General features: G+C 35.0%; 7 protein-coding genes and 1 non-coding gene across 10 annotated transcripts in view; 4 read left to right on the top strand and 4 right to left on the bottom strand.

Moving 5' to 3' along the window:
• Nucleotides 1-8,189, top strand: part of LOC142336900 (EF-hand domain-containing protein D1-like) — a 20,277-nt gene extending 12,088 nt beyond the window's left edge. The window contains exons 2-3 of the mRNA XM_075385874.1: nt 7,466-7,641; nt 7,898-8,189. Coding sequence (XP_075241989.1) covers nt 7,466-7,641; nt 7,898-8,080 — 359 coding nt within the window. The 3' untranslated portion in view covers nt 8,081-8,189. The remainder of the gene's footprint in view (nt 1-7,465; nt 7,642-7,897) is intronic.
• A 4,364-nt stretch (nt 8,190-12,553) lies between these two features.
• Nucleotides 12,554-14,121, bottom strand: LOC142336899 (vesicle transport protein USE1-like). The gene is made up of 2 exons (XM_075385873.1): nt 13,816-14,121; nt 12,554-13,342 (listed from the first exon to the last, which is right to left on the bottom strand). Exons 1-2 carry the CDS (start codon nt 14,030-14,032, stop codon nt 12,591-12,593), a joined length of 969 nt encoding a protein of 322 aa, XP_075241988.1. The 5' UTR covers nt 14,033-14,121; the 3' UTR covers nt 12,554-12,590.
• A 17,198-nt stretch (nt 14,122-31,319) lies between these two features.
• Nucleotides 31,320-35,652, bottom strand: LOC142335999 (3-oxoacyl-[acyl-carrier-protein] reductase FabG-like). The gene is made up of 2 exons (XM_075384439.1): nt 35,432-35,652; nt 31,320-32,063 (listed from the first exon to the last, which is right to left on the bottom strand). The coding sequence occupies exons 1-2, from the start codon at nt 35,637-35,639 to the stop codon at nt 31,477-31,479; spliced, it is 795 nt and encodes a 264-aa protein (XP_075240554.1). The 5' UTR covers nt 35,640-35,652; the 3' UTR covers nt 31,320-31,476.
• Nucleotides 35,653-38,548: 2,896 nt separating this feature from the next.
• On the bottom strand, nt 38,549-80,012 carry LOC142336000 (ribose-5-phosphate isomerase-like). Its single transcript, XM_075384440.1, has 4 exons — nt 79,714-80,012; nt 73,554-73,711; nt 50,571-50,698; nt 38,549-39,105 (listed from the first exon to the last, which is right to left on the bottom strand). The coding sequence occupies exons 1-4, from the start codon at nt 79,909-79,911 to the stop codon at nt 38,717-38,719; spliced, it is 873 nt and encodes a 290-aa protein (XP_075240555.1). The 5' UTR covers nt 79,912-80,012; the 3' UTR covers nt 38,549-38,716.
• Nucleotides 51,172-51,243, top strand: Trnad-guc (transfer RNA aspartic acid (anticodon GUC)). The gene has a single exon. It is a non-coding gene; the product is annotated as a tRNA-Asp (tRNA).
• Nucleotides 80,013-86,040: 6,028 nt separating the features above from the next.
• LOC142335998 (uncharacterized) lies at nt 86,041-114,641 on the bottom strand. Its single transcript, XM_075384438.1, has 5 exons — nt 113,463-114,641; nt 100,679-102,256; nt 99,865-100,137; nt 99,400-99,622; nt 86,041-87,484 (listed from the first exon to the last, which is right to left on the bottom strand). The coding sequence occupies exons 1-5, from the start codon at nt 113,706-113,708 to the stop codon at nt 86,907-86,909; spliced, it is 2,898 nt and encodes a 965-aa protein (XP_075240553.1). The 5' UTR covers nt 113,709-114,641; the 3' UTR covers nt 86,041-86,906.
• A 5,132-nt stretch (nt 114,642-119,773) lies between these two features.
• LOC142336898 (uncharacterized) lies at nt 119,774-123,613 on the top strand. Of its 3 annotated transcripts, none has more exons than XM_075385871.1 (4): nt 119,774-120,088; nt 120,452-120,672; nt 122,447-122,681; nt 123,116-123,613. In XM_075385871.1, exons 2-4 carry the CDS (start codon nt 120,479-120,481, stop codon nt 123,467-123,469), a joined length of 783 nt encoding a protein of 260 aa, XP_075241986.1. In that variant the 5' UTR covers nt 119,774-120,088; nt 120,452-120,478; the 3' UTR covers nt 123,470-123,613. The 3 variants fall into 3 exon arrangements, with proteins under 3 accessions (XP_075241986.1, XP_075241987.1, XP_075241985.1); XM_075385872.1 differs by having other exon boundaries at nt 119,774-120,096; nt 120,459-120,672; XM_075385870.1 differs by having other exon boundaries at nt 119,775-120,096.
• A 5,740-nt stretch (nt 123,614-129,353) lies between these two features.
• LOC142336551 (uncharacterized) lies at nt 129,354-131,741 on the top strand. The gene has a single exon (XM_075385459.1). It carries the CDS (start codon nt 129,354-129,356, stop codon nt 131,739-131,741), a length of 2,388 nt encoding a protein of 795 aa, XP_075241574.1.
• The last annotated feature ends 12,438 nt before the right edge of the window (nt 131,742-144,179 follow it).

Raw genomic sequence — 144,179 nt, 5'->3', positions numbered from 1 at the left:
CTTATTAATTACAACATACTACAAGTTCTGTATACTATGTAAAAGATACTAATTACTTCTTTCTAAATAATACTCAATTTGTACTACTTACTACTAAAAATATACTACTTAATACATACTAAATAATACTTACTGCATACCACTGATTACTTACTAATTACTTGTTTCTAACTACTACTAAGTACAAACTGCTCCCTAAGTATTTCTTTCTTCATGGTACTTACTACTTACCATATACTACTTACTACATAACACACACTACTTACCACACAAAGATTACTAGTTACTACTACCTACTAGTCGCTACTTACTACAAAAACTTGTGTTTTACGTGGTATGTAGAACATAATTAGTATGTTATGACTAGTATGTATTAAGTAGTAGAGAGTAGGCAGTATTTAGTAGATATTCTGTTTTAAATAGTAAGTAATTTGTAGTAGGTAATAACTAGGAGGTGGTAAACAGTTTTGTGGTAAGTAGTGTGTAGTATGTAGAAAGCAGTCTGTATTATGTAGAAAGAAGTACGTAGTAAGTATTATGTGTTCAGTAGTAAGTATTATGTAGTAACTTGTATTTGGTAGGAAATAGTTAGTAAGTTGTAGGTATCATGACGTAAGTAGTAAGTAGTTTTAATAAATAGTTTTTATTAAGTTTTATGCAGTAAGTAGTGTGTTATAATTAGTAAACAGTAAGTAGTTAAGTAGTAGGTAGTTTGAAGTTAATTAGAAATTACTAGGCGTTAAGTAGGATGTAAGGAAAATTGAGTAGTAAGTAGTAGATAGAATGTAGTATGTAATAGTTAGTAAAAGTAAGTAAAATGTAGTAAGTAGCATGTATTATGTAGTAATTAGTAATAATATGTAGTAAGTAGTATGTAGTAAGTAGTAACCAGTAAGCAGTTGGGGCAAGTAGCTTGTAGAAAGTAGTTTGTAGCCAGTAGTTTTTAGTGAGTAGTATGTAGTATTTAGTATCTATTAAGTAGAATGTATTAAGTAGCATGCAGTAAGTTGTATGTAGTAACATATTCCTTTTATCCCATGCCATACTGTAGCATACTAATCCCTTTCAAATTTCAACCCTATTACTGGCATGCAAAAAATCAATTTTATACACTAGTATCCCTATTGCAAAAAAAACGAATCATCCAGACGCTGAAATTGATTTTTATTTCCAATTGACAAACTGTAGCTTTTAGCGGTGTACATGTAGCCGCTACTATCTAATATCCTCGTGCGAAATCTTTACCTTATTATTATCAAGAGATTTGTACTCTATTTTCCCCATTCATAAATGTCCAAACCCTTACTCGATTGCAGAATTTAAAATCTCTACCCTATTATCCCAATGACAAAACATAAAGTTGTTTATTTCCATGCGTTACTAAACCCCACTATCTTGATTCAAATCTTCACCCTATTAACCGTTTGCAGATACTCAAATCTACACCCTAGTATCTCTATAGCAAAACTATAACCAACTACTTTCATGCGAATTTTCACTCTATTACACCCAAGCAATTCTATCCCTACCATCTTGATTCAAAGCATCACCCTATTAACCGTTTGCAGAATTTCAAATCTACATCCTCATATCTCTACGGCAAAACTATATCCTATTAAAACCATGAGAATCTACGATCTACTCCACCCAAGCAATTCTGTATCCTACTAACCTGATTCAAAGTTTCACGCTACTACGCGATTGCAGATACTCAATCTATATCCTATTATCCCCACGGCAAGAACATAGCAAAATTTCCCATGAAATACAATGCCAAACTAATTTAATTCAATTTCTGATATCTTTACCCGCATGCAGACATTGTATTGTATACCCTTTTATCCCCATACATTACTATACACTACTATCTCCATGGCAAAACTATACCCTATTACCCCCAAGCAAAACTATATCCTATTTTCCCGATTCAAATTTCCACACTATTACCGCATTGAGATATTCAAACTCTCGACCTATTAAACTCATGGCAAAACTTTACCATATGATTCCCATGCAATCGTTCTGTTTCCAATCTTCACCCTAATACCCACTTGCAGATTTTGATATCTATACCCTGTTATCTCCATGCAACGCAATACCCTACTATACTGATTCAAATCTTCACTCTGTAATCCGTTTGCTGATATTCAATTTTATAGCCTATTATCCCCAAGGCAAAATTATACCCTCTTATCCCAAGCAAAACTTTAACCTACTATCCTGATTCAAATTTCACCACAATACCAGCTTGCATACTTTGAAATCTATACACTACCATATCCATATCAAAACTATACCGAATTATTCCCATGCATTATTAGACCCTACTATCACCTTTCAATTTTTCACCCTTTTAACAGGTAAAATTCTCAGCCTTTTAACAGGTTAATTCTATAACCTGTTATCCCAATGGAAAAACTAAACCCTATTATCCCATGCATTAAGCGTTTTGTAACTCCAGTGGCCAGGCTGTAGCAAGTAGCGGATGTACATGTAATGGTTTCGCCCAATTATCCCATGTATTAAGAAAGAATAAAATCGGAAAAAAACCCAGTGAAATGTTTTACATGTATCACCGCTAATGATAACCCACTCCCTATTATCCCATGTATTATATCGAAGGATAACCCACTCCCTATTATCCCATGTATTATATCGAAGGATAACCCACTCCCTAATATCCCATGTATTATATCAAAGGATAACCCACTCCCTATTATCCCATGTATTATATCGAATGATATACCACTCCCTATTATACCATGTATTATATTGCATGATAACCCCCTATTATCCTAGTGCGCTATATGAATGCTACTGACAACATTCCTAAGGTAGCCCACAAGTTGTTAATTAGACTTCTATCATGAAACAAATTGCTACAAATTTGTTTGACCACAACTATAGCTAATTTTTTTTGACTGGATAGCTAATTGTTTGGTTTCTGCCATAATTTCATGTCCTCTCTATCCATTTTTCTTCAATTTTCGGTTAGCCAACTGTAAATTTATTGTTAATTAGTTCTCAAATTTCTGTAGAAAAATGAGACACGTTTTTACAAAAATGGGAGATAAAAATAAAAGTTTGCCAATTTTCTATACGTGACACTAGGTCGAGTCCCAAGTGACGTCTGATTAACTTGAACCATCACTTCAGTATACAAATTATTTATTTTGTGAATTCAAGAAAGTTGTGGTCAAGTTGAATAGATTTAACGTGCTACTCAAGTTGTTACTACCTAATGAAAATTGGCAACTTTTACGCCCTTTTTATTTTTTAATTTTGTTGTCTTATCCCCTAGTATCCTCAATGACTGTATCCTAGTATCCTCAAACCAAATTAGAGAGGTGATTTTAATCACATTGCTGTACCAAAGGAAGCGAAAAAGAGCAGGTTTGAAGCGTAATTTTTCCAAGCAGCTCGAAAGTGGAGTAAGAAGTTGGTATTTGAACACGTTTTAGGTTTTTAAAGCGTTTTTTTTTTCAAGTGTGGCATTTTGACTGCTGTTTTTAATGTTTTTGTCTTAAGTGCTTTTAATTTCATTCATATATGTTATACTGGCGCCTATAGAGAATTGATTGAACTCATCGACGGGCAGTTTGTGCTTTTTTTAAACTTTGACAATATTTGTTGTCTCAAAAATTTATTGAAAGTTTGCCTTTTTCAGCCCCTTTTTTCATTTTGATGTCTTATTCCCTAGTATCCTCAATTACAGTATCAAGAGGCATAAATCAATCTAATTAATTGTTTGAAATTATCGTTGTTCTCAAATTATTTCGTTTAAATTTTTTAGTTTTATTGGTATTTGTTGTACATATCACCTAATCTCATTAAGGGAAGATTTCATTGTTTGCCAATAAAAAATAGGCGACTCTTTATAGTCGTTTGAGTTCATAGCAACCTTTTTGAAGATTTCGAGACCTGTATTTCGAAAAATGTTTTTTTTTGTGTTACGTGTTTTTTTCCTGTGGTCATACTACTTAGTCTCAGAAAAACAATCAATTCTTGTTGGTCTGCCATTGTAGCGTAACTGTAGCCAATTTTTTTGCTACAACTATTAGCTAACGTTTCCATTCACTGAGATACTATTTTTAATAGCCGCTGCCAGCCTCTCAAACGGCTATTATTTAGGCGCTCTTTTTTTAAAATTCAAATAATTTGAATTGTATTGGGGCGCTCTCCTTCTTTTAAGATCTGTTCACATATTTTCACGATTTTTGAAGTCAAATTGGAGTAGTGATTTTCGTCACGCCGAAACAGGAAAGGGAGCGAAAAAGCGAGTGGTTTTGCGACGTGAAACGTTTTCGCTCTAATTTCAAAGTAGAGTGAGATAACGGAGTTTGATCAAAAATTCGCTTCTCGCTTGTGGTTTTTTGTTCACATGCGGCAATTGCACTTTGATTTTTTACTGTTTTTCCGATTTTTTGTATCGGATTTTGTTCTAAGTGGCTTTCGCAATCCATTCATAGTTCCCTTTAGGTCTATATTTTGTTTAGTCAATAAAAATTTTTTGAATTGTACTTCAGGACTTGTCCTGCTATGTTATTTAAAATCACTTTACCTTTTGATCACGTTTTTTGTTTTTCATAAGCCACAATTTTTACGTTTGACTTCTGACTTACTTCACTCTGTTTCAATTGAATGGATTTTAAATTCTTTTACGCATTGAATTATGCAATATAGTGAATACAGTCAAGGTCAAAAGAGCAAAATCAAAGTACACGGGATAGAACGATAAAGCCCGATTGTTAAGTCATAGTGCATTAGGTTATCAAATTTCATTAACGCGATTGCTAGCTGATATTAGTATTAATCTTAATACCGTTCAGTTTAGAAGCTGAAGTAATCATAGGTTTAGTATCTAACTGATACTGCACACTGAAATAGAACAATTCTTGAAACTTAGGAAAAACTTTCTTTTGTCAATTTAATCTTTTTTTATTTTTCTCTCTCAATCCCGATGTGCGTATAGCGCGCCAGCAACAATCTACCGGCTATGTTTTGTTTTTGAAATTCTTAAGTTAATTGTGAATCTTGCCTTAATTTGTAGTTCGGGTGTCCCTTCTTCAGCAATTAAAACTCTAGAAAATGTATAGTTTTTAGGTATCTGATATGCTTTGCTTAATGGTTTGTGTTTTTTGTCACGAGTTTTTAGTTTGGCGTCATTGGTTTTCAAAGTTTCGATTTTTAACAATTTTCTGTTTTTCCTCTCTTTTGCTCTGTCTGTTATTAATTCTCACACTTGTATTTTTTAAAGACACAATGGACGCATATAAATATGTTCAAAAATGGCTACTTTTTAGGTATTCTTAGAACACAACCTTGAAAAAAAATCAAGAGTATTTCAGATCGTTCTTTTTTGCATGTGGGGTCCGGGGCTTTACTGAGTGTCTCAGTTTGATAATAATAAAAAAACAATAATTGTCGGGTCAATAACTTATTGTTCTTTGGATCATATTTCAGGACTTGGCTGGCTGTTTTCTTTTGTAAAAATTTATGTATTTTTGTTCACACCATAGGACATCACGATATCTTCCAATCTGCTTTTGATGCAATTTCAACTGATTTGCGTTTATGACAACATTATTCACTTATAGAGGAGCGAGGCTTATTCCATTCACGTGATTAAACTTTTGGTTAGACGTGACTTACCTCACTCTCAAAAATGGCCTCCTCACTCTGAAATGGACTTATTTTAATTTCAGAGAGATAAGGTCAAGTGAGCGCGTGTCAACCTATTGAATGTTATTGCGGAGCAGCTAATACATGCAGCAAAAAGTTAATCCGGAGCTTAATCAAAATATAACATCTCAGCATTTAATAAAAAGAAGGTTCTTTTTGGTCTGTTTATTTTACTTATTTTTTCATAAGTGCTGATATATTAGGCTATTGCGGCTATTTGCTGGCAATCTGCAAGCTGTTTTAAAACATCTCATCAAACTTGTTTATTCAGTTAATTTCTCCAGAAACAGCTCAACCTAATTTGTCAATTGATCAATATAACTTTTTTCTACTGAGTTTCTCACAAATTTTATTGTTCAACGAAAATTATCGAATTCTCTTCGTGTTATTTCAAATTTTAACCGTGACAAAAAATAATCAGCCTGTGGGAGAAAGCATCTGTTAATTTCGAGGCAAAACCAATAAAATAATAAAAAATTGAATAGAAAATTATTTGCGCTCCATTTCTGCCCTTCATCGTGGTTACCGATAATTTTGATCATCAATTGCTTAAGGATATTGGGGGATTATAAGTTTTGTTTTGTTCTGCGCTTGAGATTTTATTATGGCATTTTTCTTTGCGTTACTTTATTCTCAAATGTCTCTTGCCATAAATTAATCGATATTTGAGAGTTGACAAAGTAATATTCTGGATAACTGTTCAAAACTATTTCACCCATTAAAAAACTAGAGCTTTGATTGTACTATTTTTCCGTTGCAGCTGTTTTCTAAAACCTTTGCGCAATATTTCAGCATTAAAAGAGCAACTTGTAAGCCCATAAGCTGTTAATTAACTTTATCTTGCCTTGAATTACTAAATTTGTTTGCCCACGACTATAACTAGTTGTTTGACCGGATAGCTAATTGTTTGGTTTGCGTTGATTTTTTTTCTTTTAAAAATATGCTGGTTGATAGAGAAAGGTTGCTGACGAAAAACCACGTCTACGTCAAAAATGTGTTGAAAATTCAGAGTTAAATTCTTAGCACTACCCTAGCACTGGCCAATTTTTTTGTTTTTTAGTATTCTTGCAGATAGAGCAGATCTATCCACGGTTAATGCTTAGGTCCCACTTTGATGCTCGGCATCACGTGGACGAGCCCATGCATTTTAAGCATCCACGTATTACACATATGATACCAGATGACCGGAGCCCGAAACTTCACGATCTGTTTCTCGCAAATTTTTTTCGAGAAATATTTGCATTTCCAAGAATACAGCATGCGTTACAGACTTTCATCATCATGCTTGCAGTTCCCCAAACCTGTGACCGCGTAGCCATTAACAAGCTGATTTCCAATAATTCAAACAATTACAAAACATGCATGTTTGCTCACGCAAATAAAGAAAAGCAAAAAATTTTTTACGGTGAGGGGAATGTACATATTAAATAATTGTGATGTCTGTGTGATCGCAGAACAGCATCCCACAGCGGCCTGTTCTCAGCTGCTCTTGCTTTTTTATTTCCCGCATTTCAAACTATTCTTTGCATCAGCACTGCTTTTTTGATAGCTATGGCCACTTTTTTTGCAATCTGAAACTTCTACGCGTGTACCATCTTTGCAGACAAGATTGGTCAGGCTATAGTCAACCTGGAGGTATGGTCAAATGAGTGCTCATATTCACACAGACAGCTTCACGGAGGCCAGGGGTTGAACTCTCATGGCGTGTGGGTGTTATACCTTAGCTCTCGGCTATCACGCCATAAAATTTAAATTAAATCGAATTTTTAAATCTTTTTTCAAGCTCCCCAGACGCGCGCAGCGATCAACGAGATGGTTGCAAAGGTTGACAAGGACAAGGATGGAGCTGTGAATCTGGAGGAGTTCATCCAACTGTTCAGAGAGGCCGCCTCTGATCAGTTCGATGAAGACTCCATCTTCAAACAACTCGCATCTCTCTCGGAAGTCGATGTCTCCGCGGTAAGTGTTAGTAGTTTGAGAGGACAACAAAAAATAGCGCTTATCAACGCCAAGAAGCAATTTGATGAATATCAATACTGTTCACCTTTGCAGACCTATATAGAACAGCTGATGAAGGGCATAATGATGAAGTCAACGATTACTTATTTGCATGTCTCCATCACGAAGTATGCTGAGCTTAATAATACTCATATTGTCAACATCTACTATTTCGCGTTGATGAAGTTAATTTGAGCAAAAGTTGAACTTTATTTAGGTAGGGGTGAAGGGGGCTAGGGACTTCTTCGCAGCCAAGAGCAAGAATGCACAGGATAGTGGACTAGCTGCCCAGATTGAAAGGGAGAAGGAAGAGGCGAAACAGAAGGAAAAGGAGAAACAAGAGAGGAGGGAAAAGATGAATCAGTTGAGGGAGAGATTTGATTCCAAGGGAGAGATATGATTAGTAATTTACATGCAAAACCCTCTTCACAAAAATGCCAGTATATCATTTCCATACAATCAGTTGCCAGCCAAATATTCAATTTCATCAATTGAAATATTTTCTAAGACGGCTTCCTTGCAATGATCTTATTTTTGCACGCCTAAAATATTCCGAAGGTACGATGCAATTAAACAACGCAAAAATGGCTCGATCAACATTGAAAACGGCTCTTGAAGTCATGTCAGTCCAGCTAGCTAACATCACAAAATTGAAGGCTTAAACTTGCACACTCTGTGGGTCCAAAAACTTAAGTATACGCCATAGCGATTGTTGAAATCGGTAACTGAAAACAAACAGAACCAAAGACCAGAAATATTGGGTGCTTCTATCTCCAATTCAAAATCACAATTCACAGAAATATCTCCCCAGCTATAAAGCCGTAGAAAACGTGAAGCGGCGGAGACTTTTAACTAGAGCGAACGTCCTCAAACATAGCCTGCAAATTGCCAGAAAACAGTAGTCGTTGACCCGCTAGATGCACATCAGTGGTGCAGCAGAAAGCGAAAAAAGAATACAGAAATTGACAGGATTTGTTTATAAGCGTCAAAATTTTTCTAATTTGGTGTGCACTTACAGTTAGATTCCAAAATTATACTTATTTCAGCTTCTAAACTGAAGGCTGTAAAACTATTACCAGTTATCAATCGCTCTAATGAACTTCCAGAACTTATGGCACTGACTTGATGACCGGGCTTTATTGGTTTATCCCGAATCTTTTTATTTTGCTCTTTTGACCTTGACCGTATTCGCTACATTGCGCAAGTCAATGAGTGAAAAAAATCCATTCAGTTGAAACAGTGAGGGATGTTTGTACGTCAGGAGTCGATCGTGAAAGTCGTGACCTATTTAAAACGAAAAACGTGATCGAAAGGGAAAGCCAATTAAGAAAAACATAGCCGGAGGACTCTGGGACCGACTCGAAGTTGATATCCACTTACGTTCAAGCCAACTAACAAAAATAATTAACCTCCGACTTAATAACGTTATTCTTTTTGAAACGAAGTGGAGCAACAATAACATGAGAAAAATTTTAAGTGTGATAACAGAAACTGGTAAAATATCTAAAAAACTTTCTTCACAAGTTTGAGACTCCGAAATAACTCTTTGTAAAAGCACGTGCAATACAAATAGTTTCATTCAATAATTGACTACCAACTGATAGAAAAACAGAACACAGAAAACCTCATAATGAAACAAATAGAGAAAAGGAAAAACAAAAATTCCTACAAATTGCTACGCGGTATTTTCCAATTATCAAATTGAAAAACGTTATGGCATAGAAAATTCAAAAAGATTACAAATGTGCTAAAAGAACTTCGAACAGGGCAAAATATAGCAAAACAGATCCAACATAACCCATCCCATAATACAACCCATATTCTAATATTGGCTTCGAAAAACTGCACGTTATAAAAAACATTGTTCGCTTGGGACAAAATTTTTCAGGCCCATGTTCTTGATATCTCTTTTAACGATGAATGAACAAAACCCACTATAAATTCTCTGCTTTTGACTTCTGGTCAACAGATTGACCTAAACAGTTGTTTTCACACCGGCATTTCACTTCACCGAAAACTGAAAATAGAAGCAACAAATTTAAAAATAGTGCCATTACTCCTCTTTGAGTCGTACATGATAGCCGCTGAGAAGATGGTTATTAATTAACTTCTATAATACTCATTAACAAAAGTAAACGTTCAAAACTACATAGTAAACCATCTGTTTTTGTAGAGCAATTTCAGTAAATTCAGCACTAAGTAAATTCAGCACTACTTTTTTGTAGAGCAATTTCAGTAATTCAGTTTATGCACCTAGATCATAGATCTCTTGAACTAACAACGCAAATTCTCGCTTAAAATGATCAAGTTGAATATATATTTCAAGTGAAACTCAAACTGCTGCGTACGGAAAACTGACAAAGTTTTATCTGGATTTTTTTCCTCAACTAAGGAATTGAATTATCGATATTCATCCGATTCATAAACATAGCCGGCAGATTACCGGAAAAAAAGCCGCGATAGACGCTTGTGGCTTTCCATGCATTGAAACACAAAGAAATAACAGACAGATCGACCACCAGTTCTTCAACAGACCACAAGACTTTTTGGGTTAGATTCGGATTGTCAATTTTATGACACATACAGCCAAAGAAAAAGCCCTGAAAGAGCTTTGTCAAAATTGATATTCGCTATCAAAAACTCAAAACTAATACTAAGGAATTAGGGTATATAAGTTTGGCACTACTTAGATGCACACTATTGATCTTCAACTAGTAAATATTCATAAAATTTAAAGTTCCATAAGTGAGTTCAGAAGTTATTGTTTTGAGTGAGGTAAGTCGCGCGATTGACCTAAAAACAGAAACGACGTCACGCACATAAATTTTAACTGCAAAGCAGTAGAAGTCACTGAAGTCATTCAAAAAGTCGAAAAGAATCCTCGATGAAGACGACGCATAAAAACATAGCAGGGCAAGTCCTGAAATACAATTCAAGAATTGTATTATATTATGACCTGAGAATCATTAACTCTGCTTTAAAAGGTAAATGAGAGCTGTTAGTAATGAGACTAAGCAAAAAACTATTCAGAACAATGAAAACAAGCAAGACTAGAAATTCATCTTTTATTTTTTAAAAGATAGGATCAACTTAAAAAAACTGCTATGAACTCAACCTGCCAAATATATTCCTCTATTTCTCATTATTAACCAGTCATTAAATGTCGCTGAGTCTTCTCACGAATAATATTAAATAATAAGACAAAAATAACCAAAAATCTCAATAAAACCGCTGAAACTTTTGGAAAAGACTTTGTATAAAAGTCACAGATTGCAACAGCTACTGAATAATACAATTACATCATCTATTTCAGTCCTCATTAACCACCATTGAGACCTGTCATCAAGGAGATTAGGCGATAAGTCAGGAATAAGTACAACAAATACCAGCAAAATTTAAAAAAAAATAACTAAGATTATTTTTAAAAAACGAAAAAGCGTAAACGTCACACAAAACAAAAGCTACAAACTAAATGACTTGCTTTAATTCAAGCCTTTTTAGCAAGCAATGAGATCTGTCGATAATGAGACTAAGTTAAGACGACGAAGTTGAAAAACAAAAACTCGCTAAACTCAAAAAAATTCGATAATTTACTGAAAACAATTAGTGTCAAAGTCATAGAAAGCATTGGCTTTGAACAAAAACGATTAAATTGATGAACTTAATCGCTATTAGCAGCATCAGAGACCTGTCCCAATGAGATTAAACGATTAGACATCAAAAAGTACAATAAATACTTGCAGAACTGAAAAATACAATCAAAATCTGAAAAAATTAGCGTCAAAGTCATAAAAACCCATAGCTTATAACTCGAGCCATTAATTAGGTTATTTTATGCCTCATTAGCAACCAATCGGACCTGTCATTGATGGTTCTAAGTGATAAGACAACAGATAATTTTAAGCATCTTTTCAAGCAAAGTCATCAATTCAAGCAAAGGCAGATAAGCACAATTAGAACACATATAAACCGTCTTAAAAGCACTGAAGGAGAGGAAACTCTGAAAACAGAAGTCAAATTGACGCACTTGAGAAACCGCCATCTCAAAAACCGCCAAATTGTTTAAACAAAAATGTCTCAATCCACTTTAAAGGTATTTTGAAAAAAGTCACGCCTAAAACCTACTCGATTTTTCGCTCCCCTTTACAATTTCAGTGTGACCAAAATCACCACTCTAATTTGACGTCTCACTGACGTGAAAAAGCTCCAAAATGCGTATACAGATCTTTAAAAAAGACAGCGCACCAATACAATTCAAGTTCTTTGAATTGTGAAAAACACCATGTCCCCAATAATAGCTGCTATCGCTTCGCGGCTACTAATAACTTCAAAGAAAACGGAACTCTGAATGTTCTTGAAAAATGCTTCTCAAAATAGGCAGTTTACTTTAATTTAGCCATCTTAACGAACACTTATTTTTAGTAATGAGCTTAAAGTACTGCAATTGTCATTCTTTGTTTGAATTCGAGTTGTTAAAAAACACAATGCGATCAATGGTAGTCTTTATTTTGGGGGAAGAGGCCGTGTGAGGGTGGAGTCGAGGGGGTTGGGGGTTTTTGCCCTTTAAATCATAATTTAAGTCTCCTTGGCGGTTTCGGTGAACCGCATACAGAGAGACTAGTAAGGCTCTTAGAGAACTGCAGATCAAATCAATACCCTCGCACTTTCCCAGTTTATCCCGTTTCTCAAGACAAAAGTTGGAGAAATTCGCAAAAGAGCAGAAAAAAACTGTCAGGCGAACCATTGGTAGAAAGAAAAATAGCGTTAAAAGGACAAAAAAAAACAAAATAATTGCTACAAACGTCGTTTAAGAAGGACGCACGTTACTTAAAGACATCGATCACCATATACTAATTTATATCTAATTGTAAAGTACCAATTAAACATATTACAATTATAATACAGATAAATTAAGTTATTTTGATAAGGAATACTACCCATATAAATACAAGACATACAATGCCCAAAAGCACAAACAACCACCACTGACACCCTAATGGTTTAGTGTTGGACACTCTTACAGTTTCAGTTTGCAGTTTGTCATAATTTTTAGCTGCAATTTCATTGGCTCTGCTCAGATTATCCTGATCACGTTTTATCAACTCGTTTGCAGTCAGGCTTGTCTGTTTCAAACTGCGTGCCAATTTTAACATATCATCAGCTATTTTTTCTTGTGCTGCATTATGACGCGATAAAATTGCTTCAACGGAGTCGTTAGTTACCGCATCTTCATCTTCATTGGTCGGCTTGGACTTTTTGTTACGCAATCTGGTAGCAGAATTATCGAACAGTTCATTTCGCATGTCTTTCAGGGGTTGCGCCGACGTTTTAGCGAGCAATTCTACGTGTCCGCTGGTAGAGGAACCCTTTTCTGATTTAGTAACTGATTTTGTACTATTTAAAAATTGAGCATTATTTTCTACTTTTTTGCTTTCGTTTTGGTTGATATGTTTCGGCTCTTCACTCAACACCTTGGGAGACTTTTGGAATGTGTTGTCGAATGTACTGTCCAAAACGTTATTCTCTGATATAGCTGCAGCAGAATGGGGTGCAGCTTCATTATTCAAGGACTGCTTCATAGTTTCTAAGTTGGTTTCCAATAGGCTGATTCTCCGTTTGTATTCGGTCAGATCTTCAACGCTGGGTTTGTCCACTGGGTTAGCTAAAGCCAACAAAACTATGAATAATCTTAGAATGAACTTTTTGTCTGTAAATCATTAATTATTTCCCCTTTTTTGTTAAGTCAATTCTTTTGTTCACTAGTTAACACGAGGGATATTTACTACTAATATACTTACTATAGGAACGTGACCTGGTCTCGTGATCAACCTGGAAACCCTTTTCAAGAGAACATTCGTTGAAAATATATGGCGCGCAACTTTTAATGAAGCCACTACCCTAGTCAATCGAAACTTGATATGGAACATACCAAAACATGATAAATCGTGCCAAGATCTTGACATGACACTTGCTATGAAGACATCAAGATATGTAGGAACTTTCGAGATCTTTGAATTGATATCGAGACACAAGATTTAGTGAAAATAACGCACACGAAATTAAGATGATCTCTGATACATTGATGTACAAAAATATGATATATTGATATCCTTCAAAGCTTCTCAAAAACGATACCTTGAAGCTTTTTGAGGAAATCTCTGAGACATGCAATGTACGTGTGTTGTCTCCAATCAGTGGCCACTTCTGCTGACCCATCCAGGGCTCTTTGTTCACATTTGTGCATCAGTCTGATTAGATTGATCTCCAGGGGCGACTTCAGGTGACGTACATCTGCAACTGTTGCAGTGTCTCCTTTCTGTCCGCCAGAGTGCTGGGATTTAGTCACAGCCATTTTTTGACTTGTTGTAGCTAGAGGAGTCAACTTCAACTTAGAAACAGTCTTTTCGAGGCATTTGTAAGCATCTGAAAGTAACAAAATCCTGCTCATAAAAACTACTGAATGAAAATTGGAAACCCTTGCTGCACGTCATTGTATTTAGAACAACTTGGTAATCAATCTTTCTGATCCCTATTTGAACTACGACTCCTCTTTGCGTTATGTCTCATATCTACCACCTTTCTCTACATAACAATGTATACCACAACACTCCCGCTAAAAATATCAGTGTGCATAGCAGCAATAAAAACAGTTACTTACGAAACCTAATCTCTAGGAAATATCAGGAAATATCAAGAACATTTCATGAAATATCAAGAACATTTCATTTGATGGCTAAGCTGAGAGCCATTGTCCATTAACTGAGCACGTACACCGCCAAAAACAATGAACAAATAAAATTGAAAACAAATTCGAGTTTTTCCCTGGTACTTGAAAAAATTCCACATCCGAAAAAATAGATAAAATTGTGAGTAAAATTGTAATCGAATCTCGTTGCGATAACCATATTCGCATAACTTGTCGACATAACTAGTTGGTGCCCAATTAATAATACAAAAAAAAAAATCAAACATACAGACGAAATCAGCTACACAGTGGCGTAAGTTATGCAACTGCCGTGATCGCAACGAGCTGATTAAAAAAGGTGATTACACCATTGCCTGTCAAATTTATTCCACAACTTCTCTTTGACCAGGAGTTTGATGAATTCTCGATGGCAATAACGAACGGTGAACACAAAGTAAACAGAAGTAAAAGTAAGCGGACATAAAAACAAGCCGAAAGTTACGTAATAGTTGTGTAATCTATCAGAAATAATACATTGTTAACCGTTACAACCAAAACTGCGCATAATATTATAGTGCATAATGTATTCCAATGCACCAAATAAACATAAATACTTGGCCATGACTCTCATCCGCAGTGGGATGTAATCCGGAAATCGCAAGCCGGTAATCGCGGCAAAGCCACGACGCGCGCGAAGCCGCGACACGCGCCCACCAGAGGCAAGATTCCGCTTGCTTTACCGCCACCATAACGACCATGTTATATGAAAAATCGCAATTAGCCTAATTGTTTTCCATGATGACTGAAACGCTATTAATGTCACTTTCGGATCAGTACCTCAAAGTGTGATAAGAAAGCCCCAAGCAAGTACACCGTTTTGTGTAGGAACATCCTTTGGGAGTGAGTCTTCTCTAAAAGTAGATTTTTCAATAAAAGTTGCTTGAGTTTTCGAATCCTGATTTTTCAATTATCTTTTTCTTATCTTACTCTTCAAAAGTTCTTTTCAATCTCCTTCTTTCTTAGCTTTAGCTCTTTTAAGTAGCGCTTTTCTTAAGTAGCTCTTTTAAGTTGCTCTCTCCTTTAATTCAGAGCCTCATTGAGGCTGATTCTCAACATGATCATGTTTCATTTGATCCAAGACCATCACAAATTCAGTTTGCAAGAGCAATCAGGTCAAATTTTCCAGCCGTCAAGATAAAGCAAATAAGAGAATGGAAAAACAATACCGATTTTTTTACTCAACCAGAGGACCTCACTTCAAGAGAATGCTTGATGATGTCATTAAACCTAAATCAGGCCTTTCCAAATGCAAAAGTGAATGCCAGGAATACACTTCCAGTTTATCGAGGCTGTCCAGCATATGAGCACAAGTTAGCAGAGGCCTCAAAAAAGATAAATAAGAATAAATTCTCAGCCTTAGCTAATAAATTCAAACCTCAAGCAATCACTGAGCTAACGCCATCAACTGAAAAAATTGCTGTTCTAGAAGCTGATGTTTTGAACAAAAACAAACAGTTCTTAACAATATGTCCTACAGTGACATAATAAATTTTGTCTCTAACAGCACCTAGCGTACCTTCAATGAAAAAATTGATGGCCAGAGAAAACATGCAAGCATTAAAAGCGCAAAAACAGCTGTTATTTCAATACAGACAAACAATTTACCAAACAGCCAAAACTTTTCGCAAAATGGATAAGCTCAAAATTTTGCAAATGTCGCGGACTAAACAACAAAAAATACCATCTGATTTTGTTTTCAGCAGAAGACATAGATGTAATTTGTTTGAGTGAAATTAAGAACTGGGTCCTTAACATCCCCTCTCAACTGGGTCCATTATTATCCCCTCTCAACAACTACATCGTTGCAACGCAAACCTGCAACAACGGTCATCATGGCCCTGCTATCTTAGTGAAGAACATCATTTTTGTCAAGCGAACAGAACAAGTAGAAAAAGAAACCAAAAAGCAATGAACGAACACTAGAAACATTAAAAATTTGCCACAAGTTGCCCTTTTTCGATGATTTTTGTATAATAACTGCTTACAATTCCCCTGGAAAGCCGCTGTCGACGGATAAAATATTTTCAGGTAAGTTGAAAAAGTTGAAAAGCTAAATATTATTGACGAGGGCACTTTTAAACTGCTGAACAACGGTTATCACACCTATCAGTCATTTGATGGAAAATGCAAAAATATGTTAGATCTGCAATTTTGCGATAATTCACTTTTTGCGCAATTTAACGATTTTTAGGTATCAGAAGATTTAGGCAGCAATCACAAAATTACAACTACGACAATTAACCCAGGAAAAGGTAAAACTTTTAAAATAAAATCAAAAATCAACTACAGAGTTTACAGAACATGCATGAAACTTCACAGATCATCAAATCTATGGCCTGCGGAGTATCCAAAAAATGAATTAAATCTGTTCAGCAGCAGTTTAATTGAATTATTACACAAATCTTTGGAAGACTCCTGCATCAACAAGAAAGAGTTCCCCTACAGTGTTGAGACACAAAAACTGATAAAACTCAGGAGAAAAAGGCGAAGAGAGCTCAAAACTGCAGCTGGCGATCACTATACCTCTTTAAGAACGGAGATAAACTACCTACAGAAAGAAACATAAACGGTCAGTGAGGCAATCAGAAGACAGAAAAACAGCAAAGGTCTTGGAAAGTGTAAGTGATAAGTGTAGCAAAGGTTTCTGGGAAGCAATAAAAAAACTAACTAATAAACACGAGCCCAAACAAAAAACAGCAAAATACCCAAAACTATTCTACAAAGCGGTCACAGAAGAGGAGAAAAGTGAAATATTCAAACACCTGCTAAAAGACACAATGAGAAATCACGAAGCAGAATCATCAATAATTTCTGAACCATGCGACAATATTGAAAATGAAACCAAAGCAAAAATAAATAGAAAATGAACATACTGAACAGCTTGGCATTGTGGTTACAACAAAGGAAGTTGATGAAATCTTGAAAGAGACGAGACAAAAATGCCCTAGGCCGGGAAAAAATTGCTACAAACTCTTTGAGGAATTTCCTAAGAATTGTAAAGCCCTTGCCTGTCTCCACATATCTAGCTCCATAAACAACTCGTATGCTCCAGTTAACTGGAAAAAATCCCAGATAAAAATGGTAACAAGACCAAGACCGATCGAAGGCTGAAAACTACCGACCCATTAGTCTTCCAAATTGCTTAGTCTTACAAAAATATGTGAAACTGTTGTGATAAACATCGTTATGGCACCTTGTGAAAGCCAAAATATATTCGGCGAGACTCAAAGTGATTACAGGTAACACAGCAAACGTCATTAAACTCACTCAGCACGTCAGTGAAGCATTTCATTGGTCCGAAATGGGTGTTTCGTATGCTTGGATGTCGAAAAAGCGTTAGATGCTGAATGGCGCTTAGGACTCGTGCACAAATTAAATTCGATTGGGCTAAATATTTCAGTCATAAGGTGGCTAAATTCATTTTTATCGCTAAGGAACCTGTTTGTGAAGACAAACTCCACTGTCAGTGATAGTTTCAGCCCAACAGCTGGAGTACCTCAAGGGAGCGTCATTGCTCCCATTTCTCTTTCTATTTTACGTCAGTCGTGTGCCTCAAATAAAAGCCCAGATCTCACAGTTAGCTGACAAATTTGCCCTCCACCATAGGTCACAATCCCCCAAATTAATCCAAAAACTCTCCAATCATCACTGAACAATCTAATTGATTTGTGCGACTTACTCAAAATCAAAATTAACCCAAATAAAACTCATTAACTGATCTTTAAAAACCCCTCAGAGAAAGAATCTTCTTTAGAACTCAACATAAAAAGAGTACTCATTCAGAAGACAAAATCGATAAAATTTGTAGGTATCATTCTCACTCCACGCCTCAATTGGAATGAACACTGCAAAAATTTAATAAGAAGAACGAACAGCAGGCTATTTCAACTCTGGAAGCTTAGTAACCTAAAGTTTAAAGAAGTCTAATTTTGGTTGACAAATCTTGATCAGACCACTAATTCTACTCAAATACTTGCTGGCTGGATCATTCACATGCCCTTATCAATAAATTACAAAACGTTCAAAACAGCCCTACGAATTTGCCTTCAAAAACCAAGATGGTACCAAATTCAAAAACTCCACGGAGAGGCAAACATGAAGTCAGTCAGGGAAATGCAGATTAAACTGGCCAACGGGTAAATTCAAAGGGCAATCAAACAGGAACTACTGTCTGTATCAGAGCTGATATTAAAGAAACGACCGCTCAAATCTTGCCAAAGCACTCTTGACCATCTCCATTACTAAATCTTCTAGCCGCATACACAATAGACTAGTTGCTAAGATGACTGCTTAGAATAGTGATCCACTAAACAAAAGGAGGATCAATCCCAGTTTAACCCTGGAATTTCAATATCAAAGACCAAAGTCTTTCAAACATCAGAAATGTGCTCAACAACAGAGGAAAAGCAAGAACAGAGCACAAAAAGGAAAACTAAGAAAACAGGCAAAAAACCAAGTACAACAACAAACTGAAGAACAGAGAGACAGATAGTTCAAATGAAACATTGGCAGTCGGATAACCAATAGTTGTCGAATGGCAGAGTTGCGAAGAGCGCAAAAATCGTTTAATAAAGTACACACAACTACGGTTCGACTCCAACTCCAGCAACTTTATTTATTTATTTATTTTCTTGAGGCGTTTCTTCCATCCAATAAACTGATCCAATATACTGCAACAAATATCTAACGTCTTGAAGAGCAGGAAAGTGGCGCAGTGATCAACAAAGCGCGAAAGAATTAACGAAAGAACGGAAATTTCTTTTCTCGGACTACGGTTCGAGCCCAGCTCCGTTGCCTCCAACTTTACTTATTATTTTTCTTCTGCTATATTAAAAAATGAAAAGCATCAGAACAATCATACGTTTTTAGAGTATTCGGCCAGCCGCTCGCCTAGTCTATTCGGGGCCAAAGACAAATTAGTCTTTGTCATTCTCTGTCCATCTCATTCAATTGTTCTCATCTGTTCGGCCAGCCACTCGCATAGTCAGTTCGGGGCTGAACAGAACACAGCTGTCATCAATATCTCTAATTATAATTATTGACCAACAGATGCGCCTTCTTTCAAAGCCTTTCATTTCTACTTTATTCATGATTATTTTACTATTTTCCTCAACACTCCACTGATTTAAAAAAAAACGTCTGTCAGATTAAAAACAAAAAACATTCTTCATTGTTCTGCGCGTGGTTTGGTTTCAGTGGTTTTATGGTTTAGGTTAGCGTAGCACTTTTATTTATCAATTTCTCAATTCTGTCACATTTATTTAAATGCTTTTTCAAGTCAGAAACAACATTTTCTTTATTATTATTCTCCCTCTCTTTATTAATCCTAACCATTTCTTTTTTGTCAATATTTTTTCAACATCGAGGCAGGACAATCTGAAAACAGGGCCACCGATCTAAGCCCTGGCTATATTTGAATCAAGCGGACATCTAATATATTTGAATGAAAGCTGAATTTTCGTAGCATCGTACATGACACATAGCGCGGCCCGCTAAAAAAACATCAGAACTGGCAGCTTCGGTTCGAAAACGTTCAAGTCAGTTTGTCGACCTCCTTTTTAATTTTGGGACGATTTACACATTGAAATAACGAAGCTTTAAAACGACAAACCAGTCAACTTATTGCAGTGAACTATCGCCTAGAAGAAACAGAACATCAACACCGGTGGTTTCGAGTCCCACCCACTCGCATCGATTTTCAAGTTTTCCTATTCGATTTCATTTTTGTTTTTATTTTTGTTTATAATACTACCTGAAGAAATTGTCACACACAGTTCACACAATTTCCACGAGGCTAGCCAAAAAAATCCACTAACGTTTGTATACGTCAAGTTCAGCCAGCAGAAGTCCTCCATGGTACTTGAAATGATTGAGTGCATCGAGGCAGAGGAAGTCTTTCACTACCGTTAGATAGAACAGTCAGTTTTTAACAAGAACTTCTCAAACTCCATTTTATAAACTCAAACTCTTCTTACTGTGTATATAACTTCTTACAGCTCTGGTTGTACATAAATTGTATTGTATATATGGTCATATGATAAATCGCAATCGCCCCGCTATCCAAAATAAGCCATTTAATTTTGCGAGGTTGTATACAAAAAAAACTGAAAAAGAAGTCAAAATAGCCGGCAGATTGTCGGAAAAGAGACGCTTGTGGCCTTCCATGGAATTGAAACAACTAAAAAAATGATAGACAGATTGACCACCAGTCCTTTAATACACAACTAGACTGTTTGGGTTAGATTCGGACTGTCATTTTTATGAGACACATACGTTCTATAAGGATAAGTCCAAAGAGAGCTTTTTCAAATTTAAAATTCTAAAAACTCAAGACTCTATAATCAAGAACTAGGGCATTCACGTTTGGCACTGCTTGGATGCACACTATTGATCTTTAACTAGTAAATGTTAACAAATTTCAAAGTTCATTGAGTGATTTCAGAAGTCTTTTTTTGAGTGAGGTAAATCACGCAATTGACCTAAAAGCAAAACAAATGACGTCACGTACACAAATTTCAACAGCGAAGCAGTAGAAGTCAGTAAAAGTCAATTCCCAGAAGTCAGGTCGTAGGAATCATCGATGGAGACGACGAAATGAAAAGAAAAACACGATGTCCCCAATAATAGCCGCTATCGCTTTGCGGCTATTAATAAAATGTTGAGCATTATGGGGGAAGTTGCGCAGAAAATTATTGCCTGCAGAAAAGAACAATTGAAAAGAACAAAAATAATTGCCGGACACTTGAAACTGAGCGTTATTTCAATCTAATTTACTTTTTCAGCCTTGCCTACTATTGTTACAGATTTTGATTGAAAACTGCTCTTTAACTGCCAATTGATGCGAAGGACAGAGGAATGAAACTAGCGTAGAGAAGTGGAAAACACTTCAGGCAAAATTTTTAAAGAAAAAATGAAAAGTTGGCGACACGAAGCATATTAAAGGCCGAAGTAATACGAAATAGGAGAGCCATAATAGCCAGCTGAGTAAATGGCTCGGCTAATGAAAAGTTTCGACAGTGAAAAATAATTTTTGACGCTATCACTACAAAGCTATTAAAAACTGAAAAGCTATTTTAAATAGCCGGTAGATTGCCGACGACAAATAGCAGCGATTGACCACAAATATGATTGAAAAAAATCATATATTTAAGATTAATAAATTGATGAGTTTTATCTAAGAATTCTAATGCTTAGATTCGGAGTGTAATTGTTATGGCACATTAAGGAAAAAACTCTTAAAAATTAGATGATGGCGATGAAAAATTTAAATCTATTCATCAAGAATTATAACTGGTGGCACTGTTTAGATGCGCTCTGTCGATCTTTAAGTAGTAAATGTTTGTAAAATTTAATCATCCTTAAGTGAATAAGTCAAAAAATGGTCACAAAATTTATCCAAGTTGACGCAAAAACAACAACGAATGACATCACATACACACAAATTCAACTTCGCACACAGCAGTAGAAGTCATTGAAAAAGAAGAAGTCAAATGGTCGCAAGTATCATCGAAGAATTAAAAAAGTACGAAGAATTACGAAAGTACGAAGCAACATAGCCGGCAGATTGCCGGAATAGCTGCGAAAGAATAGACCTGCGTGCCATATAATAGACATAGAAACAGATACAGATCTAAATTGAAAAATCGACGCCGCTCAAAAAACTAGGTAAAAAACATTCAGCGATAAATTAATAAAGCTTGCTAAAATTCATTCCGCAGACGCCTCTTATTAGGGAACTTTACTGCACAAATGAGTTCCTTTGACCTTAAACAAATGCAAACTAAATTTAAGTTTTAAAGTGCAAAAGTCATTTTATTGAGTGAGGTAAGTCACTTATGATCAAAATCTAATCACGCAAATAACCTAAAAACTTTTGCTAAAGCGAGTGAGAAATGACGTCACGCGCGCAAATGCCGTTAGTGAGAGGAAGAAGTCATTCAAGAAAATTTGACTTTTTCAGCTTTGCTGTGTTAACAAATGTAAAACGAAAAAAGAGCGTCAGACGACGAAACAAAAAACATAGCAGGACAAGTCCTGACGTACAATTCAAAGAATTTTCATTGACTAAACAGAAAACTAGACCTAGAACGGACTATGAAATGATTGGAAAAACCATTTAGAAAAAAAATCCGATCCAAAAAATTGAAAAAACAGTAAAAATCAAAGTGATATTGCCGCATGTGAACAAAAAACCACTACCGATAAAGCGAATTTTTGTTCAAACACCGTATTCTCACTCTACTTTAAAATTAGAGCGAAAAAATTTCACGCCGCAAAACCACTCGCTTTTTCGCTCCACTTCCTGTTTCGGCGTGACCAAAACCACTACTCCAATTTGACTTCAAAATCATGAAAATGTGTGAACAGATCTTAAAAAACACAGCGCCCCAATACAATTCAAATTCTTTGAATTGTAAAATTAGAAGCGCAATAATAGCCGCTAATCAGATGCATCACCAGCATATTATCAATCGACAGACAGTGTAACCATTTCACAAAGAAATACTGGAGAACTGGAAACTTGACAAAGGACCAAATCAAAAAATAATATTCTCTAAAAATCCAAACAAAATTCTCTACAAAAAGACAACAAGCAGCTTCCCATCCATAACTCATGGAAATCAATTAGTTATATATTTGTCTAGATCAATCGCCCCCCTAGTACTTGCAGAGAAACGTTAAACAACAAACTAAAAAAAAGACTAAGAAAAACACTTTAACTAATTAGAGATTTGTATAATTTGTTTAAATGAAAACTGCCCTGCTAAGCCTTCAAGTGCAAATTCATAGTATCGACACCTACAAAATTGCTCCTTATTGAGAAAAGGTTACCAACAAAAAACATTAAATTGGAAGAAATAGGCAATAAACTTAGAAAAAAGACAAAAATGTGACCAAAATTTGCTCTGATTTACTCGATTTTCTTTAACAAAAACAGCTCGAAACTAATATCAATCAAAATGAGAGACATCCAAAAGAGATTCAACAACTGACTTCCACTAGCAAACTTCCCAAATGCTATCGAAGGTTGAGGAAGAATAGAAACGAGACTTAAAACCAAATTGAACAGATAAAAAACGAGAAGTAAGGTGTTTTTTAAATTTTACAAGAAAAAATACAGCCAAATAAAGTTACTTTGAGCAAATAGAGCAATGAAATGCTCGCGAAAAAATGGGCAAGTTATAACAAGCTAAAGAAGTTGTCTACCATTGAAAAACTAAAAATCCAAAAATTTAAAAAAGTGGTTAAAAAATTCCTAATTTTTCTGTCATTTTTCATCAGAAAAAATGTTTTATTACAACAAAATTGTAATCAGTTTGTATCCCTGATAATCCTTGAGTAACGAGCTTCTATGCAAATTGCACTTAAAGCAGTAAAACAAAACAAAAGGCCAAAATACATTAAATTTCGTCGAAAAATCAGCAAAACTGATCAAAAACCTCCAAATTTGCATAAAACTCAAATTAACTACTTGAAACCTTCAATTCCTCTCAGAACGAGCCCAAATCCAATACCATATCATAATCAAACCTCATAAACAAGAAAAATTGCAAAAAAACTGCTTTTAAAAGCCGCACGTGAACAAAAAAAATTCGCTCGCTAAGAGAAAAATTTTTCACAAATCAATTTCTCGCTCTCTCAAAAACAGCGGTATGAACAAAAAACCACTCTCTTTTCGCTCCGCTCTTCACTTTTGTTCAACAACCAAATCACTCCAAGTTTTTTCACGCGTTTCATTTCCCGCTTCAAAAATCACTCCAATAAATTTGATTAAAAAAAAGGACTTCTCCAATACTCCTCTTCGAGTCGTAAAAAAGACAGCGCCCCAATACAATTCAAATTCTTTGAATTGTAAAAAACCAAGAGCACCGCAATATAGCTTCGCTCAGCTTACAGCTTCGCAGCTATAATAAAAAAGTACGAAGAATTAATAAAGTACAATACCATCAATAATAGCCTCGCTACCGCTTCTCGTCTATTAAAACAGGATATAATTAAATAGCAACTTTTCTGCTCAAAAATAAATGACGATAAAAATAAATGTCAAGTTTTAACATAAGCTAACAAAACACTTAAAGGCTCCGCTGTTATTTCTTACTTCTGAAATTTTTAGTCTATGGGCAGGTTTTTGACACCGCATTCTATGTTTGCAAACAAAAGGTCTTGTGTGAATAAAACGCGGTTGATTTCCTTTTGTTGTTCTGTCGAAACTGTTACTTCTGCCTCAGAACATGGTCTTAGTTGGTCACTTGTACAATAGCATGGTGTCTAATGGTATTGCCGAAGACCAAGCATCAACATAACGGCCACGAAGCTGCTTAAGATAGCTGTATAGCCATACACCAGACAACCACCATAGTAACTGTTCATTTCATCTCACTTCTTTCGGGGCCAGACATCCAATGGCAGCAGTGAGCTCTTTTGTGAACATGGACACATAACTGCGCATCATCTGTTTGGCTACAGGATCTGTCTCATCTAGCTGTTTGTGAAAAGTACTCCTGCATTACAGAATACTGCGTGCACCATTTTTTTCATGACAATTAAAATCAAACACGAAAACTTCAACATAAACACTGGTAACACAATGTATATGAAAAATCGGTCATCACCAAATTTTCTTCACGCCAATTTTTTTCGCTTTCCCTCAAACCATTTATCCCCCACAAAACGTCTCTTGATTCTATCGGAGCAATTTTCTCGATATGAAATCAACTAATCAACAACAGCGAAAAAGTGTTCCATTAAATTTTTCGCTGTTGTCTACTTCCACAGATTTTTTTAAAGTTGATAGCAATTAGAGGTTTAGACTAAATGTAAAGGTTTCAGCAAGCACGCTCGCCCGAGGCTGTGCGTGGCACAAAATGTTCCAACATGTGTCTCAAACTTGCCAAAAAATTATCTTCGTTAGGAAAGAACAACTTAATTTCATCTGAGCAGTTTTCATAACGATTTTCTTTACTTCAGTAAACTCAGCTGAAAAAATCGGCATAATAAATTTGATACACTTAACCAAATATAAAATCATAACGGTTTCTTTACAATGCATACCAATTTTTCAGTAAACACAAAGTTATCTATCGACAAACGCTAAATTGCCCAGACAAAGATTACTTCAAGAAGATCGCCAATATAAAAAAACTAAGAATTCCATTTATTTTGAGCAAAATTACCTTATTTCAAGAATGCGATACACACAACTTCGCTATTCAATCCGAACCAAATTTATTATCATCTGGAAAACCTGATTTTGAAATCATCTGAAAAATCAGACCGTACACAATCAGAGGACTCAATATCAGAAACTCAAAAAAAAACAAAATTAAATAAAAGCTTTTGAAATGATTTTAATTTTAAGCGATATATAAATTGGCGCTTCTTGTATCGTTTTTAGAAAAAATTCGAGAAAAACTGAAAGTGAAGACTTTTTTCGATTGTAACTCGCGTATATACTAGCGTATATTTTACTTGTTGTTTTAAGTTTTGCAAATCAAATATCTCGTGCTGGTCTATTTTCTTCTTGTTTTTTATTATATATGGAAGTATACTGATCACTCCTGTGCAATTACGGATAACTCAAACTGCTAATCAACTAGAGGTATTTCATATTTTCTGGGTAATCATAACTTTTGCAGTCTTATTTTTAATCACGATTCTTGCAAATCTGTCAGATTTTGAATTTTCTTTACTATTCAAAAAATGTTTTTTGTTGTTACTCTCATTTTATGTTTTTCTTGTTCGTTCGGTAAACTGCAGTGCTTCCATGAATTCAACAAAAAGAAATAAACTAGAACGTCTGCGTAGAGGAAAAGGCTTAAGTAAGAATCAGTATCTGGCATATTGCCAGAAAAATAGCATTGCCAGAAGATAACTTCGTAGTCCCAAAACGACGATGAAAAAAACAAAGAAGAGAAATTTTAGTTAAGTATTTGCTCATCATATTTTGATTAGCTGAAATATTTTCTTAATCCTAATTTGATTTTTTAAAAATTTACACAAATTGTGTTGTTTCTATTGCCTGCCCTGGAATATATAATACGCTCTCATTCCTTCGGGGCGCTGGGACATTGCTCCAAAAAATCGGAGATCAAAAGCGAAAAAAAATTGGCATAGTAAAACCTCATAAACATCTTATTCATTAAAAACGTCTAAATCGGGAGTATCTTTGTAACGAGGCTAATGTGGGGTCGCAAAAAATGTTCCAGTCTCGCACATTCTTGGGTTGAGTATCTACCAAATTAAGCAAAGATAGGAAAAAGTCCAGAATTATAAAGGATATATCACGCTTTGTAATTATAAAGAGGATGTTTTCTCTAATTAGGACAGGCATTGATATCAGTGTGGTTAATACCAGCCTGTTATTTTTGTCTGTCTGTAAAACGATCAAAAATGAGCTAAGCAATACATTTCACAGTTAGTTAAAAAAATCAACATCAATACAATTTATCGAGCAGAAAAAATAACGATTTGGGCAAGTCAACAGCTAATTTTCTCAAAAAAACTTCTGATTTCAATTTCTATCCAATTTTTAATCCAAACTTCAAAAACCAAGGTCCTTCAAGAAACAGAGCTTTAAGATTATAGACTTAAACCCCTATTTAATCAATTAAATTTTGCATTCTCAAATAACATTCATTAAGCGCGCTCACAAATTTTATGAAAGATCGGCCAAAAACCCTTACAGCTTATGGCAACAAAAAAGAATAAAAAATATAAGACCTGTTATTATTTAGAATAAGCGACAAGACATACAGGTCAAAATAATTGAGAAAATGAAAATATCAAACATAGCTGGCAGATTGCCAGAAAATAGCCGCAACAAGTTCGTAGATCTGAAGTGTCAAAAAATAGTATAAGAAACAGACCAATCTTTAAGTGGTAAGACAGTATAGTATAAGAAATAGTATAAGAAACAGACAAATCTTTAAGTGATAAGACAGTATGCATTGATTAAGAATCTGTTTAATTTATTGCCGCTTCTGTTATCTGCTCTGAAATAACTTTCATTTAGAGTGACACACATTCACCTGACCTTATCTCCTTGAATTAAAGTTGAAAAAGTCCAATTTAAAGTGAGGAAGTCATTTTTGTGACCAAAAACTTTATCACGCGAATGAACAAAAAACTCACTCCACTAAGCGCAACAAATGACGTCACGCACACATTTCAGTTGAAATGCATGAAGGAATGAACAAAAAGCAGATTGTGACGTTATATGGTCGTAAAAAAAATCTTGATGACGAAACAAAAAAACATAGCAGGACAAGTCCTGACGTACAATTCAAAGAATTTTCATTGACTAAAAAAACTAGACCTAAAACGGACTATGAATGGATTGGAAAAACCATTTAGAAACATAACTGGCAGATTGCCAGAAAATAGCCGCAATAGATTCGTAGATCGGCAGTCTAAAAAACAGTAAAAAAGACAGACCAAAAAAATTCGTCTTTTCATTGAAGGCTGATCTGTTATATTTTGTTTAAAAATCTGTATAAGTTATTGCTGCCTCTATTAGCTGATCTCAAATAACCTTCATTTAGAGTGATACACACCCATTTGACCTTATCGCTTTGAATTAAAGTAAATAAAAGTCAATTTCAAAGTGAGGAAGTCATTTTTGAGAGTGAGGTAAGTCAAGTGTGACCAAAAATTTAATCACGCGCATGAACAAAAAAACTCGCTCCACTAAGAGCGAAAAATGACGTCACACATGCAATTCAGTTGAAATTGCATGAACGAATGAACAAAAAATTGCTGTGACGTCATATGGTCGTAACAAAAATCATGACGACGAAATAAAAAAAAACCAAGAGAAGGCCAATAATAGCCTCAGCTATCGCTGTGCGGCTATTAAAAAAAATCTGATCCAAAAAATCGAAAAAGAGTAAAAATCAAAGTGAAATTGCCGCATGTGAACAAAAAACCACTAGCGAGAAAGCGAATTTTTGTTCAAACACCATTTTCTCACTCTAATTTAAATTTAGAGCGAAACAATTTCACGCCTTAAAACCACTCGCTTTTTCGCTCCATTTCCTGTTTCGGCGTGACCAAAATCACCACTCCAATTTGACTTCAAAAATCATGAAAATGTGTGAACAGATCTTAAAAAAAGACAGCGCCCCAATACAATTCAAATTCTTTGAATTGTAAAAAACATAGCAGGACAAGTCCTGACGTACAATTCAAAGAATTTTCATTGACTAGACAAAAAACTGGACCTAGAATGGACTATAAGTGAATTAGGAAAACCATTTTAAAAAAACCAAATTCAATATTCACGCCGCAAAACCACTCGCTCTTTCGCTCCACTTCCTGTTTCGGCGTGACCAAAATCACTACTCCAATTTGACTTCAAAAATCATGAAAAAGTGTGAACAGATCTTGAAAAAAAGACAGCGCCCCAATAGAATTCAACTTCTTTGAATTGCAAAAAAACCAAGAGAAGGCCAAGAATAGCCCCAGCTATCGCTGTGCAGCTATTAAAAACCATAAACTATTGACTTCAAACAAAGTAACTTTTTGGTATTTTAACTAGTCCTCATAAATGGATTTTAGAGAAGCCCAGTAGTACTTTAATTATTGAGATTTATTTATTATAGGAGAAAAAGAACAAAAACAGGCAATTCCAGAAATAGATTCAGGCACAACGAAAACAGAGGGTGTCGAAGCCACTGAAACGTTAAGTTATTGACTGAAAACAAAATAGGAATTCAATTTTGCCTGATTACAAAGCCCGATTCTTCCTGTCATTGAGGAAATTCAATGAAGAAAAAAGTTAACAAATAATAGTAAAACAAAACTTCACTTAAAGCCACTAATTCACCAAAAATCAACAAAAACACTCAACTGCTCATAAAAATGTTAATAAATGTTCCTTTATGCTTCCCTAGAGAGCTCAGTTGTCATGTTAAAAAACAAATTTAGGGATCACACCTCAAAAAGTACGAAAAAACTAAGAACTCAAAAATACACCAAGACTTTATAAGATCCTGACGTCAAAACCAAAAAAGACATATAAGCTGTTGAAAGAAAACATATGGTTTTTTCAAACTGTCAAGTTCATACTTTCAACTTTTTTCAACAAAATAAGCGATAACACAACAAAACACGCAAAAAAATTACGAGTAAAATTTTCAAAAATCTCAATTATTTTATGAAAAGAGGAAACTTTATGAAAAACTATTTGCTATCAATTGATCAATTCAAGCCTTAGAATATATGAACAATTAGAACAAACTTCAGCTTAAAAAACATTTGCACAAAATAAAGAAAGAAACAGCGAAAATTGGCGCACGTAAAAAATTCAAAATCCGACATCTCAATATTTATTCAAAAAACAATCTCCGCTTCAAAAGCACCTTGTTTGATTCGTTTACTATTCTAACATTAACAAAATCACTACTTCAATTTGATTTCTTTGACGTTAAAAAAAGACGTTCTTTGACCCCATTATAATCAACAATCTTTCGGTTGTTAGAACATTTAGATTACAATCCAAAATCTTCGCCATTGGGTGGCATGGTTATTAACAACACTGTTATTATCAACATGATTGTGCAAAAATGTATAATTGATCAAAAGCTACGCTTTAAGAGAACAAAATTACGGTTAAATGCCTAATGTTCACAAAATTTTAAACCGGGAAAATTCCTAAAAAACTAAATCAGAAAAAGTGTTTTAAATTTAAACTCAGCGCTCGATGGTATTTCATGGTATCACTCATGTCCGTCTACGTAAATTATATCGATTGGTCAAAATTCACTGAACAAAAACGAACCCCGCACCCACTAAGTGGGGTTGGAAGAATTACACCTACCTGACCCATTCTATCATGTATTTCCTGTCAGATTCATCGTCTATTTTGATCACCAATCGGAAACAGTCTCTATAGGCACTCAAAATGTGTCTCCTGTGCACAAAGTCACGCAACGTCCTGTTGTCTTTCGAAACTCTTCTCAAAAATCTCATTCTTCTGAAATACAGAAAGGCTTGAAGAGAAATCTTCGGTTTTCAACCAGAAGAAATCTTTGGTATCGTCGTTTTGTTCTAGCTACAAACGCCAAAAGTTCCTACGATTTTTTAGTCCGCATCATTGTTTTGCTCGGCATTTAACGTAAAATTCGGCATCGGCAACGTAAGAGAGATTCGGTATCATCATTTTATAAACGAGATTCAGTATTGTTGAGAAAAATACCATGAACTTTTATCTCCTGGGTTTTAACCGCAGACTAGTCCGGCAGACCAGACAAAAAACTGTCAGCATGTTCGGTTTCAAACGTAACCAACAGAGAAAAACTTTGCTTGTAAACTACAAGAATGTATGTCAAAATATAGTGAATGTGAATTAATCAACAGAATTTTCTTCAATGTTCGAGTATGTTATATTTTTCAATTCAAAAATAACCAAGAAATTTATATTCCTTCAATGAATATTGAGAACGAGGTAAAGAAGAATTTTATCGTCAACATTATTTTTGTTTTTCAAATTTTTTGTATGAAGTGTAGATTCTACAATTTTTGTCTTTATACGAATCAGTTTAATTTTTTTAAAAAAAATTCTACAGAAAGCTGAGTATTAATGGCAATGAGCATTAAGAACTTTTGAATGCCAACAGCACTGAATATGTTTTCAAAGTTTCTATCTACTGTCATGGCATCGCATTCTCAGCGAACCGCTTAAACTATATCGGAGAAATCAAAACGAAACGACATGCAATTTTGCGACAGAACAAGAGAAAGAAAATAGCACACTGAGTAAGAGGCAAAGGAGGACAACAAGAACAATTGTTGCACAAACGAATGAACTTTTGCGATAAACAACCAGTAGAAGGCAATTTTCAGAACACATCAAAAATGTCAACAGGACCCAAATAATTGACATCAACCTGATCGCTCAAGAAAAAATTGATATCTTGAGTTCTACGTCGATCTGAAATTAATCTATTTGATTTTGTCTAATTATAGCTGTTTTTTGATGATGCACTTTTCGGTAAAGATAGTATATGATTACAGATGATATAGTGCAAAATTTTAAAATTGAATGAAGTTATTTATCGTGGGCATATTAAATTTCGTCCGCCATCAACTAGCATCAAATTTCCGGTCATAAAACTGGATTGATCACTTGCCAAAAACGCAATGGCGTTTGCAGCTTCTTCAACAACGCCAACTCTTCCCAAAGGATGTATGTTCTTTGACCGCTCCATGAAAGCAGCATACTGCTCATCGTTCATTCCGTCACGTTTATGAATGTTGGTAATTATGAAACCCGGGTTAACAGCGTTTACTCGTACACCATCTGGAGCTAGTTCCAGAGCCAAGCATTTAGTATACATGTCAACGGCAGCCTTAGTCATGCAGTAGTATCCGACGTTGGGAAAAGATCTAATTCCATTCACAGAGGACACATTAATGACCCTCCCTTTAGTTTTCTTCAGATGAGGAATGCATAATTGGGTCAATAGGACAACTGATCTCACATTGACATTCATTAAATCATCGTAATTACATATAGATGACGATTCGAAAAGTCCCGTTTTGATAATTCCGGCATTATTGATCAAAATGTCAATTTGACCAAAAGAATCCAATGTTTTATCGACCACAGACTTGCAGACCACTTCATCCGTAATGTCACCTTAAATTTTCCATTAAAACAACATCTTTAAAGAGAACCAACTTACGTCGGACGAATTTCTCTCGAAAGATTGACAAGGGCGATTATATTGTAGCCTTCGTCATCCGGTGGAGGGGGTAGTACCGGGGCAATGAGTTTACTAAGGGGCTTCAAATATAAGCGATGCATTAAGAGCTTCTATAGCCAACTAATAAGACACAGAACGAAAAAATGAGTTTTAGTAAAGTCACCACTTGAGCACAGCTGCTCAAAAATTTTAAATGAGAGAGCAATTCAACTCACGCAAAACTCAAGAAGTCGAGCGTGATAAAAAACGACTGTTTAAGAGCAAGAAGTCTGATTGACGCTAAAATCGAGTACTTAAAGTTTTTATCTCGGAATCTGTCAGAATAAATCTATTCTATGATTTACAGCAATATAAAATATTAATTCTCGTGTTTTTCTGGTACAATGTTACTAAATATTCAGGGCCAAGGTTGGTCGAACTGCTCTCAAACGACTAGCAGGGGAACAATTGTTCGTTACAGTAGACGAGTAGTCATTAAGCCGCTGAAAATAGTGGTATTGGCGCTAATTAAAGACCACTACTAAAAAGCGCTAGCCAAATGAGCAGATCACTTATGTCACTCACATTCACAAGTTGATCGTGAAAAGGTTTTGAGGAAAAAAAATCACCTTATTTGGTAGAGTTCATTATCACGCAGTGCAAGTCAATTCCTTAACTTGGCGTCAACTGTCTGATTATCCCTTTTCAAATATCTTGAGCACGGTTGGCAAGAGTACGGTTGGAACTTGCTACGCGAATAGTAGATACGCGAACGAGCTTCCTAATGTAGCAGCTATACATATCTGCTATTCACTAATAATGTCTGCGGGACTTTGACTCTCATTTGCCATTTTTGAATGGTCAACAATCTAACAACTTGATTGTAGTTAGTAGAAGGATAATTAATAGTAGTGTGACTGTCCTTTCACAAATTGCACACGAACTGCCTTTCTATAGCCCTGAAGTCTGATTCCTTACCTTAAATTACAGTTGACTTCAAACATTTTGTTTTGTTTGCAGTTAAAACTTCTGAGAAAGACATCACACATGGAGCAAGAAAACAATTTACAAAAAACGGCGGGAAATTGCGGGAAAATAGCCGCCGTTGACCAGCACATTGGTATTGAAGCAAAAAATATAGATAGAAATTGTGTCAAGTCTTCTTGTTTGGTGTGTAAATTCTGCATATTCGGTTCGATTCCAAAATTACACTTAATTCAGCTTCTAAATTGAAGACTATTAAGCATAATACTAACGCTACCTAGCGATCGCTTTAATGAACTATGATAACCTAATGCACTTATGACTTAAAGACCGGGCTTTATCGGTTTATCCTTTTTTTTGAATTTGCACTTTTGACATTGCCCGTATTCACAACATTACGTAAATCAATACGTGAAAGAATTTAAAATTCATTCAGCTTAAACCGTGAGTGAAATAAGTCAGAAGTCGAGCGTGAAAATCGTGACCGTTGTAAATAATATCCGTTGAGAGGCTGACGGCGGCTAATAATAAATTCAGCAAAGTAACTTACTAGAAACATAGCTGAATGAAAGCACAAAGGATTTCAATGGTATATAGATAAGAAAAAATGATTACTATGATTCTCTACCCAATAATTACAATGACATGACTACCAAAAATTTTCTGGCACTCGAATTGTTCAAACTTAGAAAGAAATTTGATGAACCAATAAAAACGCAATTGTGTCGCCAATAAGAGCTTTGCTGTTGTTGTTGTTGTAGCGGTCGCGCAGATCTGGGGTGAGAAAACTAATGAGAAAACGCTTGGGGTGAGAAAACGCTTGGGGTCAGAAAACTAAAAACAAATATAAAACTTGACACAAATTTCAAAAGAAATTCTTTCTTTTTTATCCCGGAAAAAGTTGCTGGTGTCTGAAGACAAGTTCAGAAAATGTTTTTAATAAATCTTTGATGGTATCATTGTTCAAAATTTGATTTTACTGTTTCCGAGGACAAAAAAGTGAAAACTTCTTTTTTGAAACTTTATAATTCCTTTTTGTATTTCTAATGAGTTTTCCCACCCCAAATATTAATCATGTTTTAATCTACGTACCTATAGAAACCTGTATTGCTTCCTCCATTCAGTTATGTTTCTAGTATTTAGTAACTTAAAGTCTAAGATCTAAACTTTGTCTGTTCTCTACCCAACAATACAATGACATGATTACACAAAATTTTCTGGCTCTCGAATTGTTCAAATTTGATGAACCAATAAAAACGAAATCGTATCGCCAATAAGAGCTTTGCTGCTGATGTTGTAGTAGCGGTCGCGCAGAGCTGCAATTCCCGGGTAATTTGGCGGGATATGTAAACCAATTTGCCGTTTTTAACTGGTTCCTTGGTTGTATTTGTATAATGATACAAATAGATATATTAGCAGTGTGACAGCCTATCCACAACTGGCTTGTGGTGCGGTTACCTTTCTGCATCTACGCCATGGTGGGTGACATGCGGTCCCCGAGTTAGGCCTTTGCGCCTTCGTTTCGCCACCCTGACAAAAACAAATCACACGGTACCATCACCGATGTGCAGTAGTTAGTTTGTTGTGCACCCTGAATACCGTCAATGAGTGTGGTATGTTAACATAAAAATAGTTGTCATAGCTAACATAGTTGCCTCTCCAGAACTATTTAAGAGGTTCCTCTAGTTTTTTTTTCTCAGAGATATAACGATTGCAAAAATTTGAAAATAACAAGCAACCTGAAGGGCGTGGAGAAATTAAAAAAAAAAAAGGAAAAAGCATTTGATCATCAAACAACTTCAAGATGTTCATGAAAAGTATTGCACTGAACTTCAACTTAAAAAATCAGCAAAGCAATATATATATATATATATATATATATATATATATATATATTATATATATATATATATATCGCATGTATTTTGTCTAGCATTGAGCAGTTCATTAACAGCCAAGTGCACATTTACTTGTGGTGGTTTTCACTTTAGGGGCATTTTGCTTTGGGCTTTTCCCTGTTTTGAATTGGGAGGGTGTTTTTTTCAAAATTGCAGTTCAACATTCTCTCTAACAACTTAGCGCACGCTCATAAGTTAATCGAAAAGCTGCACCCTTGAGGAGAAAAGAAAACAGATATCTCCCACAAAGTCGTGAAGAAATGCTCGAGAACCAATGTTTTCCCCTTTGGTTCGTAAAAGACGAGGAGATTGATAAAAGCAGCTACGCTACCGCTTCGCTGCCATCAACACCATTGCCCAAAGAACAAACAAGATCCGATCACATAGTGTGGATTTACCTCAAGAATACAACGTAGCAGTAAGGTGGAATATTGTTGTACCTGTGACAATAATAACATCTGGTTCCTTCATACCCCATTTCGACTTCGCCAAACACGCCTTTTGCGTTTCTTTCAAGGCGGCCAAGCTTCTTCCAGTCAGACACAATTTGGCCACGCCCAACTCTACCAATTTTTCAGCAGTTCCAGCACCGATACCTGAACTGGCTCCAGTAATAATCGCTACCTCATTGTTGGAAAATGTCGCCATGCATTTAGCTCTCAAAAAACAATATTACATAATACCGCATATCTTAGATCTTAGCCGGCTTACCCTAAGAGGTAGATGACGATAAACGCGGGAGGGGCAGTCTAAGATCGCCCTGTAACCCATGAAAATCTGCCTCCTCAAGTATTCTTCAGGAGCTTCGCTGAACGCACACTTAGAGCTTATTGAAGCTCTAAGAGAGCTGCTGGGCGAATTAACGACAAAGGGATATACCCGCTTATCCGGTTTCAACCTAAGATGGAAAGTCAACCTAAATCACTCAAACGATCGAAAGAATGTCTGAAAAATGTTCTGGCTAAAAGTCAATACGATACGGCTGATTAGGGGGACTGACGGGTTTGGGGATGAATTGAACTGCCCAGCGACGTAATGCCCTCCGGAGTTTAACTGTTCACCCCATTCTTGAGGACGAAAAGTCAAAGGGCCACACAAAGAGATCTATCAGACAAAAAGTCGGTAGTACAAAAAATCCCATTAACGACCAACGGGACTAACAAAAATTGCTGTAAACTTCAATTGAACCCAATTAAAAATTTGTTGTTTAATATAACAATAGAATTTTTTTTGAAAACTAAGAACAATTTCATTGAAGTAATGAGAATTTAGTTACCAATGGACGCAGGGAAAACAAATGTTTCCAATTTTTCAATAACACTGAGAAATATCTTTTCAACACATGCGGACTATTTATTTTGAAATCCGACGAATCTATACAATACATCTTTAGATAAAATCAATTCAGTTGATCAAACCAATCAGGAAAATTTGACCCAGTAATTTACAGAGGGTTTGCTTTTTTGCAATTATAAAATATTTTTTCACATACTTTTGGCCTGTTTCTTTTTTAATTAAGCTAACATAATGCTTATGACACACATCCCCATAAAATCAAACAAACTGACTAACGTTGACAAATTGCTCTCGAACAACAGGCGGGGCAAATTAATTAAGAGGTGTAGCCTATAATATTTTTATGGGTACAAAATTTCCGAAAAGGGAAACGTTCGAAACAGCGCTCTGTTGTATGCAAGATTGAAGCACTAACCGCTCGGCTATCAGTAACCTGTACTGTGCAACCTTACAATCCTCAAAATCCCAAAAAATGCTTAACTTTGTTCGAGAGCAATATTAAAAAATTGCGGTGACAATTTCCCGGTTAACCGTTTATGGAAATCCTGAGTCAATTTTTCTGTACATAAACTCTGTCAGTTCCTATCCATGATTACAGTCAGAAAAAATAATTATAAATTTCAAAAAAAATTATAAAAAAAACTAAAAAATTATAAGTTTCTAAAAAGGATCTTCCAACATTTTCGGGGAAAACAATTTTCTTCTATGCCAAAAGTCAAAAATTATTAACTAAACGCTAACATTGGGACAATTCCGATTTACTTCAATGCATAGCGGCGCTTTCTGGATCCCCCAAGCTGTATATTTTTTAATTTTTTAGATTTGAATTTTCTTTTGATGCAAATTATTTTTAATGGAAATTTTATATCGTCCAACTTAACAAAGAAGAATGTCGCAACGTTCTGTCTCCCGTTATAGTTGCACTTTATATTGCTCTGAATCCTATTCAGTTCACTACAAAAGTCAGCATAACCAACGACAGTAAATAAAACATAAACCGACTAATGTTGGACGAATTGCTCTCGAACAACAGGCGGGTGGCAAAATAGTTGACCTGGCCGGGATTCGAAACGTGGAACTCCCGATCTCTCGCCAGAAGCACCGCCCACAAGGCTATAGGTCCCTGTTTGTTGCTATGCTACAATCGTTTTTATTTTAGCAACAAGCTAAACTTCAGAGTGAAAACAATGAGATCACTCAAAAACGAAGAGCGAAAGCGTGAAAAAGTCGTTTGAGAAGTCAAAGCAAGTCCTATAAGAAAAGCGCAAAAACGGTCAGGCAAAAATTTGAACAAAATTTCAACACGCTTACAATAATTGCTATGAACTCGGTGGTAGCGGGATTTTTGGCTGCACGTGGCCCTTAAGGCCTGAATGATGTGCAGGGGTGGGGATTGGAAGGGGGATGAAGTGAGAAGGGGCTGATGTGTGTATGTGTGTGTGTGGGGGGGGGGGGGGTGGGGGAGGGGGTGAGTGCCAACCTCTAAGAACCGCCCTTCACGCAATCAGTAGAAGTTTCCAAAGCAGTTTCTGTGAATCGCATACTTGGAGACTAGAGCTGAAAGGCTCTAAGAGCACTTAATGCCCGCTGGAGGCTACCTGTTTATCCCGTTTTTGAGGACGAAAAGTCAAATGGGTCAGACGCAAAATCGGTCAAGCCAAAAATTGCATAAAAAAGACCGGCACTAAGTTTGTAGCAATATAATAAATTTGAGAGCAATTAAAAACACGAGCAACCTCTGAGACCATAATCACGAAAAATTATTAACATATAAAAACTACAACTCACTAATTAAAATATAGCTAGCTAATCATCAAGTCAAACTTCCTTTTTATTCACTCGGAAATCTGACAATGCTTTATTCCTTATTTAAAAAATATCTAGCTTCAAAAGGAGAAAGAAAACGAAAATCTACTTTTGGTTCAAAAAGTAACAATATGTAAATCAAACAATTTTCATCAGTACAAATACACAATTCAAAATTTAATATCGTGAACAAGTGAGCGAGGTTATTCTAGTTTCAGTCAATGTCCAAATACAACAATGATTAAAATTTTTGGACTCAGTAGATCCATTAAATGCCATATTATTTTCCAAGATTTCTTCCGTTTCCCTAAACTCACCGCACCCCACCGACCACCAAATCAACTAAGCATCCCCCTCCCCCGTACTGTGGTTGCTTTTAGAGCTCAATAAGTGTTGGGAGCATTCAATAAAACTTTGTATACCATTATAACTATTTGAAAATACAGCTGCTTTTCAGCTCCCATACTATTGTCCGAGAAAATGCTGCTTAAATCTGATTTCGTAGTTACAGCAGTTGTAGAGTATGAAACTTTATAAAATTGGCTTATAAATTGGCTTATTTATCAGAGGTCAGTAGGATCTAATCAAGTCAAGCAATAAAGATAGAGTTGTCTGACTTTTCTTCAGGCGTGAATAACTTCACAACTACCGTCGTCGTCTGCGCTGACAACAGCAGAGGCCATATTGACAAACAGACCAGTTTCAATTAAACCTGGAATCGAGTGCAGGAATGTGTCAATATCCTTCCAGTCACCACATGACCTCTCGCTAAATTCTGTCGATCCGGTCCTTCCGTTTGTTAAATCTGATGACGCATTGCTATTGCTCTTACATAATAGCGGAAATTTCCAATCAAGGATGAAGTTTCCGTTGTCTGTGACGATAGGTCCCATTTTAGCACTTGCCATTCGCAGCACACATTCGCCCCCTAATGATGACGTAATTTTCCTAGATACTAAGGAATGCGCCATTGGAAGCACTTCTAAAGGCACTCCTTTGTTCCAAGTTTCACCTAAAAAAATGAAATTTGTACAAGACATAATATTCATAAACTTATTTAAAATTTCGGTCTCTAAATATACGAAAAAGATCCTAAATTTCTTTCACTAAAAAGACAAGCTTTGAAATTAAATTAAGACACGATTCCGCACACTAACAAAACATACCCGGCAGATTGCCGGAAAAAAGCCGCCGTTGATTCCAATAAGCATCATTGGGATTGAAAGAATAGAAGATATTGAAAAAAAAAGATGTTTGTACAAAAACATTTTTAAGTCCGATTTATTTTGATGGCATTTCGTAGTTGAACATACTTCTGTTTCTTAGAGAGAGGCTACTATCAATACCAATAAGCATTAGAGATGGTAACTAAGATTTATAGGAACGACGTTCAAATAGCGGGCATCTTAATTTGGGCTTTATGGGTTCATCCCGTTTCTATTTCTGACTTGATTTTTTAATACTGACTCTCTTCATTTTGAATTGCTTTGCTGAGCAGCTGCTCTTTAAAAGGACTTTGAGCAGAATGACAGAAGAGTGAAACTAGCCTAGAGAAGTCAAAAAGATTTCACGCAAAATGTCGCTAAACAGACAATTAGACCTAAAACGGACTATGAATGGATTGGGAAAATTATTTAGAAAAAAATCCGATCCTAAAAATCGAAAAAACAGTAAACATCAAAGTGAAATTGCCGCATGTGAACAAAAAGCCACTAGCGAGAAAGCGAATTTTTGTTCAAACAGCGTTTTCTCACTACTTTAAATTTAGAGCGAAAAAAATTCACGCCGCAAAACCACTCGCTTTTTCGCTCCACTTCCTGTTTCGGCGTGACCAAAATCACTACTCCAATTTGACATCAAAAATCATGAAAATGTGTGAGCAGATCTTTAAAAAAAGACAGCGCCCCAATACAATTCAAATTCTTTGAATTGTAAAAAAAATAGGAGCGCTATAATAGCCGGCTGAGAAGATGAGGGCGGCTATTAAACAATTAATTGCAGTTCGAAACAATTCACTTGAACTTCTACCCCAATGACCTCCTGAACCTACACGCTCCTGTTCCAAATTCCTCTCTATATTTATTTGCAAATCTACACTTATTGAACATACTGAAAACTGTAAAGCTCAGAAAATTACTTAACGGCTCAGTTCGGTTAGAGATATGTATTTTGTCCAATCTCTTATTTTTCATCACAATTTGTGTTGAGCTAATTTTTGTTCAGTCAATTCAGGCTGATCAATATATTTACCATTTGAAAAAAGAAGTGGTCAAAAGTGTCATTAGAAATCATTAACAGCGTGTCAAACGCACAATTTTTTTCGAACATTGGTCTTATTGCCGCTCTTTCAGAACACTGAGATATTTTAAATCATTTTTATCTATTTTGCTAGTTTAAGTAGAGAGGAGAGAGAGAGAGAGAGAGAGAGCAGACAGAGAGAGAACACTTATTATGGCATTATTGATAATTGTTAAAGAAATCTAAAGGTTGGTTGATAAATAGCTTGAAACGATTCTATTAAAAAAATATTAGCCAGTATTTCCTTAATTGTTTTTAGCATAAAAATGGATCATGCAAATAGCATTTTGAGCTAAATATGTGTCGTGTTCAAGATAAGCGAGGGGTCTTTTAGCTTCTAGTAATACATATTTCAGAAAATTTTTAGGATAAGACGCCATCTCTATCGATTTTTGCAAATTTACTGAGTCACTTTTCTTGTCGAAAAATGAAACTTATTTGCGCTACCTTCTTTTTTAAAGTAATTCCTTTTCCGAAAAATTCCTGATTGCAAGATCAGTTATGTCTAAAAAATGCCTCGTCGATTCTCTGAATTTTTGAAAACGGTATACTTTTTTCTACTTCTATACATTTTTGAAATTCATTTGCTGCGCCAAAGGTCGCAACAAATAATTTACCTTCATCCAGAGGAAATATTGCAACTTGACTAAAATGCTCTTTGGCCAAAACCAAAAATCACCAAGATTTTGCGCACTTAAATATGGTTTGAAGATATTAGCATTGAAACTGTAACTACTACTATTTTCCTAAACAGAATTCAATAGCAGTATACTTTTTTTATCGATCCCTGGAAAAAAATTATATTTGGTAATTAATCACTGTCATTTACAATGCTCTTATTAATTTGCTCTTGTTCTTAACTCTCATTTCAGAGAGGACAAGCTGAAAAAATTAATAAAACAAACTTATGAGGCAGGTTGATCTTAAATAAATATATTTCCGCAATCAAGTCACGTGTCTTCCAACTGTGATGCATGAGAAGTAGATAAACATTATTAAAAAATATAGACGGCAGATTGCCGGAATAGCTGCGAAATAATAGACTTGCGTGCTGTATAATAGAGATAGAAACAGATACAGATATAAGTTGAAAAAGTTATCGTTGAAAAAGTTATTTTATTTTATTCAAATAAAAGTTAAGTTTTAAAGTGCAAAAGTCATTTCATTGAGTGAGGTAAGTCACGTATGATCAAGATCTAATCACGCAAATGAGCTAAAAACGTTGATTAAAGAGAGTGAGAATTGATGTCACGCGCGCAAATGCCGTTAGTGAGAGGAAGAAGTCATTCAGGAAAATTGACTTTTTCAGCTTTGCTGTGTGAACAAATGTAAAACAACGAAGAGCGTCAGACAACGACATAAAAAAACATAGCATGACATTTCCTTTGAAATAAAATCTAAAGAATTGAAAGAAAAACTGCATATTGAAGAAGTACTGCATCTGACCAGCGAATCAATTAACGCTGGCAGCCAAAAAGACAAACAGTCCCAAAATTGGAGATACTAAAACAACCAAACAACTAAACAAAAATATAATCAATGCTATAACTCTTGAAGCTTTTACCTTGAACGTCAAATTTCATCTACAATAAATGCCTATTAATCCACGCAAAGCCTTAAAAGGGGTTAATTGGCCACTAAATACAGAAAAAATATGTTGGAAACACATAAATGTTAAAAAACAAAATTGCAAAATATTTTCAAAGGTTCTTAATTTTGTAAAATTAATACGTTCGAAACCATTTTTGTCGTTTGCTTCTCGAATCTGTCAAGTAGCCCATCCGAAAAATTTTTAAAAAATTAATTGGCCATTGAAGATCAATAAACTCAAAAAATGACAAAAATTTGAAAAATTCACGAATTTTACGAAAGTATTGCTAAAATTCGTAATAATTATATCTTCAGAACCTTTCAGTGTCTTTAGAAAAAATCCAGTAAACCAAGTTCAAGGGAAGGAAAAGTTTTATTGGCCCATAGAGATTGATAAAGTCAGAATATGTCAAAAAGTTTGCATTGCAAGAAAATGAGTGAAAAACTGTCAAAAAAGTTTTAAAAAAATGATAAAAATTAGTATAAAATTGCGTGTTTATGATTGTATTACCAAAACATAGAGTTTGAAAAATGGCCATTTGAAAAATTATGTCTTGCAAAAGACCTTTATCCGCTTTATATAAACCTCAATTTCAGAATGGTCCGAAAAGAACCTCGAAAAATGACAAAAAACGCGAAAAAAATTCAAAATTTTGGACTAAAAATGACCTTTTAACGTTGAACTACGGCCTTATCATAAATTTACCACTCTAAGCACTCGAAGGACCACTAAACGTGGCAACGGGCCTCTAATGAAACTTGATGCCCGCTGAGCTTTACCTGTTTATCTGGTTTTAAAAGCAATGCATGGAAATAAGTGTGAAAACATCTTACAAAAAAAACAGAGCACCAATACAATTCAACTCTTCGATTGTAAATAAAGAGCACCGCAATATAGCTCCACTCAGCTTACCGCTTCGCAGCTATATAAAAAGATCGAAAAATATATTTAGGACTCGAAAAATAGCAAAGAGAACAGATGCATTTTATCTGTTCAAACAATTCCTGTATCAAACATTTATGTATCCAGAGTTAGTCCTGCTAAATCTAACATTAGGGTGTAATGAAGAAGAAGCGAGAGTGGTGTGTGAAGCGAGCTCAGCAACTTGTTGCCAAAATTGACAACTAAAAAAAGTTGCAACTTGGTCCATTTTTATTAGATTCGATTTATATGTTGAATTGAGCCTCTACAATGGAGGACAAAAATACTAATGCCAGTTAGAAGTAAATTTGTTCAGTAAACTCTAAATTCCATTGAGTTGAACACCGAGTGATGTACGTAGCAGAAAACAAAAAAGAAAATGGTAGCATGTAAAGAGAAAAAAGCAGGACAAGACTGGAAATACACTCGAAAGAATTTGATGGAAAACCTGAAAATAAGGGACTTGACCATCAGACTCACTGACAATTCACAGCCAAATAGCCAAAAAATATTTACAAATTTAGTGTAAAAAAATTGGTAATTAAATTGTTGATAATTTTGGTCTTGATGTATTGAAACCCAATCCTCCTAATCAAAACCGGTAACAATCATAAATGAAGTCGGATCGCTTGACTCATGTCTTCAAAAGCAATATTAGGTTGCCAAAATGCACCAAAGAGATGCCAAATCAATACATCCTTGCCACTAGAGCACAATAAACACAAAAGTGATGAAAAAAGTTCCAAAAAGATTTGCACAAATCTGCAAAATTCACTAAAAAGTAATTTTCAGCTTACTACAGTATGTCATTTTCTTCAAGCGATTATTGGCAAAATGATGGACAAATTACTAAAAATTATTAATACAAGATTGCCGCCGAGGAATAAAGGAAAAGGGAAAAAACGACAAAAATCCAAATTCCGGGACTTACTCTCTTGAATCAAATCTCAAGGTGCAAGACGCTTCAACAATTGTTTACCAAAACCCCTTAAGAACTGTTTCTGCAAATTCCGTGATCCCACACAGCTTACGGCACAAAAGAACAGCAACAACAGAGGGCAAAATGAACAAAATTGTTTCAGAGAAACAAGAAAAACATAACCGACTAACGTCGGGCGAATTGCTCTCAAACGACCGGCGAGTGGTTGGCTTTGTCAGTAGCAAGCCACGGTTTAGTGAGGCTAGCTTCAGATTTCTTGAAGGGGCGTGAGGTGAGGGCAATAGATGGTGACATCACGCCACATAACAGCAGCTGCAATGCGACATCAACAAAAGAGAGAGAGAGAGAGAGAGAGAGAGAGAGAGAGAGAGAGAGAAGAAAAAGAGAGATATAGTGTGCAAGAGACAAAACGTGATGGAGAAAGAGAAGGAAAGGAACCCCAATCAACAGAGAGAGAGAGAGAGAGAGAGAGAGCTGAGAATATTTTCCATGGTGAGATTCGACTCTGCAACTTCTAGTTTTCTAGCCTTGTTAGTAATTAAATCATATAAAAAACTGAAACTGCAAAATTCAAAATAGAAGTCTTCACATTTCGCAGTGAGAAAAACGTTCAAAACCATTTTTTGTCTCAGGGTTCTGTCATCTAACCCGTCTGAAAGCCCTTAAAAAAATTCGTAAAATTTCACTAAATCTTGCTAAAATTCGTGATATTAATATCTTCAAAACCATTTCGTTGTCTCAATAGACTATCCAGTTTCCCTACTCCACGCCTTAAATAATTGCACTGGCACAAAGATCCATAAACTTGGAACATAATAAATTTTAAAATGTGCATAAAATTTAAATTTTATCAAAAAATTGTAAAAACTTGAGTCATTTAAATACTGACAACCACTCCATTAACTCTAGAAACTATGCGGCAGCCTATTGTCAAACCTCTGAGTAGGTCCTCTGAGTGGAAATATTCGAAAAAAAATTGCCAATATTTTTTTAAAAATGTTAAATTCGTAATATTAAAATCTTGAGAACCATTCCATTGCATCTAAAAACTTTTATGCGAGAACTTATTAACAAAATCTAGAGGAGGTTGCTTGGCTCTTGAGGCTGGAGAAACCTAAAAATGACAAACAATTTCAAAAAAACTTGGAATTGCAAATATCTTTTTAAAAAAATGCTCCAATTCGTGATATTAAAAACCTGAAAAAGATTTCATTACATCTAGAACTACGCAGTAACCTATTATCTAATTCTAGAGGAGGTATGTTGGCTCTTGAGGCCGGAGAAATCTTAAAATTGCAAGTTTTATCAAAAAAATTGCTAAAATTTGTTATATTAAAAAGTTGAATATTAAACCCAAAATTCCCAATATTAAACCTTAGAGGAGGTTCCTTGACACCTCGGATTGAAAAATACAAAAAACAAAAAATTTTAAAAACTAGAAAAAATTTAAAAATTAGTATAAATTTGCGTTTTTAATCAAATTTCCATAATACATACCTCTCAAAATGGTCAATAAGAGTACTTATTCTTGCAAAAGACCTTGATTAACTTTAATTTTGGACTGGTTCAACGAAACATTCAAAAAATGACGAAAAAAACACGAAAAATTGCAACACTTTGGGCTCGCAAACTCCGAAAGACCACCTTTTAACCATAAACTACGACCTTCCCGCTAGCTTCATCACAATAAGCTTTTGAAGAGCTACTATAAGCGTCTAAGGGCCTCTGATCAAACTTAAGGCCCGCTGGGCGCTACCTGTTGATCCCAAGGACGAAAAGTCAAATGGGTCAGACGCAAAATTGGTCAAGCGAAAAATCGCATTAAAAAACCAACAGGACTAAAAAAAACTGCTATAAACATTGTTTGAGAGCAATTAAAAACTATTCATTTAATTATTTAGGGACCAATCAAGCCACCCATTTTCTCCCCGTATCATTACGCATAGATAATTACAATATAAGTCATTAAATAAACAAACCAACTAACATCGCAAACATAACCGACTAAAATCGGGCGAATTGCTCAAACGACCGGCAGGCGGATACCTTCGGCAGTAGCTAGCCATGTGGGTGTGGGATGGGGTCAACCTCTAAGAACCGCCTTTTACACAATAAGTATAAGTCTCAAAAACAGTTTCTGAGAATCGCTTACTTGGACACTAGTGGGCTCAAAGGCTCTAAGAGCACTTAATGCCCGCTACCTGTTTATATTGTTTTTGAGGACGAAAGGTCAAATGGGTCAGACAAAAAACCGGTTAAGCGGAAAAATTGCAATAAAAAAGACTAATATAACTGCTACAAACTTCGTTTGAGAGCAATTAAAAATTGCTCTCGAATGACAGGCGATGCAATATATAATTCAGGCGCTGTATCCTTGATTAATTTTTATTATGGGTGCAAAAACATCAAACGACGGTAGGATTCCATACCCGACCTCATGAGTCCCATTTCATCACCTCGACGGAGGTATTAACCACTAGGCCATCATATCCTTGTCTCTAACAATTGGTTTTGTTTGAACAACAAACTTTATTTCGGAGTGAGAGCAATTGGAATCACTTAAAAATGAAGAAAGGCGTGAAAAATTACATGAGAAGTCAAATAGTTTTCTAGAAAAAGCGAAAACGGTCAGGCAAAAAAATTGCATAACACCATAGCCGGTAAAATAACGGAAACGACTCGAAGCGTCGTGAATTGAAATCTTTAGCGTAACTTTACCAAAATTAAGATACCAAAAAAAGGAGACAAAAATCGTTAGTCTAAAAATGTAAAGTGTTGCGAAAAAAGCAGACATTTTTTTACTTCAATAAGGGGTATTGGAGTGAGGGTTAGGTGGGGGGGGGGGGTGTGGGAGTTGCAAGGTGGGAGAGGAGGGAGTGCGTGCAAGAGAAAACAGGAGTCAACAATCAAAAACGGAGGTGAAAGCTCCAATAGAAAGAGTCAGAATTCAAATAATGAGCTATAAAAACGTAACCGGAAACGACTCAAAGAGTCGTGCAATAATAACCCAACCTCAGAAATATGAAAAGAAATGAAAAACATAGCCGGTAGATTGCCGGAAAATAGCCACCGTTGACGCGCTCGATTCACAACGGGATTGAAACAGAAAAAGAACGAGACAAATTGACTGAATTTTTTTCTTTTTTTTTCAAAGTCAAAAGTGTTCAAATTTGGCGTGCAGTTTTAGTTAGACTCTAAAACTATACTTAATTCATCTTCTAAACTGAAAGCTAATAAGCTTAATACCGATATCAGCTAGCAAACACTTTAATGAACTTTGATAACCAAATTCTCAAGGACTTAAGGACCGGAGTTTATCGGTTTATCCCGTCTCTTTTGATTTTGCTCTATTGACTTTGACAGTAATCATTATATTGCCTAATTCATGGTATGAAAGACTTAATAATTCATTCAGTTGAAACAGTGAGTGAAGTAGGTCAGAAGTCAAACGTGAAAATCGTGACTTACGTAAAACGTGATCAAAAGGTAAAGCGAATTAAAAAAACATAGCGGGACAAGTCCTGAGATACAATCGAAAAAATTGAAAGAAAAACATAAAAGTCCTCTATCAGAACAGCAGATCTATTGAACAATGCCAGCCAAAACACAAACAAAATCATCTCAAATAGTTGAGAAACTTAAAACAATCAAACAAATTAAACAAAAATATACTCATTGAACTCTTGATGCTTTTAACCCGAAGGCAAAATTTGAACCATGTAAAAAAACTAATTCAAAAATATGTTCGAAACCAAATTTTGTCTCTGAAATCGAGCCAGGATTATACCTGCAACACATGAAATAAATTCATTGGCCCTTGAAGATCGATTAACTCAGAAATGAAAGAACTATAAAAAATGAAATCAATTGCAAATTCTAATGAAATGATGCTGAAAATCGTGATATTAATATCCTCAGAATCAATTCTCTGTCTCTAGAGGCTATCTAGCAACCATATTTCAAGCCTTAAAGAAATCATTGGCTCAAAGATCGATAGGCGAAAATTTTCAGATATTTCAAATTTGAAAAAATAGAAATTCGTTCTACTAAAATAATGAAAACCAATCCATTGACCCTAGCAACTATGTAAAAACACAATATCAAACCATGGAGGAAGTTACCTGGCTATTGAGGCAAGAAATGAATAAAAGACAAATGTTTTCAAAAAAATTTGCGAATTTAAAAATTTTAATAAACAATTTCTAAAATCGGAAATGTTAAATTGTCGAAAACAATTCTACTGACACTAGCAATTAAGCAGTGACTTTTAATCTGACCGTGGAATAAGTTTTCTTGCCCTTGAAGCTGGACAAATATCAAAAACTGACAAAAATTTTGGAAAAACAAAAAAAAATTGCAGATTTTATCGGAAAAATGTTAAAATTTGTGACGTTATAAAGTTGAAAACCATTCCATTTTTAAAAGAAACTATGCAGTGACCTATTATTAATCCCTAGAGGAGGTTACTTGACACCTAGGGATCAAAAAAATTCAATAAGTGAAAAAATTGCAATAACTAGATCATTTTGCGTGTTTGTTTGTAGATCATGTTTGTAGATCATGTTTGTAGATCATGTTTGTAGATCATGTTTGCGTGTTTGTAGCCAAAACATATAGCTAATAAAATGGTCATAACAACTAAATTTATGTCGATAAGCAGAGTTGAACAATGATCTGAACAATAATCAAAAGCAGGTAGATTCGTTTATTCTAGCTTAGATCTAGCTTATTTGTAATGAAAACAAACAAAATGACATTTTAGACAAAAGCTGAAAACTTAGTATTACGCTTCTCACAACGCAAAAAATAATGAATGTAAAATTATTTCAATCTCAAAAATGACTTGAGACTAATATGTTCTCATAGACGCCAAGCGATCTCTGATACTCACTGGAGGGAATTTTTTGATATTTCGTCTCAAAAAAACACAACCGACTAAACGTCGGAAGAATTGCTCTCGAACGACTAGCGGGAGCTCTAATGAATTGCAGCCTATTTCACTTAAAATGGGCTCATCTTAAAAACACACAGAGCGCCCCAATACAATTTGAATTCTTTGAATAGTAAAAAAGGAGAGCGCCTAAAAAATAGCCGTTTGAGAGGCTGACGGCGGCTATTAAACAGAATACACAGTGCAAAATATCAATTTTTGGTGAGAAACGTGGGTAGGTAGGTTGTGTGTTTGTGGGGTGGGGGGCTAGTTGGGGGAGGGTTAAGTTAGGTAGGTTGGAGGGACATGGGATCAAGAATTCTCGAAATGACCATTTCACCTTGAAACATACCCGGCATATTGACGGAAAACAGCCGCCGTTGGTTCACATAAACAGTATTTGGATTGAAAGAAGAGAAAAAACTTTAAAATGATTTTTTTTACCAACAATTTTAAAGTGAAAACGATTTTAGAATTGGGAAAACGATTTCTAAAAAAAATCATCAAAAACAATTTTAAAAAAATCGATTTCAAAATGCCACATGTGAACAAAAAACCACTGGCGAGAAATGGAAATTCGGTTCAAACAAAAAACCAGGCCCAGAATGAACTCTGAATGGATTGGAATAACCATTTAGAAAAAAAATCCGATCCAAAAAAATCGAAAAAACAGTAAACATCAAAGTGAAATTGCCACATAAAAACAAAAAACCACTAGCGAGAAAGTTAAGTTTTTTTCAAATACCGTTTTCTCACTACTTTAAAATTAAAGCAAAAAATTTCACACCGCAAAACCACTCGCTTTTTCGCTCTACTTCCTGTTTCGGCGTGACAAAAATCACTACTCCAATTTGACTTCAAAAATCATGAAAATGTGTGACCAGATCTTAAAAACAAAAAGACAGCGCCCCAAAACAATTCAAATTCTTTGAATTGCAAAAAATTAGGAGCACTATAATAACCGGCTGAGAAGCTGAGGCGGCTATTAATAATACCATCTCTTATTAATAACTATAAATTACAAAACTAAGCTACTTTTAGAAAATCAAAAAATAAGACAAAATTATTCAAGAAATTGCTCAAAATGGCATCAACATTTCTAATATATCTTCAAAATGATCGAAATCACTTTGAGATGTACGCTACTTGTTAATATCAGTGCTTACACCCATTTGGATTGTTAAAATTAAAGTAAACACTAAAAAAACTACATTGAAAATGCCGGACGTGGAATATAAAATCTACTTGCTTGAGAAAAAAAATTGTTTCACGCCCATTCTCTCTCACAAAAATGCATCAACCAAAGAAAACTTACTCTCATCGGATCTTTTCAACAATTGCCCCCCAAATATGCAAAAGGGGTGGCTATTATTGAAAAGAATTTAAGCGAGCCATTTATTAACCAATCAGAGACGACTAATAACTTTCCACGCATGCACATACTATGTTAAATTGAATAAAATAAAATACGTCATGGTATGTCAACTAGCCGAACCGGAATACAAAGCGAAAAGAATTTCCGACTGGCGGGTCGGTGGGAAGGGGAGGCGATTCTCTACTAGGTACCAAAGGGGGGGGGGGGCAGTTGTTGAAAAGATCCCTCTCATCTTCTCTAATCTTTTGACTTCAATTTAACAGATCAACCAAAACACTAGCTATCACGTCCTCACAGAGTTACTACTCATTTTAATTTTACATTCCAATAGCCTAACTATTTTGTGTCCAATAATCAAAATCTAATACAAATTTGATTTTGGACTTCCGAGACTTTATGAGCTTTTCCGAAAGATTACTAACCGAGATAAGATGCAACTTTGTCAGATCTGATGACGAGAATCAATTTTTCGGCCGCAGCAGCTATAATTTTTTCCTGTAACATACAGCCACCTCCTCCCTTGATTGCGACAAAACCACCGTTAGCACACCTGCAATATGACAGAACACGTAAAAGAACCTTCTAAAATGTAACTTTCTAAAATAAACGGCTAACAACATACAGACTGCTCTCAAACGGCAGACGGGGGGCGGCTCAATTATCTCCTGCATCAGCCGGGGGATCTTTTCCGTTTGTGCCCCCCCCAGCTTAGTGGGTGCATATTATTTGCAACCCCCAGACGCACGTGCAATATTTTTACATAATGATTTACTATGTAATTGCACGTGCTCTGTAACTGGGGGGAGCATAACGTACTGGGGGGGGGTACAAACGGAAAAGATCCCAGCCGGGATGGGTGGCTTTAACTTCACTAAAATAAGGTTGGTTCTTCCATAGTTGATATGATTAAATTCTTGTCTTCCAGTGCTACAATACTAGCCTATGCAACAATGCTAGCGTACTGCACTTGGTGCTCAATTTATAACAGCATTTATGTAACACTCTACCACAAGGTATAACATGTCTCTGTTAGTATAGTGGTGAGTATCCCAGACTGTCACTCTGGAGACCGGGGTTCGATTCCCCGACAGAGAGTCTTTTTTGTAACTTGATCAGTTAGTAAAGTTAAACGATCAGAGGCTGGGAAACGCCAATATTTTCACACTTTGCCAAACAAGCCTAACGATGTTTCAGATAGACACGTCAGCATAAAATAATTCGAACATTGTGCTCACCAATAGTCTTCCTTCACTTACAGCTGCGCTCTATTAGGGTCATGAAATCATGTCCGTCCTCCATTTAAAGTAAGCACAGGTCTTTTAAAATTGAAGCAAGTGATTAGCAGCCAAATTACTACAACGATAGAAAAAAATCTGGTTCTTCCCCATCATAGCTGCAGCTGGATACAGTTGGATCACACATTTCAAAACACTTTGATGTAGATGGGAGTTCTCAAAAACTGACATGATAGTACTGAAAATACCATGGATAAAACCAAGGTATTGAAACAGGTTCGATATAGACTATTCGGCTCTTTTCTGTTATTGCCCCCCCACGTCCGTTTGCACCCCCCACCTATACATGTTATAGCATATTGGTTTCATTTCATACACTAACATATACAATTTTATACAAACGGCATTTTCAATTCAATTGTGCAGCCAAGTTTTGAAATTAAGACGTATACGGTAATCAAATTTTGCTTATAATGTAAGCAGACAAAGAATAATCGTGTTTTTAATTTTTTTTCGCCTTTCTTTTGCAGGAATAGCTCTATGGTACTAATTTTTTTGACAACCGGAAACAAAAATTCATCCATTCGTCTACCGGTACCGGCAATTTATTATGAATAAAATAAAGGATCTCTAAGGACCAAAAAGAACATATTTGGGGGGTGCAAATAGACTGGCTATATAAGGCTGGGGGGGCAATAACAGAAAAGAGCAGACTATTCAAAAGCTGAATCCATTCAGCAGACTATCGATTTAATGACTTGGAAAAGAATCAAAAACCAACATGGCGGGTTCAACCCCATCACATGGATCGGCTAGAAAAAATTCAAGCAACTTTTTGTAAATTTCACATCGGAGACAGTGATAAGCAAAGCTGAACAATGATTTGAACAATAATCAAAGGTAGGTTGAATTTGATATTTCGTCTCAAAAAGTAAAACAGTACCCCAACAAAGACAAAAAAACCTAATAATTTTTCAACTCGAAAGAGTGATAACGAATTTTCGTACAGCATGATAAATTTGGAAGATACGAAAACAGGATAAGTAGAATGGGTACAACTTGCTCTCAGCAAAACAAATGAAAAGAACAACAATTCTTGATGCAAACGACAGAAAATGTAAGTTTTTCTCACTTTTTTCATGGCAGAAACAACAAAACAATTTGTGAACAGTGAGCACATTCAATATTAAAATTACGTAGACGGTGCCCGAAAAACTCTCAAAAGTACTTTGTGAAAATAATTTTATAGATATTTTTAGAGTGGCAAAACCCGAAAATTTCTTTAAAGATTGAAATTAAATTGGTAAGCCACGACAGTCTTGATCAGTGTGATATTCAGGATAAAATTAAAAAAAATGGGGGACGAATTTCCAACAAATTTGATATTTTTGACTATAAATTTTATACCAATATGATGACCCTCATTTTTGTTTTGCTATACGAGTGTATATAAAACATTTTTCAGGAAAAAAAAATTGGTCGCCCGATCATTTTTTTAAAAACATTAGTCGAAAACCCACTTGTCCGAGATTTGGCGGGAAATTGGCAAAAGCGTGGGAAGTTGCAATTTATATTTTTTAAACAAATCCTCGGTTCGATTCCCCGACAGAGAGCCTTTTTTGTAACTTGATCAGTTAGTAAAGTTAAACGATCAGAGGCTGGGAAACGCCAATATTTTCACACTTTGCAAAACAAGCCTAACGATGTTTCAGATAGACACGTCAGCATAAAATAATTCGAACAATGTGCTTACCAATAGTCTGCCTTCACTTACAGCTGCGCTCTATTAGGGTCATGAAATCATGTCCGTCCTCCATTTAAAGTAAGCACTGGTCTTTTAAAATTGAAGCAAGTGATTAGCAGCCAAATTACTACAACGATAGAAAAAAAATCTGGTTCTTCCCCATCATAGCTGCAGCTGGATACAGTTGGATCACACATTTCAAAACACTTTGATGTAGATGGGAGTTCTCAAAAACTGACATGATAGTACTGAAAATACCATGGATAAAACCCCAAGGTATTGAAACAGGTTCGATATAGACTATTCGGCTCTTTTCTGTTATTGCCCCCCCACGTCCGTTTGCACCCCCCACTTATACATGTTATAGCATATTGGTTTCATTTCATACACTAACATATAAAATTATATACAAACGGCATTTTCAATTCAATTGTGCAGCCAAGTTTTGAAATTAAGACGTATACGGTAATCAAATTTTGCTTATAATGTAAGCAGACAAAGAATAATCGTGTTTTAATATTTTTTCGCCTTTCTTTTGCAGGAATAGCTCCATGGTACTAATTTTTTTGACAACCGGAAACAAACATTCATCCATTCGTCTACCGGTACCGGCAATTTATTATGAATAAAATAAAGGATCTCTAAGGACCAAAAAGAACATATTTGGGGGGTGCAAATAGACTGGCTATATAAGGCTGGGGGGGCAATAACAGAAAAGAGCCGACTATTCAAAAGCTGAATCCATTCAGCAGACTATCGATTTAATGACTTGGAAAAGAATCAAAAACCAACATGGCGGGTTCAACCCCCTCACATGGATCGGCTAGAAAAAATTCAAGCAACTTTTTGTAAATTTCACATCGGAGACGGTGATAAGCAAAGTTGAAAAATGATTTGAACAATAATCAAAGGTAGGTTGAATTTGATATTTCGTCTCAAAAAGTAAAACAGTACCCCAACAAAGACAAAAAACCTAATAATTTTTCAACTCGAAAGAGTGATAACGATTTTTCGTACAGCATGATAAATTTGGAAGATACGAAAACAGGATAAGTAGAATGGGTACAACTTGCTCTCAGCAAAACAAATGAAAAGAACAACAATTCTTGATGCAAACGACAGAAAATGTAAGTTTTTCTCACTTTTTTCATGGCAGAAACAACAAAACAATTTGTGAACAGTGAGCACATTCAATATTAAAATTACGTAGACGGTGCCCGAAAAACTCTCAAAAGTACTTTGTGAAAATAATTTTATAGATATTTTTAGAGTGGCAAAACCCGAAAATTTCTTTAAAGATTGAAATTAAATTGGTAAGCCACGACAGTCTTGATCAGTGTGATATTCAGGATAAAATTAAAAAAAAATGGGGGACGAATTTCCAACAAATTTGATATTTTTGACTATAAATTTTATACCAATATGATGACCCTCATTTTTGTTTTGCTATACGAGTGTATATAAGAAAACATTTTTCAGGACAAAAAAAATTGGTCGCCCGATCATTTTCTTAAAAACATTAGTCGAAAACCCACTTGTCCGAGATTTGGCGGGAAATTGGCAAAAGCGTGGGAAGTTGCAATTTATATTTTTTAAACAAATCGTGACAGAGCAGGCAGAGAGCCAGAAAAAAGCCGCAATAGCTGTGTAGAACATCAGCCTCAAATACAAAAACAAACAGGCAATTTTTTTTTTCTATTAAAAGCTGACAGGTTATATTTCAATTAAGAAGCCCTATAACTTATTGCTGCTTCTAGAAGTCGCTTTCAAATAACCACCACTTAGAGTGATACGCCAACTCACTTGACCTTATATCTTTGAATTAAAGTAAAGAAAATTCAATTTCAGATCGAGGAAATCATTTTTGAAAGTCACATGTGAGGAAACTTATATGTGACCAAAAACTTAATCAAGCAATAAAACTCGCTCCACAAAGGGTGCAAAATGACGTCACGCAAGCAATTCAGTCAGAATTGCATGAAAAAAAAACAAAGCAAATTTGAAGTTCTTGTAACGTCATATGGTTGAAAAAATCTTGGCGACAAAAAAAAACAAAGATGAGGCAATAATAGCCCGAGCTATCGCTTTGCGGCTATCGAAAAATAATTTTACCCGCAGATTGCCTGGAAAAAGCCGCTTTTGACTCTTATAACTCCGATTGCGATTGAAAAAAAAACAGAAAAAATGAAAAGAAAATGATTGTGTTACAAAAATATTCTTGAATGGACTTTGTAGATAATCTTAAAAGAACGATACAGGGATTGTTATCAACACTTTTTTCAATTCTTTGATCACTTTTTTTCAATACTGACTTTGTTCATTTTAGACCGCTTTGCCTGGCAGCTACTATTTGAAACATTTTGTGCAAAATGACGGAAAATTGATAATAGCTAGAGAAGTCAAAATTAATTCTCAAAAAATTTCGAAGAAGCCTTGCACTAAGGTAAACCAAAAGCAAATTTTTGATTGACGCGGTCAAAAAATCGACGCAATCATAGCCAGCTGAGATGAGGGCGGCTATTAAACAACTTGTGTCCAACAAAATGCTCTTGAAAGAATCATGGCGATCGCTTCCATTGTAGCCTGCTTCAGCCCGATAGGAGCTTCAAATAGGTCTGCGAAGGGAGCACTAAATTTCCTGAGGGGTTCCAAATGATTTTCTGAGTTTATATAACCATTAAGATCTAAAGTGTAAACAAGGTGGCTCGGTAATGTTCGTACGCACATAATGTTCCGACCCCGCTCATCCACATTCTGAACTTAATTAACTACCAAATGATGAAGAGATCAAAAACTTAGATATCGTTCAGTAAAAAACCAATTGAATATAATAATGCCACGCTAGAGGATCGACAACAATTTTTGATAATAGAACTACTAAAAAGGACCATTAAAAAATCAAAAAACAAACATTATAAACGATCACAACTCGATGTCTACAATAAAAGAAAAACAAAATCAAACTCGCGTCAGATAAAATCTAAACAAAGCAGTTTAACCTATACTTCATTAGAAAAAAATGGGACCGGTTCTCAATGCGAATGGTTAACAGGTTGACAAAAAAGTGAAAAAATTGCAAAGAGGTGAAAAGTTAAAAAATACGTTTCCATTTTTGGAAACAATTAACTTCACAGTTATTAATGTCATCAGATATCACCTGAAATCACTGAAAGTTTCCTTTATACGCAAATAATGTTCCGACCCCGCTCATCCACATTCTGAACTTAATTGACTACCAAATGATGAAGAGATCAAAAACTTAGATATCGTTCAGTAAAAAACCAATTGAAAATAATAATGCCACGCTAGAGGATCGACAACAGTTTTTGATAATAGAACTAGTAAATTGATAATAGAACTACTAAAAAGGACCATTAAAAAATCAAAAAACAAACATTATAAACGACCACAACTCGATGTCTACAATAAAAGAAAAACAAAATCAAACTCGCGTCAGATAAAATCTAAACAAAGCAGTTTAACCTATACTTCATTAGAAAAAATATGGGACCGGTTCTCAATGCGAATGGTTAACAGGTTGACAAAAAGTGAAAAAATTGCAAAGAGGTGCAAAGTTAAAAAATACGTTTCTATTTTTGGAAACAATTAACTTCACAGTTATTAATGTCATTAGATATCACCTGAAATCACTGAAATTTTCCTTTAGCTCCATAGGAAGCAATTGAGACATACCAGAATGCCATCTTCAATTGCGCAAAATTTTTAGGCCAATGGGACTTACGATTATTGTCATAAACCAAAAAGAAAACAAAAATCCTCGAAAATGTACAAATATGTAAAAATCTCAAACATTTTATGAAGTCTCGTAGTAATAGTAGTGAAAAAGCCGAGGAAAGAAAGTCTGAAGCTAAATCTGTTACAAGGGTTAATTTATAGCTCACTGAAAAGGGGTTGTGACCTGTGTTTACAAAGACTTAACTACAATTTGACCAAAAAACTGTTTTAAAAAATGACAAATCTCAAAAACCCAAATTTGTTTTGGAAACAAATATTTCCAAAAACTATAACAGATTTAAGATTTCAACAAAAAGCAAATGAATTAAGTTGCAACACCTCAGTAGGCCCATTGTGCCTATTAATAATGAGACCACGCCACGACCCCACAAAATAACAAATACAAAACAAACACACAAAGAAGCCAAAACTTCAAACAATTTTACGACATCAGTCTAATCTAGGCACTATACTTATAAGATGTTACCGCAAGAACTGCAAATCATCCTTTTTTCTCATTCTTACATCAAGGAGCCTTCCCTATAAAAGAGCAACGTAGACTCGACAACAAAAAGAAACCCGAAAATTGAAGTATATAAATCTCGAATTTTTTTTGAATATAAATGGTCGACGCAATCAGTCACAACGTAAAACAAAGCGCAATAAGAGTGGATGAATCATCAAACGGAATTGAGATTTATAATCAGTGAGATTGAGTTACATGATGACCAAATTGAAAGCAAAAAGAGACAGTTGAAAAAAACTGTTTTAAAAAATTTAATTTGAAAGTCATTAAAACAAACAGCTATAAACTAAAATCTTTATCTAGGTGGAGTTATACGTCCTGGGGAATCAAATGAGACCTATCGTTATCAAGTATATGGGTCACAACAACAAAAGGAAAGACAAACATAGAAAAAAAAACAAAAAAATCCACAAAATTTTGCGAGATAACTTGGTCTCAGCCCAAAAAAGCATAAAATATTCAACAAAAACACTTAATATATACAAAAACGCAGTTTTGTCAACGCTCTTCAAAATTTCTATTATGCTTTCTTTGAATTAGATTTGCCAACAATTTGATAATTCGAGAAGGAAACGAAATGGACTCATAAAAAAAGCAATTATGCTCAATAAAGAAAATGAAAGAAAAATTATTTGAAAACACGTAGTATCAAAACAAGGAAAACATCAGTTGAATATAAAAAACAGTTTCCAACAAAAATGTATTACTCACACGGAATTGGTTTTTGCATGTTTTTATTGAGGCTGCGCGCGAAGTTGAGAGAAATAAGATAAAGTAGTGGCAAAGTTCAAAAATTCACCGATATTATAAAACAAATATATTCAAAAGTCATAAGAGACATTAGATAACAACTGAAGGAATTGTATAGGTTCATCTATACCTCCTAAAAAATTAATTGCATCTGTGATTGGGGACACTACGTCGTTGGGCTACAAAAAGTATAACAAATGAAAGCAAAACTCAAGAAGTCTATAAAAATTTTACGAAAACAATTAGTGAAAGCCGTTAAAACCATGAGCTTAACTCTTAAACCAAATTATAATTTCACGGGCAATCTTTATTGCAAATAGTATTTGTCATTAATTGAGCCCTGATTTGAGATTCTTGTCAGTAATTTACATAAAAACATTTACACAGCGGAAATGCTGTGAGAAAAAGGTCGCGCCCCATTCAAATCTAAAAATTTTTTTATCGTAAGGATGCACGGTGAGATCAAGATCAGCCTAGATAATGCAAAGCACTGCAAAACACTCAACTGTTCAAATGGTTGCGAAATAGATCAATTTTTAAACAAAATTTTCAGTTTGTCAAAAATTAATAATGCTTTTTTTGTAATTATCGAGTTTAAATTTGCAAAAAACTTGCAAAATTATGATCCAGAAGACTCATAAAGCCAAGCGGATTACAACTAGCTCCTTTTTGAGCTTCAGAAGATTTCGACCGCAGTTTTAAGGTGTCTACTTCCAGCAAATTTAAAGCAAGTGGGCTAAAAAGAATCAAATGTAGTCCTATTTTTCTCGAAAAGTCTGATTTTTGAAAAATTTAGCATAACTTCTAGCCAAAAAACTCGGATCGAACAACTCAGCAACCCTCTCTTATCTTTAGAGATGAAAAAAGCACTACAATTAACAATTTTTACATTTTTTTCAGCAAAATTGACAAAAATTTTGTCAAAAATACTGAAAATGTGAATAAAAACAGCAATTATTCACAAAACTTTAAACCTCGATAACTCCCTATAAAAAGCGAAAGATGAAAAAATCTTTTTAATTCCTTATTCTACGCTGGCTTTCTAATGATACCACTCACAAATCTCTACGATGATTATATCGATCGGACAAAATTGACTGAACAAAAAAAAACCCATTTGAGTATATAGTTCCTCCACTAAAAAGGGGGTCGGAACAAAAAAACGCATCTCAGCGACCTCTCCATTTGAAATTGATTAGAAAACAGCGGCCATGTGAGTTCAGCTGCTAAAAATTGTTAAAGTGAAAAGATCATGAACAAGCGTGGTTGAAGTCACTAGAAACGCAAAACCAATCGGGCAAAAACTTGTGACTACGATCATTGTTCTAAAGAGTCGTTTGAGAGCAATTAAAACCAAAAAATGGCAACCAATAACATATAAGGACCTGGATTTAAACTTAGTTAGATGAAGCTCCTCAGTGGGCACAATTAAAAACCCGCGATTAAGAAGCGTGATTGGACCTCCAAAATTGCCATTCACACAACTTCTGGTTCGAAAATCATTCTTCACCACTTTGCTGAAGCGCTTACTTAAGAAGCGAGAGAGTTCCTAGAGAGCTTCTCAGCAACGGATTGTCTTCCGGCGTTACCAGTCTATCTAGTTTCTAACAGAGCCGGAAGACTCCAAAAACCCCAAGGACTTTTTAAAACTAAATATAAACGACTGGAATACAAATAATTCAAAAGACTATTTCAAAACTCCCAGCAGTACTTACCTGGCTGACTGATTTTCACTTTACATTTATACTTTTAATTATATATGAATTTATACATTTATACTTTTATATACATTTATAATTATATATACATTTATACTTTTAATTAATTATATATTATTTATACTTTTAATTGAATATGAATTAGAAAATTTCAACTCAAAAAAAACTTAACTAGAAAAATTTGCCGAATGTGGTAACTCAAATACAAACAAAATTGTTACAAAATTCGCCAAACGTCTGACAAAAATCAATTCAATAGTCACTGAAAATTGTTCAGGTTACCATCAATTTTTTTTTTTGCTTTTCAATCCCCTACTAAAATTAACCATGCAACAAAATTTAAGAAAACCTTGAATCATCTCCATGTAACATAGCCGGCATTTTACCAGAAAATAACCGCAATAGACGCTTGTGGCCTTCGATGGAATTGCAACAACTAAAGAAATACGATCAATAGATTGACAATCATTTAATAGACCACTAGACTTTGTGGGTTAGATTCGGACTGTCATTTTTATGAGACACATACGCTCTAATGCAGCATTTTAAAAATTAAATTCCGAAAATAAACACTCCGGACTGTAATACTCAAGAACTAGGGCATATACGTTTGGCACTGCTTAGATGCACACAATTGATATTTAGCTAGCTAGTAAATGTTCATAAAATTTAAAGTTTAATAAGTCATTTCTTTTATTGAGGTGACTCACGCAATTGACCTAAAAGCACAATAAATGACGTCACGCACACAAAATTCAACTGCAAAGCAGTAGAAGTCACCGAGTTGAAAAACTCAATGGTCGCAAGAATCATCGATGGAGACGAATTAAAAAAACACACGATGTCCTCAGTAATAGCCGCTATCGCTTGGCGGCTAAAAGCAAAAATTTTTGTATTCCATTTTCATCGACGAGCTTCAGTAACATTGAGCAGTATTTTCATTTAAAAAAATACTTAACAATGTCATTCAAGCATGGAGAATATCAAGTACAAAAAATCGACCCCATAGTTCCGAGAGAGCCTTCTTCTAATCAATATGAGATTACAGTCATCAGAATTATCATAGCGCACGATTTTTTAAATTTGAGCTAAAGGCAAATTATCAGAGCCCAGGATTGTTTAAAATTGAGCAAAAGCAAATTTGAGCACACTTTGAGAAAATTCTGGGGATGGTGCTTTCCAAACAGTTTAATTCTGTTTCAGGCAGAGGAACTTTAATGGCTCACATTAGCCAAAAATTTCTCAACCTGACTTTTCCACCTTGGCACTCAACAGAGGTTGTTAACTATTGAAGAAAAAGCTAAATTCCTTGTTCAAAAAGAAGTTCAAGTTAAAGCAGTGAACGTATATGCTTCAGCAAAAAAATGAGTATAATGCAAATACTCTTCTTTGAGTTGTACCAAACATCATTTGAGAGCAATTACAAAGATCGCAATTAATTGATAATTAACTGACTACACGATGCATAGGTTACAAGACTCTGATGAACTCAAGGAGAAAGACACTTATTGCTGCTTCCATTAGTTGCTCTCAAATAGCTATCACTTAGAAAGATACACCCACTCACTTGAAATTATATCTTTGAATTAATGTAAAGAAAATTTAATTTCAGAGCGAGCAAGTCATTTTTGAGAGTGAGGTAAGACACGTGTGGCAAAAATTTAATCACGCTATTGAACTCTCTCCACAAAGAGTGAAAAATGAAGTCACACAAACAATTCAGTCAAAGTTGCATGAACACAAACCTAAAAAAAAAATTGAACTTATTGCAACTTCATAAGGTTGAAACAAAAATCTTGGCGACAAAACAAAAAACAAGCCTAGGCAATAATAGCCCGAGCAATCGCTTTGCGGCTATCAAAAAATAAATTTACCGGCAGATCACCTGGAAACGGCCGGTTTTGACTCCGATTGCGATTGAAAAAATCGGAAAAAACCTGGAAACTGATTGTTTTACAAAAATATTCTTGAATGGACTTTGTAGATAGACATACTCGTGTTCGTTAAAAAAAACGATACAGGGATTATCATCAAAGCTTTTTTTCAATTTTTGATCAATTTTTCAATACTGACTTTGTTCACTTCAGACCACTTTGCCTGGCAGCTACTATTTAAAACATTTTGTGCAAAATGACGAAAAATTGATAATAGCTAGAGAAGTCAAAAATAATTCTCAAAAATTTTCGAAGAAGCCTTGCACTAAGGTAAACCAGAAGCAAATGACGCGGTCAAAAAAGCGACGCAATCATAGCCAGCTGAGATGAGGGCGGTTTTTAAACAATTAATGTCCACCATATTGCTCTCGAAAGAATCATGGCGATCGCTTCCATTGTAGCCTGCTTCAGCCCGATAGGAGCTTCAAATAGGTTTGCAAAGGGAGCATTAAATTTCCTGGGGGTTCAAAAAGATTTTCTTAAGAGTTTATATTACAATTAATATCTAAAGTATCAAAAAAACGCATTTCAGCGACGTCTCCATTTGAATTTGATTAGAAAACAGCGGCCATGTGAGTTCAGCTGCTAAAATTGTTTAGGTGAAAAGATCAAGAACAAGCGTTGTTGAAGTCACTAGAAACGCAAACTCAATCGGGCAAAAACTTGTGACTACGATAATTGTTCTAAAGTCGTTCGAGAGCAATTAAAACTAAAATATGGCAACGAATAACATATAAGGACCTGGATTTATATTTAGTTAGGTGAAGCTCCTCAGTGGGCACAATTAAATTCCCGGAATTAAGAAGCGGGATCGGACCTCCAAAATTGACATTCACACAACTTCTGGTTCGAAAATCATTCTTTACCACTTTGCTGAAGTGCAAGAATCATCGATGGAGACGAATTGAAAAAACATAGCAGGATAAGTCCTGAAATACAATTCAAAGAATTGAATGAAAAACTCAGAAGTACTCTACCTGACCAGTAGATCAATTGACCAATGCCAGGCAAATCAAAAACAAAATTTGAGAAACAAACAATCAAACAAACACAACAAAAATATATTGCTAAAACTCTTGAAGCTTTTAAACCTAATGCAAAATTTTTTCCCTCTAAACATACCTATTTCAAAAAATTTTCAGAACCAATTTGTTTCTGAAATCGGTCCAGTGAAGATCGATTAACTCGAAAATGACCAAAAAATTTAAGAAAAAAACATCAATTGCAAATTATAACGAAAAATTGCTGAAAATCGTGAAATTAATATATTAAGAATCAATTCTGTGTCTCTAGAGTTATCCAGTAACCCAATTCCCAGCATTAAAAAATTCATTAGCTCAAAGATCGATAGGCAATATTTTAAAGAAAAAATTTCAAACTACAAAAAATAGAAATTCGTTCTGTTACTGTTGAAAGCCATTCAATATCCCTTAGCAACTATTTGATAACATACTACCAAACACTGGATGAGGTAACCCGGCTACTGAGGCAGGAAAAACTACAAAATATAAATGTTTGAGAAAATTTGTAATATTCATCAAAAAACCTCTAAAAGTCGAAAAGTTAAATTGTTGAAAACAAACCCATTGAAATTAGGAACCATGCAGCAACTTTTTACCAGAACATGGAATAGGTATTCTCGCACTTGAGAGTGGACAAATAACAAAAACTGACAAAAAAAATTAGGAAACATTAAGATAAAAATTGCAGATTTCATCAAAAAAGGTAAAATTCGAGACAAAAATGTTAAAAACCAATCCGTTGTTACTAGAAACTATGCATTTCCCTATTATCAAACCTTAAAGGAGATTGCAAAAAATTTGTCAAAAAATTGCTAAAATTTGTGTTATTCCAAAACTGAAACCTATTCCATGGCCACTAAAAAACTTTCAGCAAATTATTCTCCAACCTCTAATGAGGTTTTCTGGCCCCTGGGACTCAAACAACTTGAATATTGACAATAAATTTTGACAGAAATGCAAATTTTGTCAAAAAAGGTTAAAATTAGTGTTGGCAAAAAGTTAAAAACCATTCCAATACCACTAAAAACTATGCAGTAATCTATAATCAAAACCTAGAGGAGGGTTATTGAAACCTAGGGCTGAAAAAACTTAAAATATAACAAAAACTTTAAAAAAAAACCTGAAAATTGCAAAAATTAATATCAATTTGCGTGTTGGTAGTAACAAAACATATAGCTCATAAAAAGTTCATAACAAGCAATCGGTCACGCAAAAGGCTTTCATCAACTTTTGAAAACTTGGACCTAAAACCAATAAAACAAAAAACTCGAAAAAATTACAAAAAACATGAAAAATTGCACCATTTTTGAGCCCAAAAACTCCTAAAAATAACCTTTTAAACTTAAATTAAGGCCATCCCAGCAGCTGCACTATAAGCACATGAAAGACTACTAAAACCCACTTTGGGCCTCTAATGAAACTTAATGCCCGCTGGGCTTTACCTGTTTATCCCGTTTTGAAAGATAAAAGTCATTGAAAAACGTGCGCACACATCTTAAATAGCCGGAAAAATTTCGGAAACGACTCGAAATTCAAATCAATTTAAACGCCATCCAACTACTCATCAGACAAAACGTGCCTCCACTAATTTATGATTATCTTGAAACAAAACCATTAAACAAAAAAGTAAAAACAAGAAAATCAAATCTGTTAAAATAAAAAATCTGATCAATTTTAGTCATAAACTGAGATCCCGAAATAACTATGTGTGCCAAAATAACTTCATCAAAACAACTACTATTTACTAAAACCACTTATGTGAATTATTTTGAAAATAATTGAGTCCAATTTTTAAAAATAATTGAGTCAAAAATATGAAAAAAGCTCTTAAAACAACTTGCACTAAAAAACTGGAAAGAAATAATCAATTTTTTTTATATTACAAAAGCATATAAGTGCAAAAAAAAATTAATTTCAACCAATAGGACATCCAGATGCTCGCAAAACAATAGGCAAGTCATTATAGGCTAAGAAACTACAAAGGCTAAGAAAAAACAAAACAAAGACGAAAAACTGCAAAGAATATTTTTAAAAAATAGTTCCAATTTTCGCCATTTCTGTCATATTTCTCAAAAAAATGATTCATATCCACAAAACTGTATCCAATTGTTATCTAAAATTTGTTTAATTAGAAGGGGTCTTTTCAATGCCCATTTTAGCTAGAAAAACAAAACAATCGTCAAAAAAACGCAAATTACCCCGAAAGTCAGCAAAATAAATGAAAAAACCTCCGAATTAACATAAAATTCAAATGGATTTCCAGAAACCTTCAAACCACTACCGGAACCAGTCTAAAACTAAAATAAAAGCATAACCAAACCTCTTAACCAAAACAAAATAAAAAACTGCTTTAAAATACCGCATGTGAACAAAAAATTTCGCTCGCTAACAAAATTTTTATTCACACCTCAATTGCTCGCTCTCTAGGAAATAGCGATACGAACAAAAAATCACTCTTTTTACTCCACTCTTCATTTTATTCAGCAACAAAATCACTCCAAATTTTTCCACGTGTTTCACTTCCGCTTCAAAATTCACTCCAATAAAATTGATTAAAAAAAGACTTCTCCAATACTCCTCTTCGAGTCGTAAAAACACAGCACGCCAATACAATTCAAATCCTTTGAATTGTAAAAAAACACGATTTCCCAATAATAGCCGCTATCGCTTCGCGGCTATTAAAAAACAAAAATTTTGTATTTCACTTTCATCGACGAGCTTTAGTAGCATTGAGCAGTACTTTCGTTAAACAAATATTTAACAACATCATCCAAGCATGGCAAACATCAATTACAGTATATCGACCCCATAGTTCTGATAGAGCCTTGCTCTAATCAATAGGAAAATACTGTCATCAAAATTATCTTAGCCCACGATTTTTTTAAATTTGAGCAAAAGGCATCAAAAGTGTGCGCATGGGGTTTTGTAAACAGTTTAATTCTGTTTCAGGCAGAGGGACTTTAATGGGTCACATTAGCCAAAAACTTCTCAAACTGAGTTTTCCACCTTGGAACTCAACAGAGGTTGTTAACTATTGAAGAAAAAGCTAAATTCCTTGTTCAAAAAGAAGTTCAAGTTAAAGTAGTGAGCGTATATGCTTCAGCAAAAAAATGAGTATAATACAAACTCTTCTTTGAGTTGTACAAAAGACTAGCAGAGCTATAATAAATGTTTCAAACATCATTTGAGAGCAATTATAAAGATCGCCGTTAACTGATAATTAACTGACTACACGATGTATAGGTGGCGTGACTCTGATGAAGTCACTGAGAAAATAGCGTATTCACCGAGAACCACCAAGCGGTTCGAGATCTATATCAGAATTTTGAAGTGACTTCAGCAGAGTTACACAACCTTCCTTGTCATGCACTTTTCAAGTTCTAGAATCTAGTGCTGCAGATCTAAAAGAGATCTTCAGATCACAGCAGAGATCTTCAGATTTGGGACTGCAGAAATCACTACGGATTTTAAAACGTGCACGTCATGGTTTCAAAGGTCGTTACTTTCTGGCATTTTCTTTTTGGCATATGAACATCCACTCTTTCAAATGGGTGTTGAACTGCACCAAAGTCTGTTTAAATAAGTCTAATGGGAATGTTGCGAGGTTTCTGAATGTTTCAAAGTAGTCACAAAGAATAGCAAACTAGCCGCTTTCATGAACTAGCCGTTCATTGAAAGCTAATTTTTAACCATATTTAAAAAAATAAAATTCAGATAGCCACATCTTGTGCATCGCCTCAGAGTCTACAGAACTCATTATAATCATTCCATGTTCACATTCTAAAATATTCATATTCGAATTCTCGATTTCGCATCATCTAAGAAAACTAACTTTGTGACTTCATCAGCTCCATCAATGGTGACATGCAAAGAGCTATTCTCGTTCTCTTCCAGGGTGCGGAGAGGCAAGAGATTGTTGAGGATTAGTTGTCGGCTCTGGTACGATGTGGGAACACAAGACACTATAGATGAGGGGTCTTTTGAAAGCACCTGTAGAATATCAGTACTGAGCTAAGCAAAAAACTAGAAAAATCAGGTTGCAAATGCGTCTAATGAGTCCTACCGTTTTCGGCGGCTTTGATTCAAACCATATCAGTTCCATATTAATCCAGGGCTCGCTCAGTCGAAAGCAAAAATTTCCATTTAAGATATTCTGGTTAACAATTACAGTACTTCGAAATCTACTTGACGTATAAATTAGTCATCCCCGACAATTTTTTCATGAGAGAATTGCTCGCACAAATACAGTCAAAACGTTTACTCAACTCTTGTTACAATCAAAACAGTTGCACATCGATGAAAAAGCTTCTAGCTCCTAATGGCTTCTAAAAAAATCTGGAACAGTAGCTTTGCAATTAAAATACTTTTCTCCGTCACTCATTTTTTTGCAACTGATGTTATACTGAACATCGAAAGAAAGTTGACACCCTCTAATTTTACGCCGTAGCACTTGAATAGTGACCTACTATCAAACCAAATTATAATCGAATTTTAAAAACCACCCTCAATTTTTTTACACCCTCGATTACCTACAGTATTGGCCTGGCCTACTTAATGAAATTGAGATAAAACGCAATGGTAACTTCTCAGATACCCCAATGTTAATTTGATGAGCTCCATTCAAGTTACACTGTGAAAAGAAAGGCATCTTCCGTGACATGACTGTATACCGTCTGCTAATATTTGTTCAAGCATGATTGAGTTTGCACTTCCGTAAAACATCAAGAGAGATGATAATAAACTGTAACTTTGTGACAACTTTTTTGTTCTTATCAAACTTGGATGGAGTTCGCCAACTGTACATTGGGTAACTGAGGAGATAACATTGCGTATTATTTCAATTTCATAGGTAAGCAAGACTACTAGTGTAAGGGATCGATTGTATAAAAACGCTTTTTGAAAATTAGTCTGGTATTAGGCCAAAAATTCAGTTACTTCATAAAACTAGGACGCTAACTTCTGATGTTTATAATTTATGAAGAGGCGAGCAAAAAGTGCCTGAAAAAATCCCAATCCGCAAGTGTGGAGTAAATTATGCAATTCTTGTAATCGCAAAGGGGTGATTAAAAACATCACCACAGGGTTGCAATCGCCAACGAATTTATTCAACAATTTGGTTTCGCCTCGGATTAATTTGGTTTAATTCTGTTTCAGGCAGAGGAACTTTAATGGCTCACATTAGCCAAAAATTTCTCAAACTGACTTTTCCACCTTGGCACTCAACAGAGGTTGTTAACTATTGAAGAAAAAGCTAAATTCCTTGTTCAAAAAGAAGTTCAAGTTAAAGCAGTGAACGTATATGCTTCAGCAAAAAAATGAGTATAATGCAAATACTCTTCTTTGAGTTGTACCAAACATCATTTGAGAGCAATTACAAAGATCGCAATTAATTGATAATTAACTGACTACACGATGCATAGGTTACAAGACTCTGATGAACTCAAGGAGAAAGACACTTATTGCTGCTTCCATTAGTTGCTCTCAAATAGCTATCACTTAGAAAGATACACCCACTCACTTGAAATTATATCTTTGAATTAATGTAAAGAAAATTTAATTTCAGAGCGAGCAAGTCATTTTTGAGAGTGAGGTAAGACACGTGTGGCAAAAATTTAATCACGCTATTGAACTCTCTCCACAAAGAGTGAAAAATGAAGTCACACAAACAATTCAGTCAAAGTTGCATGAACACAAACCTAAAAAAAAATTGAACTTATTGCAACTTCATAAGGTTGAAACAAAAATCTTGGCGACAAAACAAAAAACAAGCCTAGGCAATAATAGCCCGAGCAATCGCTTTGCGGCTATCAAAAAATAAATTTACCGGCAGATCACCTGGAAACGGCCGGTTTTGACTCCGATTGCGATTGAAAAAATCGGAAAAAAACTGGAAACTGATTGTTTTACAAAAATATTCTTGAATGGACTTTGTAGATAGACATACTCGTGTTCGTTAACAAAACGATACAGGGATTATCATCAAAGCTTTTTTTCAATTTTTGATCAATTTTTCAATACTGACTTTGTTCACTTCAGACCACTTTGCCTGGCAGCTACTATTTAAAACATTTTGTGCAAAATGACGAAAAATTGATAATAGCTAGAGAAGTCAAAAATAATTCTCAAAAATTTTCGAAGAAGCCTTGCACTAAGGTAAACCAGAAGCAAATGACGCGGTCAAAAAAGCGACGCAATCATAGCCAGCTGAGATGAGGGCGGTTTTTAAACAATTAATGTCCACCATATTGCTCTCGAAAGAATCATGGCGATCGCTTCCATTGTAGCCTGCTTCAGCCCGATAGGAGCTTCAAATAGGTTTGCAAAGGGAGCATTAAATTTCCTGGGGGTTCAAAAAGATTTTCTTAAGAGTTTATATTACAATTAATATCTAAAGTATCAAAAAAACGCATTTCAGCGACGTCTCCATTTGAATTTGATTAGAAAACAGCGGCCATGTGAGTTCAGCTGCTAAAATTGTTTAGGTGAAAAGATCAAGAACAAGCGTTGTTGAAGTCACTAGAAACGCAAACTCAATCGGGCAAAAACTTGTGACTACGATAATTGTTCTAAAGTCGTTCGAGAGCAATTAAAACTAAAATATGGCAACGAATAACATATAAGGACCTGGATTTATATTTAGTTAGGTGAAGCTCCTCAGTGGGCACAATTAAATTCCCGGAATTAAGAAGCGGGATCGGACCTCCAAAATTGACATTCACACAACTTCTGGTTCGAAAATCATTCTTTACCACTTTGCTGAAGTGCAAGAATCATCGATGGAGACGAATTGAAAAAACATAGCAGGATAAGTCCTGAAATACAATTCAAAGAATTGAATGAAAAACTCAGAAGTACTCTACCTGACCAGTAGATCAATTGACCAATGCCAGGCAAATCAAAAACAAAATTTGAGAAACAAACAATCAAACAAACACAACAAAAATATATTGCTAAAACTCTTGAAGCTTTTAAACCTAATGCAAAATTTTTTCCCTCTAAACATACCTATTTCAAAAAATTTTCAGAACCAATTTGTTTCTGAAATCGGTCCAGTGAAGATCGATTAACTCGAAAATGACCAAAAAATTTAAGAAAAAAACATCAATTGCAAATTATAACGAAAAATTGCTGAAAATCGTGAAATTAATATATTAAGAATCAATTCTGTGTCTCTAGAGTTATCCAGTAACCCAATTCCCAGCATTAAAAAATTCATTAGCTCAAAGATCGATAGGCAATATTTTAAAGAAAAAATTTCAAACTACAAAAAATAGAAATTCGTTCTGTTAAACTGTTGAAAGCCATTCAATATCCCTTAGCAACTATTTGATAACATACTACCAAACACTGGATGAGGTAACCCGGCTACTGAGGCAGGAAAAACTACAAAATATAAATGTTTGAGAAAATTTGTAATATTCATCAAAAAACCTCTAAAAGTCGAAAAGTTAAATTGTTGAAAACAAACCCATTGAAATTAGGAACCATGCAGCAACTTTTTACCAGAACATGGAATAGGTATTCTCGCACTTGAGAGTGGACAAATAACAAAAACTGACACAAAAAATTAGGAAACATTAAGATAAAAATTGCAGATTTCATCAAAAAAGGTAAAATTCGAGACATAAAAATGTTAAAAACCAATCCGTTGTTACTAGAAACTATGCATTTCCCTATTATCAAACCTTAAAGGAGATTGCAAAAAATTTGTCAAAAAATTGCTAAAATTTGTGTTATTCCAAAACTGAAACCTATTCCATGGCCACTAAAAAACTTTCAGCAAATTATTCTCCAACCTCTAATGAGGTTTTCTGGCCCCTGGGACTCAAACAACTTGAATATTGACAATAAATTTTGACAGAAATGCAAATTTTGTCAAAAAAGGTTAAAATTAGTGTTGGCAAAAAGTTAAAAACCATTCCAATACCACTAAAAACTATGCAGTAATCTATAATCAAAACCTAGAGGAGGGTTATTGAAACCTAGGGCTGAAAAAACTTAAAATATAACAAAAACTTTAAAAAAAAAACCTGAAAATTGCAAAAATTAATATCAATTTGCGTGTTGGTAGTAACAAAACATATAGCTCATAAAAAGTTCATAACAAGCAATCGGTCACGCAAAAGGCTTTCATCAACTTTTGAAAACTTGGACCTAAAACCAATAAAACAAAAAACTCGAAAAAATTACAAAAAACATGAAAAATTGCACCATTTTTGAGCCCAAAAACTCCTAAAAATAACCTTTTAAACTTAAATTAAGGCCATCCCAGCAGCTGCACTATAAGCACATGAAAGACTACTAAAACCCACTTTGGGCCTCTAATGAAACTTAATGCCCGCTGGGCTTTACCTGTTTATCCCGTTTTGAAAGATAAAAGTCATTGAAAAACGTGCGCACACATCTTAAATAGCCGGAAAAATTTCGGAAACGACTCGAAATTCAAATCAATTTAAACGCCATCCAACTACTCATCAGACAAAACGTGCCTCCACTAATTTATGATTATCTTGAAACAAAACCATTAAACAAAAAAGTAAAAACAAGAAAATCAAATCTGTTAAAATAAAAAATCTGATCAATTTTAGTCATAAACTGAGATCCCGAAATAACTATGTGTGCCAAAATAACTTCATCAAAACAACTACTATTTACTAAAACCACTTATGTGAATTATTTTGAAAATAATTGAGTCCAATTTTTAAAAATAATTGAGTCAAAAATATGAAAAAAGCTCTTAAAACAACTTGCACTAAAAAACTGGAAAAAAATAATCAATTTTTTTTATATTACAAAAGCATATAAGTGCAAAGAAAAATTATTTTCAACCAATAGGACATCCAGATGCTCGCAAAACAATAGGCAAGTCATTATAGGCTAAGAAACTACAAAGGCTAAGAAAAAACAAAACAAAGACGAAAAACTGCAAAGAATATTTTAAAAAAATAGTTCCAATTTTCGCCATTTCTGTCATATTTCTCAAAAAAATGATTCATATCCACAAAACTGTATCCAATTGTTATCTAAAATTTGTTTAATTAGAAGGGGTCTTTTCAATGCCCATTTTAGCTAGAAAAACAAAACAATCGTCAAAAAAACACAAATTACCCCGAAAGTCAGCAAAATAAATGAAAAAACCTCCGAATTAACATAAAATTCAAATGGATTTCCAGAAACCTTCAAACCACTACCGGAACCAGTCTAAAACTAAAATAAAATCATAACCAAACCTCTTAACCAAAACAAAATAAAAAACTGCTTTAAAATACCGCATGTGAACAAAAAATTTCGCTCGCTAACAAAATTTTTATTCACACCTCAATTGCTCGCTCTCTAGGAAATAGCGATACGAACAAAAAATCACTCTTTTTACTCCACTCTTCATTTTATTCAGCAACAAAATCACTCCAAATTTTTCCACGTGTTTCACTTCCGCTTCAAAATTCACTCCAATAAAATTGATTAAAAAAAGACTTCTCCAATACTCCTCTTCGAGTCGTAAAAACACAGCACGCCAATACAATTCAAATCCTTTGAATTGTAAAAAAACACGATTTCCCAATAATAGCCGCTATCGCTTCGCGGCTATTAAAAAACAAAAATTTTGTATTTCACTTTCATCGACGAGCTTTAGTAGCATTGAGCAGTACTTTCGTTAAACAAATATTTAACAACATCATCCAAGCATGGCAAACATCAATTACAGTATATCGACCCCATAGTTCTGATAGAGCCTTGCTCTAATCAATAGGAAAATACTGTCATCAAAATTATCTTAGCCCACGATTTTTTAAATTTGAGCAAAAGGCATCAAAAGTGTGCGCATGGGGTTTTGTAAACAGTTTAATTCTGTTTCAGGCAGAGGGACTTTAATGGGTCACATTAGCCAAAAACTTCTCAAACTGAGTTTTCCACCTTGGCACTCAACAGAGGTTGTTAACTATTGAAGAAAAAGCTAAATTCCTTGTTCAAAAAGAAGTTCAAGTTAAAGTAGTGAGCGTATATGCTTCAGCAAAAAAATGAGTATAATACAAACTCTTCTTTGAGTTGTACAAAAGACTAGCAGAGCTATAATAAATGTTTCAAACATCATTTGAGAGCAATTATAAAGATCGCCGTTAACTGATAATTAACTGACTACACGATGTATAGGTGGCGTGACTCTGATGAAGTCACTGAGAAAATAGCGTATTCACCGAGAACCACCAAGCGGTTCGAGATCTATATCAGAATTTTGAAGTGACTTCAGCAGAGTTACACAACCTTCCTTGTCATGCACTTTTCAAGTTCTAGAATCTAGTGCTGCAGATCTAAAAGAGATCTTCAGATCACAGCAGAGATCTTCAGATTTGGGACTGCAGAAATCACTACGGATTTTAAAACGTGCACGTCATGGTTTCAAAGGTCGTTACTTTCTGGCATTTTCTTTTTGGCATATGAACATCCACTCTTTCAAATGGGTGTTGAACTGCACCAAAGTCTGTTTAAATAAGTCTAATGGGAATGTTGCGAGGTTTCTGAATGTTTCAAAGTAGTCACAAAGAATAGCAAACTAGCCGCTTTCATGAACTAGCCGTTCATTGAAAGCTAATTTTTAACCATATTTAAAAAAATAAAATTCAGATAGCCACATCTTGTGCATCGCCTCAGAGTCTACAGAACTCATTATAATCATTCCATGTTCACATTCTAAAATATTCATATTCGAATTCTCGATTTCGCATCATCTAAGAAAACTAACTTTGTGACTTCATCAGCTCCATCAATGGTGACATGCAAAGAGCTATTCTCGTTCTCTTCCAGGGTGCGGAGAGGCAAGAGATTGTTGAGGATTAGTTGTCGGCTCTGGTACGATGTGGGAACACAAGACACTATAGATGAGGGGTCTTTTGAAAGCACCTGTAGAATATCAGTACTGAGCTAAGCAAAAAACTAGAAAAATCAGGTTGCAAATGCGTCTAATGAGTCCTACCGTTTTCGGCGGCTTTGATTCAAACCATATCAGTTCCATATTAATCCAGGGCTCGCTCAGTCGAAAGCAAAAATTTCCATTTAAGATATTCTGGTTAACAATTACAGTACTTCGAAATCTACTTGACGTATAAATTAGTCATCCCCGACAATTTTTTCATGAGAGAATTGCTCGCACAAATACAGTCAAAACGTTTACTCAACTCTTGTTACAATCAAAACAGTTGCACATCGATGAAAAAGCTTCTAGCTCCTAATGGCTTCTAAAAAAATCTGGAACAGTAGCTTTGCAATTAAAATACTTTTCTCCGTCACTCATTTTTTTGCAACTGATGTTATACTGAACATCGAAAGAAAGTTGACACCCTCTAATTTTACGCCGTAGCACTTGAATAGTGACCTACTATCAAACCAAATTATAATCGAATTTTAAAAACCACCCTCAATTTTTTTACACCCTCGATTACCTACAGTATTGGCCTGGCCTACTTAATGAAATTGAGATAAAACGCAATGGTAACTTCTCAGATACCCCAATGTTAATTTGATGAGCTCCATTCAAGTTACACTGTGAAAAGAAAGGCATCTTCCGTGACATGACTGTATACCGTCTGCTAATATTTGTTCAAGCATGATTGAGTTTGCACTTCCGTAAAACATCAAGAGAGATGATAATAAACTGTAACTTTGTGACAACTTTTTTGTTCTTATCAAACTTGGATGGAGTTCGCCAACTGTACATTGGGTAACTGAGGAGATAACATTGCGTATTATTTCAATTTCATAGGTAAGCAAGACTACTAGTGTAAGGGATCGATTGTATAAAAACGCTTTTTGAAAATTAGTCTGGTATTAGGCCAAAAATTCAGTTACTTCATAAAACTAGGACGCTAACTTCTGATGTTTATAATTTATGAAGAGGCGAGCAAAAAGTGCCTGAAAATTCGTTTGCGAGCAAATAAAACAAGGCGACTCGGTAATGTGCAATTGCACATAAGGTTCCCACCCCGCTCATCCACAATTTTCGCATGATTGTCTACCAAATGAGGAACACAGAAAAACCCAAAAATTCAATTTTTTTTAAAAAAAAATGGTGTCAGAACGAAAAGATAGCCTCCAAAGCAAATAAATCAGTGGTGGAGTAAACAATGGTGCATTAGATTGATGAGATGTGCAAATATTAAGAAAACGAGTCAAGACGAACATCAAAATCAAACAACAACAACAACAACAGAAATTAATTACATCAAAAACTTCATGTGCGTTTTAAAAACAAAACTTAATGAAAAAAGTCAAAATAGTGTCAGATAAATCTAGCACTAAACAAAATAACTGTCAAATCAAGCGAAAGATATAGGACAACTCAATAAAAAGGCTTAGTAACAATTAGACAATAAAGAACAAAAACAGTAAAGTTGTAAAATTCGCTTAATTTTTTTAAAACAATTAATTTCAAAGCAACGAAAACCAATAGAAATCAACAAAAATACCCCATAGGTGTAACATTCCCAATTCTTCTATAGAAGGAATTAAGAACTGCCGGTATTCAATTTTTTATGCGGTTACAAGAAGAACAACAAATAGACAAAGAAAAAATCAAATAAAACTTGGCAGAAAACGCTTTTGAAACCGTAAAGCCATACTATGGCCATCAAAATATGTATTATGCGCCGATAATGTATTATGTAAACACTCATTAAAGAAGCTAGGTAACAAGTAGATAAAAATGAAAAGAAATGCAAAATTAAGTAACACTATAATTTTTTTCGAAAAAAATAATTCCAAAAACATGAACGCCATTAATTACAGAAAAACATAACTAAATAGGTTTGTTTATTCTTTCCAAAGCAAGCCCTTGAGAATTGAAATTTTACAGAATATGTCTTAAGTCTACAAAAAGAACGTCAAACATGACAAAAATCAAAAATTAAATTACTTCGTGTCAAAGGCAGTTAAGTCAACGAACTCTTTAAAAACATTAGATTATGTGACACCAACCCCTGTTGAAACCTTCCCTGGACAACAATCTGTCATATTTGGCTGGTAATTAACGGAGACTAGATAAAAAACAGACAATAAAAGGAGCAAACTTGCGAAGTTACAAAGTGTATTTTTTTATTTTAAAAAACAATTGTTTTCAGAGTCATGACAGCCATCAGCTATTTACTAATATCAAAAAATCGGATAATCTATTCTTCCTTAACAAGCCAAGGAAACCGGGACATTGACTGGAAGTTTCATACGACTAAAAAGACCAAGTAAAAAGGACAGTTAAAGCCAAAATTTTAAAAACTCAAATAAATTCTTCGAGAAAGTAGTGTCGAAGCCGTTAAAATCATAATCTAGATCTTCAAGGATTTTAATATTATCAATTGTGCCTTATTTTGAAAGCCAAAAAAGTAATATCCGAACTGCTAATAACGTGATAATGTGACAAACTAGAAAACGTGAAAAAATGTGAAATCTAGTAATATCAAAGCCAGAAAACCATAACTTAAGGCGTAAAATCGCAAAAAAATACTGAATTTGATTTCAATAGAAAGAAGAAGTATTCGTTCATTGCTGACAATAAGATAAGCTACAAGTTGACCAAACTAAGAGAAAAATAGAGGCAAAGTTCAATAAGTCATTATTTATTTAAAAATCAAATACTTTTAAAAGTCAAAACAAGCAAAAGCTTTCAAGTAATCAACTAGATACAATGTGGAGCTATTTAGGAATTCAATTGGACCTATCATTAGTGATCTTTGGTTTGAGATGTTCTGTTATTTAATTAATGTAGAAAAGATCGATTTTTTTCATAAAAAAACCGGCTGATTACAATCCGAATTATTTTTGGTTTATACCAGTCCAAGATTGGTCCAAAACTAGCCTTGCTAATGTTGTTTGTCCATTAGGAACACTTAATTATTCAATGTTCTAGATATTGATATTTTGTTAGTTAAATCTCAAAAATAGATGCTGCGTTTTTGATAATCAACGAACAAATTTAGCAAAAAACGGCAAAGTTTTAATTACAGAGCACTCTCAACAAAATTTGAAGTAGAGAAGCCCCATTTTCAGTCTAAAAAGATTCTGTTAGTGGTGGTTGGGTTTGTACTTCCAGTAAATTGGATCAAAATGGACTAAAGAAACTTATTTCGTGCTGTTTTTGATGAAAAGTCTTAATTTTGAAACATTTAGCCAGAATTGTTGACAAAAAACTTAATAAAAATAGCCTATAATAAAGTTTCTGTCTTTACAAATAAAAATCAAGAACACTTTCTAAAAAAATTAACAAATTTAAGCACAATTGGCGAAGTTTTAGTCAAAAATTCCGGAAAATTCTCCCTGGAATTCACTCTATTTTCTCAAAATTTAAACCTCGATAACTCCCCGTAAAAAAACGAAAATTAAAAAAATCTTTTTCATTCCATATTATGCGCTGGAGAAACTTTCTAATAATACCAGTCTCAACTCTCTACGATGAATATATCGATCGGCCATAATTGACAGAACAAAAAACCCATTTGAGCATATAGTTCCCTCGCCCTCAAGAGGGGTCGGAACAATGAATATATCGATCGGCTAACATTGACAGAACAAAAAACCCAGTTGAGCATATAGTTCCTTCCCCCTCAAGAGGGGTCGGAACAATAAGATTGTTTTGCGGGAATCCAAGCCAAAAAAATTGCATCACTTAACTTTTTTATTTAAGTTTCTTCCTTTTCCACAAAAGAAAAATAACGTTTGAATTTCATATTATCCTCGTGATGGGATATTAAATTTATCTGATACACAGAATTTAAATGCGCAGGGCAATCAATCTCTTTCTGGGTGAAAACTCTCTTTTCTCATTGCTTTTGGAGATCAAGTTTGAAGTTAAAATTCGCGTTCTTAATTTAATTTCTCATTAATTAGCAGTTTTGGAAAATTTATGCTGTGCGAGAGACTACCTACGCCACAATTTTTGCAGAATTTGTTAACAAAATGTAACCAACCGAAAACCAGTCTAGCAACACGTGAGTTCCTTGCAAGTGAGTTCCTTGCAGGTACTTAAAAACCTGGGTTCCAAAAATTACTCCTTGCCTATCCTGATTTGCTGCCATTCGTAATATTTATGTGCAAGCGATAATTACAGTACATGCAAACGTTAACTACCCAACTGCATTCCTTTTTAATACGGTTCCACCCAATATCATACGGTTCTATTCTACCAAGATTGGTGTCTTTCCTTCCCGGGATTAGCTTTTATCGTGGATAAAATCGATTGAAAACGTCTCGATACTATCACAATTTCCTACCTGTTTAAGAGCACTTGCAACATGGACAACTGTAGATGCGCTTCCCAAGCCTATCCTCATGTTCTTTCCCCCATTCACAAACATCGCAACTGCTTTTCATGCCGCGACTCTTTTAGCGACTGTTGCTGCGGACGCCACAGATGCGCTCATAGTTTGGCCGCTATCTCTTGGTTTCACTTCTGTAGGTGAAGTCATCCAAGATTACTGTTCCCAATTGATAGATTTAACAAGCAAAAGATAGAGCTAAGATATTTATTTACACCACATCCATCTGAAAGGCCCATCGAAAATTATGCTGTTACGTCGCTGGAAGATTCCTTAAAATCTCTCATTCTGTCCTTTTTTTAAGCACAGGCTTCTGAAAATCGTAAGTACTATGTCCTCCTCGAAAGTTCAATTGTCGAGCAAAGTCAGTTAGTCAGTGTTAGCTGGAGCAACACTCATCAAGCACTCAACAAAATTTGAAGTAGAAAAGCCCCATTTTCAGTCTAAAAAGATTGTGTTAGTGGTGGTTGGGTTTGTACTTCCAGTAATTTTAATCAAACTGGACTAAAGAAACTTATTTCGTGCTGTTTTTTTATGAAAAGTCTTAATTTTGAAACATTTAGCCAGAATTGTTGACAAAAAACTTAATAAAAATAGCCTACAATAAAGTTTCTGTCTTTACAAATAAAAATCAAGAACACTTTCTAAACAAAAATTAACAAATTTTTGCACAATTGGCGAAGTTTTAGTCAAAAATTCCGGAAAATTCTCGCCGTAAAAAAACGAAAATTAAAAAAATCTTTTTAATTCCATATTATGCGCTGGATAAGCTTTCTAATGATACCAGTCTCAACTCTCTACGATGAATATATCGATCGGCCAATATTGACAGAACAAAAAACCCATTTGAGCATATAGTTCTTTCCCCCTCAAGAGGGGTCGGAACAATGAATATATCGATCGGCCAACATTGACAGAAAATAAAACCCATTTGAGCATATAGTTCCTTCCCCCTCAAGAGGGGTCGGAACAATAAGATTGTTTTGCGGGAATCCAAGCCAAAAAAATTGCATCACTTAACTTTTTTATTTAAGTTTCTTCCTTCTCCACAAAAGAAAAATAACGTTTGAATTTCATATTATCCTCGTGATGGGATATTAAATTTATCTGATACACAGAATTTAAATGCGCAGGGCAATCAATCTCTTTCTGGGTGAAAGCTCTTTTCTCATTGCTTTTGGAGATCAAGTTTGAAGTTAAAATTCGCGTTCTTAATTTAATTTCTCATTAATTAGCAGTTTTGGAAAATTTATGCTGTGCGAGAGACTACCTACGCCACAATTTTTGCAGAATTTGTTAACAAAATGTAACCAACCGAAAACCAGTCTAGCAACACGCGAGTTCCTTGCAGTTACTTAAAAACCTGGGTTCCAAAAATTACTCCTTGCCTATCCTGATTTGCTGCCATTCGTAATATTTATGTGCAAGCGATAATTACAGTACATGCAAACGTTAATTACCCAACTGCATTCCTTTTTTATACGGTTCTACCCACTATCATACGGTTCTATTCTACCACATTGGTGTCTTTCCTTCCCGGGATTAGCTTTTATCGTGGATAAAATCGATTGAAAACGTCTCGATACTATCACAATTTCCTACCTGTTTAAGAGCACTTGCAACATGGACAACTGTAGATCCGCTTCCCAAGCCTATCCTCATGTTCTTTCCGCCATTCACAAACATCTCAACTGCTTTTGATGCCGCGACTCTTTTAGCAACCGTTGCTGCGGACGCCACAGATGCGCTCATAGTTTGGCCGCTATCTGTTGGTTTTACTTCTGTAGGTGGAGAAGTCATCCAAGATTACTGTTCCCAATTGATAGATTAAACAAGCAAAAGATAGAGAGCTAAGATAAATTTATTTACACCATATGCGTCTGAAAGGCCCATCAACAACTATGCTGTTACGTCGCTGGAAGATTCCTTAAAATCTCTCATTCTGTCCTTTTTTTTAATCGCAGGCTTCTGAAAATCGTAAGTACTATGTCCTCAAAAGTTCAATTGTCGAGCAAAGTCAGTTAGTCAGTGTTAGCTGGAGCAACACTCATCCTCTGTGGTAACTCAACTTCAAGTAATTCAATAAATAATGCAAGATGATTTAGCACAACAGAAAAAATGAGTCTCATACAACTCATGTTTTCAAATATTTTGATTCAGAAAGTTATGCTTCTGAAGTGCATAAAACAAGTTTTCAATCAGCTAAGGTTCATTGAATAAACTAAATGCTCCCGGTTTTGAAGAATAATAAGAGCATACACAATAAAATTCAATTACAATTTATGCAGCCGTTTCAAAGGACACTACGCTTAGAACTAAAATGCAACTTTAAGGGGTCACCCTCACTTTGTCCAATTTTCGAGTAAATTTGATGATAATTTTGCAACCAATATTTCTACTGTTTAACGACAATATTTATTTTAAGTTGAAACCATTCCTTGGCTGGTTTTGTTTTATTCTTAAAATTTTTTTGAGAACTCATTGACAGAAGAAAATTAAACAAAAAAGATCAAAAATTATTGTAAAAGATATCTAAAACCATCCCACATTTACGCGAGCAACGACAAATAATCAATCTAGAATTACTGACGTACCTAATAAAATTCTAGACACCATAAAATTTGGCAACACTTTCGGACAACTTCTAATTCTGTTTGTTTTTAGAAATTACTGTTAAATCTCTCTTCAAAATTAATGTTAACATTGTACAAAATATTTAACAAATTCGAGAAAACATTTCACTTTATCACAAGAGTAAGTATACTGCTGCTGACTGCTAAAAATTCCGGTTGCTGAGTGCGGTTTTTATACTCATTGCTTTTTCCCATAAAAACTAAAAACTGGCTGTGTTGTTTAACAGCCAGTTTTGAATTATGGAATTGATTATGGGATTTATTAGTTGTCGCTGAAATTTGAATCGGCGCGCCTGAGTCACTGTGTTTAAAAAGTAGTTTTAGGCATTGTGAGCTATTTCCACCACCGTGGAGGGGTTTTATTGGCTTTTTAACATTTAGATTCTTGATATTGTCTGTCTCTGTCTATTCTCGTTTGCAACGGTTATTGGTAATTTGAAGTGGTAGGTAACATAACTTTTTGCAACCAGAAAAAGGAAAGTAAATTAGGAAACAATGATGAAAAAAGACTTTGAACACAGACTGGCAACAGTGGGGGGGGGGGGGCAACGGTAGGAGGGGGGTCTTGGCTACACGGGGCCCTTACGGCCTGAACGTGCCAGGTGGGGATTGGGGTGAAGTGATGGGGGCTGATGTGAGAGGGGGGGAGGGTAGGTCAACCTATAAGAACCGCCCTTCACGTCATAATTCTCCAAAACAGTTTCAGCGAATAGCATGCATGGAGACTAGTGAGCTGAAAGGCTCAAAGAAAACTTAATGCCCGCTGGGCAATACCTGTGTATCCCATTTTTGAGGACCACAAAACAAATAGATCAGAAAAAAATCGGTCAAGCAAAAAATCGCATAGAAAAGACCAACAGGACTAATATAATTGCTACAAATTGCTTTTGAGAGCAATTAAAAATAATCTCCTAAAAAGTGCTTGTCAAGTCATTTTGGATAAAAAAAACCAGTTCTACTATAACTCATTGTTAATGAGGATCAGAGATGATGACATTACGCCAACATAACAGCAGCTGAAGTGCTGCAACAACAAAGAGAGAGAGAGAGAGAGAGAGAGAGAGTGAGAGATAAACCGTGAACGAGAAAGATAAGGAAAGAAACCCTAACCGACAGAGAGAGAAAGAGAGATAGGAATTTTTCGATGCTGGGATTCCACTCTGCAGCTTCTAGTTTTCTAGCCTTGTTAGTAAATAAATCGTAGAAAAACCGAAAGGCAAAATTAAAAAAGTTTTCAACTTCGCAATAAAATAGTTCATTTTTTGTCTCGAAGGTTCTCTCACGTAACCCATCTCCGAGACACAAAAAGTCTCGTTGGCCAGTAATGGTCGTTAATCCCAGAAATGGAAAAACATCGAAATATTTTGGAAACGATTGCAAATTTTAACAAAATCTTGCAAAAATTCAAGATATGAACATCTTAAGATTCAATTCATTGTCTCAAAAGACTATCCAGTATCCCAGATTCACGCCTGAAATTGTTTCTTTTCTTCATAAAGATCATTCACTTGGAACATGACAAAAGTTTTCCACAAATTTGGAAATTAAACTTTATCCAAAAACTACTAAACTGGAGTCATTAGAAAAATTGATCACAATTCCATTACATTTATGAACTATGCAGTAACATATTATCAAAGCTCTAGAGGAGGTTTCGTGCCTCTTGAGGCTAGAGAAACTCAAAAAATTCCAAACAATATTAAACTTAAAAAACATTGCAAATTTTACAAAAAATTTTTAAAAACTTGCGATATTAAAAAGTTGAAAATTAACTCATGACCAGCAAAAATTTTCCAATAACGTATTATCAAACCCTTACGGGAATCAAACCCCTTGAGGCTCAGAAAGCCTGAATAATGACAATGTCAAAAGACTGAAAAAATAGAAAATTGTCAAAAAATGCTTAATTCGTGATATTAAAAGCAGGCAACACACTCAATTACATCTAAAAAATGTACAGTCACCTATTTTCAAAACCCTAGAGAATACTGCTTGGCTCTGGAACCCCAAAAAACCTAATCGACAGAATTTCCAAAACTTGAAAAAAAGCAAGTTTTATTAAAAAAAATGCTAAAATTTTTGATATTAAACAGTTGAAAAAATATTCCAAGGCCAATAAAAAGTTGTCAGTGACTTATGGAAATTTTCTTAGGAAATTTTCTGGCCCCTGGGTCAAGACAGACCTGAAAAAGTAAAAATGTCAGAAAATTGAAAGAATTTGCAAGTTTTATCAAAAAAAATGCTAAAATTCGTGATAAATGTTGAAACCATGCCACTACCACTAGAAACTATGCAGTAACATATTGTCACACCCTAGAGGGGGTTCTTTGACACCTAGGGCTGAAAAAGCTCAAAACATACCCGGCAGATTGCCGGAAAATAGCCGCCGTTGACTCCCATAACTCCATTGGGACTGAAAGAAAAGAAAATATCAACAAAAATTGAATTTTGTACAAAAACATTTTTAAGTGCGATTTATTTTGATGTCATTTTGTAATTGAACGTACTCCTGTCTCTCAGTGAGAGGCTACAGGGTCCAGTATCAATACCATTAAGCATTATAGATAGTAACTAAAACTTATGAGAACAAAGTTCAAGTACCGGGCATCTAAAAATGGGCTTTATGGGTTTATCCTGTTTCTATTTCTGGGGGTTCTGGGGGGGGGGGGGGGGGGGGGTACACCGGGGTCTGATGGGTGGATAGAGGGGTAGAGAAACACTGGGGTGGGTGGCAACAGTGCGTTGGGGCGGGGGGTACAATAGCGGGGGACCAGTGGGGGTGTCTTCAACCTCTAAGAACCGCCATTCACACCATAAGTATAAGTCTCCAACAGTTTGAGCTGAAACAGAGCTGAAGGCTCTAAGAGCACTTATTGCCCGCTGGGCGCTACCTGTTTGTACCGTTTATGAGGACGAAAAGTCAAAAGCGTCAGACGAAAAATCGGTCAAGCAAAAAATCGAATAAAAAAGATCGACATGACTAATATAATTGCTACAACCTTCGTTCGAGAGCAATTAAACACAAACCAACTCAAGTCGGACAGATTGCTCTCGAACATCAAGCGAGGCAATCTAATTCAGATGTCTCGGCCTTGATATATTTTCTTTATGGGTGCTAACATCCGAAGAAGGAGCGATTACACCCGCCAATCTCCGGAGTACTCGGCACCAGCATTAACAACTTGGCTACCAGCCCCGTGTGAATTGCTATGCTACAATCACTTTTATTTTAGCAACAAACTTTACTTCTGACAAGGAAGAAATTGAGATTACTCCAAAATGAAGAAGGCAGGGGCGAAGAAGTCACTCGAGAAGTCAAAGAATGTTCTGGAAAAAAAGCGCTTCCAACTTCGTTCGAGAGCAATTGAAAATATGGAGAAAATAATGGTCTGGTCAGATACCTATTACTTCTCCCTTTTATTCGGTTCATTGATAAAATTGTCCGGCACAAATCAACAAACAAACCACGCATTTGTTTGTTTAAGTAGAAGTACTCATTGTGCTCGTACTTTTTCGAAGTAATAGAACGAAAAACACGCCGAATTTCAACTTTTAATGAAAATTCAACATTCTGAGATTCATTTTTCCCATGCAGGATTCTTTTCCTTAACTCCGTATAAAAGCAATATATAAATACATAGGATAGCAGTGATAAGTGCTAGTTACTACAAACAACACATTGGTTTCCATATTTGCAATAAATAATGCTTCTTTAAAAAAGAAATCTCAACATCTATTGCGTTTCAGGGTGTAAAAGAACCGCAAGATAAAGGTTACTCACAACATAGAAAATAGTGAAATTCTATTTAGAAATACTCTAGGTGTATTTAGAAATACTGATCTCAACTGAGTTCGAATCGTCGATAAAATTCATTATTTGAGCGCAGAAATCCATCGATCAAACCCTTGATTTTCAGTACACAACAAATCAAGCGAGAATTTTAAAAACGATAGAAAATCGACTAATTTTCGATTGTCCAGGATGAGAAAACCTCATCACCGCTATAACTATCACTTCTGACAAAACGAAATTTAATGTAATCCCTCGACGAGGGAGAATGGTTATCTTGTAAGATCTTACAAGATTCTTATAAGAGACGGTTATCTTATAAGTTCAGACAAAATTCTTACAAAAGATGGTTATCTTGTAAGATCTTACAAGATGAATGGTTATCTTGTAAGATTCTTGCAAGTTCGTTCCGGTCGAGCTGCATTCTTTTATGCGCAATTTTCTTCATTTAATGCATTGAAGTTTTGAGAATTGGTTGCGTAATTTTGACTGATAATTTTATTCATTAATTTGATTGAAAAAAACTTTTCAAGATAATTTTTACTGCATCAGTACAAAATTATAAACTTCTACTTTTGACTTATTGCCAAAAACTAAAAACGTGAAAGAAATTATTTTTTCCCTTACTTTTTATTCTCTTATGAAAAAATAAAAATGCCGAATTATTTTTTTAAATCAATTTTTTCTCATTGCATTCAATCTGGAGGAACAGAAAGACCCATATTCGCACTTTCCATTTAATGCTGGGTGTAAATTTATTACTCAAAGAAATTTTTTTGATTTTCAAGTTTCACACTGTTTAGAACAAATTACATGTTTTTTCGTCTTGTGCATCTTCTCCAAATTTTTTTTATGCGCTGTGTATTTCAGTTCTGTGTATTTCGATCCTTGCAAGACGACGGTTAATCTTGTAAGAATCATATAAGACGAATGTTTATCTTTTAATCATCTTGTAAGACGAATGCTTATCTTGTAAGAATCTATCAGAAAATCTTGTAAGACGATGCATCCTCTTGTAAGATTCTGAACAAGATCTTACAAGCTAACCATCCCCGGTCCACTCGGGATGGTTCTAATTTCCCTAATTTGAGAGATTATGCATGCATCAACATTTTTTTAAAATTTTAAGGCCATTTTCAGCGAAATGGTCTAACAGGATAAATGAGCTGAATACTTCGACATTTATACCGGCTAATACATGCTTTCAGAAAAAAAATGCAATAACTTCCTTAACGCAACGCAAGTGTTTTTTGTTGAATTTCAGGAAAAAAATTGTCTAAGTTGGCAAATCTTGTTGGTCAAAAACTCGATCACTGACAATTTCTCAAAGCAACATGAGAAATATTAAACTTATTTATCGACAAATGTTTACTAATCAATTTCACTTTTTGTCTTTCAACTTCAGCCCAAACAACTATTCAATTTCGTAACTTCCTTCTTGACTCTATTTGCGTCATCCTGATCGTTCGGGCATATACTTCCTTTCTGCCTATTTTGAAAAGAGCATTAGAGAAATCAAATTTCTTCATTCGTTCATATCATTTATATATACTTCTGTGATATTATAGAAGGACTATTATTATTCGCCATAAGTATTGCACCAAAAACACAAAACAACGAAAACAAATTGCACGTCTATCTACCAAATCATATATATAGTAACATAATATTATAAGTATCACTAAAACCATTAAACGGCCTGTCTAATCAATAACAGCAACTAGTACAGAATGTATGTCCCTTTTGACCCCAGACTAACACTGATTAAACTAAAAGTACCTGATAAAACACAATCAAATTAAAAGCGACATTTAAGCAATATCGAAAGCGTGAGGATATACAAGAACAGGTAAAAATAGAGAAATTAAATTGGCGAGCAAAGCTGGAAATATTTCACTTAGGAAGGTTTGAAAATATGAGGAAGTCAGTTTTGGAATGGAGGTATTTTTTACTTTGTTTCCTGCCATAGCGCATCATTAAATGAATACATACAGCACGAAATAGGACTTATGTTAACAATGAGAGCAAACTCCATCATCCTACAAAATACACACACGTTGTCAACCGAAATGGCCCATAAACTTGGGGGAAAAAATAACGGTAACCGTACAGCTCGAATGATAGACATTGTTAACACAATTCCGAAATATTGCACGTCAAGAAATGTATTATAAATTATGTGACCGCACTCGGTTCATACTCGTGTAGCTAAAATCGACCCAGTCAAAATATACATAAACTCAATTATACAGCAATACGCATCAGCTTTCAACATTTATCGGTTAAGTTAGAAGTCGAACTGATAAACACACATAAATAACGCATGCTTGGAAAATCTCTGCCTCAATGCTGGCATGTAATTGAAAGGGTTCTCATAGAAACTTGGATAGAACATTGTTGATCATCTTCTTATTGATGCCTCTCAAGTAACTCGAGCCAAGAGCAGCCGTGTTCAGGCCAGAAAACCCTGCAACACCATCGTTACTGGAAGCCATAATAGAGGCCAGAAACGATGATGGATCAGCTGCGATGTCCTCCAGCACTTCAGCCGTTGAGTCGTTGTTAGCAGCCAAAAGCTCTCGCAAGTCAGGCGAGAGACTTCCAACGCTAGTAACTGTCGTGGTTGTATTGTCTTTTGTTTCGTCTGAAGTTGCTTCCGTCAGAATAGCAAGAATATCGTCCGCAACTGAAAGATTTCCAACTCCACATGGAGAAACAGCTGCGACCGAAGTTGGCAATGTGATGTCATCAATATGGGATGTGTTGTTCAACGTCTGTGTCATTTGAAACTGAGGTTGGTGATCGTTTTGGTTCTCGTTTGAGTGGTTATTGTTGTTTAGAGTTTTGGTCAGAGCTTGTATGAGCGAATCCTTGCCTATGGTGTCTATTGCTTGTGGTCGTCTCTCTTCTCTAGTGGCTGCACGCGATCTACTCCGTAACTGATTGGCCCCTGAAGACAATTTAATTCAATATTTACAGGTTTATATTTAGACTACTGTCATACTGCCTACTAGATATCTCCAAGAAGAATAACAACTGCTCGGAAAATAGCTAGAAAGTTGAAAGACGGCCCTAATCCGTACTTTCAAATCTCCTTTGCAAACGATGTTTAGACAAGAACTCGTCCGACAAAGATACAACATTGTGGGCAGGGGGTAAAACTCTTGATTAAGAACCGCCCTTTACACCTTGAATTTATGCCTCCTAAAAACAGCTTCGATTAATCGCATACTTAGGCCCTCCGGGCTTTACCTGTTTATCTCGTTTTTTAGGACGAAAAGTAAAAGCGTGAGACGAAAAATCGGTCAAAAGCAAAATCGATTAAAAAGACCGCAGAACTAATTTAATTTCTACAAATTTTGATAGTATTAAGAAGAATTAAGAAGCAAATCAAACATTTTAAAGTTCTGGAAATTGACAGCGCAAAATTGAGTCTTTGATCAAATCGCTCTCAAAAGACAAGGCGGTATGGGTTTAACTGTAGCTCACTTCTGGGGAAGGGTTAACACCAATAGGGGGTTTCAATTAAGATATTAGAGCTTATTATGGGCAACTGTTTTAATTATGGGCAACTATTATGGGCAATCATTTTAATTGAAAAAATGAACTCCCGCGCACTTTTATTTGACTTTTAGTAGTAAACTGCCACGATTTCAGCCCAGCTACCTCAAATTGTTAAGGAGAGCAATTCAGATCAGCAAAATTTATGAAAATCAAGCGACAAAGATTAAATCGGCCCAGGAAAAATTGAATAAGACATGACCACAATAATTAATAGGAACTTCTTTCGACATAACTAAAACATAACCGGCAGATTGCCGGCAAATAGCCGCCGTTGATTCCAATAAGCATGATTGGGATTGAAAGAATAGAAGATATGGAAAAAAGATTTTTGTACAAAAACATTTTTTAAGTCCAATTTATTTTGATGGCATTTCGTAGTTGAACATAACGTACTTCTGTTTCTTAGAGAGAGGTTACAGGGGCTACTATCAATACCAATAAGCATTAGAGATGGTAACTAAGACTTATAGGAACGACGTTCAAATAGCGGGCATCTAAAATTGGGCTTTATGGGTTTATCCCGTTTCTACTTGACTTCAATTTTTTATACTGACTCTGTTCATTTTGAATTTCTTTGCTGAGCAACTGATGTTCAAAATCACTTTTAGCAGAATGAGAGAAGAGAGAAACTAGCCTAGAGAAGTCAAAAAGATATCACGCAAAATGTTGAAAAAGCGGCAAAATGAGGTAAAGCGAAACATTTTTTTATTCGACGAAGTTAAAAAAAATAGGAGCGCTATCATAGCCGGCTGAGAAGATGAGGGCAGCTATTAAAAAACCAAGATCTGAACATCATAAATCTGAAAAATTGATTTTTCAATATTAAAAATTGGAATACCGTTATCCTCTATGGTCAAGAAAAAACATAACCGGCAGATCTATTCCCAGAACCAAGATTTTTCGACAAACAATTTTAAAGTGGGGACTAAATTGATGTCGTTTTGGAGCATAACGTACTCCTGTTTCGTAGTGAGACGACACTGGGGTTAGTATCAATACAAATAAGCATTTGAGATGGCAACTAAGATCAAAGTTCGAGTAACGGGCATCTAAGAATTCTATTTATGATTTCGTTTATTGATACTGACTCTGTTCATTTTGAATTGCTTCGCTGAGCAACTGCTGTCTAAAAAAACTTTTAGTACAAAAAGAGAAGAGTGAAACTAGCGCAGAGAAGTCAAAAGGATTTCAAGCAAAATTTTGAACAAGCTGTGAACTAAGGTAAAGGAAGAAAATTTAGCATGCAGAAGTAAAAAAAAAACATAACAGAACAAGTCCTGAAGTACAATTCAAACAATTTTCAATGACTAAAAGCTAGACCTAAAACGGACTATGAGTGAACCGGAAAAACTATTTCCAAAAAAAGATGAAAAACAAAAAACAGAAAATAATTATAAAAATGCCGCATATGTACAAAAAAACACCAGCGAGAAATCGGAACTTGGTTCAAACAAAAAACTAGGCTTAGAATAAACTAAAAATGGGTTGTTAAAACCATTTAAAAAAATCCGATCCAAAAAAATTAAAAAAACGGTTAAAATCAAAGTGAAATTTCCCCATGTGAACAAAAAAACCACTAGCGAGAAAGCGAATTTTTGTTCAAACACCGTTTTCTCACTCTACTTCAGAATTACAACGAAAAAAAATTCACAACTCAAAACCATTCGCATTTCGCTCCACTTCCTGTTTCGTCGTGACCAAAATTACTACTCCAATTTGACTTGAAAAATCATGAAAATGTGTGAACAGAAGATCTTAAAAAAAGCGCCCCAATAAAATTCAAATTCTTTGAATTGAAAAAAAAACATAGCAGAACAGGTCCTGAAATACAAACCAAAGAACAGAATGAAAAACATAGAACTATTGTACCTGACCAGCAGATCAGTAGAACAATGCCAGCCAAAACAATATTAAAAGAGAGAAACGATAATAATAAAAAAAAAACTAAAGAAAAAGTAATCATTGCTGAAACTCCAAACTTCAAGACCAAATTTGATCCATTCAAATACACCCATTAATCCAGGCACAAGCCTTGAAAGAAATTTACCGCCAATGAAGATAGAAAATAGATAAATATGACAAATAGTTCAATAAAATCAAAATTGCAAAATTTAGAGTTTCGAATTTACGCAATATTAAACAATTTTTGTCTCTGAAATCCAGTAACCTAAACAAGATTCATTGGTCCGTAAAACTCGAAAACTGAGAAAATGACAAAAAATGAGATATTAATTTCTTCAGAACCATTTCATTGTCTCCAAAGGCTATCCAGTGACTCAAGTTCAATTGGCAAAAAAAGATCGATAAACTAGGAACAGGACAAGAATTATCAGAAAACTTAACACTTTCAAATATTATCAAAAAATTGTAAAACTCGTGATTTTAGAAAGCTGAAAAACTTTTAGTTGGCCTCAGCAACTACGCAGTAACATACTGTCAAACCCAGGAGGAGGGTACCTGGCCTCTGAGGCAAATAATTATCAAGACAAACATTTAAGCAAAACTTAAAGAAGGGCAAATTTCATCAAAGAAATGAAAAAATGAGTACTATTAAAATATTGAAAACCATCCATTGCCAATAGAAAACATGCATCAACCTATCATCGAACCCTACATTTAGAGTTTCTCTAGCCCCTGGGTTTCACAAACTTATAAAAGGACGAAAGTTTTCAAAACAAACAAAATCAAGTTTCATAAAAACATTGGTAAAAATCGTCTTAAATTGTTAAAAATCATTCCATTGCTACCAGAATCTATGTTGTAACCTATTATCAAACCCATTAGAAATTATGCACTAGCCTTGTTTCAAATCCATAATATTGACCCCTGAAGCAGGAAAAACACAAACTGAAAATCAAAAAATAGTAGAATTCCGCATGTTTATCTTTGCAGTATCAAAACATATAGCAAAAAAGATGATCAGAAAAAGTACTAATAGCTTGCAAAAAACCTTTATTTGCTTCGAAAAACGTCAAGTTAAAACTGATCCAACAAAAAATGACAAAGAACGTGAAAAATTGCACTATTTCGGTCTCAAAAACTCCTAAACATAGCTGGCAGATCTGCAGTCTCAGAAAAGAGTAAAAAAAGAACAGACCAAAAAAACAGTCTTCATTGAAGGCTGAGATGTTATATTTTGATTAAGAATCTGTATAGGTTACTGCTGCTTCTATTAGGTGCTCTCAAATAACTCATTTAGAGTGACACACATTCACTTGACCTTATCTGTTTGAATTAAAATAAATAAAGGTCAATTTCAATGTCAGGAAGTCATTTTTGAGAGTGAGTTAAGTCATGTGGGACAAAAAATTTAACCACACGAAACACAAAACATAGCAGAACAGGTCCTGAAATACAAACCAAAGAACAGAATGAAAAACATAGAACTATTGTACCTGACCAGCAGATCAGTAGAACAATGCCAGCCAAAACAATATTAAAAGAGAGAAACGATAATAATAAAAAAAAAACTAAAGAAAAAGTAATCATTGCTGAAACTCCAAACTTCAAGACCAAACTTGATCCATTCAAATACACCCATTAATCCAGGCACAAGCCTTGAAAGAAATTTACCGCCAATAAAGATAGAAAATAGATAAATATGACAAATAGTTCAATAAAATCAAAATTGCAAAATTTAGAGTTTCGAATTTACGCAATATTAAACAATTTTTGTCTCTGAAATCCAGTAACCTAAACAAGATTAATTGGTCCGTAAAACTCGAAAACTGAGAAAATGACAAAAAATGAGATATTAATTTCTTCAGAACCATTTCATTGTCTCCAAAGGCTATCCAGTAACTCAAGTTCAATTGGCAAAAAAAGATCGATAAACTAGGAACAGGACAAGAATTATCAGAAAACTTAACACTTTCAAATATTATCAAAAAATTGTAAAACTCGTGATTTTAGAAAGCTGAAAACCTTTTAGTTGGCCTCAGCAACTACGCAGTAACATACTGTCAAACCCAGGAGGAGGGTACCTGGCCTCTGAGGCAAATAATTATCAAGACAAACATTTAAGCAAAACTTAAAGAAGGGCAAATTTCATCAAAGAAATGAAAAAATGAGTACTATTAAAATATTGAAAACCATCCATTGCCAATAGAAAACATGCATCAACCTATCATCGAACCCTACATTTAGAGTTTCTCTAGCCCCTGGGTTTCACAAACTTATAAAAGGACGAAAGTTTTCAAAAAAAACAAAATCAAGTTTCATAAAAACATTGGTAAAAATCGTCTTAAATTGTTAAAAATCATTCCATTGCTACCAGAATCTATGTTGTAACCTATTATCAAACCCATTAGAAATTATGCACTAGCCTTGTTTCAAATCCATAATATTGACCCCTGAAGCAGAAGTTAAAACTGATCCAACAAAAAATGACAAAGAACGTGAAAAATTGCACTATTTCGGTCTCAAAAACTCCTAAACATAGCTGGCAGATCTGCAGTCTCAGAAAAGAGTAAAAAAAGAACAGACCAAAAAAACAGTCTTCATTGAAGGCTGAGATGTTATATTTTGATTAAGAATCTGTATAGGTTACTGCTGCTTCTATTAGGTGCTCTCAAATAACTCATTTAGAGTGACACACATTCACTTGACCTTATCTGTTTGAATTAAAATAAATAAAGGTCAATTTCAGTGTCAGGAAGTCATTTTTGAGAGTGAGGTAAGTCATGTGGGACAAAAAATTTAACCACACGAAACACAAAACATAGCAGGACAAGTCCTGAAATATAATTCAAAGAATTGAATGCAAAACTTAGAATTACTCTACCTGACCAACAGGTCAATTGAACAAGGCCAGCCAAAATGAACAAAATCATCAAAAAAATGAGAAACAAGCAAACAAACTAAACAAAAATATAATCATTGCTAAAACTCTTGAAGCTTTTACCCCTAAAGCAAAAATTGATCCCTTAAAATATGCCTATTTCAAAAAACTTGTTCACAACCAATTTTTGTTTATGAAATCGGTCCAGTATTTTATATGCAAAACCTGAAAAAAATTCATTGGCCCTTGAAGATCGATTAGCTCCCAATAAACCAAAAAAATTAAAAAATGAAATCAATTGCAAATTCTAACGAAATGTTGCTGAAAAGCGTGATATTAATATCTTCAGAATCATTTCTGTGTCCCTAGAGGCTATCTAGTAATCCAATTCCAAGCCTTAAAAAATCATCGGCTCAAAGATCGATGGGCAATAATTTTCAAATTTCAAATTTCTACAAATAGAAATTCGTTCAGTGAAACACATTCAAGTGCCCCTACCAACTATTTAATAACATTATATCAAACCCAGGATTACTGTTGCAAAAAACCTGAAAAAAAACCAACTATTTAATAACATACTATCAAACCCAGGATTACTGTTGCAAAAAACCTGAAAAAAGACAAGTATGAAAATTGAAAAAAATTGCAAATTTTTCCGAAAGGTTTCTAAAATTCGAAAGGTTAAATTGTTGAAAACAAATCCATTGAAACTAACAACCATGCAGTAACTTTATATCCGACGGTGGAATAGGTTTTCTGGAGCTTGAAAATGGACAAATATCAAAAATGACAAAAACTTTAGGAAACCTTAAAATAAAGTGCAGATTTTATTTTAAAAATGCAGAATTCGAGACATTAGAATGTTGATAACCAATCCATTGTTACTAGAAAATATGCAGTGCCCTCCTAGCAAATCTTAAAGGAGATTCCCTGGCCCGTAAAGCTGGAAAAACTCAAAAAATGACAAATTTTCAAAAAAAACTTAAAAACTGCCAAAAATTAGTATCATTTTGCGTGTTTGTGTTTATAGTACCACAACATATAGCTCATAAAATGGCCATAACAAGTAATTTTGTCTCGCAAAATGCCTTCATCAACTCTTAAAAACTTCAAACTAAAACTAATCATACAAAAAACTCAAAAAAAATCACAAAAGAAAAATTGCACCATTTTTATCCCAAAAACTACTAAAAATGATCTTTTAACCTTAAGTTAAGTCCATCAGCTTCACCACTTTAATCACATGAAGGACTACTACAGCCCATTTGGGGCCTCTAATGAAAATCAGTACCCACTGGGCATTACCTGTTTATCCCGTTTTGAAAGATCAAAGTCATTGAAAAATGTGAACACATCTTAGAAAAAAACAGCGCCCCATTACAATTCAAATTCTTTGAATTGTAAAAATTTTGCTCCAATAAGAGAGAAAAATGACGTCACGGACGCGTTTCAGCTGGAATTGCATGAACGAATGAACAAAAAGCAGATTTAAAGTGGTTGTGACGTCATATGGTCGTAAAAAAAGTCTTTAAGAAATACAAAAAAAATAAGAGAAGGCCAATAATAGCCCCAGCTATCGCTGTGCGGCTATTAAAAGTGACATTTGAACTCAGGCCTTTCTAGCAGCTTCAACGCTCTAAGCACTTCAAGGACAACAAAAGCCAGCTTTAGACCTCTAATGAAACTTAATGCCCACGGGCCTTACCTGTTTATCTCGTTTTGAAAGATCAAAGTCATGAAAAATGTCTGAAACATCTTACAAAAAAGGCAGGAGCACCAATACAAGCCAATTCTTGGATTGTAAAAAAATAGGAGCACTTGAATAGCCGGTTGCTAAGCTGAGGCGGCTATTAACAAACAGATAAAAAATCACATAAAAATGAGAAATTTCAAACTCTCCGAATTTTTTTCTGAACGCGAAACAGTGATATCAATCACATCATCCAATTAATTGCTACAAGCTTTAAAAAGGTGCAACCACGCAAAAGGAGCATTAATTGCTCTTATAAGAAAGGAAACCGGAAGAAGAGGACAAAATAGCGTCGAAATCTGCGAAACAACAGCGGATTTACCCGGAACTGGCCGCTGAAAGTTATATATCCACGGAACAATATTCGTATTTTGGGACATTTTAGCTCTAAAAAGCTCCCGAAATTGCCATGTTATAATCATCTCTTTAGATGGATCCATTCACAATTCTTCTGAAAAATTGCAAACTCACAATTTTCACCTTGGAAACAGCAATAATAAATTTTTGAAAAGCGAACTCAACAAAACCCGCATGTAGGTAGACAAGCTAAAACTGCTCTTTTGGTTGGAGAAAGCGCAGAAGAAAACGTGAAAAAAAATAAGAATTTGTAAACGGTTTTAAAAAATGTAAGAATTTTGAACAGTGAACTGATTTGGAGTGGTATTTAAGTATCATGAATTGGGTAGATAATTCCAAAAATTTTATTTTGCTTTATCTGTACCCATGCGGTGTACGGATAAACCGCAACCCCCACATTTGTTTCTCTAAGAGCAATTTAGAAAAAATTGCCCCCATCGTTGGACTTTGAGGCCTGGCATGAAATAAAGAACGCCAATATAATTTTTAGCTTTCATAGCTATTAATAAAACCTGAAATAAAATCAGCATCTCAAAACCGAAATCTCAACTCGGAATAAGCATCTCAACTTTCGACTAACTCAAATTGTACACACCCACATTTCTCGGTCTATCTAAAACATGCAGAAAATAACTACCTTCTCTTTACTCTGCTCTCAGATTTTTCTCAGTAATCAGACTTTTCTTATGTTTTCACATTCGTCATTTCCTATAATTGTGGTAACTTCAAAGAAATTAGTTCATGATTTGAAAAAGCTACACGTCTTCTTAAAGCCATACACAAAACACTTCCAATTAAGTCGAGTGGGACCAACAAAACGTCGCTTCAATGCTATCAACATGGCTTCAATGCGTGTATTTTATCGAAAAAAGCTAATTAACAAGAAGATACAAATCAACAGTAAGCGAGGACAGATAACGAGATCAATCGACTCTGCTATTTCAATCTGCCCCTAATTACAAATTAACAATAACCACAACATAGATATTCGATTATATACCCAGCATCACTGTTCCGACCCCTCTTGAGGGGGAAGGAACTATATACTCAAACGTGTTTTTTTTTGTTCAGTCAATTTTGGCCCATCGATATATTCATCGTAGAGAGTTGAGACTGGTATCATTAGAAAGCTTGTCCAGCGTAGAATATGGAATTAAAAAGAATTTTTTAATTTTCGTTTTTTACAGGGAGTTATCGAGGTTTAAATTTTGAGAAAGTGGGAATTCCGGCGAGATTTTATTCAATTTTTCCGGAATTTTTGAATAAAACTTCGCCAATTTTGCTAAAATTTGTAAAATTTTTTGAAAATGTTGTTGATTTTTAATTGTAAAAACAAAAAAATCACAAGAACAATGTAGGCTATTTTTATTTTTTTTTCTGTCAAAAATTCTGGCTAAATATTTCAAAATTAAGACTTTCTTCAAAAACAGCACGAAATAAGTTTCTTTAGTCCATTTTGATTAAATTTACAGGAAGTACAGACCCAAACACCACTAACACAATTTTTGTGGACTCAAAAGGGGCTTTTTTTACTTCAAATTCCGTTAAGAGTGCTCTGTAATAAAAACTTTTTATTTTGCTAAATTGCCGTTTTTTGCTAAATTTATTCGTTGATTATCAAACACGCAGCATTTATTTGATTTTTTAACTAACAAAATATCAATATCTATAACATTCGAAAAAATAAGTGTTTCTAAAGAACAAACAGCATTAGCAAGGCTAGTTTTGGACCAATCTTGGACTGGTATAATCCAAAAATAATTCCGATTGTAAACAGTCGGTCTTTTTTATAAAAAAATTCGATCTCTTCTACAATAAATAAATAACAGAACAATTCAGAAAAAGCTCACTAATGATAGTTCCAATTGGGTTCCTAATTAGCTCCACATTATTGTATCTAGTTGATTACTTGAAAGCTTATGGTCGTTTTGACTTTTAAAAGTATTTGATTTTCAAAAAAATATTGACTTATTGAACTTTTGCAACTATTTTTCTCTTTCTTTGGTCAACTTGTAGCTTATGGTCCGCAATGAAAGAATGCTTTTTCTTTCTATTGAAATCAAATTCAATCTTTATTGCGGTTTTACGCCCTAAGTTATGGCTGCTGGCTTTGATACAACTAAATTTCAAATGTTCTTAATTTTTAGGTATTTGCCCATTTTTCACGTTTTCTAGTTTTGTCACATTGTCACTTTATTGACAGTTCATATATCACATTATTGGATTTCAAAATTAGGCATAATTCATATTATTAAAATGCTTGAAGATGTAGATTATGGTTTTAACGGCTTCGATACTACTTTCTCGAAAAATTTAATTGATATTTTTAATTTGTCTTTAACAGCCGTTTTTACTTTGTCTTCTTAGTCGTATGAAAATTTACTGTACAATGACCCGGTTTCATTGACTTTTCATGGAAGAATAGATGAGACGATATTCTGATTTTAGCAGATAGCTGATAGCTTTCATGACTCTGAAAACAATTGTTTTCCAAATAAAAAAAACTTTTCAACTTCGCAATTTTGTTCCTTTTATTGTCTGGTTGTTATCTAGTCTCGTTAATTACAGGCCAATTATGACATTATTGTTGTCAAAAGAAGGTTTCAAAAGGGGATTAGTGTCACGCTTTCTAATGTATTTAAAGAATTCGTTGACTTTACTGGCTCCGACACGAAAAAAAAAGTAAATTAATTTTTGATTTTTTTCATGTTTGACGTTCATTTGTAGGCATAATAATTGCAATTCTCATGGGCTTCTTTTGGAAGAATATACGTACCTAATTCATTCTTTTTGATCTGTAATTAATGGTGTTCATGTCTTATTTATGTAATATTTTTTTTTCGAAAACTAAATTGTTACCTATTTTGGAATTTTGTTTTCCATTTTTGTCGACTTGTTACCTAGCTCCATTAATGAGAGGTCACATAATAAATTACGGGTGGTTGCAGAAAGTGCAATTGAGCACATTTTGATGGCCATAGTATGGCTTTACTGTTTCAAAAGCGTTTTCTGCCAAGTTTTCTTTGATTTTTTGTTTGTTGTCTATATGTTCTTTTTGTAACCGAGTAAAAAACTGAATACCGGCAGCTCTTAATTCCTTCTATGGGAGCATTGGTAATTGTACACCTATGGGATATGTTATATGATTTCTAATGGTTTTCATTAATTCGAAATTAATTGTTTTAATAAAAAATAAGCGAACTTTTCAACTTTACTGTTTTTGTTCTCTATTGTTTAATTGTTACCAAGCCTTTTTTATTGACTATTTTCATATCTTTTCTGGTGAACTACATGCTATTTTTTTTAATATCAGTTTTATCTGACGGTATTTTGACTTTGTTATTAAGTTTTGTTTTTTAAAACGGACATGAAGTTTTTGATGTAATTAATTTTGTTGTTGCTGTTGTTTGATTTTGCTGTTCGTCTTGACTCGCTTTCTTAATATTTGCACATCTCATCAATCTAATGCGGCAATTTTACTCCACCACAGTTACTTGCTTTGGAGACTTTCGTTTCGTTCATACACCAATTTTTTTAAAAAAATACTTGAATTTTTGGATTTCTCTATGTTCCTCATTTGGTAGACAATCAAACCAAAATTGTGGATAAGCGGGGTCGGAACCTTATGTGCAAACGCACATTACCGAGTCGCCTTGTTTATATTAAAATTCAGTGCATCTTGAATTAACAACAATTGAATTAATGATATGGACATCCAAAAAAGTTAAGGCTAAGACCAGCGAAGGAAAAAAATTACTACTGTTAAGATTTTCCTGAGATTGACTAGTCATCATTTTGCAGTCGAAGTAAATTTTTGATTTTCAAGTATCTATGATGGCTGAATTTATTCGAAAATAAACCTTGTTAGTTCAAAACAATTGACTATATAGGAATTTTCTTTCCAGAAGACAAATTCAAGTCTGATGAAAAAACTCCAATTGTCCTCAATCTGTTATTAAGTTTGGCACGTCGATACCGGATTGAATTTTTATTGATGTTTCGTTTTCCAATGGGCTCTTCTAAGATCCAATTTCAGATCGGAACCTCTGGCTACCCTTACGCAAGATTGTTTAAAAGCAAAAAAAGACTACTACAAAAGTCTGGTGAGTGTTGACTATTTACAACTTTTAGAACAAATCTGAGAAGTTGGCAAATATGTAGTTCATAAACTCCGCATCTAACTTAAAAAAAGATAAGTTCATAAACTCCACCAAAAAGATAAATGAATTCAAGTCAAATATTATCAACCACCTCTTGGTCAACAGAAAACGTCAGAGTCGTCAATAAAAAATACTGAGCCTGTAAGTCTAGCTGCCTCGAAAAATTTCAGGAATACATTTGGAGGTTGTAATGCGAGAAAGTCGATTACTATATGGTGAAAAATGTCGAGAGCAAGGGATGAATTTCAACTAACCTAAAGAATCGGCTTGTGATCTGTTTCTGGGAGCATTGGCACCGTTACCTCTCCTCCTTCGTGGCTTCCTGGGCATCTTTGCAAAGTGACCTTTCCTCGCACGTTGCTCTATCTTGGGATCCGGAGAGTGGTTGTGCTCACCGCGCCTGAATGTGATGGTCTTCATCTCGAGGTCAGTGTGCATAATGGCAAAGCACAGCTTCTTCTTGCATCTCCAGTATACCTTAAAAGCAACTCAAATTATCAAAGGTACAAGGCTAAATTCTTAAATCAAAATTCACAATATATCAAACACATGCAAGTAGCCAACATTGTGCTATTTTAAAATACTTCCGGCCAAAAGGTACTTCATCTTCAGTCATATAACAAATTAAAATATTCGAACTTAAGTTTGAGCTCGATATTCACTTGAGCTGCAAAAATAAATAGCTAATGTTATATGGATTACCAATTCCAATTACGTACGCTTTTGGATGAGCATTTATCCTTGGAGAATATATGTCCGTCCTGCAGAACATGATTCCTTCCATCAGGAGCGTTGATGAGTATGAACTCATCCCTGATGCTATCTGGCATTTCCGGCAGTGGAGTTGGAACAGTGTTCCACAAAGGCCCTTCATCCACATCCAGATCTGGTTCCACCTCATAGTCCGGATCTGCCATCTCAGTCTCTTGTTCAGCGTCGCTTTCCGATTCCTCTTGATGAGGAACTTGCTGCTTGACCATCGTTACAGCACTCTAAAAGGAAGAAACATCTCAAAAGAAACCTAATTACCCCAAAATCTAGATGTTTTACCTTTTAAATTACCCCTAAATCGTGTCAGCGAATCATCTTTCGCAGAATGAAAAACTAAGCTAAATGCAAGATGTTCATAATTTCGAGCATTACAGCAATTTAATAGCGAATATAAAGTAAGCCGACAAACAAGAAAGAAGAATGTTATGTAACAAGTATGTAATCATTCAGAAATAAGAAAATGTTAACCGTTACAACCAAGATAACGCATTGTATTTGCAACTCAGGCTTTTTTCAGGATTGAGTGATTGCGAGCCCCAGCGTACCGCTGTCCATGGCCATGCGTCACAACCCCCGTCGGGATTAACCAGGATAACTCGGCAAAGCCGCGACGCGCAGAAAGCGCGCCCACCGGTCCGCCATGGACAAATTATAATAGGTCCGTATGTAAAATTGTCGTATTCCTTGATCTCTATTCAAAATAAAGCTTGCTTGACCACCACCCAATATAATGTTAAATTGTTATTGTAAAATGTGTCATACCTTGGGAGCAAGATTCGGTGACAACAGTACTGAAGACTTGTCGCCCGTTCGACTTCTGGATGAAACCAAATGAGAAACTTCCTTCTGATCCTCCTCAATCCCAGCATGTGAAGCGCTCACTCTCACATCTCCGTTGGTAGTCATGCATTGAGAGAAATCCAGAATTCCACCGGAAGAATTTCGTTCCGTTTTAACGTGCGATGCTTTTACAACAGTCTCGTCAGGCTTAACAGCAGGTGGCTTTCGTTTCAAAATGACACGCGATGTAGTCGCAGGACCTCCTGTACCGGGTGAATTCGGCTGATCCTTTGCTGCAACTTTGGCCATAACCTTGTTCAGATCCTGAACACCAGCGATGTTCTCGAGATTCAGGTTAGTGACCTCTGGCAGCGGCAGTGATCCCGCTAGATTTGAAAAATTCAACAAACTTTGTTGAACAATATCCGAAAATTGCTGCATGCTGGAGAACTTCAGAATTTGTGCAGCAAGCTCGACGTTCGAGGGAACTGGATCCAAGGTGGGAGCTTGGGACAACAAGGAACTGACGGAGACTTGACTTGGCAGCGATGTATCGACACTCCTCTCAACTGACGCAGCTCTATTTTCGTCATTGGCAAGTGTTCCCTTTTCAGCTGCGTCCAGTTCATGATTATGTTTGCCACCGCTTTTCAGAATCTGAGTTACTTCTTCATCTGTGTACAACGTATATCGGCAGAACTTCTGTTGGCATCTCCAAGACAGTAAGCCTTCACTGGTTGCCGGATCCAAGCGTCTGTATTTCCTCCCAAAACATTGGATCGCTTTGACGGCCTTGGTAAACTTATGGAAAATTGGTTGAAAGTTTTTATGCGGAAATGTTACGTTAGGGACAGTATTTACACTAGCAGCATTGCTAAGGAAGGAATCGTTATTGGAATTTGCGTACTGATGATTTGAGTTGTGATAAGCTTTGGTTTTGGCGTTTGACAAATCTAGCACCATGTCATTATTATCGTCATCATTGCCCATTTCAACATCGTCAAGAAAGCTCTCATCCGCGTCCAGACCCAGTAACGATGACAAATTGAACTCTCCCTGTTTCTGATTACCATTCAAGGCCGCTTTCCGCTTCCTTGACGATCCGTCTATGGATTCAAGCCCTGAAGACCCCGGCTGTTCGTCCTCGTACCGGGCTGCCATACTCGCAGCGATGGAACTTATGATAGATTCTGATGATTTTGCAAGCACGTTCGAAACTACTAAGTTTGCACTGTCAATGTTCAACTCGGTTTCACTCTTGGCTGCTCCCACAGTATTCTGTTTCGTTCGTTTAAACCTGTTTTGCAAATTGCCGTTGGTACTTCCAACAGGCTTTGAGGTATCAGCAGAAGTTTCACTTTTTTCACTCTGTGACTGGCTCGGACCCTCATTAGTTCCGCTTTGGTCCTTATTGGCTTCCGTTGGGGTAGTTGTGACCTCTGGGTTCTGATTTGGTTCGTGATTATGTTCTCCTAGCTCCTTCTTGATAAAGGTTCCTGCGGAGTCGGTGTGTACATACTTCGGACAGCCATACTTGCGTTTTCTACACACCCAGTATACCTGAAAAATAATTTACCCAATTGATTAGATTTTATAGCGTCTACCTGTACATGACAGACTATGGCAGTTAAATCGGCCGAATTATCCGTTAGAATCTCACAATATTCTTATTGCCTTACAATGCAACCCAACCACCCCCACCCTCGCTTGTTAAACTGTTAAACGTAACAACCCGAGCGGCAATAAATCACATAGATCAATTATGTATTACAGCGCATCTATTATACCAATTGAACCATCTCTATACTCGTGCTGTTAAATGCAACTTATTACCTGTCGGATGTACTTCGAAAATCGTGGCATCAAGTCGCAAAGGGATATCTCAAAATTTTTTTATCAAACTTTGGCTTACTTAACCACTGTTCCAATATTCGTCGTGCCTGCTTATCAGATGTAAGCCATACCTTCAGAAAGAAAACATTACACTATTAGGCCAACTCAAAGGAAGTCATTCAAACCACAAGATCATGATTCCGATTCACTGATACTCGTGTCAGAACAAGACTGGAGATCCAAATGATGTGAAAGAAAACCGAGAAGCCAAAACATTCTGACAACTGAAGAATCTTTTGTATAAACAAAAACGAAAGCAATTGCTTTCGGCTAACTAAATCAAGAAATTTTTTTCACGGGGATCATTTTGATTTAAAACCTGATTGGTGTGAAAAATGGTGTATTTTTCCTGATTTCGAAAAGGTGTAACAACAGTAAATATAGAAAAAGCTCATTTCATTTAACTAAAATTGTGTGAATTCCTCCCGAGTTTTCCAGATCATAAAGACAACTACTGCTTATATAGAAGCTGTCAACCACAACAAATTCTTAATTTCAAAAAATCCTCAAAAATAAAAAAAATGCATTGTGTTTATTAAGCTGCTAGTTTAAGAAAAAAATTGAAAGTATCCGAAGATCTAGAAATCAGCAGAACATGGCTAAAAACTTAACACATCAACGTTTGAGATAAATTGCGTATATGACCGAAAACTTCAGACTTTCAAGTTCGGAGGCAACTTTTACAGCAACGGAAACATTAGGTTCACTACAGCATTTCCTTTACAAAACACTTAAATTAAACCTAAATAAGCTAGGTAGGAACTGACATTCAATGACAACAAACACCGTGTTAAATGACTTGCTCAACTCTTACACCGATGGACACGAAGGACAAAGAAACGATTGAACTTTTAGTTTAAATGATGGAATCTGAATAATTAGAAAGTTGGAGGAAAGGATAAGACATCCTTCAAAAATAAAATATTAAAAACGTAATTCGCATAAACGCATATGAAAAAAAGCGTAGCTTTTTCATTGAGTTAGGAAACGATTTTTCTTCCAAAAATGCGTAAAAGACTAGCGAAAAACAATCCTTAAGTTAACTGAGGGTTCTATGTGGCATATAATTTTCTTATTTGACTGAAAACTGATTGAATTAACGAATTACAGAATCTATCAGCAAGATTTAATTAAGATGCACAAAACGTCAGTAGTTCAATTACTAAAATTTCAAAAACTTTCATTTTATAATTTCTTCGATTTGTCACGTAAACATGGAAACAAACAATTGGGGTTTCTTTAATTTGAATTTTACAGATTTTAAAAAAATGAGTTAAAATTAAACTTAAACAAATTCCTTCCCGCATTGACCACATGGAGAAAACAATCGATTTAATTGCATTAAACTTAACACTACATCATTTTTCTAAAGAAAATTGTTTGTTACTCTACTTTTCTTCTTGAAACCCAACAAAATCCTTTTCAATTGTTTTTATTTAGAGAGCCTTTCCGGATTAAAAATTCTTTCAAAAATGACCAATCAGAGTTAAGCTACATTGAGAAAATTATATCTCTACGCTATATAAATCGCTTAAAACTTGTTTGCTGCAAAATAAGGTCTGTACATTTACACATAATTCAACGATAATTCAACCCGAAACGATGGACAAAGAAACGATTGAACTTTTAGTTTAAATGATGGAATCGGAATAATTAGAAAGTTGGAGGAAAGGATAAGACATCCTTCAAAAATAAAATATTAAAAACGTAATTCGCATAAACGCATATGAAAAAAAGCGTAGCTTTTTCATTGAGTTAGGAAACGATTTTTTTCCAAAAATGCGCAAAAGACTAGCGAAAAACAATCCTTAAGTTAACTGAGGGTTCTATGTTGCATATAATTTTCTTATTTGACTGAAAACTAATTGAATTAACGAATTACAGAATCTATCAGCAAGATTTAATTAAGATGCACAAAACGTCAGTAGTTCAATTACTAAAATTTCAAAAACTTTCATTTTATAATTTCTTCGATTTGTCACGTAAACATGGAAACAAACAATTTGGGTTTGTTTAATTTTAATTGTACAGATTTTAAAAAAATGAGTTAAAATTAAACTTAAACAAATTCCTTCCCGCATTGACCACATGGAGAAAACAATCGATTTAATTGCATTAAACTTAACACTACATTATTTTTCTAAAGAAAATTGTTTGTTACTCTACTTTTCTTCTTGAAACCCAACAAAATCCTTTTCAATTGTTTTTATTTAGAGAGCCTTTCCGGATTATAAATTCTTTCAAAAATGACTAATCAGAGTTAAGCTACATTGAGAAAATTATATCTCTACGCTTTATAAATCGCTTAAAACTTGTTTGCTGCAAAATAAGGTCTGTACATTTACACATAATTCAACCAAAATTAACACTACATCATTTTTCTAAAGAAAATTGTTTGTTACTCTACTTTTCTTCTTGAAACCCAACAAAATCCTTTTCAATTGTTTTTATTTAGAGAGCCTTTCCGGATTATAAATTCTTTCAAAAAAGACCAATCAGAGTTAAGCTACATTGAGAAAATTATATCTCTACGCTATATAAATCGCTTAAAACTTGTTTGCTGCAAAATAAGGTCTGTACATTTACACATAATTCAACCATAATTGAACCCGAAACGAAGGACAAAGAAACGATTGAACTTTTAGTTTAAATGATGGAATCTGAATAATTAGAAAGTTGGAGGAAAGGATAAGACATCCTTCAAAAATAAAATATTAAAAACGTAATTCGCATAAACGCATATGAAAAAAAGCGTAGCTTTTTCATTGAGTTAGGAAACGATTTTTTTCCAAAAATGCGCAAAAGACTAGCGAAAAACAATCCTTAAGTTAACTGAGGGTTCTATGTTGCATATAATTTTCTTATTTGACTGAAAACTAATTGAATTAACGAATTACAGAATCTATCAGCAAGATTTAATTAAGATGCACAAAACGTCAGTAGTTCAATTACTAAAATTTCAAAAACTTTCATTTTATAATTTCTTCGATTTGTCACGTAAACATGGAAACAAACAATTGGGGTTTCTTTAATTTGAATTGTACAGATTTTAAAAAAATGAGTTAAAATTAAACTTAAACAAATTCCTTCCCGCATTGACCACATGGAGAAAACAATCGATTTAATTGCATTAAACTTAACACTACATCATTTTTCTAAAGAAAATTGTTTGTTACTCTACTTTTCTTCTTGAAACCCAACAAAATCCTTTTCAATTGTTTTTATTTAGAGAGCCTTTCCGGATTATAAATTCTTTCAAAAATGACTAATCAGAGTTAAGCTACATTGAGAAAATTATATCTCTACGCTTTATAAATCGCTTAAAACTTGTTTGCTGCAAAATAAGGTCTGTACATTTACACATAATTCAACCAAAATTAACACTACATCATTTTTCTAAAGAAAATTTTTTGTTACTCTACTTTTCTTCTTGAAACCCAACAAAATCCTTTTCAATTGTTTTTATTTAGAGAGCCTTTCCGGATTATAAATTCTTTCAAAAATGACCAATCAGAGTTAAGCTAAATTGAGAAAATTATATCTCTACGCTATATAAATCGCTTAAAACTTGTTTGCTGCAAAATAAGGTCTGTACATTTACACATAATTCAACGATAATTCAACCCGAAACGATGGACAAAGAAACGATTGAACTTTTAGTTTAAATGATGGAATCGGAATAATTAGAAAGTTGGAGGAAAGGATAAGACATCCTTCAAAAATAAAATATTAAAAACGTAATTCGCATAAACGCATATGAAAAAAAGCGTAGCTTTTTCATTGAGTTAGGAAACGATTTTTTTCCAAAAATGCGCAAAAGACTAGCGAAAAACAATCCTTAAGTTAACTGAGGGTTCTATGTTGCATATAATTTTCTTATTTGACTGAAAACTAATTGAATTAACGAATTACAGAATCTATCAGCAAGATTTAATTAAGATGCACAAAACGTCAGTAGTTCAATTACTAAAATTTCAAAAACTTTCATTTTATAATTTCTTCGATTTGTCACGTAAACATGGAAACAAACAATTTGGGTTTGTTTAATTTTAATTGTACAGATTTTAAAAAAATGAGTTAAAATTAAACTTAAACAAATTCCTTCCCGCATTGACCACATGGAGAAAACAATCGATTTAATTGCATTAAACTTAACACTACATTATTTTTCTAAAGAAAATTGTTTGTTACTCTACTTTTCTTCTTGAAACCCAACAAAATCCTTTTCAATTGTTTTTATTTAGAGAGCCTTTCCGGATTATAAATTCTTTCAAAAATGACTAATCAGAGTTAAGCTACATTGAGAAAATTATATCTCTACGCTTTATAAATCGCTTAAAACTTGTTTGCTGCAAAATAAGGTCTGTACATTTACACATAATTCAACCAAAATTAACACTACATCATTTTTCTAAAGAAAATTGTTTGTTACTCTACTTTTCTTCTTGAAACCCAACAAAATCCTTTTCAATTGTTTTTATTTAGAGAGCCTTTCCGGATTATAAATTCTTTCAAAAAAGACCAATCAGAGTTAAGCTACATTGAGAAAATTATATCTCTACGCTATATAAATCGCTTAAAACTTGTTTGCTGCAAAATAAGGTCTGTACATTTACACATAATTCAACCATAATTGAACCCGAAACGAAGGACAAAGAAACGATTGAACTTTTAGTTTAAATGATGGAATCTGAATAATTAGAAAGTTGGAGGAAAGGATCAGACATCCTTCAAAAATAAAATATTAAAAACGTAATTCGCATAAACGCATATGAAAAAAAGCGTAGCTTTTTCATTGAGTTAGGAAGGAATTTTTTTCCAAAAATGCGCAAAAGACTAGCGAAAAACAATCCTTAAGTTAACTGAGGGTTCTATGTGGCATATAATTTTCTTATTTGACTGAAAACTGATTGAATTAACGAAAAGCAAGATTTAATTAAGATGCACAAAACGTCAGTAGTTCAATTACTAAAATTTCAAAAACTTTCATTTTATAATTTCTTCGATTTGTCACGTAAACATGGAAACAAACAATTTGGGTTTGTTTAATTTTAATTGTACAGATTTTAAAAAAAATGAGTTAAAATTAAACTTAAACAAATTCCTTCCCGCATTGATCACATGGAGAAAACAATCGATTTAATTGCATTAAACTTAACACTACATCATTTTTCTAAAGAAAATTGTTTGTTACTCTACTTTTCTTCTTGAAACCCAACAGAATCCTTTTCAATTGTTTTTATTTAGAGAGCTTTTCCGGATTAAAAATTCTTTCAAAAATGACCAATCAGAGTTAAGCTACATTGAGAAAATTATATCTCTACGCTATATAAATCGCTTAAAACTTGTTTGCTGCAAAATAAGGTCTGTACATTTACACATAATTCAACCATAATTCAACCCGAAACGATGGACAAAGAAACGATTGAACTTTTAGTTTAAATGATGGAATCTGAATAATTAGAAAGTTGGAGGAAAGGATAAGACATCCTTCAAAAATAAAATATTAAAAACGTAATTCGCATAAACGCATATGAAAAAAAGCGTAGCTTTTTCATTGAGTTAGGAAGGAATTTTTTTTCCAAAAATGCGCAAAAGACTAGCGAAAAACAATCCTTAAGTTAACTGAGGGTTCTATGTTGCATATAATTTTCTTATTTGACTGAAAACTAATTGAATTAACGAATTACAGAATCTATCAGCAAGATTTAATTAAGATGCACAAAACGTCAGTAGTTCAATTACTAAAATTTCAAAAACTTTCATTTTATAATTTCTTCGATTTGTCACGTAAACATGGAAACAAACAATTTGGGTTTGTTTAATTTTAATTGTACAGATTTTAAAAAAATGAGTTAAAATTAAACTTAAACAAATTCCTTCCCGCATTGACCACATGGAGAAAACAATCGATTTAATTGCATTAAACTTAACACTACATTATTTTTCTAAAGAAAATTGTTTGTTACTCTACTTTTCTTCTTGAAACCCAACAAAATCCTTTTCAATTGTTTTTATTTAGAGAGCCTTTCCGGATTATAAATTCTTTCAAAAATGACTAATCAGAGTTAAGCTACATTGAGAAAATTATATCTCTACGCTTTAAAAATCGCTTAAAACTTGTTTGCTGCAAAATAAGGTCTGTACATTTACACATAATTCAACCAAAATTAACACTACATCATTTTTCTAAAGAAAATTGTTTGTTACTCTACTTTTCTTCTTGAAACCCAACAAAATCCTTTTCAATTGTTTTTATTTAGAGAGCCTTTCCGGATTATAAATTCTTTCAAAAATGACCAATCAGAGTTAAGCTACATTGAGAAAATTATATCTCTACGCTATATAAATCGCTTAAAACTTGTTTGCTGCAAAATAAGGTCTGTACATTTACACATAATTCAACCATAATTGAACCCGAAACGAAGGACAAAGAAACGATTGAACTTTTAGTTTAAATGATGGAATCTGAATAATTAGAAAGTTGGAGGAAAGGATAAGACATCCTTCAAAAATAAAATATTAAAAACGTAATTCGCATAAACGCATATGAAAAAAAGCGTAGCTTTTTCATTGAGTTAGGAAGGAATTTTTTTTCCAAAAATGCGCAAAAGACTAGCGAAAAACAATCCTTAAGTTAACTGAGGGTTCTATGTGGCATATAATTTTCTTATTTGACTGAAAACTGATTGAATTAACGAAAAGCAAGATTTAATTAAGATGCACAAAACGTCAGTAGTTCAATTACTAAAATTTCAAAAACTTTCATTTTATAATTTCTTCGATTTGTCACGTAAACATGGAAACAAACAATTTGGGTTTGTTTAATTTTAATTGTACAGATTTTAAAAAAAAAATGAGTTAAAATTAAACTTAAACAAATTCCTTCCCGCATTGACCACATGGAGAAAACAATCGATTTAATTGCATTAAACTTAACACTACATCATTTTTCTAAAGAAAATTGTTTGTTAATCTACTTTTCTTCTTGAAACCCAACAAAATCCTTTTCAATTGTTTTTATTTAGAGAGCTTTTCCGGATTAAAAATTCTTTCAAAAATGACCAATCAGAGTTAAGCTACATTGAGAAAATTATATCTCTACGCTATATAAATCGCTTAAAACTTGTTTGCTGCAAAATAAGGTCTGTACATTTACACATAATTCAACCATAATTCAACCCGAAACGATGGACAAAGAAACGATTGAACTTTTAGTTTAAATGATGGAATCTGAATAATTAGAAAGTTGGAGGAAAGGATAAGACATCCTTCAAAAATAAAATATTAAAAACGTAATTCGCATAAACGCATATGAAAAAAAGCGTAGCTTTTTCATTGAGTTAGGAAACGATTTTTTTTTCCAAAAATGCGCAAAAGACTAGCGAAAAACAATCCTTAAGTTAACTGAGGGTTCTATGTGGCATATAATTTTCTTATTTGACTGAAAACTGATTGAATTAACGAATTACAGAATCTATCAGCAAGATTTAATTAAGATGCACAAAACGTCAGTAGTTCAATTACTAAAATTTCAAAAACTTTCATTTTATAATTTCTTCGATTTGTCACGTAAACATGGAAACAAACAATTTGGGTTTGTTTAATTTTAATTGTACAGATTTTAAAAAAATGAGTTAAAATTAAACTTAAACAAATTCCTTCCCGCATTGACCACATGGAGAAAACAATCGATTTAATTGCATTAAACTTAACACTACATCATTTTTCTAAAGAAAATTGTTTGTTACTCTACTTTTCTTCTTGAAACCCAACAAATTTATTTAGAGAGCCTTTCCGCATTAAAAATTCTTTCAAAAATGAACAATCAGAGTTAAGCTACATTGAGAAAATTATATCTCTACGCTATATAAATCGCTTAAAACTTGTTTGCTGCAAAATAAGGTCTGTACATTTACACATAATTCAACCATAATTCAACCCGAAACGAAGGACAAAGAAACGATTGAACTTTTACTTTAAATGATGGAATCTGAATAATTAGAAAATTGGAGGAAAGGATAAGACATCCTTCAAAAATAAAATATTAAAAACGTAATTCGCATAAACTCATATAAAAAAAAGCGTAGCTTTTTCATTGAGTTAGGAAACGATTTTTTTTCCAAAAATGCGCAGACTAGCGAAAAACAATCCTTAAGTTAACTAAGGGTTCTATGTGGCATATAATTTTCTTATTTGACTGAAAACTGATTGAATTAACGAATTACAGAATCTATCAGCAAGATTTAATTAAGATGCACAAAACGTCAGTAGTTCAATTACTAAAATTTCAAAAACTTTCATTTTATAATTTCTTCGATTTGTCACGTAAACATGGAAACAAATAATTTGGGTTTGTTTAATTTTAATTGTACAGATTTAAAAAAAATGAGTTAAAATTAAACTTAAACAAATTCCTTCCCGCATTGACCACATGGAGAAAACAATCGATTTAATTGCATTAAACTTAACACTACATTATTTTTCTAAAGAAAATTGTTTGTTACTCTACTTTTCTTCTTGAAACCCAACAAAATCCTTTTCAATTGTTTTTATTTAGAGAGCCTTTCCCGATTATAAATTCTTTCAAAAATGACCAATCAGAGTTAAGCTACATTGAGAAAATTATATCTCTACGCTATATAAATCGCTTAAAACTTGTTTGCTGCAAAAAAAGGTCTGCACATTGACACATAATTCAACCAAAAATTTTCATATAATTTAATTGAAAGGATTTCTGAGGGATAGTTTTTCTTTATTTAGCTCAAATTGACAGAAAATCTTATCGCTGGTTATCAAAACTTGTACATCCGTTGACAACGCTTTTACAGTTAAGGTTCTGTTCATTCTATTCTGATCCACAATTTAACTGATTGATTATATATTGACAAAATATAATTAATTCCTTCGTCTATGTTTTAGAAGCCGACAGTTTTAGAGATCTTCATTCCTTTCTCCTTGCATCCAGCCTCCAGTCTAAAGGTCTGTTCATTCTATTCTGATCCACAATTTAACTGATTGATTATAAATTGACAAAATATAATTAACTCCTTTGGTTATGTTTCAGAAGCCGACAGTTTCAGTGACTGATGAATGATCTTGTTCTGAGCTTGCTATTTTTCCGATCGATTCGTGATGTCTGCTGATGTTCTTCATAAAAGGTTAGATCGCTAAATTTAAAAAATCTTGTTACCAAAAAATGTCTTCAAAATTTTTCAGTTTGGTTTTATCAAAAGAATTTGTTGCATTCCCGACTACTGTTCCCTCTATGAAAGGTATAAATACAACAAAATTATTTATTTTTTCATTTTGCTTCATCATTAATTAATTAAACAAAAAATTTCAAAGAATCTTTTTCAAAAGAAATCTTTTTTGTTTAATTCGTTCTTTTTTTGTTAACAGAGATCTCCATGAGGCGTTCGACGATTGAAGACATTATGACTTGAGGAGCAAGGCAGGGTAAAAGCAAAAATCAAACTGAAACTCTTCGGAGCCCGAAACTTAGCTGAAATTTCTTGTAAATCTTCATAAATTTATAATTTTATGAAACCTTTACCAATTATTTCTTAGTTTCGATGTCCAACATTGTTCCCACAATACAAACAGGTTTAGTCAAACAAAGTATTTACGAGTATTTATGGGGTCGAGAAAGTCCATTTAAAACCACTTTACGATTTTAAAACGATTATTTTGATGCCACTTAGATCGATTTAAATGTAGATCGATTTAAAGGTTATAGGGACAAATTTTGGTTATAATAAATCAATTTTCTGTAACAAAATCTCTTTAAATACTTTGTTTTCTATTTGTTCTCAATGCGGGTTGTCAAAAAGACCAAATTCAACAGCTCTTATTAACGATTTCCTATTCGGTAACATTTTCTTGAAAAAAAATTATATCTGAATCTAGAGCTACACTGAGTGGTGCTGAATTAACTGGTAGAGTACAATTTAAATTTAGAAAAACAGATCAGACGCTTATTTGTTTGTTACTGCTCGCGTTTAAACTGACTGCTGTAAATTGTTTATGCAAATTACTGTCCGTGTCTGTTTAAAATAAAATTTCTGTGCAGCTGATTGCACTTGTTCGGGAAATTTTAACGGTCGGAAAATTTGTTTTATATTGCGAAATAATTGACAGTAAAGTCGGTTTTAGATCTGTTAAAATTATATCAAAATTAGATATCAATTAAAATCAAGATTGCTCTGAAAAAATAGCTTTAATTTGAGATTCGCAAATCTGAAAATCAAGAGAGATTTTCCTCTCAGAACAAGAGCAAATTTGTTCACAAACTTGAGAATTATATTGGAACAATCTGTGCTACGCACAGTCTCCGACGCCCCGTCTTGATCTGTCAGTGTACAGTTTGGCAATTTGCCAAATTTTAGCCAATGTATATTGATTTAGAGAATGGCGAAAATGGATGTTTCAGAATTCAATATTTGGGAACTCAATTCCACCATCTTTTTTTGAAATGTTGGAACAAGAAAGAAGGTCATGATTATGGAACAAAATCTCTCGTTTGAGTCTTGGTGCGTGTTTAAACAGGAAATGAAAGTGACCCGGTAAAACAACCACATACCAACAAGAAACTATATCAGCATCAGACAATCCGTGATATGCTCGAAATAAAATTTTTGTAAACATAAAATTGAAGATGCATTGTAAAAAAAATCACTCGAGGTATCAGTAACAATTTAAATCACGGTAAATATAATGATGAATAAAAATCGTCTTGTCACTTGTCATCCAAACGAAACAAAGCGTAAAAAACTACATAGAACTGGTTCGGAAAACAAGACAATTAAAATAGAGGTTAGCTATCAGCTTAGTTTCAGCTATCACTAAGATGAGAGGACAACAATTAACTTACCGTTTTACCAGTAGAACAATTCCTGACCAGTTTGTGACCATCTTTGACGACATGGGGAATACTCTCTGTGAGATCCAACGTGTACCCGTTACCCAAACTCCGTCTCAGAGCCTTAACATTTACAGCCACTGGAGAGGTGCTCCCACTAGGCTTCGAACCAGAGCTTGCTGAATCGGAGGACTGCTGGATTGCCGAGTTTGACAAACTGCCATAACGCAGCGCCTTGGCTGGTGATAGCATCATCATAGCTAAGATGTATATATGCAGAAAACAACCGTTGTCGTTTCTATCGCTTTAGCTGTTAATTTTTAATTAATGCAGTCACGTTTATTCGATACCAAGTTATGAGACAAAAATGCTGACTTGTGTAAATTTCGAATAGAATTTGAATCGATGGTAATAATTTGGAGTAATTTAGCTGTTTGCTACAATTTCGAAGGCATTAAAAGCATTGCTGTATTTTTGCAGTTTGTTTTTGTTAGTTAGTTGGCTGCGAAGCTATAGGAGTAAGTTGCATTGTGACGTTACATTCGAACTAAACTGAAACAAGAGCAAGATGGCATTAAATAAAGTAACTTATCGAATATTATGGATATGCGTTTTGTTCTACAATTAAGTTGATGCAAGAGTAGTAAATAAATAAGAGGGAAAAATGAAAGAAAGAAACCAGCAATATGTTTGCCGTATTTTACTAGGAAGTAATTTCGAAAATTAAGCTGCACAATTTGTGGAATTTGGTGAATATAAAAAAGAACGGCAAAAAAGGTATATATGTATTTGGAAGTGATAAAATACAAGACGTTTTACATAGAATCAAAAATAGAGAGCATTATAGAATGCAAGTATTGATTTGTGGCTGGCGACTTTAAACTGGGAATAATCGAAAATGGCAAAATGGTTGACTATTTTATTAATTCAAAACAACTTTTCTCTCTCACTCAACCAAACCAACGCCACAAAGTCACAAAAAGAAATAATGCGCTAGAAAGAAAGAAATGCACGAAAGCTAGAGCTTATTTTTCGCTACTTCCTATGAATTAAAGACATAAAATATAAAGAAAGTAGCAAACATACATCTATGCGTACATAAGCAAACTGAATAGTGCATACGTGCCTATGCGAAATGAATTGAAATGAAATACATTTAACATATATTACGTGACTTTTTTGGCAATTCTTACTCTTTCGCACGCACACACATACACGCACGCACTGAGTGACTGATTTACTAGCTACAGTTCAATAGAATAGTTAGTTCTTTTTAGCATCTATCTATTTAGTTTAGTTAGTGTTAGTTATGCGCCGGCCGGCCGCGTTCAAATCTCGAAATCGAAGCAAGCAACAAAGCCACCCCACCCCGGCCGCGGACAGGGGGAGTAATAAGTAAGCAAGCGACGCAGTTCTGAATATATCTATGATTCAGGACAATTTAGCCCTGGTCAAAGAAAATAACAGGGCAGCAAATCCCTTAGAGTTTGCTAAGCTATTTAGGTGAAGGTAGAGGTAGGTTAAGTTGGTTGAACTCTATCGAAAGAAAAAGGCAAAGATTTTGTGACATATATTATTCAACTGCAATTCGAATGTTGCGGTGCAATGCTCGCGAGCAATCTAAGGTTGAGTAGAAAGAATAAGAAAGAGGGGGGATATTATTTAGAAATACTGCTGCTGCTACTACTATTGCTAACAAAGAGAGAGAAGGCGACAGGCTAAAGAGGAATTTTTGTAAAATAAAATGAAAAGGGAAAAGAAAGAAAGAAAGAAACAATTGCCTGAGCTTGGCTGATGCATGCCGAAAACATAAAGAGCATATTACGTATTTAACAAGAAACATACATATAGCATATTAACGTACATCACACACGTATGATACGATATTTCTCTCTTATTTCTTTCTGTCTTTCTCTAACACATTTTACTCTCTTTCTGGCCAAAGCCACGATACGAAGCAATGCACCGCTTGTTGTTATCAACGTGTGTTACTACTGAAGAAAGAATTGAAGCTATGATAAAGACGGAAAGAAAGTATAGAAAATACATAGTATAAAAACGGAGGAGAGAGAGCTAAGAAACACAAGATATGCCACTCTTGTAGAGTATGCATAGCTGCGATTACGATATAGAAAAAAAAACAGAAGGAAAGAGCGCATACGTTTGGATTTTTTGGGACAAAAACAGAACTAGAGCGTACAAATCCACCGCGAACGAGTTCTATATGGAACAGTTTTAAAGACATTTCATTATTCAAATTTCTCCAACTACACTTTTCCCTCCGTTAACAAACAACACGCAGCTTCTACTCTCGAATGTTCATCACTTTTGTCCGTTTTCTCCCTTTTATGCTAGAAAGTGAGCTTAGCAAGAATAATAATCGCACACAATGAAATAAACGCAGATTTTTCATTCGATATAGAGTAATAGATTTCCCGTTTCGAATGTGGCTAAAAACAGGAGTTCACGTTAAATGCTAAGATGTATGTAACAACTATGCAAAATTTAAAAGGCAGCCTAAAACTTTCGCTTCGCTGACTTTCAGTAGGGAAAAGCAACTTAAATACTCTTTTATCAACCCATGGAATTATTATTTAATGAAAACAATATCTGAAGGAAACGCATGGAAAATAAGTTTATCAAAAGCAAAATAGCAAAAATACAGCATGATTTCAGAAAAGAAACGTTCTATTTATAAAAGGCGTTCAAAATCAAATTAACAAGGTACACTTTGAGGTTAAACAAATTGGTTAGAAAATATGACGGATTAAATGAAGGAGTATTTTGACCACGAGCCTTCGAAGTCAAAAACTCAGCATTGATATGTAATTTTTATAGTACTCATGTTCGGCTGACAAAAATAATTTTATATCTAATTCCAGAGTCCATGTCAGTTGTTCGAGTACAATAAATATTATTGTGGTAACCCTACAAAATTATTTGGGGGTCAGGAACTTTATACCAGCCCTACTTTTGTTGAGCCAATTTTAGCAGATCGATATCTTCTGCGGAGAGATACAAACGTGGTATCATCAAGAAATCCAAAAGAAAAACTTAATCGATTGTTGAAAAGATATTTCCAATTTTTCATTTCTCGAGATATAAAGGTTTAAAATTCTCAAATTTTTTCATCTTTGCCTTTTACTTTTCAATTAAATTTAAGAAGGTTAATAGGGATTTTGCCAGACGTTTTTTCAAATCAACTAACTCAAAAAGTAACTTTTAATTGCGGATACAGAAGAATGGGATTCCTGTAAAACTCGTTGATCTCAGTTGAAAGGAAATAAAAGGAAAAAAGGCCAATAAGAGTTCTTCGCTTTCCTATCTTTTTGATGCCTCAAGATCGCCTAACATCGAACAATGCTTTATCTGCGCCACAATTTTCAATATTTTTTTGTTTTTGAGGTAGCATCATAGATATTTATTGTAAAATTTTGAAATCCAGTTTTCCGTGATTGAAAAGCGAAACAAAAACAAGGAAAAACTTCCTAATATTTTCACTCCTAGAGTACTATTCAAATGTCTACTTTTATTCTTTCTGGCGTACCAAAAATATTGACGAATGGAACATTTTGACAAACATTTGCTTTTTCCAAGCAGTTTTTAGTTGAGATTTTATTTCATAGCCGGCGGTTTTAATAACTTAAACGCTACATTAGATACAAAAATTTTTAGATTCTCTTGAAATTTATCCGTTTAAGAGTTTAAGTTTTAGTTGCGTGGTTCAATGAACGCCACTTTTAACGCACTAAATAAATTCATCGTTTTTGCAAAAGGTTCAATGTTTTTTTCTTTTTCTTTCTCACTAGCCTTGTACGCGGTTGGCCTTTTCTGTCTTATATCCCGAGAGAATGAAAATTCATATGAAATGTTTTTGAATTTAATGACTTCTTAACCCGTTTTTCTTTTGTGTATTTTTGTGTATTTTGTGTATTTTTGTGTATTTGTGTATTTTTGTGTATTTTTGTATATATTTATATATACTTCATTTTCTTTAGGTTTAGGTCTTTAGTTTGTTCATTTTTTGAAATAGTCCGAATTAGCCAACAGAGAAGGATCACAGATGGAAGAGCATTAGAGTTGAAAAAACATACAAATTATTGATTCCAGCTAAAGAGATGGAGTCAATTCACTGCGACAATTTTTTAACGTCAGCATTTTCTCACAATCCATTTGACGCTGCGTTTTAGGCGAATGCAAAGTAAGCCGAAAGTTATGTATTAGTTATGTAATCTATCAGAAATAATACATTGTCAGCCGTTACAATCAATACTGCGCGTAGTATTATAGTGCATAAAGTATTCCAATGCACCAAAGAAACAAAAATGCGTCAATTTTTAGACATCTAGTGGGTACGGGCCTCAGCAGACCGCTGTTCATGGTCATGCCTCTCATCCGCTTTGGGATGTAATCCGGAAATAGCGGGCCGGTTATCGCGGCGAAGCCGCGACGCGCGCCCACCGGCCCGCCAGGAGCAACTTAAAATACGGGTATCCAAAAATTTTTCGGCTTACTTGACCTCATTTTCAAAATTCGGCTTGCTTGCCTATCGGCTTGTTTGACCGCCACCTGCGTTTTAACATCGCTTCTTTTCATAAGTATTTACGACGCATTCTTGAATGCTAACAATATTTAAAGAGAAAAAGTAAGCAATTTGGATGCATTTTTATTTGACTTTTACTTATTCACTGCAACCAATTGAGTTGAGCTGCTTAAAATTCCCATTATGAGCAATTTAGATCAAGCAAAATCATTGGGACCAAATTCACTCGAAAAGACAAACGGTTAGACAAATTGGTCCACCGAAAAGTTAAATAAAAAAAGGGTCAAAAGCACTGATAATGTTGTAACAAACTTGAAATCAATAAAAAACGGGTCAATTAGATGAAAATCAACGAAAACATAATTGGTTATGAAATGCAGAAAAGTCCCTCACAGCATTGATTGCAAATGGAGAAGACAATTAATAACCTCACAGCTAATCGGATCACGGCTCTCAAGTAAAATTATTGAGTCTTAAAATAATTTTAAAAGAAATTCATAATTTAATTAAAAGTAAATTTTGCATGGAAATGAGAGACAAATGTCTGCCACTATTCTTCACTGTGAACGTAACAATTTTTAATTTTTATAAACTCGCGAAACGTGGGAAAATGAGACCAGGTATTGTCACTGTTCTACCCAAAATGATCCAAAAACAACAAAATTGTACGTTTTGCGGCGTAATACAAGTCAGAGTGTTAAATTGCAACTCACAAAATTACAGATAGCCAGAGTAGCAAAGAACTGAGGTGGGTAAAATTATTTGATTAAAGTAGGTATATATGACCAAACGACTGGCTTTCACAGAACCCACAACCCATTACCGTCGGAAGAATCGTTTACATATGAACAACACTTCAAATGTCAAAAACCCAAGAAATGCCCTTAACACCAAGAATTTTAGGTATCCTCGGCAGTTTCGGTGTATCAAATACTTTGCGACTATGTCCTTAGGCTGAAGTATCCATAAAAGTCACTTGAGAAGTCAAACCGGTCCGAAGACAACAGCAATATCCCCCCTCAGTTAGTGAGTATATAACTTTAACCCTCCCCCCAACGCACAAGTTCTATTTTTACGTAGTAAGGTGCGTTTATAACAAAACATACATTGTTATGTGGGCATAAAAAAGGTGGAGATTAGATTGAAAGTTTCAATAAGCTGCAAAAGAAAAAGTTTTTTATTGTGCCATTATGTCTTCAATGACGAAGTATCATCACAATAGCCACTTGAGAGCCTATTTTAATTCGATCGAATGATCCCTGAGAAGCTCAAAAAATGCAAACTACATTTATTTCAGAACAGTGAAACGTTTAACGGGAGTAAAAAGTCAACGAGTACTAAAAAGTACCACAAATAGTCAACTGCTTTTCAGCATTTATCAGCTTCCAACTCCGACACTGTTGAAAAATAAAATTGTGGTCATTACTAACGCTCTGTTTCTGCATGTGATCATTTCGTTTAAAATTGCTCAATCAAACTCAAATAAAACTCCACCTCGAGGCAAGGATTATACGTCAGCAAAGCAATCATTTAAATAGCTGTACCTTTGACCAAACTCATGGCATACAAAACTTTATATGTATAAAATCAACATTATGTCCAATTCTAATCAAATACTCGCGATTAAAAACCTCACGTTCAAAGCGCCGTCCAAAGAATCAGCCAGAGAAAAATAATAAATCCAATTAAGACGCAGCCACAAAAGCCAAGAAAAATCACCACTCAACTCTACATTAATGCTCCAAAAGTAATTCATTCGAGCACAGTTTAGCACAGCTATAATGTTGATTGAACGCACTTGAGTTGAGGTACAAAAATGCGCTCTTGTTCTGTTTTTGTCAGAATTATATCAGATATTGTTTGATTCAAAGGTCGTAACCACTATGCACACAAAATAACAAAGTATCAGAATGTACATCACTCACAATTGCCATTGAGTAATTACGATACTAATCACAATTATTGTCAGCTAGCCTCGGTTGGGGCTCTTCGCGAACATATTAAGGCGAGCTGTCACCTGTACACGAGTTCACAATTTAGCTCTTGGACATTATTATTTTGCAGCTGTGCTTTCGATCAAATAGTCAACTCAATAGTAAACAGGTCCCCGAGTTCAGCTTTACATCAAAAACATAATGAACTTTTTATCGGAAAAATTGAAGGAAAAATTTATCACAGTTATCAAAGTTATAACTAAAATTCAAGTACAGTCAATGGAATTTCGTATTTTTTTTCAGTTATAAAAAACAAAAAAGCCCGTGATAGAAGTAGCCAAAATATCAATTCAGAGTGAGAGAAAATATTTATAAATATAAAACAGAACATGAAATGAACAGAAAACTATAAGCATGAAACAAATAAAATTTGAACCAGCTGAAATTTGAAGTTTCTAAAAACCGAAACCCTGTGCAACAAAACAGCAATACACAGTAATATAATAAAGGGCCCTGTTTACGAGAGTGAAGGTAACTGTCATCAAGAAACAATGTCGGAACACGTAGAGCGTAATCTACAGAGGAATCTGCGAGGTATGACTCTGACCAACTATCGCACAGTAGGAGATGTACGAGCGATCCGCAAATGCGAGCGCGTCAATCAGCAGATCGGACGAACACGCCATCAGATGGACAAAATTTACGCATCCGATTTAAAAACTGCAAATATGGAAGTCGAATTCAGGCAAGTCAATGTTTTAAACAATTAACTCAAACGACTAGCGAGCAGTTGGCTTCGTCAGTAGCTGACTGCGGCTCAGGGAGACAAACTTTAACTTTACTGAGGAGGTTGGGGATGGAGCCGAATGATCGGTGAACACCATACTTACAGACTAGTAAGCCGTAAGGCTCTAGCAGAAACTAAACGCCCTCCGGGGTTTTAACAGTTTATCCCGTTTTTGAGGACGAAAAGTCCATTGTCAGGCAAAAAAAACGATCAGACGAAAAGTCGTTAGTATGAAAAACCACATTAAAAAAACCAGCAGGAATTATATAATTTCCAAAATTTTTCTAATAGCGATTAAAAATATTGACAGGTGAGCTGAGGAACAAATATTTTAACGTTTGAATCACTGCTTGATCTGCTGCCATTTAACCAAGTCAGAAGTTCTCTGTTTTCAATGCCTTTTCCACAAATTCTTACGTCATCAAAGCAAATATGCGTTAAACTACACGTTCCTTTGATAGCATAGTTTTGGCGTAAAATTATCACCAGTGACCTATGATCTGGGGCTTAAGGGTGCTAACATTAAGCAGGAGGGGGTGAGTGGTGGGGGACTCAAGGGGGTCAAACTTTTAAGATTAAGAACCACCCATCACATGAAATTGTTATCTCAAAACAGTTTTGATGAATTGCAAACTTAGAGACTAGTAAGGCTCCAACAGAGTTGGGCAGCCACATAGTGCCCTCCGGACTTTATCTATTTACCCCGTTTTTGAGGACGGAAACTTAAAGGGGTCAGACAAAAAAAAACGTCAAGTGAATAGTGGCAAAAAGACCACAAGACCAATATAATTGCCCCAAACATTGTTTTTTACCGTTTTGACCAAAAATTAGCCAAATTTGAAAAACGTAATATTACTCTTTGCTTCTTTTTGCAATGGTTTTGAACCACTTTATGACCTGACTTCTCCAGACAGCAGTCTTCATTATTTTGTCAACCAGACTTAAAAAAATCGAAATTCAAATTAAATTAATAACAGACGATTTTAATTTAATTTTTCACTGATTTTTTTCTAATTACCCAATCTCGCGCCAATCAATTATTCACTGACAAGTCAAATGCGTGGTGGCTACAACTATGAGGTCAATTGTTTTGCCAGAAACAAGCCCGCTGAAAACTCATGTTTAGTATTGTTCGCATTTAATTTGACGTCATACTTTTCCCATTTTCACTGTTTGTTTACTTGAACTTGTCGGTTTTCACCGGAGAACCTGCCATTAACAGATTTCAGACGGGAATCAAAATGATTAAAAATAGCCTCCAAAAACCATCACAACTTCCTAATACATATACAAGGGTCATTTACAGCTTCTAAGGGTCATTTGAAGCTTCTAAATACGTTTCTTCTTAAGTTCTTAAACAATTGCTCGATCTGATTTTTTAAAGAAGTTATCTATTGCGGTTTGTGGTTAAAATGAAACTATTTGTAGCTTGGGAGAGCTGAAGAGTGAAAATATACCTGATCACAAAATAGTCAATAGAACAAAAAAAATTTCCAAGTTTTGCCGAATTTCGTATTGAAGCATATCACCATAGGAGCGACCTGAGTAAAATTTCACTATTTTCTGTAATGCAGATTTTAAATTCAAGATAACAATGATATTTAAATTATCAATTGCAAGTATTAATATTTAACACGCGTTTATTTCAATTTACAAGGCTCAGATTTAATATACTCCTAATGGCCTGGTTTTGAATATATGACCTTGGAATTTGAATGTTTCGTTTTTACAGACAGAAAGTATATGCAGGACAGTTGATGCGCATTGAAACAGACAAACAGAGGGCTATAAGTGAACACGACAACACAAATTTGATTTTGAAAAACTCAAGTCCAAGACAGAAAATAGTGACAAGAAACAGCCTCAAAAGAATTATTGGTCATGTCACTGACCCATCAATGAACGGTGCAGAGAAATTGAAAACTGAAACTGAACAAGCGGAGCAACGCAAAGAAACTCTTAAAAAAGTAAGCATATTTCTATATTGTTCAAATTTTCCCTGAGCTCCGAAACAGTTGTATCGTATCACTTACTATCGTATGCTGCATGTACGTCGTGTTTTCATGTTCAATGCACCAGCGCACCCTATTTGACTGTGTGAGAAATCTGAGAAATAGAGTCCCGGAGCTCATAATTTGGCACTTATTTCATTCAGCACTAATTTCATTCAATTTCTGTAGAAAAATGTCAAAAATAAGCGTGAATTGAGCTTCAAATGAGTTCAACTGTTCAAAATTCTTAGGTTCGCAGTTTTTATCAGTAAAAAATGAAGCATTTAAAAGTTATTCGAAAATTCAAACCGCTTAGACAAACGCATAAATACCGACGTGGTAAATTGCCATTAGTTTTTGTTTGAGAATAAATGATCGACTGAAAAGGTAAAAAGGCTACATTTTTATAGAACGCTGAAGAGGAAGATCAGAAAAATTCCAAACGCGCCGTTGACGCACTTGCCAGAATACAACGCCTTGCCTTGCCTATCAGAGAGCGCCGAATATCCAAAGCAGTGCAACCAGAACCGGTCGAAAAAGTTGCACCCCAAAAAGTGTCACTACCAATCTTAATGGCAGGTGGTGAATACATCATCACCGAGATACCAGATGCACCAATTCTTGAAGAGCCTCGAGATAATGCACTGTTTTACCGTGAAATGAACAAATATGAGTGGGTTGGAGTTGGGTATGACTACGAAAAACAGCAGCCCGTGCAAAACACAAATACAAAACAGACTAAACCAAGTGAAAAAACAGAGTAGTTGATTTCAATTATATATTTAAGAATATTGTCATATACGGAATATTAGCAAATGTACATATTGTTAATACACCAAATATATGGTTAAATTCGATGTGGAATACAATGACGCTTGAAAAAAAAGTATAATTAGTTCAGTTCTGTACTCTTTTGTTGTTCCGGCCCCACTTAGCGGTGAGAACATTTATATGCTTAGCTGGTTTTTTAATTGCCTTCAAACAAAGTTTGTATCAATTATTTTAGTGCTACTGTCTTTTTAAAGCGATTTTTCGCTTGACCGATTTTTGACTCTATTAACTTTCTGTCCTCAAAAACGGGATAAACAGGTAAAGACCAGAAGTCATTAAGTTCTCTTAGAGCCTTACGGCTCATTAGTCTCAAGTATGCGATTCCTCGAAGCTGTTTAAGAGACATAAATTCATGATCTGAAGGGCGGTGCTTAGAGATTAGAACTCTTCCCTTGAGCCCCAAGCACTCGCACCCCCCATTAATCTAAAGCTAGCATTCTTAACCTGTAGAGCTTGCAACTGACAAAGACAGCTGCTCAACCGTTCAGCCAATTTGGGCCGGGCGATATATAAAACAGACCATCTTTTTTTTAATTTCGTTTTCTCTACAGAACTAATCGGGCTTTAACAACAGTTTCATTATTTAAGATGACATGTTCAGATTTTCCCCGCTATGATCAAAATTTTTAAACCCAAATTTACCTTTTTCAAAAAATCAGCAACCGAAAAGGTTTAACTAATACTGCTTGACTAAAAACTAGACAAAATTCGAATTGCAGCTTTGACATTTTGTTGACATTTTGACATTTCAAAAAGAATAAAAATTGCCTTAACTTTCGTTCGAGTTGGGGCGGGTTTTAAGCGATAGGAAGGGTAAAGTGGCTCTCCGTGGCTTTCTAAAATCAAAAGGGTTTGAATTAAATTACACTGCTCATAGACCTGAGTAGTGATTATAGTCACGTTAAAACAGTTTTGAAGTGAATCAAGAAATTGGTGTTTCAAAAAATTTTGTACGTGCTTCAACTTATGTTTTGCTGATTCACTTTGAAACACAGATCTGATTTACCTTATTTAAACGCAATGAGTGCTTTCACTTTCTAGCTATCGTTATGTACAACGAGAACGTTTATTTTCTAAGAGCTTCATTGCTACTTTGACGTGTTATAGTTCATATCCATGGGTCATTTATTTTGTGGCTCATTGGACTTTTTTCGAAAAAAACAGTGGTTAAGGATTTTGGGGTTAAGTTGTTACGACACTAGTTTCAAAAATAAACACGAGTTTTCGAATTTGTCCTTCTGTCGTTTTCGTTGCTAAATTCTCAAATTTTGTTGTAATCTTTAAGCTTGTTTTCTGAGAACGCGTATTGTACATTTCATTAACATGCTGGTAAGAAGTTATTCTTTGAGATCTTTCTTTAATGGTCAAGTCATTAATCAATTCAAATTTTGTAGTTGAATTGCATAGAACTAGAATTCTGAATGTATGGTTTGTTGTTCGGCAAAATTTGATATCTACTGGTAATGGTCATATGCTACTTTTATATTATGTCTATATATTCTATTTCCTTCTCGATTCTATCAATTTTAGCACGTCTTATTTTCTATTGACCTTGTAAATTAGTAAATTATATAAATTTATAAACAATCTGATACTGTACTACACCCTCATGTATCGTATGACGTTTACTTTCAGTTCGTAAAAGTTTTATTGTGCTTAGGAACTTCTATAAGCTTGATTTCTGTTCTCAAACAACCTAAAGTTTTGCCCAGCTCACTTATTGTCCATGCTAGTGGAGGGGAAAAACTAGCAACATAACTGGCAGATTGCCAGAAAATAGCCGCAATAACTTCGTCGTAGATCTGCAGCCTCAAAAAAAAACGGTAAAAAAGACGGACCAAAAAAATTCGTCTTTTCATTGAAGGCTGATATGTTATATTTTGATTAAAAATCTGTATAAGTTTTTGTTACCTCTATTAGCTGCTCTCTAATAACCTTCATTTAGAGTGACACGCACCCATTTGACCTTATCTCTTTGAATAAAGGTAAATAAAATTCAATTTCAAAGTGAGCAAGTCATTTTTGTGAGTGAGGTAAGTCAAGTGTGACCAAAATTTAATCACGCAAATGAACAAAACTCGCTCCACTATGAGCAAAAAATGACGTCATGCACGCACTTCAGTTGAAATTGCATGAACGAATGATAAAAGCAGATTTCAAGTGGTTGTGACGTCATATGGTCGGAACAAAAATCGCGACGACGAAATAAAGAAACATAGCAGGACGTACTGACGTACAATTCAAAGAATTTTCATTAACTAAACAGAAAACTAGACCTAGAACGGACTATGAATGGATTGGGAAAACCAGTAAGAAAAAAAATCCGATCCAAAAAATCGAAAAAAAGTAAAAATCAAAGTGAAATTGCCGCATGTGAACAAAAAAACCACTAGCGAGAAAGCGAATTTTTGTTCAAACACCGTTTTCTCACTCTACTTTAAAAGTAGGGCAAAAAATATTCACGCCACAAAACCACTCGCTTTTTCGCTCCACTTCCTGTTTCGGCGTGACCAAAATCACTACTCCAATTTGACTTCAAAAATCAGGAAAATGTGTGAACAGATCATAAAAAAAGACAGCGCCCCAATACAATTCAAATTCTTTGAATTGTAAAAAAAACAATAATAGCCCCAGGTATCGCTGTGCGGATATTAATCACTTGTTCACAGATCTGCCCATATTTGAGAACCGAGATAATCCAAGAATGTGGATGAGCAGCTGTTCTAATTCTAATTTTAGTTGATACATCCATCTGTTTGTACTATTCAATTGTTAGTTAGTTGACAGGATTTAGGGCACAACCAGGGGAGTTGTAGTTCTTTCTTAAATGTTGTCAAATTCTAGTCTCTTGTGGTCTCTGCAATCGCAGCAGCCACAGCATAGTCTCCAATTGCTCGCACTTCAATTGGAAGAATGCGTAAAACACACCGGCCAGCCTCTCCTTTCGTCTGGTTGGTGGACTTTCTTGTACGTTTGCTCCCATGAAAGTACGAATGATGTTTGCCAGCTTTTTTGCCCTTGTCCAGAAGTCACTTTCCTGTTTCTGCTTTTTAAGAGTCCGGGTAATGAAGGTTGGTATCCTTTACTTCTCATAACTGGCCGTTTGCGGCTACATGGACACAAGAAGACCAGTCAATGTCGTAGGGTTGTGTTGGATATCGAGGAAAACTAGGGCATGGGTAGCAGATTCAGTATCTTCGGTCTTTATTTTTACGTCACTTGCTAGGTGTTGAGAATCCATGCAGTTGATGTCTCTTGAACGGCTTCAAGAGTTTTTAGATCTCTTTTCGAGGGTTTTCAGAGGACACATCCGTAGGTGAGGATGGTGACAATGCATCCTTTGTATAGATTTCTTTTTGATTGCAGTTTTGTCCCGATTGAAACGTTTCTCTTAATCATTTGAAGAGCTTTCGATGCTTTAGGCGCTCGGTGAACCGATCTCTTCATTCCATGTGCTGCATATGTTGCAGAGACCTGACGCTTCAATTAATTTCTAGTTACGGTTTCGGGGCAGAATCCAATGCAAGGTGATATTAAGGACGTAGTTCACAAATCAGAAAACATAGCTGGCAGATTGCCAGAAATTAGTTTCAGATGGGATTAATGCTAATTGAAAACCATGGTTTACCTGGTTGGAGCTAGCTGTCTCGCCAATCTGACAAGAACTTTGGATCACAAAGACAAACGCAGATTTCAACAACTTTCCTACTCGAAGCCTGGCCTCTCTCTCAACCCCAGAGCGAAGGACAAGTACAAGACAGTGCAACACCTGTTTCAAAACAAATTTGTGCTCCTAAATCGAAAACGAATAGTCATCTGGCACGACGTGATCAACAATAGCATCACCCCCCACAGAAGTAACAACAATCGACCCCTCTCCCCCGAGCAACTGATCGAAATCCTCAAGAAGCTCAACTCAAACGGGCAGATTGAGGCCATAGTCTACACCCGCCGAGCTGGTACCCCTGACTTATCCATCGACCTCCGACAAACCGGCATCCTCATTCTAGAAGCTACCAAAAACCTGAGCTCAAGAAGAAAACAGGCAAATTTTGAATATCTTTACCAGTTAACCCAGGTACACCCCGAAACCCACATCGATCTCAAGTTGGTCACCACTATTCTCTTAAACTGTCGAAATCTCCGAAAGCTGATCAAGAAGAAGCGATCGAAGAAGCCGGCAAAGAAGAAACCGAACAAACGCCAAAAGGACAGAAAGAAGAAGCGGGAAAGCAAGAAAGCAGAACAGCAAGAGTAAACAGAGTAAGTCACTGTTTTTCTGATTTTTTCTTTTCTTTTTTCTGGTTAGTGAACCTGGAGGTCTTGTTATCTCAGGATCGCAATCAGAAATTAGTAAGGAAACCTCAGTAATAGTACTTACGTTCCCCTAAATCACACTTCCTGTGAACCCGGAGACATTTATTGTCTTAGGATCGCGGAATTGTGTAATTTCCTCGTAGTTTCCTATCAAATCCTGTGAATCCAGGAGCAATTAGCTTGCTTTGGGATCGCGGATCTGTGTTGGAAAGTCACCCCCTCGGTTGAGGTATAAACCCGTCAGTGAATCCGGAGGTTTCAATTGTTACCTCGGAATTGCGACTGGTTTGTAAAGCAACCGAGATGACTCGATCAAAACCTGAAAGCACCTGCAAAACGTGCTCCCTCCCCATCAGTAACAAAAGTGCAGTGTTCAACTGTGTCTCGTGTGGCGACTCCATGCACCTGACCCCGAAATGCAGTGGAATGAGTGAAAAAGCCATATATGGACTACAGGAAATCCGACAAAATGTTTTGCTCATATATAACGACTGTGTGCAGAACAACCAACGAGACCGAGTTCTAGACAACTTGGCATCCAGCAGAGAATCCCCGGACGTGGCGGAAATAGCAAAGAGTTTCGATGAAGTCAAATCTGAGATATCCAAAATCCGAGCGGAAATCAAGTCCCCTCCGCCCGAGCCGACAAAACCAGCCGTGCGTCAACCAGCACAGCCGATCATCCGAGAAAAGCCAACATTCGATGGGGTACGCTTCCGAGGGATTCCCGAATCCTCAGGAAAAACCGCCAGAGAGCGTTATGATGAAGATGTTCTGAAAGTAAAGGAAATCCTCGCCCACATGGATATCGACTGCCCAATGGATGATGTAAAACGCGTTGGAACCTACGAAAATGAGAAAACGAGAACTATAATTGCAAAATTCTCCAGTGAACATCATCGGCGACTTGTCCTGCTGTCCGCCCACAAACTTGCAACCTACGATAAACCAATTTTCATGAGCCGAGAACTCAGTCCGGACGAGAAAAAGCTTGAAAATGCTCTGTTGATCAAGCGCAGATACCTCATAGATGTCGAGAAAATAGCCCTAAAAGACTTGCGAATTCGCAATCTGAAACTGCAGAAAAAAGAAAACAAGAAATGGATTGACGTTGATGTCACTCCTACTGGCAGCAGCTCACCTCCGGAACAAAATTGACTACAAAATAAAAACAAACTCCAAATACTCAGTTTCAATGTGCGAAGTCTGCTTGACTTCCAAAGGCGACAAATCTTTGCCAATGAAATAGCAAAGAGGAACTACGATGTACTCTGTCTCACGGAAACCTGGTTAACAAGCGATGTACTTGACAATGCACTCTTCCTTACTGGATACACAATCCACAGAACTGACCGACCTACTGAAAACCATAACTCAAAACACGGAGGAGTTCTCATTGCGGTGAAAGACATTCCTCACTACAGACTGAAAAACACAACGCACTCGGAAAGTGTATCGATCGCGTTACAAACTCCAACTGAATCACTTGTAATTTGCTGCATGTACAACCCTCCTAAATCTAGCCCTTACAGGGCACCAGCCAGTCAAATCCACGAAACCCTGGAAGAAATCGAAAAACAGATGAAACAACGGGATAGTTACACCTTAATTGTCAGCGGCGATCTCAACCTCCCTGGAGCTGATTGGAACAGCATGCTCTCAGATGATGACTACGAACTTTCGCTTCTCAACAACTTTGAAACCCACCAACTTCAGCAAATTCTGCCTTGCAAACGAAATCAATCACTGGATGTATGCCTCACCCAATCTCCTGACAGCATTGAACTTGCCGAAGTCGACAAAAACCTAACACGGGAATACTCAATCAACGGAAAGAGATGCTCCGACCATCAAGCATTCCGGACAACCATTTCCATCGACATATCAGCTACGAAACCAGCCCCCAAAGTGAAACATGCATATCACAAGGTGGACTGGAAAGAATTTAACAGCCACATCAGAGACCATCCCTTTTCACCCTACTGCTTCAGCAACGTCGATGAACTTGTTGACCAATGGTACCTATGGATCGAAAAGATAATTGAGATACTAATCCCCCGTGTCACCCAGCACCGAGCAAACCTTCCCCCATGGATTTCCTCTGCCACATCACACAAACTCAAGATCCTCGGAACGATGAAAAGAAAATACGAGAGAGCACCGACCCTCAACCTCCTGATAAAGATAAAACGACGCGAAAAACTCCTCAATGAGCAAATCCTGACAGATCAGGCAGTCTACGAAGACAAACTCTTCAAAAGCCGCCGAATGTCTGATCTACAGAAATACCTGAAATCCCTACGCAAATCAAAACACCTCCCTGATGAAATGTACTACAATGTTGTGCAAAATGGACAAGAAACAAAGAAAACAGCCACAACCGATAGAGAAAAGTGCAATCTCTTCAACGACTTCTTCTCCGACGTTTTCACCAAAGATGGTAAAATCAACGAACCCTCAGTCTACCCAAAACAGAGACTCAACTACCTCAGAATTTCTGAAGAAGAAATCGAAAGACAACTGTTGGGCCTCCAGGCAAACAAAGCGTGCGGCCCAGAAAACATCGGAAATATAATCTTAAAAAACGCCCCAGCTTTGGCAAAATCTCTCAAACTTATCTTCCAAACCTGCCTTAATAAAGGAAAATTCCCAGAGAGCTGGAAAACAAGTGAGATCACCCCGATCTACAAAGAAAACGACAAAGCAGACATCACACAGTATCGACCAATAAGTCTATTGAAGAACGTCTCAAAAGTCTTCGAGAAAGTCATCTTCGAACGGCTTTACCCACCAATAGAAAGAACCCTCTCTGACTCCCAACACGGTTTCAGAAAGAAACGATCAGCAGTACTTCAACTCATCCTCTTCACAGACGAACTATACCAGCAACTTGAATCGAAAAAATGCAATGACATTCGAACTCTGTATGTTGACTTCAGAAAAGCCTTTGACAAAGTAGCGCACAAAAGACTCATCCAGAAGCTCGAGAACATTGGCCTCGGAGGAAAGCTACTCCAACTACTCGAAAGCTATCTCACAAACCGAACGCAACGCGTCAAAATTGGAACAAGCAAATCAAAGACCAGAAATGTAACCAGCGGAGTACCTCAGGGATCAATTTTGGGGCCTCTGATGTTCATCATCTACATTGACGATCTCCCCGAAGAAATCTCAGACATCCCGGCCTTCGGATACGCGGATGATTTCAAAGCAATTACCCACGGTGAACACGAATGCGAGACCACTCTCGGGGAAATACAGAAATGGAGCAAAGCAAACCATATGGACCTAAATGTTAGCAAAAGTAAAACTCTCCTCATCAGAGGGGATCTAGCCCAGCGTGACGAAGCAGGTCTTGAAACCGTTGCCACCCAAAAAGATCTCGGAGTCGTAATGTCTCGAAATCTCTCTTGGAGCGCAAACTGCCAACTTAGAACAACCAAAGCGTGGAAAGCCTTCTACATACTCAAACGAAATGTTTCGAACAGAACCTCAATGGAAACGAAACTGAACGCTTACATAGGATACGTAGTGCCCGTACTCACTTACGCCTCCCAAGTCTGGTACCCTTCGAAGACTGACATGAAATCAATCGAGAAGATCCAGCAAAAGGCAACAAAGTGGATATGCGGTGGAAACGACGAATACCATCAAAGACTCGAAACGCTGAAAATACTCCCACTCTCAATGTACATGGAAATGCACGATGTTCTCTATCTCCTCTCAATCCTAGAAGGCAATTACTACGTCCCCGAAGACAAACTGCCAAAGCGAAAAGAAAACGAAACAAGACAAAAGCAAGAATTTGAACTCTCCAAACACCGACTACATAAATCAGACGAAAATTTTTTTCTTCAGAGCCACAAAGCTATTCAACATCATCAGTAGGACAACGGAGAAGCCAATGACGAAGAAACTTCTGACAGAGACGTACCAAAACTATTTCCACAGAAGCTACAACGAACTCGACAGCTGCACCTGGAGACTTCTATGCAACTGTGGAATCTGCAATCCAATGAAAAAACTCGTGCCAAACGAAAACTGAAGGGTTCCACACCCGAGGGCTCCGACCCTAAAGACTCTCCTACTACTACTACTACTAATAGATTCGTAGATCGGCAGTCTCAAAAAAAACAGTAAAAAAGACAGACCAAAAAAAATTGTCTTTTCATTGAAGGCTGATCTGTTATATTTTGATTAAAAATCTGTATAAGTTATTGCTGCCTCTATTAGCTGATCTCAAATAACCTTCATTTAGAGTGATATACACTCACTTGACCTTATCTCTTTGAATTAAAGTAAATAAAAGTCAATTTCAAAGTGAGGAAGTAATTTTTGAGAGTGAGGTAAGTCAAGTGTGACCAAAAATTTAATCACGCGAATGAACAAAAAAACTCGCTCCACTAAGAGCGAAAAATGACGTCACGCATCCAATTCAGTTGAAATGGCATGAACGAATGAACAAAAAGTGGCTGAGACGTCATATGGTCGTAACAAAAATCATGACGACGAATTAAAAAAAAAACATAGCAGGACAAGTCCTGACGTACAATTCAAAGAATTTTCATTGACTTAACAAACAACTAGAATAGAACGGACAATGAGTGAATTGACAAAACCATTTCTAAAAAAAATCAGATGAAAAAAAAAACAAAAAAAAACAGAAAATCAACGTCAAAATGCTGCTAGGGAGAAAAAAACCACCAGTGAGATGTGTAATTTTGATTCTATCAAAAAACTAGATCCAGAATGAGCTGTGAATGGATTGGGAAAACCATTTAGAAAAAAATGCGATCCAAAAAATCGAAAAAACAGTAAAAATCAGAGTGAAATTGCCGCATGTGAACAAAAAACCACTATCGAGAAACCGAATTTTTGTTCAAACACCGTTTTCTCACTCTACTTTAAAATTAGAGCAAAAAACTTCACACCGCAAAACCACTCGGTTTTTCGCTCCACTTCCTGTTTCGGCGTGACCAAAATCACTACTCCAATTTGACTTCAAAAATCATGAAAATGTGTGAACACTTCTTAAAAAAACATAGCCGGAAGAATTCCGGCAACGACTCGAAGTGAAAATCTATTTAACCACCATCCAACTACTACTACTACTAGTAGTAGTAGTAGTAGTAGTAGTAGTAGTAGTAGTAGTAGTAGTAGTAGTAGTGAGCAAGTCATTTTTGTGAGTGAGGTAAGTCAAGTGTGACCAAAATTTAATCACGCAAATGAACAAAACTCGCTCCACTATGAGCAAAAAATGACGTCACGCACGCACTTCAGTTGAAATTGCATGAATGAATGATAAGAGCAGATTTCAAGTGGTTGTGACGTCATATGGTCGGAACAAAAATCGCGACGACGAAATAAAGAAACATAGCAGGACGTACTGACGTACAATTCAAAGAATTTTCATTAACTAAACAGAAAACTAGACCTAGAACGGACTATGAATGGATTGGGAAAACCAGTAAGAAAAAAAATCCGATCCAAAAAATCGAAAAAAAGTAAAAATCAAAGTGAAATTGCCGCATGTGAACAAAAAAACCACTAGCGAGAAAGCGAATTTTTGTTCAAACACCGTATTCTCACTCTACTTTAAAAGTAGGGCAAAAAATATTCACGCCACAAAACCACTCGCTTTTTCGCTCCACTTCCTCTTTCGGCGTGACCAAAATCACTACTCCAATTTGACTTCAAAAATCAGGAAAATGTGTGAACAGATCATAAAAAAAGACAGCGCCCCAATACAATTCAAGTTCTTTGAATTGTAAAAAAAACAATAATAGCCCCAGGTATCGCTGTGCGGATATTAATCACTTGTTCACAGATCTGCCCATATTTGAGAACCGAGATAATCCAAGAATGTGGATGAGCAGCTGTTCTAATTCTAATTTTAGTTGATACATCCATCTGTTTGTACTATTCAATTGTTAGTTAGTTGACAGGATTTAGGGCACAACCAGGGGAGTTGTAGTTCTTTCTTAAATGTTGTCAAATTCCAGTCTCTTGTGGTCTCTGCAATCGCAGCAGCCACAGCATAGTCTCCAATTGCTCGCACTTCAATTGGAAGAATGCGTAAAACACACCGGCCAGCCTCTCCTTTCGTCTGGTTGGTGGACTTTCTTGTACGTTTGCTCCCATGAAAGTACGAATGATGTTTGCCAGCTTTTTTGCCCTTGTCCAGAAATCACTTTCCTGTTTCTGCTTTTTAAGAGTCCGGGTAATGAAGGTTGGTATCCTTTACTTCTCATAACTGGCCGTTTGCGGTACATGGACACAAGAAGACCAGTCAATGTCGTAGGGTTGTGTTGGATATCGAGGAAAACTAGGGCATGGGTAGCAGATTCAGTATCTTCGGTCTTTATTTTTACGTCACTTGCTAGGTGTTGAGAATCCATGCAGTTGATGTCTCTTGAACGGCTTCAAGAGTTTTTAGATCTCTTTTCGAGGGTTTTCAGAGGACACATCCGTAGGTGAGGATGGTGACAATGCATCCTTTGTATAGATTTCTTTTTGATTGCAGTTTTGTCCCGATTGAAACGTTTCTCTTAATCATTTGAAGAGCTTTCGATGCTTTAGGCGCTCGGTGAACCGATCTCTTCATTCCATGTGCTGCATATGTTGCAGAGACCTGACGCTTCAATTAATTTCTAGTTACGGTTTCGGGGCAGAATCCAATGCAAGGTGATATTAAGGACGTAGTTCACAAATCAGAAAACATAGCTGGCAGATTGCCAGAAATTAGCCGCAATAGATTCGTAGATCGGCAGTCTCAAAAAAACAGTAAAAAAGACAGACCAAAAAAAATTGTCTTTTCATTGAAGGCTGATCTGTTATATTTTGATTAAAAATCTGTATAAGTTATTGCTGCCTCTATTAGCTGATCTCAAATAACCTTCATTTAGAGTGATATACACTCACTTGACCTTATCTCTTTGAATTAAAGTAAATAAAAGTCAATTTCAAAGTGAGGAAGTAATTTTTGAGAGTGAGGTAAGTCAAGTGTGACCAAAAATTTAATCACGCGAATGAACAAAAAAACTCGCTCCACTAAGAGGGAAAAATGACGTCACGCATCCAATTCAGTTGAAATTGCATGAACGAATGAACAAAAAGTGGCTGAGACGTCATATGGTCGTAACAAAAATCATGACGACGAATTAAAAAAAAAAAACAGCAGGACAAGTCCTGACGTACAATTCAAAGAATTTTCATTGACTTAACAAACAACTAGAATAGAACGGACAATGAGTGAATTGACAAAACCATTTCTAAAAAAAATCAGATGAAAAAAAAACAGAAAAAACAGAAAATCAACGTCAAAATGCTGCTAGGGAGAAAAAAACCACCAGTGAGATGTGTAATTTTGATTCTATCAAAAAACTAGATCCAGAATGAGCTGTGAATGGATTGGGAAAACCATTTAGAAAAAAATGCGATCCAAAAAATCGAAAAAACAGTAAAAATCAGAGTGAAATTGCCGCATGTGAACAAAAAAACCACTATCGAGAAACCGAATTTTTGTTCAAACACCGTTTTCTCACTCTACTTTAAAATTAGAGCAAAAAACTTCACACCGCAAAACCACTCGGTTTTTCGCTCCACTTCCTGTTTCGGCGTGACCAAAATCACTACTCCAATTTGACTTCAAAAATCATGAAAATGTGTGAACACTTCTTAAAAAAACATAGCCGGAAGAATTCCGGCAACGACTCGAAGTGAAAATCTATTTAACCACCATCCAACTACTACTACTACTAGTAGTAGTAGTAGTAGTAGTAGTAGTAGTAGTAGTAGTAGTAGTAGTAGTAGTAGTAGTAGTAGTAGTAGTAGTAGTAGTAGTAGTAGTAGTAGTAGTAGTAGTAGTAGTAGTAGTAGTAGTAGTAGTAGTAGTAGTAGTAGTAGTAGTAGTAGTAGTAGTAGTAGTAGTAGTAGTAGTAGTAGTAGTAGTAGTAGTAGTAGTAGTAGTAGTAGTAGTAGTAGTAGTAGTAGTAGTAGTAGTAGTAGTAGTAGTAGTAGTAGTAGTAGTAGTAGTAGTAGTAGTAGTAGTAGTAGTAGTAGTAGTAGTAGTAGTAGTAGTAGTAGTAGTAGTAGTAGTAGTAGTAGCCTTTTCTGAATTTGGGCAATTTCTTCGACCATTTTCAGAATAGCCGTGAAAAACATTTTACCCAAATTAAGAAGACCATTTTACGAAAAACTTCCGCCTCCCAAATTCAGAAGAGGGTTGCCCAAATTCAGAAATGGATTTTTTGACCAATTTCGGAATTGGCCCGGTGCCCATTTTCCTACTCCACTCCTACTACTCCTTGGAATTTGGGTAGGTGTTATGGGGATGATGGCCGAATCAGAAATTGGGCTAAAAAGGGTTGTGAAACTACGACAAAAGAAAGACACTTCTCATTTTCAAGACTTTCAAAAGTTTAATGATTAAAATGCAAAAATTCGACCAGAAATTTAACAAACACCAAACACGAAAAAAAATTCGCCCAAATTTATGTGGCAGTGCAGGTCAATTGTTAAACATAACAGGCATAACTTTGACAAACAGCTATAACAAACATGTCTTTCCTCTATTTAAATCGAAGCAGTCGGCAGCAGTTGTGAAGCTAGGAAATGAGTTCCTCGTGATGTATCTGTCCACGTAGGGCGAATTCTAAGATTATGTTGGGCATTCTCTCGAGCAAGCTTCTCATCGTGTTTTGATCTTTCAGATTGTGCTAATGACGTTTTCATGGGTTATTTGGCGTGTTTTGCGTTTATTTTCAAATCAGTGAATTCGTTTCCTAAAGATGAACGCATTCAGATGTTGCTAGAATATTTTGAGATGATTCAAAACTTGCAAGATACTTGCTGCAATCTTGCAAGATATCAACGCAAGAAAACAAGTAAAATAAATTTAAAAACACTCTAGAAAACATTTTTGAGACACAATATCGCTAATAAAAACAAGTTACCAAATTGATATTCAAGAGAAATTTTTTTAATCCAGATTCAAAATCTTGCGAGAATCTGGCAACAATCTTGAGAATTTTTAATTTCTGGCAAACTTTTTTTGATTATTTTGGGCACCTAATTGAAAATCAGCTGAACTGTTTTTCAAGAGCATATCGAAATGCAGAACTCATTCTAATTGACTTTTCCTAAATACCGTTCAAACATGAAGATTAAGAAAAATTGGGTATATTTGAGGAATTTGTTAATATCTCTAAAGTACTGTTTCAAAAGTGTTCAGCATAGTCGCATTTTTATGATACTGAGCTGTTCTTTTTTACCCGGCTGGCTGTTTCCTTCATTCGTTGTAATAGAAAAGTTATTTACGGCCAAACTTGATAAAAAAATCTTCCAGATTGTGATATTAAATATTTTATTCGAATTTTTGTTCTGCAGAAAGCATTTTCTGAGAGTCCCTTAATTTTAAATTATCATTAGGTAGCAAGTACTACAAAAAACAATTGTCAGTAATTAATTGAGAGGACAAATCAAATAGTTGCTGCGAAATACTCAATCACACGTTTTGTGTTGCGATAACATCATTTTTCTCTGATGAAATAGATACCTGCCGAAAATCCTAAATGGTGGAAAGTCTCAACGTTCTAATCCCTTTGAAACTCTTTCTGTAACCAAATAGGACTTCTTTTGAGTTTTAGACAAGTTTGAGGTGAGAATTAAGTCTCAAAATTTTACGAAAATTGAAAAAATTCGAAAACTTTTTGATTTTTAGAAGTTGTAAAAAAGTTAGGGTAAAATGGATCACGGATAGTTTTTGATACTTTTTCATGATTGTTTCAATATTTTTTTCTGTTCATAACAAAACTGAGTGAAGTGGCAGGTAGTACAAAGATCGAACAAAAGCATCCAGTGTGTTCCAGATTGTGATTTTAAATATTTTATTCGACTTTTTGTTCTGTAGAAAGCATTTTCTGAGAGTCCCTTTATCTTAAATTGTTATTAGATAGCAAGTACTACAAACAAATTGTCAGTAGTTAGTTGAGCGAGAAAAATCAAAAAGTTGCGGCAAATTTGTCAATCATACGTTTTTTGTTGCGATAAAATTATTTTTCTCTGATGAAATAGATACCTGGCAAAACTCCTAATTGGTCAAATGCCCCCCAACGTTCTAATCCCTTTTAAACTCATTCTGCAGCAGAATTGGGCCTCCGTTGAACCCTTCACAAGTTTGAAGTGAGAACTAAGGCTCAAAAAGTTGGGAAAATTGAATAAAATTGAAAACTTTTTGATTTTTAGAAGTTGTAAAAAAGTTAGGGTAATGTGGATCAAGTATAGTTTTTGCTACTTTTTCATTAGACCTTTGCTCTTCATTGGTTACACAATCGACAAAAATTCAACAGTGCACATATTTTAAAGTATAAAACTTCATTTCATTGATTCTTAAGATTATAAAAGTAAAAAGTTTTCAACTAACATTTTTTCATCCTTAATAAGTCAAAGGAAAGTTTTTGTGTTGCAAGTGAACTCAAACTCTCAATTTCCACTTCAGCATAGTCCTCATAACGTTTATAAACGTTCTACAACTTCCCTTGTGGAAAGAACGCAGCGCTATGACTGTGCTGCACTTTAACAACTAGAAAAGTTAATTAAAGTCTCTAATAAATTTTCTTACATGCTTTTCAATTGTTTGACTCTCTTTAGTTTTTTGGCGCTTCTTTCAAGTGCTAATGTTTGTTTCATCAAATGTCATTCACTAGCTTCTTGAAATTTTTCTCTTAGCTATTGGTAATTAAGAAAAACAACATTTTTCTCTTGAAATGAAAATTAATCAAACTTTTTGTCTGATAAAAGTAAAACACTCTTTTGAAAGCAATGGTTTGGCAGTTAGAAATTTCTCTCAATTGTATCTTTTTGATCATTTACGTTGTTCCAAGCCTATAAAAAGATAATACCCGGGTTATTTGAAGTACTTACGGTGGATAATCAAGTAGAGTCTGCAAATGCTGAGGAACGAAGTTTATTTCGTCGCATAAAATAGGCAATTAGTTTTTGTACTTTCTTCTTATTTCTCTGTCAATTACTAATCAAATTACGTAATTTAGGTTGCATTCTCTTCCCTTTAAGCGTATCTTTAATGGGGTTATTAGTTTCTCCCTAAAAAATTTTGTGAAGGTTTAATTTTACAGTGAATACTGAAAAACATAACATTTCTCAAATTTTAATCGCTTAGTGGTGTTTTGCGCAAAGAACAGGTTTTTCAGCGTGCAGTATGTGTTTTCTAGTCTCCATTCATGTCCCTGGAGCTACTTGTATGAAAGGATGAGGTTATTTCAACAATTTTTCTTTTTTCACGATTTCATCAAATTTCTGTGGATGTTGTTTTATCCAAAACATTTTGGCTTTCCAGGAAAACAAATGGCCTTGAGAGAAGATCGGCTAACCGCCAGTTTCCTCCAAATGTCAATTTTTTGCACCGAAACTCAGTTTCACTTGATAAATTGCCTACTTTTAGAAAAAAATGATTTGCAAAAAACATTAAAAAAATCCCCAGTGGGCCATTTGGCGCACTGGGGATTTTTTTTGACCCCTCATCCCAAACCTCTTTTGCGTGCGTCATTTTGCGCTAATAAAAAATTCCAGGCGTATTACGGAAAGACAGCCGTATTTCGTTTTGACGTGGAGAGCCGTGAAAAAAATATTGTTCCTAATAAAAAAACAACTAAAAAAACAACGTTTTTTGCGCTTTTTTGGAAGTTCTGGCCGCAATTGGATTAGTCTTTTATTTGTGAGTTTCAAGTGTTTTGTTACATTACCGTTTCATGCATTTGGCGATTTGTAAAGTTACTCTTTTCACAAAAGTTTTCGAAAAATTTTTCGATGAGATCCTTTTTTGAAGAACTGTTTGCACTATATCACTGTTTTATCTCAAACATTTTGGCTTTCCAGGAAAAGAAATGGCCTTGAGAGAAGATGTGCTAACCGCCAGTTTCCTCCAAATGTCAAATTTTTGCACCGAAACTCAGTTTCACTTGATAAATTGCCTACTTTTAGAAAAAAAATTATTTGCAAAAAACATTAAAAAAATGGCCCACTGGGGATTTTTTTTTTGACCCCTCATCCCAAACCTCTTTTGCGTGCGTCATTTTGCGCTAATAAAAAGTTCCAGGCGTATTACGGAAAGACAGCCGTATTTCGTTCTGACGTGGAGAGCCGTGAAAAAAAATATTGTTCCTATTAAAAAAAACAATGTTCTTTGCGTTGTTTTGGAAGTTTTGGCTGCAATTGGACTAGTCTGTTATTTGTGAGTTTCAAGTGTTTTGTTACATTAGCGTTTCATGCATTTGGCGATTTGTAAAGTTACTCTTTTCACAAAAGTTTTCGAAAAATTTTTCAATGAGATCCTTTTTTGAAGAACTGTTTGCACGATATCACTGTTTTATCTCAAACATTTTGGCTTTCCAGGAAAAGAAATGGCCTTAAAAGAAGATGTGCCAACCGCCAGTTTCCTCCAAATGTCAAATTTTTGCACCGAAACTCAGTTTCACTTGATAAATTGCCTACTTTTAGAAAAAAAATTATTTGCAAAAAACATAAAAAAATGGCCCACTGGGGATTTTTTTTTGACCCCTCATCCCAAACCTCTTTTGCGTGCGTCATTTTGCGCTAATAAAAAATTCCAGGCGTATTACGGAAAGACAGCCGTATTTCGTTTTGACGTGGAGAGCCGTGAAAAAAAATATTGTTCCTATTAAAAAAACAACTAAAAAACAACGTTTTTTGCGTTTTTTGGAAGTTCCGGCTGCAATTGGATTAGTCTGTTATTTGTGAGTTTCAAGTGTTTTGTTACATTAGCGTTTCATGCATTTGGCGATTTGTAAAAACACTCTTTTCACAAAAGTTTTCGAAAAATTTTTCAATGAGATCCTTTTTTGAGGAACTGTTTGCACGATATCACTGTTTTATCTCAAACATTTTGGCTTTCCAGGAAAAAAAATGGCCTTGAGAGAAGATCGGCTATCCGCCAGTTTCCTCCAAATGTCAAATTTTTGCACCGAAACTCAGTTTCACTTGATAAATTGCCTACTTTTAGAAAAAAATGATTTGCAAAAAACATTAAAAAAATCCCCAGTGGGCCATTTGGCCAACTGGGGATTTTTTTTTTTGACCCCGCATCCCAAACTTCTTTTGCGTGCGTCATTTTGCGCTAATAAAAAATTCCAGGCGTATTACGGAAAGACAGCCGTATTTCGTTTTGACGTGGAGAGCCGTGAAAAAAAATATTGTTCCTAATAAAAAAACAACTAAAAAAACAACGTTTTTTGCGTTTTTTTGGAAGTTCTGGCCGCAATTGGATTAATCTTTTATTTGTGAGTTTCAAGTGTTTTGTTACATTAGCGTTTCATGCATTTGGCGATTTGTAAAGTTACTCTTTTCACAAAAGTTTTCGAAAAATTTTTCGATGAGATCCTTTTTTGAAGAACTGTTTGCACTATATCACTGTTTTATCTCAAACATTTTGGCTTTCCAGGAAAACAAATGGCCTTGAGAGAAGATCGGCTATCCGCCAGTTTCCTCCAAATGTCAAATTTTTGCACCGAAACTCAGTTTCACTTGATAAATTGCCTACTTTTAGAAAAAAATGATTTGCAAAAAACATTAAAAAAATCCCCAGTGGGCCATTTGGCCCACTGGGGATTTTTTTTTGACCCCTCATCCCAAACCTCTTTTGCGTGCGTCATTTTGCGCTAATAAAAAGTTCCAGGCGTATTACGGAAAGACAGCCGTATTTCGTTCTGACGTGGAGAGCCGTGAAAAAAAATATTGTTCCTATTAAAAAAAACAATGTTTTTTGCGTTGTTTTGGAAGTTTTGGCTGCAATTGGACTAGTCTGTTATTTGTGAGTTTCAAGTGTTTTGTTACATTAGCGTTTCATGCATTTGGCGATTTGTAAAGTTACTCTTTTCACAAAAGTTTTCCAAAAATTTTTCAATGAGATCCTTTTTTTGAAGAACTGTTTGCACGATATCACTGTTTTATCTCAAACATTTTGGCTTTCCAGAAAAAGAAATGGCCTTGAGAGAAGATGTGCTAACCACCAGTTTCCTCCAAATGTCAAATTTTTGCACCGAAACTCAGTTTCACTTGATAAATTGCCTACTTTTAGAAAAAAAATTATTTGCAAAAAACATAAAAAAATGGCCCACTGGGGATTTTTTTTTGACCCCTCATCCCAAACCTCTTTTACGTGCGTCATTTTGCGCTAATAAAAAATTCCAGGCGTATTACGGAAAGACAGCCGTATTTCGTTTTGACGTGGAGAGCCGTGAAAAAAAATATTGTTCCTATTAAAAAAACAACTAAAAAACAACGTTTTTTGCGTTTTTTGGAAGTTCCGGCTGCAATTGGATTAGTCTGTTATTTGTGAGTTTCAAGTGTTTTGTTACATTAGCGTTTCATGCATTTGGCGATTTGTAAAAACACTCTTTTCACAAAAGTTTTCGAAAAATTTTTCAATGAGATCCTTTTTTGAAGAACTGTTTGCACGATATCACTGTTTTATCTCAATTATTTTGGCTTTCCAGGAAAACAAATTGCCTTGCAAAAATATTTGCTAACCACCAATTTCCTTCAAAAGTCAAATTTTTGCACCGAAACTCAGTTTCAATTGATAAATTGCCTATTTTTAGAAAAAAATTATTTGCAAAAAATATTTAAAAAAATCCCCAGTGGGCCATTTGGCCCACTGGGGATTTTTTTTTGACCCCTCATCACAAACTTCTTTTGCGTGCGTCATTTTGCGCTAATAAAAATTTCCAGGCTTTTTGCGGAAAAACATTGCTTTAGGGAGAAAAATACCTGGAGAAACGAATTTCAAGGATTCTATGTATTCTGTCATCCTGTGGTGTATAAATAGGCGTCCAATGAGTTAAAAATTGTATTTTTGAACTTCTTCAATGTGGGAGATTATATTAAAACAATAAATTTGCACTTTCTTTCTCTAAACATTTGCTCTAGGAAGCAAAAATACCTGGAGAAACGAAATATTTTCAAGTTTTCTATCTATTCTGTCATCCTGAGGGTATTTTTGACAAAATTTTAAGATCGACATTATTGCAGTATATAAATTTTTAAAGTTTTTTTGTATTGAAAATTGGGCGAAGATAATAAAACAGGCATTTTTTTGCCGCTTTGAACATGAAACGCCTCTTTGAACGCTTAGGTCCAAAAAAGGCAAGATAGAACTAGTGATTGTTTTTTTTGAAAAGGTAACAAATATTGTTTTACATTGCGTCATATATAGCTCATTTTAAAGCTCATAAAATAGGACTTGCAGCCATTTTTTTTACTTTTATGAATAAAAGCCTCAAGGGTACCTAAATTGGCATCAAACATAAAAGAAAAATCGAGTCGTTTATGACTTGGTAAATATTGGCTAAGTCTACCCATTTTTTTTAATAGTACAATAGCTCTATATAAAGTTTCGAAAAGATCTTGTTTACAAAATTGCGCGATGATAATATAACATGCGTTTTTTGACCGCTTTGACCATGAAACGACCCTTTGAACGCTTAGGCCCAAAATAGACAAGATTCGATGTTTGTTTGTTTTACTCAGAACGTAACAAATATTAGCTCAATTTGCGTTCTTTATAGCTCATTTTAATGCATTTTAGATAAGCTTTGCAGTCGTATGTTTTATTTTTTGTAAACGATTGCTTCAAGGGTACCTAAAGTGGCTTCAAAGATAAAAGAAAAATCGAAGCTATTATGACTTGGTAAATAGTGGCTGAGTCCGCCCATTTTTAAGACCGGTACAATAACCCTATATAAAGTTTTGAAAAGCTCTTGTGTAGACAATTGCGCAAGGAAAAAGAAACGGGCACTTTTTGACCGTTTAGGTGCGTTTATGTCTCCTAGAAGCACTGGTCAGCGATTTGAAATTTCGACTTGTATATGATGTAAAATTTCTCAACGAATAATCACTCAAGTGAATTGATATATAGTCCACTTTGAAGACAAGAATCCTTTTGTTGCAGCCATTAGCTAATTCGGATCGTAAGAGGGCTGTAAGTATCACTTTTTTTCAAAACTGTCATTTTTCGTGCTGATTTCTAAAAATTTTTGTAAGAAGTAAAGATATTGGATGTTAATTGAATAACTAACCAAATGAAACACATATCGTTGCAAAGCTCCTACATTGTAGTTGACGTGGACATATTTGTTTGTGTCCAATTTTTGCGTAGAAGATCTCAAGTACAGGATTGATTAGAGAAAAGCAAATTGAAATATTTTTGATTTATAGATTTGCAGTAAATGCGAATACTTATATAAAAGCAGAACCATTGGTTCATGTTTTTTTTTCAATGCCATTTGCAGA

Source organism: Convolutriloba macropyga, chromosome 3 (assembly GCF_964194025.1).
Source record: "Convolutriloba macropyga chromosome 3, txConMacr16.3, whole genome shotgun sequence".
Classification (NCBI taxonomy): Eukaryota; Metazoa; Xenacoelomorpha; order Acoela; family Convolutidae; genus Convolutriloba; species Convolutriloba macropyga.
Note: the sequence above shows the minus strand (reverse complement) of the source record. Positions and strands in the feature narration are given on the sequence as shown.

Coding starts and splice junctions, on each gene's coding strand:
- LOC142336000 (XM_075384440.1), bottom strand. CDS start 79,911: ATGACTTCTCCACCTACAGAAGTAAAACCAACAGATAGCGGCCAAACT. Junction 73,712..79,713: donor TTGCAAGTGCTCTTAAACAG/GTAGGAAATTGT, acceptor GATATTCTACAG/GTGCTTTCAAAAGACCCCTC. Junction 50,699..73,553: donor GGAGCTGATGAAGTCACAAA/GTTAGTTTTCTT, acceptor GTCATATTGCAG/GTGTGCTAACGGTGGTTTTG.
- LOC142336551 (XM_075385459.1), top strand. CDS start 129,354: ATGTACAACCCTCCTAAATCTAGCCCTTACAGGGCACCAGCCAGTCAA.
- LOC142335998 (XM_075384438.1), bottom strand. CDS start 113,708: ATGATGATGCTATCACCAGCCAAGGCGCTGCGTTATGGCAGTTTGTCA. Junction 102,257..113,462: donor ATTGTTCTACTGGTAAAACG/GTAAGTTAATTG, acceptor ATTATTTTTCAG/GTATACTGGGTGTGTAGAAA. Junction 99,623..99,864: donor ATAAATGCTCATCCAAAAGC/GTACGTAATTGG, acceptor GTTGCTTTTAAG/GTATACTGGAGATGCAAGAA.
- LOC142336899 (XM_075385873.1), bottom strand. CDS start 14,032: ATGGCTGTGACTAAATCCCAGCACTCTGGCGGACAGAAAGGAGACACT. Junction 13,343..13,815: donor TTTCCTCAAAAAGCTTCAAG/GTATCGTTTTTG, acceptor TGTTGGCTTTAG/CTAACCCAGTGGACAAACCC.
- LOC142336898 (XM_075385871.1), top strand. CDS start 120,479: ATGTCGGAACACGTAGAGCGTAATCTACAGAGGAATCTGCGAGGTATG. Junction 120,673..122,446: donor AATATGGAAGTCGAATTCAG/GCAAGTCAATGT, acceptor TCGTTTTTACAG/ACAGAAAGTATATGCAGGAC. Junction 122,682..123,115: donor GCAAAGAAACTCTTAAAAAA/GTAAGCATATTT, acceptor ACATTTTTATAG/AACGCTGAAGAGGAAGATCA.
- LOC142335999 (XM_075384439.1), bottom strand. CDS start 35,639: ATGGCGACATTTTCCAACAATGAGGTAGCGATTATTACTGGAGCCAGT. Junction 32,064..35,431: donor AGATGTTATTATTGTCACAG/GTACAACAATAT, acceptor GGAAAATTTAAG/GTGACATTACGGATGAAGTG.